At 42.2% G+C, this 121,896-nt stretch overlaps 2 protein-coding genes and 1 long non-coding RNA gene across 13 annotated transcripts in view; 2 read left to right on the top strand and 1 right to left on the bottom strand.

The window, feature by feature from the left end:
* The first annotated feature begins 9,862 nt into the window (after window positions 1-9,862).
* LOC112982871 (uncharacterized) lies at window positions 9,863-40,175 on the top strand. Of its 2 annotated transcripts, none has more exons than XR_010391920.1 (3): window positions 9,863-10,081; window positions 13,442-13,566; window positions 38,963-40,175. It is a non-coding gene; the product is annotated as an uncharacterized LOC112982871 (long non-coding RNA). The 2 variants fall into 2 exon arrangements; XR_003259082.2 differs by lacking the exon at window positions 9,863-10,081 and adding an exon at window positions 12,360-12,524.
* An 8,187-nt stretch (window positions 40,176-48,362) lies between these two features.
* On the top strand, window positions 48,363-76,689 carry ZNF217 (zinc finger protein 217). Of its 9 annotated transcripts, XM_026099596.2 has the most exons (7): window positions 48,363-48,535; window positions 54,196-54,290; window positions 62,755-64,534; window positions 66,696-66,821; window positions 67,655-69,250; window positions 73,129-73,257; window positions 74,560-76,689. In XM_026099596.2, the coding sequence occupies exons 3-6, from the start codon at window positions 63,136-63,138 to the stop codon at window positions 73,236-73,238; spliced, it is 3,231 nt and encodes a 1,076-aa protein (XP_025955381.1). In that variant the 5' UTR covers window positions 48,363-48,535; window positions 54,196-54,290; window positions 62,755-63,135; the 3' UTR covers window positions 73,239-73,257; window positions 74,560-76,689. The 9 variants fall into 9 exon arrangements, with proteins under 9 accessions (XP_025955381.1, XP_025955377.1, XP_025955385.1 ...); XM_026099592.2 differs by lacking the exon at window positions 54,196-54,290; XM_026099595.2 differs by lacking the exons at window positions 48,363-48,535; window positions 54,196-54,290 and adding an exon at window positions 48,898-49,012.
* A 14,935-nt stretch (window positions 76,690-91,624) lies between these two features.
* The window catches only part of TSHZ2 (teashirt zinc finger homeobox 2), a 228,488-nt gene continuing 198,216 nt past the window's right edge, over window positions 91,625-121,896 (bottom strand). For both annotated transcript variants that reach the window (XM_026099605.2, XM_026099601.2), the window contains exon 3: window positions 91,625-94,974. In XM_026099605.2, coding sequence (XP_025955390.2) covers window positions 94,973-94,974 — 2 coding nt within the window. In that variant the 3' untranslated portion in view covers window positions 91,625-94,972. The remainder of the gene's footprint in view (window positions 94,975-121,896) is intronic.

Genomic DNA, 121,896 nt, shown 5'->3' with positions numbered 1-121,896 from the left:
TTGGTACAGATTAGGAATAATCAGCTGCCCTGTAGCAGAGTCGCTGAAGGTTGGTTGGTAAGGAAGGTTCGGGACTGATATTATGACACTTTGATGTTTTTAAACGGGGTCAGAGTGTGATTCTCTGCCTTTGTTTAGCTCTTGCAAGTTGGAGGAATCGATAGGCATGTGAAACATTTAGAATAATTTCAGGACGACTGTTCTTTCTGCCGTACAAGAGGCGTACAGTCGGGGCCTTCTTTGGGGCGCCAGTGGATTATGTTCTTTTGTGAAATAGGATGTAGAGGGGTAAGTTGGACTTTTTCCTTACTTTTGGCATATCACTGTCTTACCATTTCTGAACTGCTCATCCTTCCATTTCAGTTGCTTATCCAGGATGAAATGGCAGAAACCACCTTTTACTCTTTAATTAGGCTGGTTTTTGCTAGTGATACAGTGCATGACTCAACACTGAGTGATCCTGAAAGAATGCAGCAGTACAACACTTTAAGAGCAGAGAAGTATCAACTACAGGCAGAGAATACGGGAGCCCCTAGAGCAGCATAACCTGTCTGGGAGTATGTGTTTAATGTAACAGACTGCAGCAAACAGAATAATGCAATGGGGATACGGGCTTTTTGTTACTTGAGAACCTTTTGCAAAGGACTTTTCCCTAGGAAATCTTCTTACAAATAAGCAGGAAATAACTGGACTTTTTAGGGCAGAAATTCGAGTTTAGATGTTCCAATAGTTGTGAAGATTATGCTATTGTTTTGCCCAAATAAATGAAGATGCTTGCAGTCTCTGGTGCAAATGCTTTAGTCATTTAAATGTCATTCTTAGTAATTGCCACACTAAGTTGGAATCAAATAAACACAGACAAAAAGTACTTTAAATGGCTACAAATAATACTACACAAATAGAGACTCTTTCATTTCAAAATTGTATTTACATTTGCCATATTCCACAGAGGCTGAGCTTAAGACAAGGTGTTTAGAAGATGTTACAGCATTAGGACCAGAACTCTAGGAGCTTCTTAATAAAAAGCAAGCTCGTAATCTCATTCTTTGAGTACAGACGTTAATATTACGTCCTTCATGGAGAGGCCTCAGACTGCTTTATTGCCCTTCTCTGATTCTTTCTTGCATGTGAGTTTTCCATCATCTGCTTACGAAGCCATAACACTTTATTCCATCTGCTGCATTTCCTTCTCTGATTACCTGGCTGCTCTCTTATGATCCTGCCCATAGCTCTTCTCCACAGGCTTTTTAGTCACAACGTAGTAATTAGACAGAGTCTCATCTTCTAGGTTGAGATGTGCTTCCCGCTTTTCTGCTCCCAGCTATCTCCCCGCTGCGCAATCTCAGCTGCTGATAAACGCCCCAGTTTAAGAATGCTCCTAATGCAATTTGCACCAAGCAGTGGCAAATAGATGCAATGCGCATCTCGTCTAGACAAACTGAAAGACACATCGTTGGTCTGAACTGCGGTGGTTTGATCTTGCTCACACCAGTTCCAAAGTATCTATTGGGAAACTGGATTAGCGTAAAATGTTTAAAAGCTACCTTGGTAGTACTGTACACTTGGCTGAAGAGCCAGTGTAGCAGGGGCTGAAATGTGAATTTTGAGTTCAGCTCAGTTGAAATTTGAATTTTGAATTTTGCTGCTTCTCTTTCTTATTTCTTGCCTTCCCAATGGGAAAAGAAGAAAGCAAGCTCTAACAGGCAGCTGTGTCATCAGACAGTCAGAAAAGCTAGGTCTGAACCAGCACCCTAGATATGAGCTCCTAATTTAAGGAAGAATTGGATTTGACTCGGTCTTTTCCAGCCAGCCGCTCCGCCCTTGCAGGAAGCGGCCATGGTGGAGGCCGAGCTGGGGCTGGTTTCAGTGAGCTGCTTCCCTCGCCCCAGGAGGACGAGGCACATCGGCGTGGAGGAGCTCTCGCTGCCTTTGCGCTTTGCCTTTGGAGATCTCGGGACACAGGAGAACCCAGCAAAAAGACCAGTCCAAGTTATTGCACCCTTTACTCGTGGAAACAGAGGTCGTGCCCAGTTTCTTAACGTGACTTTAGAGGGTCTGAATCTCTGCCAGACATGTTACTGTAGCCCTAATTTAGAATTCCCATTCAATGGATTGCCATTGACTTCAAAAAGCATTTTATTCTGATTTTTTGGAAAGTCAGAACAATTTGGTATGGTCCTTCACTAGCTCTTGTGACCATCGTAATAATTTATATAAAGATTTTTTTTTCTACATAGCGGCAGATTTTTCTTGGAAAGACACATCTGAGAGGAGTTTAAATTGTGCCTCTTTGAACTCAAATAGAATTTGGCTTTGGTTTGAGATCTATTTATATTTTAATGTCTAAACTGTGCCATCTATAAAATTTATATAAATCTGTTTTGTGGGCAACAGGTATTAGAATGTACGTTCATTTCTGTCCCATCTATATTATATTAGGTCTATTTTAACTGTACATACACAAAATATATAACTATATAAACCTATGTTTATGTTTTTCTTTGCAGAAGATGCAGATAGACATACACAATTCTTTAGAAGTTCTCTGGATGTATCAATTTGTCAGGTTTTGTATTTTCCTCAGTGACAGACATGCCGCAGTCAGCAGTGAAGAAAAGACTAGTAAAAACTGGCAGATAGATGACCTTAACTGGGATCAATACAAAAAGCTTCAGGAGCTTATGAAATAAAATGCTTTGAAGTAAAATGCAAAATTGGATTTCACAAGCCATCATTATTGTTTGTCACTTTGGGGAGAGGAGAGAAAGACATATATGATGTATTTAATGTGTTCACATAGGAACCAAACATGAATGAGTTGAGTTCAGAGCTGACTTTAAAGATCATACTGCCCATGAGCAAATTACTTCAAAGTCTCCTTGCTTAAAGGAAAAAAAAAAAAAAAAACCCAGCAATGAACTGGTTGATTTTGTGTGTCACTGATGATTGCCAGTGTCAGAAGTATAGACAGAACTGAGAAATGATACATTTTATAGCTCCAGCCTCTCCAAGATGTAGGCCTGTAACCTGTAAGTGCAGACAGGTTTTGATGGATTGTGCATGGAAAATTAGGCACACATATAAGTTTCTCTAGATGGGAACTTGTGTTAAGATGCAGCATCGTAAAAGATGTCTGTATCACGTTGCAATCCTACAAACATTAATTATTTCCAAATTCTGTCTCAATTTTAGCTGCCTCATTCTTACTATTCTGAGATGATCAGATTTATTGACTTTACTATTAAAGGAAAGCATGCACTGTCCTTCAGGGTTTCAAGCACCTGGTAAGTGTTTACATCTAAGATGAGAGACGATTTGGGGTTTTCCACCTGTACATATCATCCAGCGGGGCTGGGTTTGCCCTGATGGGTTAGACTGGTGGGACTCAACAGTTTAAAATGGTTGAGACTTTATTGGTTGCTGGGTGAGGAAGTGTTTGATTATGGGTCTTTCAAACCATTGAGCTGCTCAAGAAAAAAATTTTGGCATTTATCTGGCAAAGTAAGGAAATAGGCTTCTGTTTTGGTTCCTTAATGTGCCCCCTACCCCACCACCACCACATTTTGCTCTCCTGCTCCTGAGAAGGATAAGGTTAGGGGAACAAGAATCTGTCTTTGATTTAGAGTCTTTTGGGCATAGTTCTTCCCATTCTCTTTAAAATACTGAGCAACAATTTTCAGCTTTTCTTAATTCTGGGAACACCTAACCTTAAGGGAAAAAGATCCAGAAGCTGGTGGTGCCAGCCCTGTAAAAGTTAAAATAAACTTTAGATAAGTCTCCCCCCCCCCCTTTGGTTGGCTGTCATGGATAAGGTTTATTTTCTTTCATTTTGGAACAACTTTGTCAATTAGCTTCTTTTTGATGTTTAAAAGAGCAGAAGTAGGGTGTTGCCCACATCTTGAGAAAAACAAATTTGTAATCCTGGATGCCAGGATTACTGGAACTGGCGCTACTGAAATGGCCTGGTTGGGTAATTCAGGTGGTTTATACCAGGTGGCAAGAGTTACTAACAGAGATTTGGCTCCTGCCTTTAATCCTAGTGGTGATGGTAATAAGGTGACCACTGCAATTAACCACAATGCAGGGTAAATGTTTCTATTTGGTGTTGACACGGAAAAAAGCACAAGCTTGCACAAGCTGTGGATCTGTCTCAGTTTGGCCAGAAGGACTGAGAGATGCTGGTGACAGAGTACTGGCACGGCATTTGTAAACTTTGCAGACTAATCAAGGAGGGGCTAGAATTTCAGCCCCAAACAGTCTTTGGTGGACATGTACTATTTTAATGACACAGTGTCACTCATAGAATAACCAGCAGCCTTGCGGTTAAGGCACTTTCTCAGGATGGGTGAGTTGCAAGCTTTAAGCTTCTAATTTGGCTTTCTCTGGAATGGGACATTGCTCAGAATCAGAGAGGGGTCTGGATTCACATGTCAAATCAGTGTTAGGACATAAGTATAGGGTGGTATCATCTAGTTACCTTATTGGAAGGGACCTTGTCTTTCTAATTCAGCATCAAAATCAGAAGGGAGCCCAGGAATTCTTAATAATAGCCTCTTAGAGCTGAAATCCCTGTGTTTATGCAGATTAAGAAAGGTATTGATTTGTCATAGACCATACGGTTTCCGGTGTGTCTGACTTTTTCTTTAATTCCCCTGGGTTTGACAACATTGACTTAATCTATTTAAGGACCTGTGATGAAGGATAAAACATCACCATCTGCTAATGCAAATATTTATGACTTACTAGAAACCATCAACTTAAGGCCATGGGATAGAGAATAAAATCTTCATGTATCTTTTTACTATGGTGAAAGAAAAAATAATCCAGGGTTCTTTTAAAGCATACACAGGATTAGTCTGAGAAAGAAGATGGATGGATAGGTAGCATCTCCTTGATTAAAATGTTTTAGTTTAGGTAATGATGCAACTTGGGGGGCAACAAGATGTAGTGTATTTTAAAATACTATGTTTTGGTTTAAATGTCTGTTAGTAAGTATTGTTGAAATCTGTGCTGGGCACGCACGCAGTGGCTCACAGATGGCCACGCAATAGCTGTGCTCACCTTTCTCTTCAGGCACCGTCAATCATGGAGCAGTTTGTGCCTTCCTCCACGCACACTAGGTACCGATGGCAGCGTTTTGCAGAATGACAAAAAAGTAAATCACTGGGCAGCTTGTTTTCCTCAAAGAATAAGATTCTAGACTCTTAAATTTATTATTTGGTCTGGTGCGTTGTGAAGATGGTATTTTCTCAGTCTCTGCTGGTGCTACAGCTCTGGCTAGACAACATCTAACCCATACAGCTGCAATCATTTCAGAATACGTTCCCTCAGCTGGAATTAGCATACTGGATAAATGCATCCTTCGCTGCTTTTCAGTGGCATAGGTTAAGCCCCCCTTCATCAGCAGTTTGAGATAAGGCTCTGGCCAGTGACCTGGGCACCCCAAAGCGGGGACATGTGGCTGTTGTGCTGGGGGCAGTGATCTCCGGCCCCAGCCAGCGCACGTGGAGCGGATGCTGCTCGGGTACCCGTGTGCCTCCCTGTCCCGACGCGCTCTGGGGATGGGAACCGTATGCACCGGGCAGTAACACACCGCTGGAGGCAGTGACTTCTTAAACTGCTATGGCTGTATCTGCCTTGAACATCAGCCCACAGCCTATGTCTATATTGCAGGCAAAGACACAATTGCAGGCGGTGCTGACATATCTAACCCCCATTTAAATTACCTAATTTAGGTACTGATAACTGTAAAGCTCTGAAACACGGGCTCCAGGCACTTGCCCAGGCTGAGCTCGCAGCCGGAGCTGCTATAGCTACGCGCTATCTGCTATCTTGATTCCTCATTGTGTTGTATAGATAGACCAAAATATGCAGCAAGTAAAGTGCAGTTTAACATTACACTTGAGCCGAGTCAACCTAATGGCTTACCCGGCCCGGAGAGGAGCAGTCTGTTAGACTGGTCCGACTGCTACCTCGGGCTGCGGGCTGTCCCCGGTGCCGTGACGCCAGCGTCGCTCGCCCTTTCGGGCTCCTTTCACAAAGCAGCGCGCAGACCGAGCTACCTCGCTCGGCCGTCACCCTCCTGCGCGGCTTGCAGGGTCCCAGCAGCCGGGGTCCTGTCCGGAAAGCAGGTGCTGAGGGAGGCACTGGGAGCAGCACACGGGAGCTGTTCAGATTGATAACCCTGATTAACTCAGTACTCTTTGCTGTGAGTAGTGTGTGTGAAGGTTGAAACATGTGGAGTTTATTAGGTATGTTAGTGAGAGAGCACAGGCCCTGCTAAACCCCTGATTTTGAGGCTATTATTTTTAATAAAAGAAAAATCTTTTTGTCAGAAGAAGACATATTAAAGCATATTCCCTTTAGGTCTCTAGTGTAATGATTATTCCCTTTTTCAGCATCTCTCAGTCTATACAGGGCACAGCCTAGAAATCATTGGGGCCAATGGTAATTTTTCTTTTGATTTCGGTGAATGTGGAGCAGGCATATGGAAAGCTTCATGCAAGACCCTGGGAAAGGGCAATGTATCCAAATGAGAGGTTTGTTAATGCAGTGTAGACGTAAAGCCCAGATTTAGGCAGTTTGCTCGCAGAGCCTGGGGTGTGACTGCGGGAACGCTTGCTACCTTTGCTTCCTGCACCTCTCAAACACACACAGCGGAGCAGGAGGGAAATTGCTCATGATTATTAACTGGTTAAAATAAGAGTGAAGAAATCTAATATCATCAGGGTTCAGCAGTTATCAAATAGTGCATAGACCTCATGCTGATTCTATGTAAAGAAATTAATTTCAGCTGCAGAAAATAGCCATCTCCTTCTAGTGCAGTATGGCCTGGGTCCTCCATATGCAGTCGGAAGGGTAGCAGCCCGAGTGGGAAAAATGCTGGGGTCTTAGACCGTAGTTTAATGATATGTTTGTTTCAGGGAAGAATTTACTTTATTTGGGATAGTTTTGGTGATCTGGGTTACAGTACAATCTTGCAGACATTTTTATCTATAGAAATTACCGGGTGGCGAAGTGTTGCAGAGGCAGGAAGGTGGGAATGGGAGGGGGTACAAAAGCGGTAGGAGCCTCCTGCCACCTCCACTGCTGCAGAAAACATACACCATAGCTCACCATATCAAATTGACTGAGCTGAAAGTATCATTTAACCTGCGTGCAGGGATTTTTTTTGTGTTTGGACAGAAAGAGACCTGAAGATTATCATAACCTAGCGTAAGAACAGGGGCAGCCCTTCCCCTAGACTCTGGAGGAAAAATAATTTTACTGGTGATTCAACATCTGCAAAGCTGAAGGTTTACTGATAGGGGGGTACATGAAAAGAAGGGGGCTGAGTGGACCTGGTCACGCTTCTTTTGAATACCTATTAAGGAAAGTGCAAGCAAAAGAGGGAAAAAAATATGAAATGGGATATATAAATTCAAACAATAAAGATATATGTAAGCTTTGGAAGGGCTCGTCAGCTGGAATGATTCAGCCTTCTGCTGGCTGCAGGAGAGCAGCGTTAGTGGATGAGCATATTCCTCACGCAGTACATAAAGGGTGCTTTACCCAAATGTTTTTTTAATCAGTCCGTTTTTAAACAATGTAAGCTGACAGCAGCCCTTTAATATGCATCACCAAGGCTTTCTGAATTGTAAGTAGGAAGGACGAGTAGATTTCCCTGAATTTAGGAGCATGGTCTGGAATTTCATAGGTGGAGAGAAAAGGCTGCTTTGCTTTGAAGTTTTCTGCTTTATATGCTAAACAGTGCTGTTGACTGATTTACTGCAATTTCACATTCAGGGGGCGGGGAAAAAGGGAAGCAGTGACTTTTTGTTGAGTGTGATGAGGAATTACTGACAGATAGGGATACAAGTTCCACTTGCTTGCAAATTTGCTTTCAAACACAACAACTTAACACAAGCAAGGGCTTGTAACAGTGCAATGAAACATTTAGTAAAGACCTGCCACATCTGGCAAACTTAAAGCATTACCTGGTTTTCCACAGGGCTTAAGAAAGGCTGTGCTATTAAGGAAAATGCATACTTTGCATTTAGCATAAACATATTTTTTATTTTACCGGAAATGCTTAGTGCACCACACTTTTTTGCTGGTATTAGAAAAGCTCTTTTACCCTATCTTTACACTGAATATTTAAGATTCCTGGAATATTTTGTTTCCACTGGAACATTTACCCAGCCTGACTATGTGTCAGTGGCCAGGATGCATCCTCAATAATAAATTCAGATGCATGTGGTGAAATGAACTGTAGCGTATGGGAAGTTCCAAGGCCCCTGAACCTTTGAAACAAAGAAATTCTTAATACAAAGTGACCTACTAAACTGTTTTCTAAACATTCAGGTCAGAAATTATATTTTCTCAGTTTTCAAGAATAAATGTCATAGTTAATAAGAAAATACTAAAGCACACTGTTTGCATATGTCAGCATATGCAATTTTATGCGTAGTAAAAAAAGCAATGATGCAAAGCTGTGGGCAAGAATTCAACAGAGGCTGTGTTTTAGTGTCTCTGAAAGGAAACTGTCTCCTCTAGGAGAACATTTCTTCCTCGGTAGCATATCATTATTTACTTCTTTATGTGCTATGGAAAGCTGTTTCTTTGAATCTGTATGTGTGGAAAGAGACAGGCAGAGAAGGCTGTATGATAACAGACTCTGCTAAACACAGCCTGAACATGTGAATGCACAAATGCAGTGCATATCTATGTGCAAATGTGTAACAAAGGAAAACATGCCTAATCAAAATACTGTGTGTTTTGTTAGTGTGTATTTATGTTCTATAGCAACGCTTATATTTGGAAGGAAATACTTCCTACTCCTTTGGTACTAACCAATAGGACAAATTTCATTAACTTAATTCCCAAAAGCAGCATTTACTGTTTAGTATTGGTTAACTGAACACTTTTATGCCCTGTTTCACATCTATCAATTATATTTGCCATATTCTCATGCATATTATGAAGCCACTGATACATTTTTAAAGCAGTTGGTTAAAAAAGCTTTCATAAAAGTGATCTGCATTTCTATTAGTACACTTAAATAAAAACAGATCACGCCAGACACAATTAAACTTTTTTAATGTCCCACCATGCAAATCTTCCTGTATAGCTTGAAGTTTAACTTTGAAAGCTCAGCTGAGTTTATTCAGCTGATTACTATCTAATCCACCCACCCATCATCCCACACTCCCTCAAAAAATGTTAAAATCCTGCCCAGAGTGATATTTTTATTTTTAATCACGAATGTCTAAGCATTCCTCACAGATGTGGGAAAAGTTGAGCCTTAATCATTGCAGTAAACCCATGATATCTTTAGGTAAAGCACTTTTTTTTTTTTTAAGCAAAAAATTCTAAATTTTCACAACTAACTTGGCTTTTGTCTACCAGTCAGTGCAGCAGAAAGCCACAGTGTAATACCTGGCAAATGCACCCGGGTACGTCATCTGAACGCACTGCTTGTTTATCACGCCGATAAACATGAGTCACCAGCCCCGCAGCCGGCTGTGCGCCGGCCGCTCTTTGTGCTCCGCTCCCATCTGTTGCAATGCACTGGGTCGTTTCCTCACTTTCCAAACTGAAAGCAGGTATTGCATCCAAAGGAAAGCTCGTTTGCACACACACCTCTGCCCGGGCAATTGTTTGTGCATTAAAACAATAGACTCGACAGGCCTTTGTCATCTGGCGTGTGCTGAAGCGGGGGGCAGAGGGCAGCCGGGGGGATGCAAGATGCGTGCCCTGATTCCCGCTGGCGGGTCGCTTGGCACGCTCCAGTGGCCTCCTCGCTCCTGCTCTTCCCTTCACTGGCTTAGTTGACTTCGTACTCGCAGGGTAAAATCATTCTCAAGGGCGCTCACTCGGCGCACGGTTGGCCAAGAGCATGTCCAGTGCCCTCTGGGATCCGCTCTTTCCCTGAATATTGGAAGGACTCCCAAAAGAAAGGAAATTTCTTTCTGCTTTAAAAAGCCTGATCTAGCTTGTTGAAACACCAGTCTTACCAAAAAGCAGACTTTCTTGGCCGTGGAGGAAAGGGCTGACTTTGTTCCTGGTGGAGGTCGCATTACAATCTCTTGGAAGTTTAGCTGTGAGTACTTACTCCTGGTTTCTGCTGTGCTGTGCAGTACTCGCACCAAACTGTTTTGTAGGAAATACTTTCTTACGTTGAACTGTTTAATTCACTGGGCTGGTATAAACAAGTAGAACTTGTTGGTACTCAGTGAAGCTATGTATATTTATGCCTGCTGAGAATCTTCCCCTTTATTTTTAATCTAACTATATTAATAGCACTAACATAGTATTAATGCTTGACACTACGTAGCAAGTCTGACCAACTGCTTTTGCAAGGATACAGACTGAATGTTTGTCAGCGTAACATACTATATTAATTTAAAGACCACTTCTACATGTCCTACGCAATTTCAGTTATAATGGTACCTTTCTGAGATACGAGCAGAAAGGTGTTTGTTGTGCATAACACAGACTTGGGTTATGCAGGCAGACAGTGTGATATATCACGTTAACTGACTAGGTCATTAGTTGTTTGGTCTTTCTTGAAACTTTTATCACTTTGCAAGCTGACTCTTTTTTTCAGATTCTCTTGTCTTAGGTAATATGGAACAAGGAGGAGAAAGTTCAGCTGCTCTAGCTTCTGGCATACAGTCAGGCCTAGGGCTAGCAGCCTGGTGCTATTTGAAGAGCAGACACTATAGACCAGGAAACACTTTTTTCTCTCTGTGAAGTCTAGGGGACATCTGAGTCTATCTTACGGGTGGATTCAGAGGGTTTCTCTTCAGCCCTGTGCCTAGGCTCCAGGAAAAGGCACCAAAAAATCCCGTGGAACCACCATCACTGGTGATCATGAAGGGCTCGGGAGGAAGTTCAGGGCTCCTGAGCACCCTTACATCTGTTGAGGTTTGTCGTTTGTGAGATCCAAAGATTCTTATCATTTTAGCATAAAGAAAGATGCCAATCCTGATACTTAAGAAAATCAAACCAGAAGGTATTCTTCATGGCAGTGTTGAGTGGAAAATCCTACTCAGGAAGCCACCGCAGGTACTCCTTAGACAAAACATCCATTTTTATGTGCAGGTGCAGTTGTTGGTTGATACTGTTCATCCTTTGGTCCATAAAAGTCTAATCTATTTTATACAAATCAAGTTAATTTGGACAGTTTGGAGAGAAGGAAGCCTCTTTCAAGTGATCAATACTTTTCTATTTGTAATAACATTGACTAGGTTATCATTAGAGTCTTTAGCTACTGCACGCATGGATACATCAAAAGAAGATTAATCACATCTGATTATATACAATTTTAGGATCGGTTCCAATAAACCCCATTACAGTGGTTCATAGCTAATAAAATCTGTTTGAACTCAAAGAGCCTGTCTTAGGACGCAGACTTCCATGGTGCTGAGCACCACTGGTGAGATATGGAGCGGCCTCTGTTAAACCCTGAAGTCTGAGAAAATCAGGCCTCCCATAAGTTAATTATGGGGGATTAACAACCACTATGAAAAATAACAGATGTAGCTAAACAGTAAGTTCGTGAGCAGCAATATGACCAATCAATATAAAGCTGCGTTCAGCAGGCGATTATGCACCAAATAGGGCAGGGAGATTAAGAAAAAACAAAACTCTTTATGCTTAAAAACATACTTGAAATGCTGGGAGTGCACAAAACATCAAATTGTGACAGGAGCACGCTAGAACTGCCAAGATAACTTCTTGTTCTAGTTATCGTTAAGAGGTGATTTCTAAAAGCATGGCTTCTTCTCATAGTTTCTTTTCACTCAAACTAGAACAAAATGGAGCACAGGCAACGTCATTGCCTTAAATAGTTACTTGATTGGGAAAGCTTAATTAAAAGTACCATTTTAAATCTATATATTATGTTGAAAAATCTAAGCTGGAAAGGATGGGAAAAAATAAACACTACGATAAGTAAATATGATAGCAGGAGCTGGCTGTGCTTGAAATTTCTCTCGATTATTGCTGTTAGTACTTGAGACAGACAGGAACTGCAAATAAATAAATACGTTCTGTTAATATTTGCTGAAATTTTTGACTTCATTCCCTTTGGCTCCGCTTGTATGCCTTCCCCCTTTTGCTCTCTGAGAGCATATGTGTGAGTGAGTTAGGGAACAAATGTTTGTCAAGAAAAAGATCAAAGTTTCTAAAACTGGTACATGTTAGTATTTCTGTCACTATCTGTGCACTTAAATTGTAACGCAGAAAAAACATTCCCATTCAGGACAGCGCTAGCACATTGGTTGAAATCCTGTCTGTACCAAAGCCAAAGGGTGTTGGCATGTGGACAGGACTCCTGTGGCTCTTAGGGCTTTTGCAGATTCGGAGTTCTGATCTGTCCCCAAAGTCTGGAAAGAAAAGTTAATGAAATCGTCCCCTTCTGATTTTCATGGACTTTGGACGAAGCTCTCAGGTGACAAACAGGAAAGGTTTTGCATGACTCAGTTCTACCACTGCAAAGCTCAAGGATTCAAAATTATTGAGTCGGGCCCTGCAGAATGGTGAGATTTCCTTAAAATAAGTGATATTTAAAATGATAAATGTGGGGTCTTTTTATTTGCTTTTTGTTTCCTCAACCCGCATGGTTCATGTTTTCTAGCTGCCTCTTCCCTGCTACGAGGGTTAGAGACTTGCATTATATGGGGAAACAGTTTCCAATAATCCCAAGGTTCCTGAAGCATGGGTGTTACCAAAGTCACTAACTGCCACATCACTTTTGATAAAATGTTAGTGATTTAGTAAAATAACTGCTTGCTGCATTTCAGATATCAAACTCTGTAGATTGTGATCATTTGGCAAAAATCCTATTTTTTCCATGCAAGTTTTCCAAAACACTTTAGTAAATCACTTTGAACTAGCAAATCAAAACATCCTAGGAAATTGTGACTCCAAATGGATATTTTTGCCAAGAAACAGGGAGTTTAACAGGAATTTATGTTTATAGTTAAGCATATTCTCTATCCTGCAGTTGGGAGATGTGATGGCAATACATATAGGTGCCAGTTTTAATCTAGTTGATGAAGTAGTAACAGTAGTCTTGGCCCAGAGTTAACTGCAAGCAGTGTGAGCTGCTAAATAAGTGTCCACAGTGGTCCTACATGCAGACTATTAAATTCTCTGAATTTTCTGCCACTTTAGCTTTGCTTTCCTTGTTTTTGGGCTAGCTAGTTGAAAACATATGTACACTATAGTCTCACGTCTGAGCTCAGTTCTTATCTGTGCCAGCTCCTAACATAGTCTCATTGTTGCAGGATTACTTCTAGAGTAGGACACTGGTAGCTATAATAAAGGGCAAAATTGAGCTTTGTATAGGTGAGCTTCTATATGGCCATGAGAACAATAGCATCTCCATTTATATAGCTTTATCTATATGAAGTACATCCACAATTTGCAATTTGCTTTCTATTTTTACTTTCAGAACTCCTGGTCTGAAGGATGCGACAACGCTTCTCCTAGGAACCAGAGCCTCGGGGGAGAGGAGGCGGAGAGCAGCCGCTTCTCCTAACGTCGATACTGCTTTCCGTAACGCGCCGTGAGCTTCAGGTGGGTCCACATCGTGCAAAGCAGTCCAAGGGCAGGCTGCCTGCACATTTCGTTTGAGGGAATGGCCACAGCAAGGGCAGATGGCCCACCTGATAAAAGCCAGATTAGGTCCAGCCCATCCATGCAATAAACAGGAGCATACTTGGGCCTGTGTTAAGCGTAGATCCAGGGGGCAATGGGATAGCTGGGAAGTCTGAATAGACTTAAGCATATCCCTGCTGAGAACAAGTTAAAAAATCCTTCCAGTCAAGTAGATGCATCTTGCATTACTTTCTGAAGGTCATAAAGCTCCGGATCAAGATACCTACTTAAGAGCTATTCACAGGTTCTTATGTGTGTTCCAAGGGGCCAAACCTGTAATTCTGGCTCATGAGAACAAACTGTAGTGCTGCACACAGCCCCAGTTCTGAGACTGAAAAACAAAGGATCAGACATTAAGTTATTCACCTATTTGTTAAAAACAGTAACGACACGTTTTCCTCAGCAGCAGCCAACAACAACAACAAAAAAAACCAGTTTCAGTTGAGTTTCAGGAGCTATTATGGCCTTTGATTTATGAGTTTTAGCAGGTTATGGAACAATGTCAGAAGAAGCAGTGAGAGAAACCTGCTGTTACAGCACAAGGATACTATAGCTGTGCCTAGGTCTGAAGTTTTATTTCAGAGGATTTAGTCTTTTATTCTGTGGCTTTGTGAAACCAGCGGGTAACATTACTTGCAATTTGCAGACTCACAAAACTATAAAATGCAGTATGCTTACATTTTGGAATTAAGAATGATTTTTACAAATAAGTTCTAAGAAGATTAGAAATAATACAAAAATCTGATCATTTTTCTTAGAAGAATTTGCACAGAAACTGGGCATGATTTCAAAGTCAAAACCCAATGCAAAACTTAGTTGGGTTTGCAGCACTGCAATACAGTCAGTTGTTATTTGTTCATTGATCATTTAATCAGAGTAGATTTCTATTACTTAAGTAATTTTCTGTTTATTGTTCTTATCTTCTGTACAAGTGGATGGGGAAAAAAACAGAGCCAAAACATAAGTAATTATGAGGCCTAAATACTCCTGCCGGCTAGCGCTAGGCTAGATCAGTTATTCCTACTAAAGGTATATGAAAAGGGACACTGAATGAGGGAAAACCACATTTTTCTTCACATGAATCATTCTGTCTAGTTGCAATAAAATTACTATGGAAACTTCAGGGCCATCCAGCAGATCCTGCACTATTTCTTGCAGGGAAATATTGTGGTTGCAGATTTGCCTTGGGTTCTTATCATGCCATTCATGATCTTTAGCAGTATAACACCAATAAATATATTAAGTCCTGTGGAGCACTCTTTCAGGCATGGAAAACAATCCAAAATATTGCATTTCCCAGTGAAATGGAAATCGTAGCTGGTTCCCTCCTGAAAGGCTAGCAGTGCCACTAGGCGCAGGTGCTGAAGAGCTGATCATACAAGCATTGATTGTGCAGAGCTTTTTGTTTTTCTTCTTTTTTTTTTTTTTAACTGGATAAAGTCATCTCCCTCTAGGTGTTCTAGGGATAATTTAAAAAGCCAGACAAGGTTTAGGGAGTCAAACTACAAACGTAATTTTGAATTAGTCATAAGAGAGCTGTGCCTTGGGCCACAAGTTGTATCAAGACCCAACTTCAGGGCAATGGACATGAACTTCACAGGCAATATTTTCCCTGCTGGGTTCAAACATTACTTTTCTGGTTCCCAGAATCTACCTATATCCTGAAGATCCTAATAAGTATATTTTAAATTAAAATACTGACTTTGATGACGTCAGATGTACTCCACAAATAACTTTCATACCAGCGTAAGTGTATCGGTTTGCTTTGCTGATACAGCTGTAAGCCCCGGTGGTAACTGCACGGGTGTAAAGGTGCTCTACGTCGGTAATACTAGCACTGAGATTCTCCTTGCGATACACCTCTTACACCTTTAGCCAAGCCTAAGTCATTACCGGAAGTTTTTGTTGCTACAACTGCTGACTTTTGCTAATATAGCTACTGTAGTTACTGACTCACTAGTGACGTAACCGTGCTGACAAAGGAGAGTACGAGAGATACGGTTTGTTCTAGGAAACCAGCTCTGTCTGAATATGACCTGCATTTTTTTCCGGTCAGTTTTAGTTAGCAAAACAGAGCCTTGCACAGGTAGCCCTGCTCTCGGTAGGGCTGTGTCTCCTGCCATAAGAAAGTCTGATGTCCAGATCAAGCCTCTGCATTAATTCTGGTGCACCAGAAAACAAAGCTGTGTGCCCAGGGACTCTGGCTAGCTGTGTTTCTGTAACAGGGTGGCAGCAAAAATGCTACTGAATTCTGTGAGCTGCGTGGAGAGTAATACCAGCCATTGAGCAACTGACTTGAGAAAAAGGCTGAGTGTTACTGACGGGAGACAAGTATATTAGTAAAACCAAACAAAGCAAAAGCAGAAAAAAACAGGAGGCCAGTCAGTTCTGGTCATTCCAGGAAAAAAAAATCCACTTCAAAACAAATTCCAAAAGCAACAATTTTCACTTAAAAACACCAACACATCAGCATTCTAGTAATTCCTGGTATTGAATGTTTGACTTTTAAATAGCACATATTTCAGGAGGAAATATTTTAGCTGTATAAATAAAAGGCATCCAAGAGTCTTTGTTTTCCTCTGAAATACAAGGCCAATAACTTATCCGTTATTAACAAGTTCATCTTTTGTTTCCCAAGGTGCTTTTTTTTTGTGCTCTTGGCAAAATTGTTTGGAACAAAGAGCAAGCAGCTTCCCCTCCTGTTGTTTTGCTGTCTTTGTAAGCATTTATTTTCATGGAGACAAAGCTCGGTTTCCTCTGTGGTGGTGTTGTGTTGCGTGAAATGTCCCAATATTCCTATGAATGGAGGCTTCTAAAGACAGACTGTTCTGTTTTGAACTTGTTATGACAAAAATAGCCAAAAAAGCCAGCTTGTCAAATTAGGAATTACATGAGGTCAGCAAATTCGGGAACAACCACAACTGGAGGAGAGAGAGAGAGAGAGAGACCTAATTATGACTTGGGGGGAGGGAGACAGGGTGGACCTTTTGGAAGCAAACCCAGAGCCTCTTTTGATCTCCGAGTGCAGTGGGGCACACAGGACCGAGTCTCCCACTAATTTTGGTGGCACACGATTGGCTCTTAATATGCCTAAAAATAGCATTAATGTGAGCCAGCATTCTGGCTTGCCCTCTGCACACCATACGATTATTTCTGCCAGATGTATAAACTGGTGGGATTGTGAGGTTTAGCAATGTCCTAAAATCCTGTGCCCTCTTCTGTCTTTCTCGGGTTTTGGTATAGTACCTGTCACTGCGACACCAAGGGCTAACTTCTGAGAAATCTCTGGAAAGGGAGCTCAGCACGCTTCGGAGAAGTTTGGCATAGAGCACAACAGTTTTACCACTTGGACCTTTGTCTAGCCTCAAATGTCGTAAGGCACAGCATTTTCTTTCAGCCTGGTGCAGAACTAACTGTAAAATTCATGTGCAGATCCAAGTTTTAAGTCCAGAGGGGGGGTTGATTTGTGCCAAAGTCTAATACTAGTTCTATCTGCAATTATAGGGAGTAATAGATAGTCTAGTGTAGTCTAGGAGACTGCAGATAACAACAGTAAGCCAGAACTCCTGTCTTCTAATCTTAACTCGGTGACTCAGTTTGCTCATCCTGTAAAATGCCGATAATAATCATGCCGACCCGCAGCGGCACACATAGGCCCAAGCAGGACTGCAGCTCCCTCCCGGCAGAGGCGAGGGAGGCTGCCAGGAGATGCTCTCCACCTGTCCCTTCTGCAATGCTGGATGAATTCCTGCTGATTTTTTTCAAGCCCCATCTACTGGAGTCCTGTGATTCAGTGTAAATCTTACTTTTCTGGGGGAAAAAAAAAAAAGAAAGTTGTCTGTCTTTGTTGTTTCAGAGGGAAGTTAAAAGTGAGATTTATGTGCAGCCACGCAGCTCAAATACAAATTAAAAATTGTCTTATTTTCTAAGAATCTTACGACTTTCAAGCCAGCCGGATGGGTGAAGGTAAAGGATGTCCTGACTCCTGAACACGTGGCAATGGCCTTCCCGGCTGTTTTGACTGACGCCGATAGAGCAGAGCCAAGCGGAGCCCGGTGGGCTGTGTGCTGCTGGGCTTCTCTCCCGGGGCACGTCACAGAGGGGCCCTGTTCTTGCTTCTTCCTTCTGCCCTGTGCAGATGCAGAATCCACATCACAATCTGGACATTAACTGATTATTTATTCAAACCAAATTCAACCAACTAATTGTTCCCAAGCTTTTCCCTTCATTATTTGGTAGGTACAATTGGTCCCCTAGGACCTAGGTCATATGACATGGGGGGTTTTTTGTTTTTTTTTTCCTGAGTGGATGATTGAAATGTGAAAGTACGATAAACTGTAAATGACAAATGTACTTTACAGCAGTCAGTTATGGGTATTTAGAGACAACAACCCTTTCCCCCACCCCCTAATATCTCTGCTAATGAAACCTCATTCATGCCAGCGTTCACAAATACGGGGACACAAACACTGAATGTAAAAAAGCAAATGTTCTTTGCAAATGTTTGCAGATCTTACTTTGTACGACTCCATTAGTTCTGTTAGCCATGTACAACGTCCATGGATGTGAAGGTGATAGCTAGCTCACAAGTGCCTGCGGGAGGCAATAAATCAACTATAATAAATGCAGCGTCTTTGGAGTATTAAGTCTGAACATGGCTATCATACTTTCACATATATTTTAAATCTTGTAGTTAAAATATATTCCAACCTTATGTTGTCTCTCACTAGTGAGTTAAAAGTCCAACATTCTGATTTGTTAATTTTTAACCTGGGTATGTGAAAATGTTCTGTTTCTTTTTTTTTTTTTTTTTAGTGAAGGTATAAAATTAGCAAACCTTTCCCCCACACATGCATTTCTGCACTTGAATGTAAAACATACAGTTAAGCACCATTTGAACAATACAGTAATAACTAAACTAGATAACCTATCTGGATTTAATCCAGCCTGAACAAAGAAAGCAATTCAAGTTGAAACTGAAAGCCAATATTTAATATACGAACTGGTAAAGATAATATTCTATGCAACTTTAACAGAACCATCAAAGTTTAACAGTTATGTGTGGGGTGTGCTTGTGAGTTTTAACCTTCTCTACTACAAACTGAAAATAAATATTTTCAAATAGCAGCTGATGAATCTGACAAATAAAATTGTATGAGTGTGTCTAATCTGGGAAGAAGGAAGTTCTGCTTCAGATGCATGTTTTATGCAACTGAGCTGTTTACTTTATTTGTAAACCCTTCAAAATAGTGTCCAAAGTTCATTCTTTGTTCAAGGTAAGAATGTAATTGCACTGCCTGAAATGCAATGTAAGTAATAAAGTTAGGATTCAGTAGAGAAAGACAATTTGGAATTAAGAAAAAGCAATTTAAACAGTCTTAATGCCTCTCCTCCCTCCCTTCCTTCTTAATGACTCTCTCTCGTCCCCTTAAAAAATCTTTGAAGTGAGCCAAAAAGAACTAGCTAGTCTGTTTAAAGGTCATGTGTATCTCCGCTCCGGTTCCCGTTGGTGCAATATGCCTTTGATAATCCCACGAGTATACACTGTTGTTTTACGTTTTCATCCAAGTTTTGTTTGGGGGGGAAGACACTGCAGTGTCCGAGCTTTGTATACAACCTTTGATATTTGTTTAATATTGTTAATTGTCCTCTTGCTCAGTCTTTGAAAAGCAAAGCATATCAGTGGAAATGCAGTGGCGATTTATTTGTAAGCACAGAGTGTATTTACTGGGAAACGAAATTAGGGAAATAGGAAGACATATTGAATATAGGCACTCCTTCTGCAAAGATAAATGATTTGGTAAAGAATGGATTCTTCAGGCCATAAAAAATCCATTTATTTTCTTTTGAATTTCAAGAGGAGGACCCACACTTTCCCACTCAGTTATAATCAGTTAAAATTAAAACACAGAACATGCGACCAGTTGTACAGACAGAGCAAACAACCATAATGTATAATAATAGAAGTTAATTTAACAGACATTTAAAAAGAGGAAACATTTCCACAAAAAGGTACTCGTTTATTACTATTCAGTGTGGAGTAAAAGTGTGATCTAAAATACAAACTGCTTTTATAAATTATCTGCCTTATAACAACATGCTGCCAGATTTTAGTCAACTCATTAAAATGAAGGATCCACTTGACCTCTTCTATAATTGTGTAAATGAACCAGGAATCTGATTAGTCCAATAAATTCACAAGTTGTTCCGTATTAAGGAGTCTGATGTTGTATCAGCGTAACTGCACCAAACGCTGGCATTTGCCTCATTTGTTTCCCTGCATTTTGTCTGCACGGAAAGCAGAAAGCTGCCACGGAGCCGGCCGCGTGCGCCACGCTTCAGCCCCCATTTTCGGAGGCGACACCTCCACGGGTTGGTCAAGGAAGAGGCACTGTCCAGGCCAGAGCCGCTCTCCAGGCATTTCTGACTCTGCACCAGTGATTTTTTGATGGCCACCATGGCATGGCTGAGGCTGCTCTAAGGGTCAGTCCTTGATGCAGCTTTGGGACAGTTCTGTGGCCCAAAAACTAAACCCAGTCTGGGCAAGAAAAATGGTCTTGTTAGGACTGAGAGTATTGAATCAGTGGCTTGATCGAAAATCTGCCAAGCAGTGGTCAGCTAGTGGCGGAGCCACCCCTCCTCCTTCCCCTGTCATTTCTCAGCCTTTGGTTCCCAGGGTCTGGCTGGGTGGGAGACACCAGACCCAGTGGGTCTGTGGGCCTGAGGGGACTTTTGGAAAGGTCCCACTGAGGTCAATAGCCAGAGCTATTTGCATGATCAAGGGCTTACGAAAACAAGGGAGAGAAGTTGGAGAAATGTAAGGAGAGCTGGTGGTTTAATTTTTGTGTTACCTGTAGCCTTGATATTTTGTCATTTATGTGGGTAAATGTGTCAGGAGTTGGATAAATGTGTTGAAATTAGCTACATGGTTACAGAAGAGTGAGATGTGAGCCAGTTCTGCAATAACTCCATTCCCCCCACTGCTGGTGTTTCTCCTTGACATGAAGAGATAAAACATAGTTGCCTCCAGGTCCAGTCAGACCTTACCACCTTCTGACAACTCTGATTGCTGGATTTACCATGCTGTTTTTGTTAGAAAATACGATTTCCCTTAAAACACCCTTCTGCAGATGGATGGCTCAGGAATGAACACGCACTCCGATTTCCATGTGGCTGTCCTGAGCCACACGGCTAGGAGCGATAACTTGATCGCCAGTTCAGGCTAAGCCCTCCTTGCTCATCTTCAGGCTCCGAGTGCCTAGTAAAGTCAAGTGTAGTGACACTGTGATCTAAATGCCACATTGAAAATTCAAGGGTCTTTTAAGGGATATAATTCAGGCAAAAAGAATTGGGCTCTGATCTTTACATATTTTTCTAACTTAATGCCTATTAAAAGTTATGAATAGTTGTATGATGCCATGAAACTATACAGGTTGTGGCATTTTTATCTGTGAAAACTAGTAACTGGAAAAGTCTCTATCCAGATCAACTACCTTGAAACACTCAAATATCTGGATCCTGCTTCCTTTAGGATAATTCCTACAGCTTTGTAACAGATTGGAAGCAGTGGGAATTAGTTTGAGTAAAGCCTGAGTAAAAACTTTAGCTGTGATTTTATCCAGTTATTGTTTTCTGCTTCCTCGTGCTGATCATCAGAGCCATAAGTGAGCTTCGTCCCTGACCAGACACTGTGCTGGGCACACATCTGGAGCCGGAGTGCTCCGGGAGGCATCCTGCTTGTTTGTTACAGCTGGGCTTGAAAAACACATTCAAGCCTAAAGGATCTCAGGGTTTGACCCAAACTTATTATCTATAATTCGACCCATGGAATTTCTGTATATCCTGAAGCCTTGGAATTTTAATCTAACAGTTTACATGTTTAAAGATGAGAGCTTTTGGTTACATACTGTAGCTGCTCAGTAGATGACTATAAATCTAAGCAAATTGCTAAAGACTGAAACTCCAGAAGGCAGGAGGAATGATGCAAACAGAAGGTCCTGTTCTGACTCAGTCACTTACCAACTTGTGTTACATTTTTATTGCAGGTCAAAAGTCGTCCGAGTATGCAAATTTTTTAAAAAAAGGTTCTTGTTTTGGAAAAATACACCATTTTAGTATTTATAATTACACACTAAGGGGCTTTTATGCTCAGCCTCATTTATCTTGGATTTTTGCATAATTTGAACTAAAAGTGGCAATATATGTAGAGCTCATTTATTCAAATTATACAGGGTTAGTGTTTTCCCTCTCTTGAACATGGTGTGCATTTTGGGATAAGTGCCAGATTCAAGGAGGGAGGAGGAGTATAAAAAGAAGAGACTGAAACAAGACTGCAGAGATACTTATTCCACTTTTGAAATGGCTTCCAACCCCTTGTGAAAAATTAGATGTGTAAGTTTAATCCTCTACCATTTGTAAGACAAATGTATTGTCTGCAGATTTTAATAAATCCAACTAACATTTGCAGGATTACTCGTGCCATCTAGGATATATAGAAAATCACTATTCTGGCCTGCACAATTTGCTAGAAGCAGGCTTTTCTACATCCTTAGACATTGTCTTCTCCTTTCACCTGTCATTCTTTAAAATGACGGATGTCAAATTTATTAGCTTAAGAATTGACCTATGTTGGCTGTGTGCATGATGTTATAGATTTTACTTTAAGGATTACTCACTGGGAATCCTGTTGTAAATAATCTTGTAAATAGATCTTATCATCCATCACAATTCAGGCAAAACATGTTTACAATGTGGTTATCCAGTAAATGAAGTGCTTTGTATTCAGTTTTGCACCACGCTAATGAACATTTAAAATGGTTCAATTAAAGGTATGAAACTCCTGCTAAACTAAAATCTCTAATGATGCAGAACTACTATGCAAGATAGTACGGTTTCGGTCCTTAAAGGCAGGCACCTATAAGGCAGTCTTTAAGAGACTTAATTATTCCCTGAAATAAAGGATAGAATCTTCTCTTGAAGTTGTTCTGTCCCCTCAAGTGCAAAATGCAATCTTGCCTAACTTACTGTAGGTTATTTTGGGGGGCCTTTTGGACAAGCATGTCTAGTGAGCAAACGGAAGTGGTCCCTCTCGGTCTACCAGCACGGCGGTTCACGACAGGGCACGGGGGAAGCAGGTTCTGGAGATTTCTTCCTAGTGCAAACCTGGGGGCAGAACATTTTAATATATTTTGGGACCTTAACAATGTATACTTAAAATGTGAATTTGCCCTCTTCTCCTGGAGCAAGTCAGCATTCATCCATCAAGTACAGCATCAGTTTGTACCACCAGGGCGATCTACTCGGAAACCCAGAAAAAGCGCATGCCATCAGCCCATGAAAGAGCGCTTGGGCTTCTGTGGGCACAACACAGGTCTCGTAAAGGGAGTCATTTTTGCAAGCCTAAGTTTGGAAAATGTGCTTCTAAAAGCAGTGACAGCTGCAGCCCAGATGTGCCCTGGCGGCTCGAGCGCCCTGCCGCCCGCCCGTGCCCCGCACACCGTGCTGGTGGCACTGCCCGGCCCGCCGCAGCCCAGCGACTCTTCGGGCGTCCTGCTGACTCCCACGTGCTGCTCCTTTCCGGGGTCCTGGCGTTATCCGCAGCCTTGCTCGTGATCACCGAATTGTCCTCGAAATACAAAGTGTAGCCATCGGTACTGTGTCTTTTATGTAAAACAGCAGCGTAAGCTTTCAGCTGGCGAGTCCTGGTCTGGGCTCGCGTGCCTGCGCTTCCAGGTCGCGAACCCAGCGGGGTCCCAAGCCCATATTCGGGAACAGCTGGCCTAGCACAGCTACGGGACTTCGCTGCCAGACTCCAGTGAAGTGCTGTGATTAGCAGCATCTATTTGTCTTTTCTAATAATACATTTGTTACGGAAAGAACTGAAGCTGATCTTCCGTTCCTTCCGAAACAAAGACGTAATGTTCCTGCTGTAATGAGATGGCCTCAAGGAACTAGTAATAGGAGAGAAGAAGAAAGAAAGCAGGCAGTCACTTTTTAAGACATCAAATACTAGACCGTGCTGTACAGAAAATCTTTTAGCAGCCCCTGCTGAACTTGTTTCATGTCCGTGATGGGCCACACTGTCATCCCAGGGAAGTCTGCAGAAAACTCGCATTAGCAAGTCGCTTCGGGGCTGCTGCACGACGAGGAACGTACCTATGCGTGTTCTGCTTGGAGCTACTCTTTCGCTGGGGCTTGAAGGAGAGTGTCGCTGATTCCACGTGTAAAATATGAGCTCGCGCTGCTACTCTTCCCAAATGCTAATGCACAGCTGTGGAGTTCGGGGAGCCCGGAGCTGACTCACCCTGCAGCACGGCAGACTCACAAAGCCGCCGGGGAGGAGGGGCAGCGCAGAATAGCTCTTTCAGGAATTAAAAGAACTTCTAAACCCCCGAGTATTACTATTCCATTACAGTATTTCTTTCATTGAAAAGTTTGGTTTTTAATGACCCCTAATTGATTTTTATTTTGTTTTTTCTTTTCGCTTTGCTTTGTTTCGGCATAAAATCTATGTCACTCTGCCTCAGCCTGCCAGAGTCTTTTGTCTGATGTTGCAAACAAATCCAGCCAAACATTAAGATTCATAAGGGGGATGGGGGAAGCACAGCTTCTTAAAGCCACATCAAGTCTGTTAGAGACAAAACATTTAATTTAAATGGTAGAAACTAACACAAAGCCGCTTCAAACCTAGTAAGCAGAGTTAGCTAAGTAAAAACACATGTTCATCTGACATTTGTTTTCATGACAATTAGAAGCAACTAGTTTTCAGCTAACGTTCTTGTTCATCCCTCGGAGGCTTCGGCTAACAGGTTAAGTCAGAATCGCTGCCGAACAGGTGCCGATTGGAACGGGATAGGTAACTACAGGCAACTTTGTAGTGTGCAAGACAAATAACCTAAATCTGGTTCAGGCACTTACAGAGTCCTATATTCAGTGAGTCAAGCAAGAGAGGAACACAAAATGCTTTCATTTTTACATTGTTTTGACCTCGATGTATGTTTTGTTCTAATTTACGTTGCACGCCCTGGTCGCTCTGAGCACATGAACGTGTCTCATTCATTTGTGGAGCATATAGTTTTTCCCCTGTTGGAAGACAAAGCCCTGTGACAGCTTGTAAAGACGAGAACAGGTTTTAACTCTGTGTCATTGGATGGATTGGGTTTGGTTGCAGTAGTTTTAAAGTCAGCCCAGAGCCACTGGGAGGATTAACTTGTCAATATTTTTTCCTACCTTTTATTCTTTCTCTTAGCCAAGAAGCAAATTCTAGCTTTATTAAACTCAGTTTCAAGACTGATTTAAACAGGGACAAGCTTTCACCTACAGTTAGAGACAATGCAGTGCTTTTAAAAGGGCAGATGGGTGTCCGACACACTGTGCTCACTGCGGAGGGGTAACGCAAGGAGCGTGTCCGTTCAGTGTGCTTAACATATATGCTACTCGCAGGCTTCTAGCTTGGCGTGACCGTGAAAGGATGACACAACCCAGACTGCCTCGAAGCGTTTCAGCAGGCTTTTCCAGCAAACTTGAAATTTGCTGCTCCGGGAAGAAGGGGCCACAGTTTGGCCAAGGCCAGGCTGCTTTTCTGGCGCTCCGGGCTGGAACTGGGTCAAGGAGACAAGGGGAGAGCTCTGAACGCTTGGGCTTGCTACTCCTGCTGTTGTGGGTACCTGAAAAGACTAGGATGCGGGCTGTTGGCAGGAATGCCAACACGTTCACACCCCGGTCCGTCCTGGGGTGGAGCGGCACCGACCCGCCTTCCTGCTGGCGTGACACAGGCGCAATCCTGCGGACTGTTTTGCCTGGTGTGCAGCCCACTCCTTCCTCTTGCCTTCGGCAGCTGCGTGCCTTGCCAATGCCTGCCATCAGTCCGAGGTGGGGTGACGTGGTAAGGGTCTATCGGCTAGATAAGGGTTACCAGGTTGTGTCGCAGCACATACGAAATGGGGAGAAGTCACTGGGAAAATTAACAGAAATTGTATTAGCACCTCTGAATCCAATTTTCAGAACTACAAAAGGCAAACACTGCCGTTGCTATCAGTGGATTTGTGCTAGTAGGTGAGATGTTCAAGATGTCCACGTGGCCTATTATAATTAGCCGATTAATGATTGTTATTACCTTTTTTTGTTTAAACAGGTTACTAAAAGAAAGACAGGAGTAATCTTAAAACTCTTGCTAATGAATTAGGCAATCCACAGAGATGCATCCTGGGCTTGATTTACTTCAATTGTACAATGGGTTTGTACATGATGAAGAGCACAAATGGTGCCATTTTACAAACCCTCAATGGATATAGCCTGCATTAAGTGGATATATATGTGACTTTCACCTTCATTAAAGCCCAGCAAAAGTCTTGGCTTACTGCAGTCTTCAAAAATACCACTTCAGCACCCATATATGCTCATGGCATACATGCATCTGTTTGTAGAGTTGGGCTTTCTCCCATAGAGCATTAAAATACTATACAAGAAAGTCACGGTTTTCCCGTTCTTGCAGTGGGTATGGCAGGGCTTCTGCTAGCGCAGCTGTTGGGTGAGGACCGTACCCCTTCTCAGTTCTGGCTGACTTTGCTTTCCAGGCAAACCTGTCCTAATTTGCACTAGGTTAGCCACCGCCGTGCCTCCACGGTGGAGGTCTGCATTTGCAACAGTGTGGATAAAGCTGATCGCGAGGGTTCCCAGCCAGCAAGGCATATGTTGCCAGTGAGGCAGGAGGTGGGAAAATGGGCGAGGTGTCCAAGGAAATAAGCTCCTCTGGACTGGAATCAGCTCTGCGCCAGGCTGGCTAGGGAGACAGGAGCAGCCTGAGGGGAGCTCGAGGAGGGACCAGCGCAGGGAGGGGAGGAGCTGGGCACACAACGCTGACAATATTCTCAAATGATGCTCAGGTATGAGAAGACAAGGAACCATAGCTCTAGAGACCTTCATCCCAAAGTAAGGTGGTTTACACAGAGATGTCATGCTAGTAAAACTATGCTAATGAGTTTTACTTTATGTAATAAAATAGGTAAAACCTGTGCTAGGAGTAGATGATTGAGCGATGGTGTCATAAATGGATTTAGTGCCAGTATAATTACACACACAGCGAAGGCTCTCCAGCATGATTCGTATTTTATATTGCTCCAGCAATTGCTCTCCCACTGCCCTGACCAGCTCTCACACACTGCTTCAAAGTGCTTTGGTTTTGATTTTGTTATTCTTGCTTCTCCTTAGTGATATGTGCATATATACCCATTATATATTATATATTTAAATATAGCAGTAAGCGGTAATTTTGCTTCTAGCAAAAGAAAACCGTCTGGTGCTACCAGCACGGGCCATGTCTCTGCCGGGAGGGGTTTGCCATGGCAGCTGGAGCAGCCCAGCTCCCCGGCGAGCCGGTGCTCCGCGCCCCAGCCTTACACCAGCGGAGAATCGGCCCCTCCATGCCGCCTTACAGAACAGGCAAAACGCTTCAGATCCACCCGGGTGAGAGCTGGTATGCACCAATGCTGTGCATCGTTACTAACTACTATTATTGTGCTATTAAATTATGCCTTTTATCTGATGGGTCCAAGTAGTTTATGAACAATGAATTATGCCCTCACAACATCACTGTGAATCTCTTAAATAGCTGAGATAAGATAATGCAAAAGAGGGAAGCCTTATGTCAACTCTATGCTTTTTAAACAAGTTGCAGTGACTTGTGCATCATGGGTGCAAAAACACTGCCTGAATGCTTCTTCTCCACCAATGCTATATTTCGTGCATATGATTTTGATTTAATCTCACTTACTTCTGAAGTCTATTAAACCAATTGTCTTAATCTCACTTACCCTGCAATGTATTTGCTCTATGTAATAACAGTATTAATAAAAATCCCTCTATAAACACACGCCAGCTGGAGCAAGCACCACAAGAACAGAGAGAAGCGCCCCACATGTACAGCATTATCCACGTCCTTCTTATTGCAGATAAACATTTTGTCTGGTCCTCCTCAGGAATGCCTTCTCCTGGACACCCTGCTCTCTCCCCATGCCCTGTACGAGCCAGCAGCTGCGGCAGCTCAGGCAGTTTTCATCCTGCTCCCCAGCCCACGGGGAAGGGGAAATTTCGCTTGCCCTCCCCGTTTCTCTGTGTTCAGCCAGAGGTGATAATCCCAGCGGAATGCTGCGTTTAGCACTTGTCAGGTATATGGTAATTGCTGCATTCCCGGGGGATTAAATCTGTGGAATCTAATTACAGCAGAGTGAAGCCTCCCTATAAGAGAGGAGCTCTGCTATGGAAGAGGAGTGAAAGTCTACGTTGGAGTAATAGGGAGCTGAGGCATGATGAGGGCTTTGCGTCTTTCCTACTGAACATCAGCAGCCCTTGTGTCTGTTCTTCGGTTGGGGATGAGCACAGACTCGGCGTTACCAGCTACGCGAGCAGCCAGTTCAAGGAGAGATGCTATAAGTAGCGCTAAGCTTTGGCTAGCGTCCTCGTAAGGGTCCGTTAGTCTCCAGACAGAGCAGACTTGTACTGGGGCCTGAAAGATCAGGCAGGACAGGCTGGAGCTGGCTAAACGGGCGCCGAGCCTCAGCCGGGCATCAGCGCTTTGAGCAGCGGGTCCCCATCCCGCATCCGCAGGCACCGTCTCCCGTGGAGCTGCCTCCCAGCTTCTGCTGGAAGGTCATTCCAGATTGCCCTGATGGTTAGGAGCTTCTTTCCTCTTTCTCCTCAGATATGTCTATCGTGATCGGTTTTATCTCTGTTCTCGGAACAACTCTGGATTGGGTTTAATTGTATGCCTTCTTGTGTGTACGTTTACCCTTGCATTTAAGTTGGGCAGTAGCTCTTGGATTTGGCCTTGCTAGTGAGGTTTTTCATTCCTTGAATAATATGGATGCAATCCAAAACCCACTGAAGTCAACTGGAATTTTACAATTGACTTGTAAGGCTCAAATCAAATGCTGTTTTACTAAACTAGATTGCAGTATGCATCTACATGCACACATATATACGTATATATGTACACACAGATTATATCACGGATGATCTAAAACTCAGCCTCAAGTGTTACATATACAGCAACTAGAAGCATTTTAATGAATTTCAATTTGAAGCCAGTAGAGCACGTTGCAGAGGAGGAGAATAAAATTCAGAAGTACTTAATACAAATACGCTGATCTATAAATGAAATGAGGGAGACAGGAAGAGGTTTGTTTATAAGAGGAAAGCTCTCACTGCATATACAAAGATGAAGTGTGTTATGTCAAGATACCAAGCAAGAGTCTTGCTCTATTTTATAAAGATCAAAAACGAACAGATGCGCTGCAAACTCATATACTCAAAAACATATAAGCTGTTTTGTTGCATTGAGTTTTCCAGTAGATAATTATATTCTGAGAGGGGAGAAAAAATATAACACCTCAGTGCCTCAAAATAGAGCATTTTGCAATTGCATGTCTGCATATCCTAAGGAAGGGCTCTGTCTTCTGATTAACGAACCCTAATATTTATTCTGAAAACATGAGTTTCGAGGAGACGAGTTTCTTCTCTGCTCGCAAGCTACACCTGCTCACTCTGTAACCGACACAGTGCAAGCGGAAAGATTTAAAAAACTTGCTGCACGTCTGTATTATGTGTGTAATGCTATGAAGATGGTATTGCCAAACTAAAGTATTAGAGAGAAATTAATCAGACTGACTTGCAAAACCTTGGGTTTTATTTAAAACCGTGGGTCCATTTTATTTGTGTGTCATTTCTGAGACTTTACATAGTCCCAGTTTGTACTTTCAAGCTTTTGTTTTCATTCAGAAGGGCTAAAAGAAATAAAGAAATAACTTAGAGGAAGTACTTACGGTTCTCATGGAAACACATGAGAACATTTCTGCCTCCCAGAACTGGATCTTAAAAAAAACATAATACTGTAAGGCTAGCATTGACACACTACACAAAACATCAATTCTGTTGTCTTTTGATTATTATTTATAAAATAAAGAAATGCATAAGCAGTTCTACAATGAAAGTATTCAAAAAACTCTCTATAAAATGTATTAAAATATTTTAAGAATAAAGAAAACATGCAGCTGAGTATTAGGAGACCTGATCTCTTTTATGAGTTCAGCCAGTGGTTTTCCGTATGACTCAGTTTCAGCAGTTCTTCACATCTTCAGTTTCTGCATATTTAAACGTGAATATTTATTGAACAAGAAATTGCAGTGTTTAATAAGTGAATTCTTAAAAATGGTCTGAAATTCTTCAGTGGAGGTCATATTCCTGTGTAGAATATTAAACAGTATTAGTAATGTTTTGGCTAAGAAGGCAGTAAGTCTTGTAATCTGTTTTTAAAAATTGTCTTCCCATTTATAGGTTTTTTTTTTTTTTTTTTTTTTTTTTTTTTTTTGCAAAATGCATAGATTAGGATTTGGAAATGTAACTGCCCAGGACTTGTATAGCCTAGTAGAGACATCTCCCTGCCAGGGAAATGATTTCTAGCTATGCCACTGATTCCTTTTCTCATTTGGGGTAAAATGTATCTGATGCTTGATAGTTTCCCCAAAGATAAATAGGGAATATTAATTCTTCCTATCCTTTCTGAAAATTACTTTGTTCAGATTTGGGAAATGTTGAGAATGAAATATTCTCTACTTGCATCTTTGAAAAAAAAAAAAAAAAAAGTGGCCGACCCTGACATACATGTCAGCTAATCAGCACAAATAATTTTATGTCTATTTGCTCTATCCTCTTTTTGTTGTTTTGTTCTATCTTTCTTCATTTTGCCTGTATATATTTGGAACATCATTTTGATATGCAGTAGTGTCCTTTTGTGGTTTCCTTGTTCATATTTTCTCTTTTGTATTTTCCTGTGGTCATCCTCCACGTTCATTACAGCATAGAATAATTTTAGACAAGAGGATATGCAGAAAGCAAAAACGTTAGTTCAAACAAAGGCAGAAAAGCAGGAACATGTAGCAACCCAGTCTCCATTTGTACGTAGCTGCAATTACAATTGTATTCACCTAAGATTTCCTATGCTTCTCCGCTGAGTTTTTGCATGCTGTTTCTGAGCTATTGCAGTCTACCCTAAAAGTGGCTGCACTTATCTCAGTCAAAAATTCACATTGCATTTTTGAAAAACTGGTTGGGTTTTGCTCATATTTATTTAGTCTTTAGGCAGAGTTTGAGTGCAAAAAAACCTGAAGAGCTGCAGAGATAGCCTGGTATCTGTAAAGTGTAAAGGGTTGGTTTGCCACAAAAAATGTCTGTGTAAACATCTAGAAAGCTCTTTGTGGTTCTGCCTGTCAGCTAATGTAAAATCATTTGCCCTCGAGAGCCAGCTGGGAGAGAAAGTGTTAAATCTGGCTAGTGCGAAGGGAGTATCCTGAAGGTGAGAAGCAAGTTGTGAGGGGTTGGATGGGGTGGTTGGGGGTAACGTGGAGCTTTGCCCTCGCGGAGGTGTCGCAGCGGCTGTTTTAACCCCACGTTGTGAGGGGTTGGATGGGGTGGTTGGGGGTAACGTGGAGCTTTGCCCTCGCGGAGGTGTCGCAGCGGCTGTTCTAACCCCGCGCAACGTCGGGATCGGCACCGGGGCAGCTGGCCCTGCCGTGAAATCGCAGGTTTTAGGGAAGGCAGCAATGCCAAAAGACGTGCTCTCCATCAGCTTCGGTACTACAAACCAGCCCTATCTCCCTCATCACCCTGCTATAAGGTTTTTGTGTATTATCAGCGTGCCCCCGCCTGCTCCTGGGCTCCCGGCGGTGGCAAGGGGCTCTCCCAGGACAGCCAGCCGCCCGGCTCCACGCAGCGCCTGCGGCTGGCTCTGCCCCTCCGGCCCCCTCTGCTCCCCCCGCGAGGCTCGTGCTATTCAGTTCCAGCGTTGGCTTTTATAGAGGTGTTTTCCTGATAGTCCTTTATCTGACGCATCCTCTGCAGGCAACAGACTCGGTGTTGCCAGCTACAGAAAGCCGGCGGGGCGCTAGCCGGGCCGGACGCCGTGGGCCGCGGGGCTCCTCTGGGACGCGAGGGGCGGCAAGCCCAGCGAGCCCTCCCGGGGAGCAGCCCGAACCGCGCGCCTAACGCCGACACTCCTCCCGCTCGCGTCCTGCGCCCTGTGCTTCTCCACAGGGGCCAAACTAGAGCGCTTACCAGTCTTCAAAGGTTTCTGCGAATTTGCTTTTTCACTACCTGGCATTTATAGTAAGGAAAAGATTAAATCTTAGTAATTTGGGGAAATTCCTCACTCCCTTTATTCGGTAGCTACGCAGCCGGTATTTTAAAAATTAATTATTCTTTCCGCCAAATAAAAGACGGAAAACCACATTTTGACAACTGCCAATATGACTTTTTCACAGACCTTTTTGCCAAGGAATCCTATTTTTAGCCAGCCTTGGTAACTGCTGAGCTACTGGATTTCCTGTTTGTTTGATTTTTTTAAAAAACCTGAGTCATAACATTTATACAATATTAGTAGTAGGACCTACTAGTGAAATAAATAGCAAGCGAGTCCAACACAGATGAGTTTTGATTGACAGTTGTCACCTATTGATGGAATTGGCCTGTTTGGTGGTTCCGGCGGTGGTATCTACAGCTGCAAAGCAGCAGCGCAGGGGCTGCCGCGGGCGCTGGGGTGAGGCACAGTCCTTCCTCGTCAAACCTTGGCACTACGCTGTTTCGGTCAGGACATCTCGGCAGATAGTTCCTTCTTGCTCTGTATCCGGAGGAAAGAGGATTTCATTTCTTAGGGTTGAGATGTTTTAATAAGTACCTGTTTTGTTTTTTTTTTCCTTTAACCATAGGATGCGAGTTGAGCTCTGAAACTGTAAACAGTAATTTAGTATCTGATTACACATAACTGGAAAGCGTGAACCAAACCCTGAGCTTGAATGCCCGGGAACTTTGGAGAAGGTCTAGCTTTGGTGGACGTTTCATCCTCCTTGGGGGAACATTTTGAGCAGGAAGCCTGCTTCTGATTAATTTTGGAAACGTGTATAGGTGAAATTGCCAACTGTCTACAAACATAAAATCAATTCAGTGAGTAGGAAATTAGCAGTTTGCTACTGAGCTCAGGGTTTTTGCAAATACACCAGGCAAAATACACTGCAAGCCTTGTTTTAGTCTTCAAATTCTCATTTACATTAAAACTATGCATATGCATGTTTATCGGGGGAAACATCTTCAGAAGGCAGCAGTCAGAAGTCTGTGCATTGACTCATTCCTGCACTTTGTATGCAAGCCATTTTTCCATGCTTTTTAATGTCGATAGTTGAATGGCACGTGAGAAAACGGAAGGAAAGGCTTTGAAGTTTCGTCTCTCACAGCTGCTCGTGTACAAAAGACCACTTTGCAGTTCGGGGAAAATACTGCGTATATGGCAGGACTGCAGGGTTCATATACATATAATGAAGATATAAAGGACTGTTTTATAGGGCAGGTTAAAAAAAGAAGTCTGTCCTCAGAGACATCCCAATATAATTGATTGGAGCTTTGTTTATACAAAGAATTAAAATAAAATACGATGAGCAAGAAATGCACCTACTGGTGCAGGTGCTTAATGAACTTTCTGCATTTTGAGATCTGTGAGTATAATGGAGATTTCTGTATAGTTATTTTAGGAACATCAAATTGATATCACTGTGACACTGCCTTCATCGCTTTTATGTTGTTTTCCTGAAGAGCTAACCAATTTCTTCGTCTCATCAGGATAAATTATCGAAATCACTTAGAAAACAAGAACAAAGGAAAAATCATTTTCTGCTATTGCCAAATCATTCTACGCTGTTGCCAAATTTTAGGACTTTTTTTCTTATTGCACATCTCTTATTACTCCCTTGAGACAGTATTTGAAAATATTTTTTTTAATTTAAATTGAGTAGGGAAGTCAGCAGAGAAGGAGAAAGGGAAGGAAGATTTTTTTTGTCAAAACAACTGACATTTAGCAATACTGTTTCTATTTAGAATAGCTGTGACAACTGGCATTGTCCATATGGTAAAAAGGGGGAAAAAAAAGCTGGACACTGTGAATAAAAATCTATATTCTAGTACATTAATTTGCAGACATATAACTATTGTCAGGCAAAAAAAAACATTTAATAGAATTTGTCATATGAAGACACAGCAGGTCTTTTTTTTCTCTAAAAATACCCCACAGACAGCTATTCTTCCATTATTTCTAATCACTATGTATAAATGCTTTGCTAAGAATACATTATCTCCATTTGCAGACTGGAAACTTGTATTTCTGATGATAAATCTCTCGAGACATTGGCTTAGTTATGAGCACAATGCAAGGGGAGCTGGATGGTATTTCATGTACTGTTTTATATCTGAATTCAGACAAGATGACCCTTATGTTCCTAATATTACCAATTCTGAAAATGTTTCACAAATGTTAGTATAATACCTGAAACAAAGTTCATGGAAAAAGAAGAAAAAGCCTGAAGTTGAAATCAGTCCTATCATAAGAAAAAAATATATATATGTACATACTTAACTTTATGTATACAGTTAGGTCTTGTTACATGCACTCGCTTTTGAAACAAAGTTTTAATGGAGTAAGAAATGTAATTTAACGTCTTCTTATCATTAAAAAATACATTTCCTATTTTAACTACCCCATGCACTTCTTAATGCAGTGTGCTTTGCTATCAGTAATAATGAGGCAGAGCAGTAGGTATTCACAGCTGGAATTATACTAGATGAGGTGTCCTGTGCATTATAAAAATCTTTGTGCAGGTAAAGCAGTTAATTAGTCCCCCAGCGTGAAGTTTGCAATCAGGTGTTGGAGCAGTTTCGGTTACAGTGTTGTGGTGAATCATTTCCTTCTGATGCTTGCGGTGATCAATCATGTGGGGCCCTCGTCTAGATTTTCACACCGGCTTTAAGACAAAAGATGTTCACAAAGAAAAGCAAAATATTATCCATCTGCGTACCCAGCGTGTATCTTGCATCCTATTTTTTTTAACTTTGCTTATTTTCAAGCTACAAGGTTATTCAAACATTCTTTTTTAAATGCACGCTCGAGCCAGGCACAGGCTTCACAGGGAAATGTTCTGATCACATGAGGCTCTAAAGCAGTAAAACTGCAGACGCCTCGGAAGTGGTGTTTATTTTTTACCAAATTGCTAGCCTTGTTTCGGAGCATCACAGTGGCTGTCTGATCAGTTGAACACTCAAGAGAACATCCTGATCTTCCCGAGGCACCTTTTAAACTGTGTAGCATAAAAAGCTAAAGATTTTCTTTTTCTCTAAAATAAAAGGGAATGCAGGTCGTGCGTGTGTGACCGCGCGCAGCTCCCTGCACACACGCGGAAAGCACGTATGAAGAATTTTCACCCGCAGCTATTTTGACTGATTGATTTGGATTCAGGAATGCATCCCCGCTCCAGACCACACTTAACAACAAGCACAAGGTGATACTTGAAGCTGGTCGTGCACGTCAACGTGCTCCTGACGCGGGAAGGACTTGGGCGTGTGCGAAGGTGGCCTGCGTCGCTGCAGCACAAAAACGCGCATGTGGAGCTCCAGCCCCGCGATGCAGTTACGAAAACCTAACCTCCCGTCCTTAGTCATGTTTTAATATATAAAATAATTGTGCAATGATGAAGACCTTCAGCTCCCGGAGGTTTCAGTGGGAATTAAGGCTCATTAGAGGTGGCAAAACTAACACTATTTGCATAAAAATGCACATGGGAAAAAGGGAACATCAACTGTGTAATAGTCCAGGCCTATTTTCAAGGTCTGCTGTATCTTTTTAGCTGACTGCTACATTCGGGATGGATTTTATTAGAAATGTAACTAAGCATTCATTTCAAAAGATACAGTTTTATTTTCTTTACATGGTTTTGAGGGCTGGTAATAAATGGTGGAAAACAGTTTTTAGCTTTTCCCCATTGTTTCCTCCACTTTCCAGATCTGTACTCTGGGGTCTGGGCAGATTATTAACTGTGAGGATTGCTTGCTCTCCATTACTGCTTATAATTATAAAACAGTTAAATGAATAAAGAATAAGGAACGTGACCTTGTCACCCTAACTCGTGAGTGGCTGTCAAGTGAGGTATCCCAGTAGGTTAAACACTGAAGTCTTCATTTATGTTTTCATTTTACCATGAACTAAAAATGGAAATTCTGCTTGCACAAAGACTTTGCACATTTGTACATTTAAGCATATAATATATATGCTGAATATATATGTAACAGACATGAGACCTCAGGAAATCAGAAGTCAGCCCCAGCTCCAGTAGAGGTTTTCAGGTGAAGGACTGCAGGGTCGGATTCCTCCGTGCCACAAAGGAGGTTCGCAGAAGGTGCTGGGGGTGGAGCCCTGTCACTGAAGATATAATTAAAGTTGCAACAGTAGGTACCAAGGATCACTTCTGATGAAAGGAGCAAACCACGTGCCAAGCAAAACTGCAGGTCTCTTCTCTCTCCTCAGTTTAATTTCTAACAATAAAGATCCTTCCCGGCAGCCCGGGATGGCTGTATCTGCACCCTCCTGAGAGATGGGAGACATCACGCAGGGAAAGGGGGAGTCCAGAGCAGTGATTTTGTGGAGACACTGGCACGTGAACGTTGCTGCCTCTGCTACAGTATTTTTGATAGCTGGATCAATACAACATTGGCTGTCCTTGCAAAACACAACAGCTCAATAAATAAATTTGTCTGTATTTTTCTAGCTTGCCACAGTGGGAAATAATACGGGTTACTAAACAATTGTCACCTTTGATTTATAAATCTAATTAAATGTGGGTGGTTTTGTTGCTCTCAGATCATTTAGCAAATTAAAAGATACAGGAAAAGAAAACTCTACAAGTGAACCAGTGAAATACAGTACATCTGAATACTTCACAGTTTATGGAGGCATTTGACCTTGATCATTACGACTGCTTTGAATGCAGCACTTTAGTGTTGCTTACCCTTTGTCTATTGACAAAATACGATATTCAAAACAAATCTGCAATGAAGCAGTTTTAAATTATCATTTAAGACTCGAGGAATTCATTCCAACTCCAGTCTTGGGGCAACACATCTTTATTCCTAGTGATTTCCTGGTTTAGCAGCACAATTTTGCTCACTCTTTTTTTTTTCTTTTTTGCATTATATTAAATTAATAATAGTTGAAGTCATCCATTTCATTGGGATTCATTTAATGTGCAAAGGGGCTTTACTCTTGGATTAACAAACATTTCAGTTCAAGACACCATCCTTCTGGCAAACTTTTGAAATGTTACACCCTATTTTGTCCTGTTGCTGTGTTATAAATCAGTGGCTCCTGCAACTAAAGGAGCAGTTTCAGGGATTTCTTTTTAATCGTGGAGAGTTTTTTCCTAATAGTCTTTGGCTTGCAAACAATGAGAGAGAATCCCAGATGAGCATCCCTAATATTCCATCTAATCAGGATCCCTTTGTTTCCTTTATTTTATTTTATTTTATTTTAAACTTGAAATAAGATCCTCTGCAATGGCCCAAACCATGCTCTCAGCTACACTGTGCAGCTTTCCCCAAGTAAAACAGAGCCTGGTTGGTACTTCCTGAATATTGCAGGAGGAAAAGGAGCTTGGATAGATTCAGGCCTAAGAGACCGATAGCAATGAATCAGGGGTAGTGAAGCTCAGGCTTGTTAATATTCCAGAGATGGAAATTTCCAGTATTTCCCCATGGGATTTTGCATTGGGGATAATAGGTATTGTCTCCGTAGCCATAGCCAATATATTCCTCAAAGCCAGAGGGTCTCTAATGCATTCAGTCCTTCCCTGGCTATGAAGAGCTAATCTGGGGCTGCTACATTTCTCTCTGGGATTTCCTGGCCAGAAATACATGCACATGTGCTGTGTAACGGCACGTAGAGTAAACCTGATGTATCCGGGATGCATCAAACTTATTGCACATGTGTGGATCAACCATACATTGCGTGCTCAATAAATCCAACATTTCCAAGAAAAGCAGAACAAGTGATCTACACACCCACTACACAAATCTCTGGAATTTGGGATGTATGGAAATTCGTCTGAGCTGCCCTTATATCCAGAAATCCCAGGTGATGGGCAAATCCAATCCTTGAATTCTGCCTGAACAAAGATGAAAAGGAAAAATATTCTTTTCACTGTCTGAGTGATGGGAAAAAAAATATGTACTTGGAAATATCAAAGCATACAGTAGCCCTAGCTAATCTCCCTATGTTGCAAGTTCCCATTCTGTTCCTCCTTTGATATCTACTGAGAGTCCGTGGTTGTGGCTCCTTAGAGGATGGCAAATAGGTGTTGTATGGTGCTCGTTAAAGGATTTCTGCGCATCATTCAGTCGCTCTGCCCCAGACTTGTAGTATCGTGGGCAAAATACTGTGCGTCTCCAAGACTCCTTTTGCTCATCTATAAAATGGGTATAGTGGTACCTACCACTGTCTGTAAAGTACTCGCACCACTACGCATCAGTGGTTCTACTGTTCTTCCTGCCATCTACCACTTTTAAAGAAACTGTGGACTATTTTAAGTAAGACTTGTGCTACCTACGCAGATTGGATCGTGCCTCTCTAGTCGCTCATTCCCACACAATGCAGTTTTTAAGAGCCCCACAAAACTCCCATTGCCTCTGGCCTATCCCTCTCCTTCAGGCACAAGCCATGAAAGTCGAGGACATTAACATGGTGCACGACCCCCTCTTAGCTAGCGCCAAAGATTCCTACACTCATAGCTGGCTCCAAAAAAATCTTTTCTCTGCCTTGAAAAGCGATCAAGTAAAAAGAAAGGCTGTTCAGGTGACAAATATTTCTTACTAAGAATAATTTAATTCAATGAAAATATTTATAAAATTAAGTAATAGCTACCTGGAGTAGCACAGTGAGACTGCTGATGGTATGTAACTATTCATTACTGTATGAGAGGCAAGGCATACTACTACCACAAATCCGTTATCATTTAGTACGTGGCTCCTCGTTCAGTACAGTTGCTGCAGTTATGAACATTTAGAGTATCTGCAGGAGAGAAAGGATTAGTGACTTTTCTCAGGCAGCCTTAGAAAAGAATTCTTTTCTCTATTTTACAAATTGTGATTTTATTTTCAAAGCTGAGACAAAGGAAACGCTGTACTCTGGCAAGGAGACGTGCTGCTTAAGGCTGACAGCTGGAGCACTGTATATAGGATGGCAGTTCTTGATTTGTCAGCATGTTGCTAGGGGTAGGGAAACTGAGAATATAGTAAAACGCCTATTGAAATGTTCCTGTATCTCATGGTACATGTGCACACACGCGCTTTCCCTCACATATGTGTATTCACTGCAACTTCTAAAAATACATATATCCTCTTGACAAAACCAGAAAGACACATCATGTGTTTCCTTTCTTCTCTTTGCCTTTGTGCACAGGTCTCAAAAGTGACAGAATTAGGGACAGCACAGAAATCAAGTCTACAAAAGCTCAGAGCGGAGCCCTAGGACGGAGGAAGACTGCCGTGAAGCTGTGCTCCCCGAGGGCAGCGCGACCGGAGCGGGGCGGTGGGCAGGCTGGCTCGGGCGGGGGCCGGGAGCTGAACATCTCCGTCCTTCAAAGCCGGCTCTGTGTGGGGAGCCAGGGCGGGGTGCAGAACCTCAGCTCTTCTGGTGCTGGTGCAGGTACCAAATGAAGGGGGCACCTATTCATAGTGAATTTGTCCAGCTTCTCGTGATTGTCTGGGTAGATAAAAGGAAATGGAAATTTGCCCAATTAGCTGTTTCCACGTACAATTATCTGGTTTCCATGCCTGAAGTATGATAACTGCATGCCTAAAGCAGACATCCAGCTTCACGCACGCTTGCAGTGCTCCATCGAGTTCCTAACTTCTCTTGCAAATGCAGCTTGCAGTGGGGAATGTCAAAAACTCTTGTTATCCAACACTGCAGAGTGGATTATTGAGCGTCTCTTGCACTCTGTAAAATGATGACATTCACTAATACCTTTCAACATCTGCTGAAGGTATTTGTCTAAATATACATATACAACACGAGGGGACATTTTGCAGCAATACCAATTGATGCATTTTTCTAAACTTGTGTGTGCTGCTTTAAAGGGTTTAATTTACCGTACAGTATGATAACGTCTCCGGCAAACTGGTCGGGGCTGTTCCTGCAGAAGAAGCAGGAAGTTTGAAGCAGGAAGCATTTTTTCACTCTCATGGTTTATATTGTCACCAGAAGTCCTTGATAAAGCTATAACTGCATCTGTCAGGCAAGGATTTTGTCAGCCCCAAAAGCTGTTATTAGGAGACCCGTGAGAGGGGTCTGCTTTTCTACAATATTAATAGCTAGCTACTGCACTATGCTCCAGACAAATATTCTTCTTTTGTCCTGTAGGAATGCATGCACATGTACTTTCCAGTTTAATGTTATATGTAGTCTAATCTGAATGTTCTGCCTTCCTAATCAGATACAAACTGTGTTCGCTAAAACTGCATTAATAAAAACTTCATTATAAAATGATAATATCCCCTAACTTTGGAAGAACACTCTCATGTTAAAAAAGTCCCATGTAAGAAGTTTTCTCTTACCTAGTCTGGCATAACACCATCTCCGATAAATAAACTGAAAGAGGTTTACATTTCAATTTGACTTGTCATTTCAGTCGATTGGGGGTTTTTTGTGTTTGTTTCCACTGAACACAACTCACCTTCCTCTGTCTCACGTCAGCAGTTTAAGGCTGAAGGGTGCTCGGGTGCATGGGCTACTGGGAGGCTTCGGTGCTGGGTTTGAAAACAATTGTTTTAAGTGCAGATTCTTTTTATAATTATGCCAGTTTCTTTAAAATACACTCTCAAAAACTTCAATATGAAGTAATATTTAATTTCTTTTGAAGAAAAAATAGTCATATAGCAAATAATGTAACAATGCAAAAACAAAGCAAAATCTGATGATTTATTTGAATAATATCCTGACACGAACAGGCTGCAGGGAAGCTATTACTCTGTCCCACACACAATACCTCCATTGCAGCAAAACACCAGTGTCAAACTTTGAATTTCCACATTCGAGTGGAGATTACTCCTGTTCAGATGATGGGTACGCTTCAAAGGGGTGCCAGGTCCGCACCAGAGCCTGCAGGATGAGGCCTGGCAGAACAATCACAGGTTTTAAAAACCCAGCTCCCCTTGAGCATGCTGAAATGCTGTGGTGCAGTCACAGCTGCTGTGAATTACTGTAGCTCCATTAAAGGCAATAGCATGATATTGATATGCACCAGCTGAAACTGTGGCCTGCACGTACATCTGACAGGTTTCTGCTGGCAGGACTGGAGACAGCGCAGCGCTGGGAGCCCCCGGGTCTCCTCCAGGCACATCCCGGCAGTGAGGGACGCAGGGAGAGCGCAGCGGCTGAGCGGGAGCCCTGCGTCTGTGCCCGCGCGGCACCTTCGGGGTGCTGCCTGGCTCGGGGGAGCCGCCGGCGCGCGAGCGGGACACACGGGGATCGGCTGGAGCATCCGCAACACGCTGGCAGAACTTCCTTCGCCAGGTTGTTGGGAGATTTTGGCCCCAGTCCCTATGGCAGAAGCTGTGGGATTTGTGTTAAGAAACTGCATTTAGGGATTGATTTTTTTTTTTTTTTTTTTTGGAAAGTTATTGCAAAGCTGCTTAGAGCTGGGAAGTGTGACGTGTGTGTGTGTGCGTGTCCCCCTCCCCCTTTAAACCCGACCGTAGCTGGCAAATGTCTGTCACCTGTTTGCTGAGTGCACCGACTGCCGCGCTCGCACAGTCGCAAGAACCTTCTTCTTGCAAGAACAGAGAAGCAGAAAAATGTAAATCAAATAAACATAACAAATGTAAGGAAAGGGATCAGGTTACTAGTCAGTTGTGGGGGGGGGGGGGGGGGGGAAGCTAATGTGTTTTGAAGGAAAACGATATCTGCTTGCAGTGCCTGAACAATAACTCTCAAAATGGGGCAGCACATTCGCTGCTCAGGAACATCTGAGGCAGCAGTACCGGCTCCGCTAACCGGCACTGGAAACCAGTGAGCTCTGGCGACACACCATGCCTTTGTCAACTGTCATGCTAATACCTCATTTTAAACAACTGCTTGTCTTTTCTCATAACCTTTCAAATGCACATTTTTGTCATACCAGCGCTGTGGCACCCAAAATGTTAAGAAGCCTCAGATTTTTTTCCTTGCATTTCTGATACGCGAAGGAAGCGCTGGGGAAGGGACAATAGCGATTGTAGGAAGAAACAAATACTGTTAACAAAGAGCCGGCGCTCAGGGAATTCTCTCTGCTCTCAGATTAGGCAGAAAAAATGTTGCAGGCCTCCAGGAATGGTGCTACCACTTCAGGACTGATCAATATTAGCTTTCTATTTATAGAACACCTTTCACGCCGAGGCTCTGTGCTATTTATAAATTAATAAACACATGTGCAAGAATCCCATCATCCATTATTAACGTATCAGCGCCTTCATTGTATCAGAGACGATTTTTGTTTTTAACGCTGTGAAGTTTTGAAAGTCAAAAAATTGCTTTTTGTACCCCATTCCCTCTGCTGTAGTACTCTGTCAGTGAATTGCTGTACCAGCGCTATCAGGGAGCAAGAGGACATACTCGAAGGTAAACAGTATACCAAAAGTATGTCTCCAAAAATTCATTTAACTCACCGCATTGTGCCTGAGGTTTGCACCTCACGAAGGCTTGGCTAATCTTACACAAAACCCCTTACAAAATGAGCCCTTCCTGAACTCGGAATTAATATGCACGCATGTCTTAAGTCTGATATTGCTGTTTTAAGGCAGATAATTTTGTTTGCTTGCCCGTGGCTCGGATCAGCCTCTCGCGCGGTTCCAGGCTTTGCGCGCCCTTGGCACATGCCCTGGAGCGCGTAAAACACCCCTTCCCCTAGGGATGCCTCCCTCGCGTTGGGGAAAACCTTGGGAAACTTTGAGAGATTGTTTCCATTATTTTGACAACATATCTGTGGTGAATAACATTACTGCTGTGTGTGAAATTTTGGTTAAGTTTCTCTAAGGTGAAAACAGAGCAGGCAAACTTCTACACTTTTAATGGAAGGCGAAATGGAAAATGACCTCAGGAGGGGAAGTGATGAAAAAGGTGACATTTAAATTACACTGACAGAATAGCACAAGTGTGAGAATTGCAGTGTAGCTCCCAAACCGTTCAGATCTGCAGTGTCTGTAAAATTGCGGATTTTGGTGTAGATCAACTTCTTCTGTAACAAACGTGAACACAGCTCACCTAAGGCAGGGAGGAAACTTGCATTAGCAAATGCAGAAAGTGAGTGTGCCACCCCAGCAAACAGCACAGTTCGGCTCTGATGTTAGCACCAGTTCAGCATACAGCTACCTTTATAAACGTGCACAGTCTGCTCAGGGCTGGGCATTTAATATTAATTTTTTTTTTTTTTGAAGAGTGGTGCCAGATGCTGAGTAGCACGGGTGACTCTGTTCTCACTTTGCCATAGCCCAAGCAGCGGAAAGGAGTTTATAAACTGGGAGTGAAAAGACTGGAAGCCCAAACTGCTCACGGAAGAGAGAGGATTAACAGCGAGTCCCTAGATGCGGCTCCTGATAGCCGGCGTAAAGGGCCATGTGACACCAGCCAGGACAATTTGGAAAGTTACAGCAAAAGTTTGGGGCCTCTGCTGCTGATAACTGAGCGCACTGGGCGGAGGGTATAATTTCATTACCCCGAGTTTGCTTATCTCCTCAAGTAGCCTTTTTTTTTTTTTTTTTTTTTTTTTTTTTACCATTTATGTTCCACCGGTGTATTTGTCTGCATTCACTGCACGGGGAAACGTATGCATGCCTCAAGTTTGTTTCTGTTTCAGTCCTGAGGACCGGCCTGTGTGCCTGAAAGCTCTTCTTTTTTTTTTTTTCCCCCAGCTATATCACTCTAATAAAAGCTATCACCTCTGCGTGCAAATCGTTCCTCTCTTCATATCACCACAGCTACAACAGGGCTGCTGCTGCCATTACTTGTTATATGCACTACCAAATAATGTGCGCTTGAATAAAAAAAGATAAGATCCCCAAGATCTTTCACCCACGAGTCACAAGACAAGAGAAGGCGCAGATAATGGTGTGCCGTCATTTCAAGAAGGACCCGTTTGCAGGGCAAAGTACCCTGACAAAACTGTGGGTTGTTCAAGCAAAATGAGTTGGGAGAAAGTGATATATTTTCTTTGAGAAATCTGCATGCTATTGAACGAGCCTCTGTTTACATGGCTGTCCCTGCACTGCATGTACTGTGATAAGTAAAGACATGTAATGCCTCAAGTCTGCTAAAGTTCACACTCAGTGAAAACAAAACAAAATCAAGGTCAAACAGAAAATCTTTAATAGCTGTATTGTCGGTGCGCCTCGCAGCATTTGAAATAGGCGGGGTATATAAAATAGTGAAAGAAAAAACCTGCAGTTTCTTTCACAGTATAAAAATTAGCTGTTCTGTGTTAAATTTGCTGTACACAAAGTAACTAAACCTACACATTTTATGAGTGTAAAAGTACCTACAAGTGCATTTTTAAAGAATGCAGGACTTTTAGCCTAGAATGCAAAGCGGGGAAGGAAGAAGAAGAAAAAAAAGGGCTGCTGTTGATGACAGAGGAGCCTGGTAACTGAATATGCGTTAAGAGATAGTTACTAATGCAAGAGCCGGTCACATTCTTGGGGGGGAGGGAGCCCGGCGCCTTGTGCATGGTTACTGCACAAAGTCGCTTCATGGATTATCTGATGTTGCAAGAACCTGATTGCTTGCAGCTTTCTCATCACTGCCTCATCTGTGTCTTCATTTAGTAAATCTAATCATGTGAGCATGTTAGTCAAATCTGAGACCGTGTCTAACTACCAAACTGCCTCTGCAGCAGGCGTTTCCTGTAAACATACTACTGTGTGTACTTCTGCAGAGGCAAAAACACGAGAATCATCTGACACCATTAGATTTTCTCTTAGTCGTTACTGAAATAATGCTGAAAGGAGTAATTTGTGTGAAGGGGAAATTCAAAAACAAGCCACAAAGCACCAATAAAGCCATCTCACAGGCGAGTCTGTCTGTGTTCTCGGCTCGGTCTCATCTGAACATCTCACAAACAATTTATGAATAATTCTGTAAGCAAAAAGTAAAATGATCCCAGTTTCGCAAACAGAAGTTGTTGCACAGAAATGAACACGGTGGAATTTTCTATTCCAACTCATGGCCCAGATGCCCAAAATCATTTTAAAAAGGACTTCTAAAATTTGCTAACTTTGAGCCTTTAGGTTACACTTCGATCACGGTTTCAAGCTTATCTCCTCAAAAGCAAAAACACTGAGTATTTACTTTATTTATCTATTCATACCAGGGAACTGAGAATTTCATGTAATGACTTGACTGCTAGAGCAGGGGCTTGGAGGGGCACAAAAAATAACTGCCAAATTTTGTGCGACTTGCGAGTGACAAGACTTGCCTGAGATCACACAGGAAGTCTGTGGCAGAGTTGGGACTGAGCCCAGATCCCCTAAATCCCATTTGTGCCTTAACCACAAGACGGTCCAGATTTAATAGCTGCCTAAATATGAATTTAAAATGAGAGCGTCCCTGTGCAAAAGAATGAAACTTGGCTCATGTCCTGCTCCTAGGTATAGGCTGGACATTTTGCTGCTCGGGTCAGTTATTTTAGACAAACATCCACACTACACGCTAACCCTCGAAAGACTTAAATTTAGGTAAAGGCTTCCTGTTGCCTGATTAGCTGTTTTCAGTATCTCTTGGGCTGCTGGTGTTTTCATGTGCGCAGTATGCAGAAGTGCTAGACTTAAAACCAGTTTGCAGGACTTTTAGTATGAATTTTTACATAAGATGAATTGCATAGTTTTGAAAGAATTTGAACACAAATTTAGGTACATTAGGTTTGAGCACTGAAATGTAACTTTTCAGCTTTCAGCAATGTTATTTTTCTGTTGTTATAGAGGAGATTATCACTATTTTGGGCTTACTGCCTGGTTCCAAAGTCTAGTTTGGGGCTAGGTTTAATATTGTGAGATTGTGTAGTAACATATACTAGTAAACACAGGTCTTTAGACTGACAAGTCTTTCCTGTGCATTAGTGTAGAAGTTTTTACTTCATACATCATACATCAATTGCTGAAGCAACTCTAGAAAGACAGCAAATGTCCTCAACACAAGGCAAAACAGAGGGAGAAGAAAATATAAGATATATTTCTACAAGTTGGCCCTTGTCTCATATCAAACATTTCCAGAGCCATGAGCATAAATCACAGAGGTCATTGTGGCTAATCTGCAAAAATAAATTGGATGTTTTCATTTCAGTCATGTAACGTGATATTATATAATACATTTTGAGAGAAAAAAAAAAAGGAAGAATCAAAGTTTTAACATATTCTGGGCCTCTCATTCTTCCTGAAAAAGTCTTTATTTTCTTATGTTTTCCACAGTGGTATCATACCTCAGTGCATAAAAAACACACAGCTTCTGTGTTCTCTGTTAAATCATGTTTACAGACATCCAGAGGGAAGTTGTGGCTCCAGTGAAACTCCTCTTGATTTTAAGAAGGTCAGTACATTTCACCTGAAAAAGCTTTACAAAGAGGTGAAAAATGAAAAGGTGAAAAAAGTAATGGGTGTTGACATGTTATGAGAATAAGTATTGCAAAACCTGACAATTTTCTTTGAGTCTTTTAGGACACCCTCTTAAAAGCAGAATCCCAAGTTTAATTTTTCTTGACATTTGTAGGCAGTGAAATTGTCTGTAAGTCTTCAATAGACAGGCTTTAAAAATACAACAATCACAAGACAATAAAAAGATTAAATTTTAACAGCCATCGAGTTTTAAGACAGTCATGTGACTCAGAGCGTTAAGAACAGCAAAAGTGGTTAACATACACACGTTGCTAGTTAAATCCTACTTCACTCTTTTTGCCATGCTGCCATTTTTAGATAACCAATACTTATATTGCTGTAATAGGTCCCACTGAAGTATACTGGCCTATTTCTATGCTTAAACTTGGGAGTGTTTGTGGGATCAGGTTTGGTCACATAGTACAAATTAATGTGCAGCAACTTAAAAAGAAATGTGAAGCTCTTGCAATACAGTTGAATACTTTGCATGTATGCATAAACACCTTCCTCAGATATATCACACTGTAAACTTCATCAGACTTGAAAACAAACAAACAAAAATGCTCAGTGTGCAACAAGTTCTACCTTGGTTTCCTCCTGTATCAATTCAAAACTCTCAGCGAGGCACCACTCTGAGCAGCAGGAGGACCAAGACCTGTTTGAAAATCTGCCTGGGAGCAGACAACCCCAAGGAGAAACCTCATGGTCTTGCTTCATACAGCTGATTCACACAGATGTATTTTAGCTTTCAGCCACCTGGTAGAGGTGCACCATTTACCTGTATGACCAGTTGAAGGGCCAGGTCTTGGAGATGTAACTTTTAAAAGTTTGGTCTTGTTATAAGCTTTGGCCTTCTTTTCATTACAGAATTCTGTTTCAAGTTAGTGTGATGGAAGATTCAGATTTGCCAGTAAAGATACTTCATCTTCCAGAATTATTATGTGGTGAGAAAATATATTACCACATTTTGTCATGTTTTTGATTAATCTTTATTTGCCACATAAGTGACCAAAATTTCCATCTGAGTAGTGTTTCTTATTTTAGACTGGGAAAAGAATCTGAAAAAAATTAAAAAAATAAAAACCCAGAATTTTAGAAGAAATTATTTTAGAAATTTCCTCCATTCAGGCAGGGTGATTTTTATATTCAAGCAAATAAGCCTGTGGGCGTGATCCAAACCTAATGATGTTAAACTGAACTGACTTTAACAAGACCCCTTGTATCTTTGGGTGGAAAACAAGGGAAGAGACCACATGGAAACTCCCCTTCCTTATCCCATTTACTTGAAGGCGCCAACCTCAGAGTCTAGGAGAGGCTGCTAAGTGCTTTGCTAACTGCATTACAGATCCCATTTGCCTTTAACTTCTGAAAAGCTCCTCGGCTGCAAGTGAAATGCTTAAAAATACTATTTTAACTCTTTATCTGCTGCATTTCATGCCACTGCAGCACCCCGCTCATCTACCTTTAGGGAAGCGACGCTATGCCGGCCGCACAGCTGAGCGCTGCCGACAACGACTGCCAGATGGAAAAAACGCAAAATTAAGAAATTCTTGTCCTTTTTGGTGAGGGCTACATTTTTTTCCCCACTAACCGTGCACTAGCAGCGCTCTCCCATTTATGAAAGCAGCTGGCAGCGAACTGCCTTTTTTGTTTTTTCCCCTCCTCACGTGTGCAACATCTTGAGGTGCTGGGAGCACCTATTTAAGGGAGCTGCTCCGCAGCAGCTGGGGGTCCCCTGGGCTCCTAGAAGCAGGGCAGAAGAGACGGTCCAGGCTGCCTCGCCCCCGCGAGCCACACGGGGAAGCCGCCGGGAAACGCTTCCCGGGCGCTGCTGGCATCGGCACGTGCGAGGGCGGGACGGGCGCCGCCGACCAGGCCCATGCGGCCGGTAGCGGCCCGCGCCGGGGGCTGCCTCCGCGCAAAGCCGCGGGGGGGGGGGGGGGGGTCTCGCCCCCCGTTTCTGAGGGGAAACGGAGAAGTGAGGCCGCGCTTCTCCTTTCCCCCCGCCCCGGGGACCGCGGCCCAGCAGAGGGGCGGCCGCCGCGGGGCAACCAGGACTCACGACGTAACCCCCCCCTTCGCCCCGGCCTCCCCTCACGTTATTTAACGGCGGCGGCGGCGGGGCGCGGGGCGGCGCGGGGGCGGGGCCTGGGCGCGGGGGCGGGGCCCGGGGCGGGGCGGTGGAGCCCGAGCAACAGCTGCGGCGGGAGCGATTTACAAACAGTGCTCGAGCGCAGCGCCGCCACTCCGGGCTCGGGCGGCTCCGCGGGCGGCCGCCGCGCTTCCCTCCTCCGCCCCGCTCTCCTCCCTGCTGCCCCACCTCAGGATGCCGGCCGGGGAGGCGGCTCAGGCGCAGGTGAGGGAGGGCGGGCTGCGGCTCCCTCTGTGCGCAGCAGGCTGGGGCGGGGGGGCGCTGTGGGGAGGAGGGGGGGCGTAGGGAGGCGCCCCCCCCCCCCGTCCTCCCCCGCTTTCCCCTCAGAGCGGGGCCGCCCGCCGCCGCGGCGCCCCGGCTCCCCAGCGCAGGGGGGAGGCAGGTGTGCGCGGGGAGGGGGCCAGGTGTGCGGCGCCCCGTCCTTCCGCTCCCTCCCCGCTGGGGGCGCCTCAGCCTCGCCCCCCCCAGCGGCGGGAAGGAGCCGCGGCAGGTAACGCGCCCTCCCGCCCCGCGAGGGGGCCGGGCCGGGCCGGGGGGGGGCGGCGACCTCCCCCCGCCATTAGGTGTCTCCATCACCCGCTGCGCACCTGGGTTCGGGCGCTCAAGCACGGCACACGCCGCTCCCGGGGGCCTCTTGATTTGATTTGATTTTATTTTATTTTTAACCCACCCACCCCCCGGGTAAGGGGGGAGAAGCGGGAAGCGAGGGCTTCTTTGTGAGTCAAAGATGTTCCTGGCAGCGGGATCGGTAGTAGGTGGCTCATGCTTGGATGGGGGGGGGGGGGGGAATGAAAACTTTATCGATCCGCTCTGCCAGTTTTTGTGTCGCTTCTCTCCCCGAGCCCGACGCCTTCCCGGCCGCTCCTGTGGCATCGCGCTTCCTTTTTCATTATTATTATTATTTTTAAGGGCCATAGGAAGTTTTTTTTTATAAAAAGAAAATAATGGAGCCTCCGCTGACTTCTGCGGCCACAAAAGACGCTGCCGAGCGGGAGGACAATAAGGCTCCGGACCCCGGGGGGGGGGGCGCGCCCGGGCCGGCGCCGCGCGGGGTGGGCGCGGAGCGAAAATCTTCGCGCCGGGGTTATCGATCCGGCTCGGTGGCAGGCGTGCGGGTTGGGAAGGGGCTTGCTTCAGGGGGCTGTGCGCTTGAAGGTTTTCTAAGGCAACAACAGTTTTGTGGGGGTTTCGGGGTTTTTTTTGTTTGTTTTTTGTTTTTTTAATTCTAAAATGACCTTGAGAGCTTTAAAACTCCATCAGTTTCTGCCAGTGGGTTTGAGGGGGAGGCAGCAGCAGAAGGATCTAGTGAAAATCGAAAATAGAAGTAGGAACTGAAGTTGATACAGTGAAACGTTTTCTTACAGAACTGTGTGAAAAGGGAAGTTTTTGTAAGAATGTGTGAAAAAGGAGAGAGGGAAATAACGCAGTTTCAGCTGCGGTGGGAGAGAGCGTATCATTCCTCGCATTTTATTAGGCCGTGAAACGCAGGAGCGATGTGATCTGGAAGACACAGAAATAAAACGCCTAACTGCAAGTTGAATAGCAGGCATTGACTTGCTGACCAGCGCTCGCAGGCGCGGTGGGGGCTGGTTTTGTCTGCGAAGGTATCGGAGCGCAGTGCTGTGACAATGGCTTGCAAATGCTTTAACGCCATGTTTTATTGCTCTTATGAGCTCTTATTAACTGTAGGTTTGGGAATACGGCTAATACTTTTAATTTGTGATGTCTTCACCAAGGTTTAAGCCTTCCCTTGGATAATAGAAAGGGACAGTTTCAAATAAGTAGGATAAACTGCATTCTTTGGTGGGGGGGAGGGAAGAGGGGAAGGGTGGAGGAGAAGGCTTTTTTTTTTTCTTTACTAGTTTTGTAACTGAGTCAACATTTTAAGATCTATGGCAAGAATGTGGCTTTGTGATCACTAATCTTTCTGTAACAGTTTTAGAAAAAATGAGCAATATTGGACTGCTGTGCGAAATGCTTGGATTTCATATTTTCCAGCTCCTCTTTGAAATCTGTGCGAGTTTTCAAGTTTTGTCTTTAAGTTTTCAGAATGATGAATACGAACAACAAATAACTTCAGAAACACGGTTATTACAGTGGTTATTGATTGGCTTGGCCCGGAGCCAGAGCAACTCTTCTGCATGCATCTGAGTTGCTGATTTAAATTCTGCAGATTCTTTTTAATACGCGAGCCTGTTTGGCTCGTTAAGGGGTGTATAGGTAGCTATTTAAGAACAGTAGATCAGTTTTTAGTTAAGGTTGTTCAATTATGTCTTCATCGCTTTGGAGTTGGTTGAATGACTTGACAAGAGATTAAGCACAACAAAAGAAAAGGCAGGGTAACAACAGCTGCCTTCCAGTGCCGGAGCACTAGTATTCTTAGCAGTTAACACTAAAAGGTAAAATGCTTATGTGGTGTCAGGTTTAAATGTTAATATTTATATTCGTGTTTACAAGAACCTTAGGCATTCTGATAATGCATCAGGCACTCCAGTCCTGGATACTCGTGTTTTGGAGGTTGTTTGTCTCTCGCATTTTTTTTTTTTTAAGAAAATTACCTTAAGATCTGATACTAAGGAGTGCATTGATCTCATTAACTTTTCAGACAAAAGTAGCAAACAGTCACCACTAGTTTGTACTTGTTTAGTTACTGTGTGGTAAGAACTTTAAGGTGTGTCCTTAATGGCAGCTGACGATTCTTGCTGCGAAGCCTTGTTTATTTTAGGTGGATGTTTTATACAGAATTTCCAGTGGGACAAATTACTACACTGACTGCACTTATTCTTTCTGGAGACTGGCTGTAAGCATAAGAGAATAATTTTACCATGCTGAAATCAGTATATATTTTTAAAAAGTCGTTAAGTTTTGCTGTGTATTTTGAGAGGTTTCCTACTTCCTTTGTTTAAACGTTCTTAAACAGGGCATATCATATATAAATTTTAAGCATTCATATGGCACTATTAGGCTGAATTTAAATTTAAAATGAGTACCTACATTCTTGTTGATCGAAATAGAAAAGGCATTTCTTTAAATAAGTGGATGTTTTCTGGTTTTGAATGTGGTGAAAGGACTATATTTGTATCTTGTAAACAAAGTTTCATATTAAGTAGTGTTTAGAGAATGGCTTCCAGGCTTTGGATTAGAGGGTTTTTTTTCTTTTTCTTTTCTTTTTTTTTCATTTTAAGTGGATAATGGCTTTTTTTTGCTTTGTTTTGGTAGGGGTGGGAAGAGCAAGATTTAGGGTAGGGGCTAGAAAGAGGAAGCTAATAAACTTTAGCACCTTTATCAGACTGTCTTACAAAAGGTTACTTCATTCTGGTTTCCCCTTTCGTTAGACCATGTAATTACTTTTTGAGCACTTATTTTTTAACCTTCAGAATATATCTTCTTGCTCCTTACTACTATATTTTCATTTAGAATAGTGTTGATATATCAATATTATCTTTTATATGGGGGGAAAAAAGTGCCAAGTTACTACTGTGATCAGGGGAAATAATTTTAAAGGGGAACTGTGGGTTTCACTTGACTTTTCAAAATGGTGATTACAGTAAACTTTTAAGTTACAAGAATCTGAGACTTTGTAATTAAGGAGCTCTGGGGAAATGTAAAGTAGACCTTAACTTTTCTTTGTTCTTTGGGGGTTTGTTGTTCCAGCTCCCTCCAACCTGGATCCTGGTGTGGAATTCTTTGTCCTAGTAAAAGATTCCATATACCCTGTATATGTAAATACGCTCCCTTTCCTGTGTTATGAAATGCTGTAACTACTGCTGGCATATGGAAAGACCAGTTCCCCCCTCTTTCTCTTCCCTAAGGTAAAATGGGCTAAGCTTTCTTTTCTTTGCAAGAAGCTGAAAGAAGAGTTTGACCTTTGAACTCGCCCTCACACTTCCACACTGCTTTCAGGATGATTAAATAACCAAGGATATTTGCCTGTGTCTTATGCTTGTTTATCTCACTTAAAATGTTCTAATACTTAACTGTTGAGGTGTTGTCTTTAAATATAGCGAGATAGTGCGTTTCAGTTAGAGCGGGGCTGCCGTTTGCCAGTGCAGCCCTCTTATTTTTGAGGCTCTTGATTTAGAGCATTAGTGCTCCAATGAGATACTCTGCACATCACATAACTACATTAATTTCAAACTCTTGTTCCCTTTACAATGTACTGTGGGTCATTTCTGATGACCCTTGATCCCTTATTTTTAAGGTAACTCCACTAAAAAGTTAAAGTTTTTTTTCCCTGGTGCACTAATGTGATAAGGGGATAATGCTGACTGCTGTGTGCATGCTTTTAGAGAAGTGAATCATATCTCAGGAGACTTGCAGCTGAAGACAAAAGTAAGGAAAAGGATATGACCAAGCTGTGTAAAATTCTGAATACAAGTTGTGTTTTAAAATTAAAAATACAACACTTTCAGGCTATACTTACTTAGTTTCTTGTGCGCATCCAAACAAAGACTGCTTCAAAAAAGATCTGAAATCAAGCTTATCCTTAAAAATAAAATTTTAAATGAAATTCCCAAATAATCCTTTTTTTTGCTGATGAAAACTTTCTATGCCAAACCTGGGTGTAAGTCATCCCCCCCCCCCCCCCCCAAAAAAAAAAAAAAAACCCACAACTGTTAAAACTCTTACTGTTACCATATGACTTTGGTCAAAACCTAGTCTATAGCTTATAAATCTAATTCTTTTAGTTCTTCCTTAGTCTGTTTTTTTTTGGGGGGGGGGGGATTGCTTCTCCCCCCCCCCCTTCCCTTGCACTAAGTTAGTTGGCGTAATAGAAACAGACTTTCAAATTCAAAGTAAACAAATGTAGGTGCTGGGGAAAGTGAGTTATAAGGCAAAACTAAAGGTGGCATACATGTTTGGAAATACAGTGTCTTAGAGTTAACTGCAGGAGGTGGAATGTTTATCAGACTGCCTCGAGTATTACAAAAGAAAGTATGAGAGGAAATGTGGTTAGAATATGCAGGAAAATCTATGTAGATCAGTGTGACTTAATTTGAACAGAAACCTGCCCTAGTGTAAGTGAATAAGTGACTGGATAGTGATTTTCTACGTGCTAAAGATTTTATGTAACTAAAAGTATCAAAGTCTGAGTTTGTTTATGCGCAATGGGTACACTTGCATTTTTCTGTGTAATAAAATGTAGTGCAGTTTACCTCTGACATAAACTACATAAGGGAACTAAAAGGCTGTTGCATCGTGCTTATACTTTATCATGGTAATTGTTGTGAACAGATTGGGTGAAATCCATGGTTCATGTCAGCCTCTTTTTTTGGTACTTAAGCAAATTAGATGTACTCCAAAGATTATGATGTTTAGTACATTGTCAGGAAAATAGATATAAAGGTGATCTAGAGAAGCCACAGCTTCTGTTCAGCTTTAATGTTTGTCTCTGATCTTTTTTTCCCCCTCTTCCTGCCCTAGTAAAATGAAATTTTGTATATGAAACTGCTGCCTATTGCCTCTGTTTGGAGAGGTCAGTTTCTTAGAGGTCAGTTTCTTGTGGATCCTGCCTCTTCTTCCCAGGACAGCTTGGTACTCTGAAGGCCAATATTTTGGGACTAAATTACCACATATATCCCTTCAGCCCACTACTGAGGGAGAAGGTTTTGCTAGGCAATTAAGAAATGTTGAGTCTCCATCAATCTATGCCAGACTCTGGAAGATCTCTTACCCGCGTGGAACAAAGGCGGCAGCTATTGGAAATGGCCTTCTGTTTCCAGCCCTTGTCTATTTTAGTGTCTTTAGATGCTAGTCCATGGGACGATTTATGTAGAAGTAAATGCATATCCCTCAGGTTGTGTAGCTTTCTCTGTCTTTCAACACTGATTTCTGCAAGTGCGTAATTGTGGCTATGTTTGAAGGTGACAACTTCAGAGTCCCTGCTGTGTGGAGTGGAGCGGGGAGAAGGTGCTGCCTTCTTACAAGGTCCTGGGGTATGCGCTGTGCTGAGGAAGAGGTAAGATTCAAAGTTGAAAGCAGGCGAGAGTACTAGAGAAGATTAATAGCTTTAACACAGTGAACTGGAAGTGGCTACTTGCTTCTCTCGTATGCAGGAATAAGGAATAGCAAAGAATATCTTTTCCTGTTACTTCAGCTATACTGCCTAAAGGGGTTCAACTTCCATATAATTGCTATGGAGGAACTCCTGGCTCTTGAATAAGAAGGAATTAAGTCTAATTTGGTACACTCCAAATTTACCATTTCTTTGTAGTGGTGGAGAGGTCTGGCATCCTTCTGCCCAGAAATAGAAAAGTCAAATTTGCTGTTAAGATCTCTGAAAATACCTCATTTCAAATGAAAACCCAGACTAAACATAAGGCAGGCTCTGAAAGGTGAGACTGGCACAAACTAAAAATGTATCACTGACTTTACTAAGATGGTCTTTACCTGTTGTGGAGAGAACAATAAACTGTTTTGTAAGGTAAGGGGTCATTGCCAGTTTAAGCGTATGCAACCTCTTGATTTAATGAAGTTGCATCATCTTATACAGCAGGGAAATGTGTCCCAGACTTGTTTGAAAAGGATCAGTCTTGTATCCTGCAGCCTTTTTACAGGTATTGGCCACTTCATAATGCCTAAAGTAAACTTTGGTTTTGTGCCCCCTAAGAAATTTCCTCTTAATCTGGGGCGGGGGGTGGGTAGGAGCTTTGGCTATTAGAACAGTCCTTCTGATCTTTAAAAGTCAATACTTATTTGTAGTACTTCCTCCTTTAATGCCAAGAATTAGTCTCTTTTATATTTGCTCTTGCTTGGTGGAGGAAAAACATGTGCAAAATGAGGCAAGCTTATATGGCCTTTGCTTTAAAAGGAATAATTACATCTTTTGATAGAAGAGGCATTCAGTTCACTGAGGAGACACATTCAGCTCATCCATCCTTTGCCAAAACACTGTTAGACATATAACTTAAAAGAAAAAGGGACTCCACAGGAAAATCTCTTTTAGAGAAAGGATATCCTTTGTTTCTATTAGTATAGATGACTGAAATGGGGAGAGGGAGTTTTCCTAATATTGTTCATTATTAACTACAAGTTATTTTCCACTGGCGATTAAAATCGCGTTCGCTAGACCTAAGGGGCAAAATGACTTACAAATATGTCTGACTTACCTGACTATAAAAGACCTTTTGCATAAAATCTTTCTAAAAAGTTTGTGGAGGAATGCCTGGGTGGTAGCGTTCTTGCATTCTGGTGTATGTCTGTCTCTTCAAATGAGCTTTTTTGGATTATCTTAATATCACTGCATTATGAAACTCTGCAGTTGTGTTAGAAGGGACCGAGGTAACCGAGGAAAATATAGTGCCTCTTCTAGAGAGCATAAAAGATAAACCATGAAAACCTCTCCTAAGAGTTAAGGATAACTTTCAAAGCTTTGAACCTGAAAGATGAAGACTAACAAGAGGACTTCAGCGTACAGCATTTAGGGAGTGGAAATTCCACTTTGGGGTCATCTTTTATGTTCTCTTTTCAACCCAAACGTTGTCTGCATTTTGATCTTTCCTGCAACCGAAACAAACAACTCTCTTCCTCCCCTTCCTCCCCCCAAATCTCCGCTTCCTCTAAAAGTATTCATGTTGTTTCTTTATCAGACTGAACTGTTAACAAGCTTTTTATTTAAAAGCTTTTTTGTACTTGAATGCTTGGCATATAAATATATATATACACATATATATGATGAGAAGCAATGTTAGGTGTACTGTCACACTCCTCCATGAACAAAGTGGACTGGGAAGTTGTGTTAATATAATTTACTGTTAAAAGGTAGGGGGGAATATCTCTTCCCTTCCCACGACAGTAATAGAATGCACAGTAATGAAGAGTAAGCTATTGGCTTCATATAGTGTTATGAAGAAAAGCTGACTCTTCTGCTATCCTGCAAAATAATGCTTTATCTGTGCTGACTTTTATAGCTCTCCAGTGTTTAAGTCACAGGCAGATGGACAGTTCTACTCTTTCACAAATAAGGTCACAGTCTATGCAGCAAATAATGTCTTCCTCCCTAAATTTAGGGGCTATCCTTTCATCAAATTGGGATAGGAAGGACATTTCTATGTAATGCAGGAAAACACCTTATTGTGTGAGGTGACACAGGCATGCCTTTCTCCTTAACTGGAGAAAGGAAGTTGTGTACTTGCAATAAAAATTCAAGTATTTGTAGAGATAGGCTTGAATTTTCATGCTGTGGATGTTCTGGAATCTGGCTAATGTTCTGGAGCTGTTGGTAAATTGGGACCTCACAATGACACTGCTTTGCTTGCTGGCTACGTGTAAGAGCCTATAAGGTCAACGGCACACCAGCGCTGTTGGCACAATGGAGCTTTTGTGACTGTTGGGTCCTACAAGCCCTACATGGTACGTGGTGTCCTGATGTCTCTAGGTTGTGCATCTCGGGAGTCTGGAGCTCTTGAATTCTGTTAGCTGCTATTTGGGGATGGTATACATGCCTTGGTAGCCTGAGTGTGTCCTAGGGGCAGTGCAACTGGCTTGACTTTGTGCTGATCATACTCTCAAATCGAAGAGGTACTTTAAATATAAGCTAAGTTCAGCCTTGGCTTAGGCTTTTCTTTGAGAATTTGAAGTTGTATTTATTTATGTGTGAGTTAGTCTGGGGTCAGTATTGTCCCTGAACATAGATGTAGTCAGCTGAAATAGATATTCTGGATAGGGTTGTTACTATTTGCAGGCAAAGGGTGGAGGTCTCTCTAAGGAGAAAGTGGTGATACTAAATGGTTCATTCTATGCCCTTAAAATAGAACCGGCACAACTATTTTGAAAAAGTGAAATTTTTGATTTTAATAAAAGGGGATTAAGTAGCTTGTCAATGGATTCAGATAAGCAATCATCAGTATAAAACCTATTTCAATTAGCAATGCCAAAGGCAGGCAACCTGTCCTCAGGCATAAATATAGCGAGAGAAAAGAATGTCACTATTGGAGACTCTAGGCAATGCCCAGAAAGGTCTTGAAACAGGAGGAAAATTGAAGAAATAGTTTCTGAAGACAAGTGGAAGTGCAAATTACATAAAAGTTTTTCAGGTCAAATAGACACAGTAAAAATTAAGGTAGTATTTAATCTGCAGCAACTGGCTCTTTGAGTTTTGGGGGTATGGATTTCTTATTAATTGATGACATTGGATTATGTAGGACTTAAACCTTATGGCACCTTGGTAAGCTAAAGAAACTCTGCCTATCAAAGAACTGAACAGTAATTGCTTTACTACTTGCACTTGTATTTAAGGTTCTGTAACATTAACAGTTAGATGAGGTAGTTATATCTATATTAGAAAAGACTGATTCAGAAAAGTAACTCAAATGTCTGTTGTCCCTCAGTTGTAACTGTTCTAGTTTTCTAACTTCTGTTTTTGAGCAGCTGTTGCAGCAACTAGGTTAACTTCTGTAATAGTTCAAGTTTGATTTTTATAGTTTAACAATAGTTGTTTTTAGTAAGGTATAGCTGTTTTTCATGATACTAGGCATGCAACTTTTACTCAGAGTGCTCTGTGGTGTTTAAAACAGGAAATTCAATGGTTGGACTCTGCTGTTCTCTGAAAGGTGTGTCTAGAATTTTTATTATGTATTCATGCAAATTTTGAAATGCAGGAAGGAGAATTGCAATAAAATTACTACTGATAGGTCATTTCCCAAAGAAATCTTTCAGACTGTAACAGTAGTCTTTGGTTGTGTAATTTAATTAAATTAAACTTCTCTAAAGGCACTTAATTAAAATTTTGTCTGTTTTAATAATTCATTTATATGCAGCAGCTTTTTGGTGTGGTTCACAGGTTCTGTAGCAAGTGCAATGAAGACAAGATGTTCTCATCCATCCAGTCAATTATTATTTATATACACTTTGTGGTGTTTATAAATATAATGGGAATTGTTTCACACCTGTTGAAATAGTCGACTAAAGGCCACATAAGCAAATATGAATGCATTGTGAACTACAGTTTGCTAAATGCTCAGGCTCTGGGCTGTTGGAAGGATGAACTTTCATAGATAGCATCCCTCGAGTGAGAAGAACTTGCTGTCTTTGGACAGAAACATTCCAGGAACTGTCAAGAAGTGCCGACTGGTATTGCTGTACCTGTCTTGAGATGAAGGGATGGGGAGGAGAAGTCCATTTCTGGAACGTGTGGGCCTTGGACTACAGTCTGAGATGCATGTTGCCATTCACAAATGGCGATAGGGAAGTCAGAAGTCTAGATTTTTTTTGTCTTGCTTTAATGTGAGGAGGGATAGGTCATCTTTTATGTTCAACCTTGAGCAGCAAATTCATAGCTCTTTCTCCTCAGCTATTGGAAAGAAGGGTGTTCTGTTATTTTTCTCTTTCACTCAAAAGATCTGTCTGTTGCGAGACTGGTGTGTCGTATCCTGACCTGCACGTGTCTCCTCTGGCTTTTTGATACCTACAAGTGAAAGAATACTGCAGAAGCCCTAGGTACTGGATTTCTGTTGAGCTACAAATGGTCCCAGTGCTCTCCAAAGCTGCAGGTTGTTTGCTTTCCCAAGTAAGCAGCAGTACAGAATTAAGGCAACTCTTGACAGTTTTGCTGCTGCCTACAGGGTTTTGAATAACAGGAATGTAATTAATCAGCATTTTTGGTTTTCGACTCCAAGGCATTGTATTATCTTCACTAGGAAGAAAAATTTTGTTGTTAATGGATAAAATCCTAGTGCGGGTATTCAGTTCATAGTTTTAGCATGTGTTAGCTCGCCTAAACAGTGAGAATGTAACATCATGTCCTACTTCTGTAAGCCACCTATCTAATCAGAGTGAACTATGAAATCACCAGATGCAAAAATAAGACTAGTCTAGCTCACCTTCTAACTCTAGTATTATTTTTGGTGTCACCTTGAATAGAATTCTGTCAAATTATACCTGCAATTTTCTTCAGAAATGCCACCTGCAGGTTGTTTTCAAGTCTGTAGGTATTATCTCCTGTATCCAGTATTATATCTAAGAACAATAGTTGCTGATGTTGCAAATAAACGTTTTAGATTCTCAAACAGGAATATCTTGCTCTGCTTTGCAATGCTGCCTAGAGGGTGAGCTGCGGCCAGTTCTTCAAAAGTGCTCAGTGTTTGGAGCCTCCTGCTAAGAACAGGGGAAGTTTCAGCAGCATTTGGTGGCTAGCAGGGGTTGGCCCATGTGTGCAAAGTGCTCTGAAGAGCCATGGAAGAAGTCTCTGAAGGACTAGTTGTTCAAACCTATTGATACCCAATAAAATCCAGATCCAAACTTCTGTTAAACTCTTCTAACAAATCATGAACCAGTCTTTCACAGTGTTTGTATTATCTTAGGTTAAGTTAGTCGACTGTATGTGGTGATTCGTGTCATAAGGATGTCTCTTCTACCCCAATCTTGTTTCTGAATGCTGAAGTCTGCTCTGTGAAGGACAGGGGATTGAATGTGGATTTCTACTGTTTCTTCATTTGTGTCTTCTCCACTCTTACTTAATTCTGGTTGCTCTATGTGTGTATACTGTAACGTCATGTAGTGAGGAGAGTAATAGTTGGCTGTTTTTCTGTGTTCATAGAGACAGTAGCAAGGACTTGATGATGAATCTCCACAATTCAGTATGTGGGACTTGAGGCACTGTTTGGTGTTTGGCTCTGACTTCATGCCCCTGATGTGCCTTTGGCCTTTGTGTAGGATGATTTTTATACCCATCACTACAGAAATGCTTATTTATGTGTGTGAATACACTAAACTCTGAAGCAAGTTAAGTTCTTATCTCACTTGGATATTCTCCCTAGATGTTTAGGAGACTTAAAAAGCTGATATTCATTTTTAGTTTGCAAATAAATTATTTTCAGGTAAATAGTCACCATTTATGCACGAGCTCTGCCACAGCATGTTATCCTGTTGTGTAAAAATACATTTTAAAGCAGTAGCAGGAATAGAACAAAACAGCAAGTTAAAACATGTAGTAAAACATGCTAGACAGCACCCTTTGATATGTTTTTTCCTTATGCTTTCCAAAAAGGGGAAAGCTTTTTGAATACTTCAGCTTCAAACTTAATGTGACAGCTGCTCTACCTGCCTGTTTGGAGTGAGTGAAAGCTGGAAAGTTAGAACTGAATAGGGGAGAGAGAAAAGCAGAAGCATAGGAGGAAACAGAAGAAACTCAGAAGTGGTAGGCTGGGACCTGTGTACTACAAAAGATTTTTGAGTCATAGAGGAGTTGGAGAGGAAATGTTAATCATGGCAGTGATTAAACTGAAAGCTGGGGTAAAGGACATAGTCATAAAAGAGACTTTGACTGCAGGAGATCCAGATGAACCATCAACCTGCCAGCTAGTGGCTTGTTTACTGTTTCTCTTTCCACTCTGTGGGCTCCTTCCATTCTTTATGTTTAACTTCACAGGTGATCAACCAGGAAGAAAAAAAAAAAAGGCCAGAAATGATCTTGGTATCAGGTTATTGTGTAGATCTGGATTGGAGGACTGGACAATGAGGAGACTGTAAGCTCCAAAGGCTTGTTAGGCTCCAGAGTTTTGTCTGCGTGACAGCAAAAAAGGAGCTGCTAACTTTGCAAATTAAAACCAAAAAGTTTTCCTCAGTGCCATGAATTAGTGCGATGTGTGGATAAACTGTTTAAGATGTTGGATCTATTTTTTCCTAGCAATCAGTTGTCATGTCTCCATTCCAGGTGGTTATCTTGCCTGGGCTTGACTGTCCTGTGGTAGGTAAAGGCTTCCAATATAATTGAAGGCATCATATCAAACCTTGGGTCTATAAATATGCCTTTTAGTTTCAGCTGATTAAAGGTCCTGCTACCCTCTGGCACCGCTGTTAGAGGTGCCTGTTCTGCCAGCAGGTGAGCCCATGGGAGCTTTATCTGCTCCTTGGCAAACCTGTTTTGGGCCCTTGACCTATGTAAACAGTTCAAGCTCTGTCTGATTTCCACTAAAATGTTTTAAGATTTAATGGCTTAAGACTACCCTTGCTGTCTGAGTAGATCAGAAAGTAGATCAGCTTCTGCTGATGAGAAAAGGTCAGAGAAAGTAACCTTCTGGATGGGCAGCTGCATCTTTTACCTGCCACAATGGCTTGGAGAATGGAAATCTGGCTGTAGCCTGAATTTTTATGGAGCCAATAGTTACTCTTTCTCTGCCTGAAATGAAGCAAAATAATGTGTGTGTGGGGTGTGTGTGTGTTCCCTCCCCCCCCCCCCCCCAAGGTTATAACAAGTTGGAGGTTGAGGTGAATTTTAAAGCTGCCTTGCTCATACTGTCTTTTGCTAGAGAGTATATTTTGAGGCATATTAATTGAAGTAATGCCAGATGTCTTTTATGAAATAATTTGCAAAATTTTGAGGTTTGAGTCAGATTTTGAACATTCTTTTCATTGGATATTTGTGTGTGTGGGAATGTGCCTCATCTTGAAATGTTTCCTCTTGAATTTAATTTATTTTTTTATTAGTTTGGTAGACCTTTCATTTATCCAAAGAAGTTGATCAAGTACGGTCTTAGCCTCCACAATACTGTGATTTGACAGGTGAAAGAGTAGCAGCCATTAATTGCTGCTAACAGATGTTAGAGTTCTTGTAGATGTAAAGACTTAAATTGGAATTGTCATTAAGGATATCATAAACTTTTAACTCTGATATCTTAAACTTTCCATTTGGAATATAATTGGTTAAACACACATTGCTCACTTTAATTTGGAATTGGAAGCATTTGCTTTTTAAATGTATTTGTTGGCTTCTTGGATGATTTTAAATACTAAAACATTGTTCAAGAAACACTATCATTGGGCTGTTTCAAACTATGACATAGTCTAATTGGGCCAGCCCAGAATAGTGGCACAGGTATTAAAGCTATCTATGATATTAAAAGCTTTGAGTAGTGGCATTAGTGATTGGTTCTCAATACAGGGATTTGTATTGACACTTACTGTGCTCCAGAATTCTGAAAGCCACTTCCAGACTGTCTGATCTTGAAAAAATTGGCTTTTGCTTTAACGTCATTAGAGAGCAAACAAGCAGAGTTTTACTGTATCTCTACTGTGTTGGTTTCACAGGTCTGTAACAAGGTCGCTTTGGCTTGTTGCATTCACTCGTTGTGAATTCAGTTAATGTATGGATTGAAATAGGGATCCAACAACTTTGTGTAACTGGGTAAGATTAGGTTTAGAACAGACAATAGATAAAATGTTGCTTTTATATAGCAGTCTGAATACAGGAATCCAGGTAGTGGAATACAGGCATGTTCAAGACTGCACTGTTTGTTTCAACTATGGTAGGTAGAAAAGGGACCAGAATGTCTCCCATCTGTTTCTTGTTGCCTACTAAAAGCATGCCTTAATTGTTTGAGGGAGTATTCGGTAGTTCTCTGGCTCTAATGTTTTCATTATTTGGGAGACAATGCTTTCCTTTTCTTTTGAAGTGTCTTACTGACACTATTTTCTCTCTTCTCCAGGTGGTGGAGTTCTCTGTGGCACTGAACTTCTCCTTGAGCGTATTTTGCCCAATACAACCATTTGAAATATTTGTACAAAAAAGTAAGTGCAACTGACTGTTTCTACAGGCTTGAAAAATCAGAAGAGATAGTTCAAGAAACCTCGGTCCATCGCTGAGAGAACCGGTGGATACGCTTTCAGTGATGTGTGAGCACAGAAAGATGAAAAAATAAGTAACTTTTGTGGAAAAAAACTTTTCCTGGCAGAGGTCTTTCAGCTTAGCAGACTTGCAAGCACATGTTGGAGAACTTTACAAAGTGTCCTTATAGTGATCAGTGAGTATCCCCAAAGACCTGAAACCTTACATTATAACACGTAATAGGGAACAGAACGTAGGAAACATGCCAACTCAGCCTCTTTTGGCATACATGGATGGACCGGATGGAATAGCCAGTACTGTTGGTGCACAGATGGAGAATAATGATGCCTCAATGACAATAAAAGGAACAAATACAATTTCTTACAAAAGCTTGCAGGAAAAGTTTCTAATGCAAGCTGAGGGATGCATGCCTCTGGACTGCATGTTTTGTGATGAGTCTTTTAAACATCCGGAAGAACTTGGTAAGCATGTTTTAACACAACATAGGCCCACCCTTTGTGAACCAGCTGTCCTGCGTGTTGAAGCAGAGTATCTCAGTCGTCTAGATAAATGTCAAGTAAGAACAAATTTGCCTTTACCAAACAATGAAAAGGACAGTGAAGAACTTAGTTGTGAGGTTTGTGGACAAGCGTTTGATGAGGCTTTTGATGTTGAGGCACACATGAAAAAGCATAAAGACTCTTTCACATATTGGTGTAATGTATGTGGAAGAAGATTTAAAGAGCCATGGTTCCTTAAAAATCACATGAGAACACATACTGGGAAGCCTGGTTCTAGAAACAAGCTCCAACAAGGTTCTGAAAGCCCCATAACAATAAATGAGGTGGTGCAGGAGCATGTAACTGAAAATGTAACGTCACCTTACAAAATTTGTATGGTTTGTGGTTTCCTATTTCTCAATAAAGAGACTTTAATTGAGCACAGTAAAGTGCACACCAAAGAGTCAGTACCCAATGGTGAAAGCCCCCAAGTGACTGCTGAGTCTACTCAAGAAGAAACTTCTCAAAGAGAAGAATTTCTGCGATTCTTGAATTTAAGACCAAACTTGGTTCCAGAAAATGACAAATCACAAAAACCTGTGAAATGGATAGCTGAACTAGATCCATTCAACACATATCAAGCATGGCAGCTGGCTACCAAAGGTAAAGTTGCAGTTGGCCATGGCCAAATTAAAGAACCAGGACAAGAAGGAAGTACAGACAATGATGATTCATCTTCTGATAAAGAAGAACTTGGTGAAATTTGGAATGCAAATAAAGGTAGCCAGACTGAAACTACAGGGAAGTCAAAAGTAAATAAGAACAGCAGCTACACAGGGAATGGTAACTTAACTCAAGACAAATTGAAACATCCCGGTGGTGAAGTGCCTTCTATGGAGATGGATTCTAAATTGTCCCAAAACAAAGAGAAACCGACACACTGTTCAGAGTGTGGTAAAGCCTTCAGAACATACCACCAGCTAGTCCTTCATTCCAGAGTGCACAAGAGAGACAGGCGGACTGATGGAGAGACTTCAGCTGCTTCTAGGACATGCTGTGCTGATATAATTGTAAGCTTGGATGAAAATGGAGCAGTAGAACGAATGGAAGGAGGCTCTGAAGATGGATCTGAAGATGGGCTTCCAGAAACGCTTAATTTAGGTGAGGAGCTTTTTGAGTGCGTTAAATTTGAGTAGCAGTTACTATAGTATTCAGGAACTCTTCAAAGGTGAAGAAAGTGTCTTGACTTTGTCAATTATCTTTTTTTTTTTCAGAACTTGGCCAGAGACTATGGTGGGGAAGGGAAGGGGAAAAAATAAAAAAAAAAAAAAAAAAAAAGGAAGGTTCTTATACCTCCACACTGAGATGGCTTGACCTCCTTGTATTTACGATTTGGGTTTCTAGAATTACTGAAATAGTTTTAACAGCAATCTGGCTCCCCCCTACTGTTTACCCTTTTTCTCTCTCTGTGTCCATAGCAAAGTTGTTAGTTTTACAGGATACTCCGGAGTATTGCATAGCCCTTCTTGTCCAGCACATGTTCTTACAAATAATGCTTCTGAACAAGTCACTGCATTTTTCATAGTTTTTCTGCATCTTGTAAGAAAGGGCAGAAGACATCCTGTGCTTGATACCAGCAGTTGTTAGGATCCTGAGAAGTAAAGAGTAATTCTGAACTCTGTGCAACTGCATGTTGCCTATTTCTTTTGAATGGTATGTAACTTCAAGGCCTAAATGTCAGAACCAGTAACTTGGTAAATTAGTTGCGTAAAGACATGCATGCAGGCTATTAATACGTGGACATAGTATGTGTAGAAGAAGTATATAACTCCTCTTCCTTGAAGGGCATAGTAACACTTCTCTTGGCCAGAGTAGGTCTGTTTGTGTTATGTGGGGTTAATTCTGAATCTCCCTGGGTCTTAGAAAAACATGTGATACTGATCCCAAATGCTTCCTCACGTGGAAAAAAAGTTGTGAGTTTGGCGACTAGACAAAATGGCAAAAAGCTCTAGCTAGTCCCGCACTGGTGCGTGAGACATGCTTTGGGTCTGCGTTTAAAGAACAGACACTTGCATAATCTCAAGAAAAGACATAACGTACTGAGTGTCCTGGCACACACGACTGACTTCCATTTCTAGTAGCGTGCAGCCCTTTATTTTGCCTGCAGTAACAAAGGAATCGAGTCCTTAGCTAACGCTGCTTGCGTGGTTCGTCTCGCAGTGGCTCGTGCTAAGCTACAGCAGCTTTTTATTGTGGGATGCTGAGTCACGCTTATTATTGAGACTTTATTATCCGTTTGTTTAAAACAGCTATGGCTCGTCTTAGCCCTGGCTTAGCCATACTTAGCACTTACAGAATAGGAGCTTTCCAACACATGAGCTTCTAAGAACTGTTTTACACCATCTATTTGACTAATTTCTTAGTATTTAACTAATATCTTAGTCGAGCAAAACTTCTCCCTTCCTTCTCCCACTGTAGCTTCCTAGTCAGCTTGGATGTGGATGTTTTACTCAAGTTGTGGCGATGTTTTTTCAGTTCAATCTGCCAAAGAAATCACGTTGATTTGAATAGTGCTTTGTGTGTAAACTCTGTCCCCTTTCTTGTTAGAGATTATGCTGTGCTTGCCCCCCTCTAGTGGTAACTACTGCTGCTTGCAGTTGCATGAAACCAATTTTTAAACTGTGAATTTGTTCCTGGAAAATGTTTTGCAGAACTAGCAACACCAGTCACTTCCTTACTGCTGTGTTTGCCAAAACTTCAATAACCTTATTTCACTAGAAGTGTTAAATGCTAATTAAAGCTAAGGAGTTTGTTCTGCAGGGACAACAGTCCTTTGACTAGTACAAAAATAAAATAAAGGCTTGTCTTCCTCCCCAGCTGCCTTCCCCTCAGTTTTGCTGTGGTGCACAGAGCGCTTTTGCAGTCTGATTCACCACACTTTCTAATTCAAACATTCCTTTTAAGATTATAACCTGTACGCATTTTTGAAATAGACCCTTCTCCTTTGGGTTCCTGTGGGTCGTTAAAGATGCTGTAATGGTTTTTGTTCTTTGAAGCCTTGTTTTGCATCTTGTTTGCTCTCTGGAGCTTCTTCGTTACAGTCGCTAACCAGTGTTACTTGACCCGGATGGAAATCTTTTAACTCTTGCTCTCTGCTGCGTGCGGCAGTGCAGAACAAAGACACAGGCCTCTAAAGGAGCTGACAGCAGTCCATCACTCTGCTTTTTCCTAATAATGACAGCTAAGATAGTTGCTTATAACTTTAAAGGGGACTCCAAATTTGCATTTGCTCTTCATAATATAGCTATATTTTCTCCCAAAGATAAAAATGAAGATGGTTTGGAAAGAGCAAAAGTTAAAAACCTTGGAGCCTCCAGAGAATGCAGCTATTGTGGAAAGTATTTTCGCTCAAATTATTACCTCAATATTCATCTCAGAACTCATACAGGTAAATGGGCTTCAACTTTGTGGGAGGGGAAAGGTCTGCTGAATCCAATTGGATGGCACGTTTGGTTTTGCTCAAGAAAAACAGAAGTTACCTTCACAATTATTTTAAATTAAGAATAAAGCTTTCTCTATTGCTGAAACAGTTGTAATTGGAGTTTCTCAAGAGGAATTCATTATTTACATAAATGTAAATCTTTTCAAACAAGGCTAATTATGTTGTACTCCTAACAGCATTTACTGTATTTTGAAACTTTGGTTCTTTTTGCTTTAAGTAGTCAAACAAAAAGGTTTTATAACTAATTGCCAAGTATTAAGTTGATTGACTGCCAGTTGCTGCTACCTGGGAAAAAGCTGTGTCTGTTTTTCAGTTCAACTTTTGTTTTCTGTACCCAGGCAAATGCTTTCTACTTTTTTAATGTATGTCCCTGTTTCTTTTGAAACAGCTGTATTTATAGATGAACTGTAACATTTGTGTTGTTGAATAGCATACTTGCGGTATGATCAAGGGCTACAAATTGTTGGAGTTGACCCACAGCTATACTTCTTGCTTATCTCTGCCAAACATATTGTCAGCTACCATCTCCATACATAGGGGACGTGTGGAAAATATCTTCATCGTAACCAGAAGATGTCACTGTAGTTAGCAAAAGTAGTAAGATGTAGTTCTTTAAATGATTTAGATGAGTTTGGGAATTATTAGTACGTGGAAGGGGAAAGAGGAAAAATCCATGTTATTGTTTTAAAATCTAGATTATTCCCTTGTTGTCTTTAACTGTATTCAAGACTTCAAATCAAATTGTATCAAACTTATTCACTGATAAAACTGTGTTTCAGGTGAAAAACCGTACAAATGTGAATTCTGTGAGTACGCAGCAGCACAGAAAACTTCATTGAGGTATCATTTAGAGAGGCATCACAAGGACAAGCAAGCTGATAGTGCAGCAGACGTGAAAAATGACAGCAAAGTTTCATTACAGAGTCAGGAGACGGAGCTGTTGCTGGCTGCTGATGGTGCTCAAGAAACCAAAAATTTGAAGAGGCTTTTTGATGGTGCCAAAGATGCTGAGGGCTGCCCACCTGCAAAGCAGCAGAAGGAAATTCTGTCCTTGAATAATGCAATAGGCAGCACAGTCCTGTTAAGAATGAAAAATGATTCTAGGGAATCGAACAAAGGTTCAGTTTGTAACAGTTCAAATCAAATACACGAGAATGTGTCCACTCCTTACCCGGAAAAAGTAAAGGCTGAGAAGGAAACAAAGGAAGCTCAGCCCACTGATCCTCATAAGAGAGAGAGAGACACTTCTGTGGCATCAGAGGGAGATGATGTCCAGTATGTTTGTGCTTTAAAGGATGGAAAAAATGTGAATGATGTGCGAGAGTGCACAGAAAACTACAAACACAAACATATGGTGGACTCTCAAGAAAAGCCCTTGAACTTATCTATTGGGACTTCACAAGAATGTTCAGTGGTTTCAACTGCTAGAGGCCTGCTAGCACCCAGCACCTGTCCGTTTTGTACCTACCGAACATTTTACCCCGAAGTCCTAATGATACACCAGAGGCTGATGCACAAATACAATCCTGACACCGTTAACAAAAACGGCTATAGAAACAAGGCTCTAGCTAAAGCCAGACGCACTGGATGCCCTCCAGCTCTGCTTGGTAAAGATGTGCTTCCTCTGTCTTTTAATCCTCATAAAAATAAGGCTTCCCCATCTACACAACAAAAACTGTTGCAAACAGGGAAAGCTAAACAGTGTCACCCTCCACAGAACAAAGTCCCTCTCTTTTCAGTGACTGACTCAAACAGCACAGCCCCAAGTAACCTCAAGTTTCATAAGCAGCAAAGTAATGTTGGAGCTCAGGCAAATAACTATAGACAACCTCAGCAAGAAATGCACTCCAGTTCCAGTATCTCTCCAGTATTGGACAGAGTAAAAAGACCTGAATCTAAAGTGAAAGCTCTAAGTGTCCCAGTGTCTCAGTCTGGTGTAGTCAGCAGCAGTATGAATGGGGCTCTCGACTCTCACCTCAGTGAATCTGCCTGGTCTTGTCATCGAGGAAGAGACTATCTTTGTAGTAAATCTGTGGGCAATGTAAACCTAGAGTATGGTGAACCATCTTCTAAAAGAATGAAACCTAATCTGTTAGCTATTGAACATATTGACTCTGCAATGGCTAATTACAGAAGATACGAAATGAGCAGATTTCGTGTTGCAAACAGATATGCAAATCTGCTACCTCAGGAATGTTCTCGCACCAAACCTTCATCCTCTGTTTTGCCAACCAAACAAGGGCTTCTGAATTCAGATGATGTTGATCCTCCTAACGTATTGACTGTTCTCAAACCTTATGAGCCATATAGCTCTGGATCACTTTACAGTTCTTGTGGATCTAGCAATGGCCAAGTAACCAGCTCTACAGTAGAAGGTACTGTATCTCCTTCCTAGATACATGTTTTATTACATTACAAAGGAAGGTGAATGGAATAGAGTTAAGTGCCTGCCCTTCCCTTCCCCCCGCCCAAAACCATAGAGAGCATAAGGCTGTTCTCCACATCTCATCAGGTTCAGTCAATTTAAATATAAAATCCAGTCTTGGCAAACTCCTGGTTTGGGGAATTCGGCATATAAGCTCTAAATTTTGAAGAGGCATATCAAGTTCCTCCAAAGCGTTTGTTCTTCTGGGTCTCTGATATCAAACATGTATTGTTAGCTCATTAGAGCAATCCAGGCAGGCTGTTATGCTGTTATCTAGGTGCGGAATGAGCCTTTCTGCTAATTTACAAGGGAATCTTGGACCATCTGGAATATTAATAGAAATTCTTCTAAATAGCCCTCACCATCAAATGTTCTATTCAGCTGCAAATAAGCATATACACTACAGGATGTATTAAAAATCATAGAACTATGATGTACCTCTTGCTCCTCTGTTCTTCAGTGGGTTTTTCTAATGTTTAGTTTTTAGTAGGAACAGAATACTTTGGTAAATCAAGACAACACATTTCTGCTGTTCTAATTATGATGTTTCGTTGCACTAAATAGCAATACTTTACTGTGGAAAATCCTTGAACTAGCAGAGGTAAATGTTTTGTGATGTCTTTTGAAAAGTTTGGTACTTTCATGAGATGCATGCTTTTTTGTATTTCATTCTTGATCAGCATTTTCAAAAACTAGTAGGAGGTCAAGATTAAAAGGCGCCAGGTGATAAATAAGCAGTTGTTTCACTATTTGCAGAAGATGCTTACCATTTTCAGCGGAGGTTAGTATGGACTCAAGTCTTAAATGTAGGACATTGAATCTTGAAATGGAGATCCTCTTAAAAAATTGAATAGTGCACGTGTGCTCTGTAGTTTTAACGTGTCAGCTAAGTTCTTAAACCCCATGTATGCCCCCCATTCACTAGAACTAGCAAGGTCATTCTTTTGGAAGTAGTCTGGGTTCATGCTTGCTAGCAAGCACTGGTATGTTACAATAGGTCACAGCAAATTGCAAAATACTAAATCTGCATTTAGTTAAGTGGCAAAAGATCTGGCTGCTGCCTGCTCTGGTTTTTGTTTGTTCACTGTTGTGGGGCTTGGTAAATACCCTGGCCTGGGAAGGGTGGAGGGAAGTGGTGCAGCTGTTTCCAGCATAGGGAGTGGAAAGAGAAAAGCTAGCATTGCTGCTGACTCACTGAAGTGGTTGTGAAATGGAGGTAATTCCTGGTGTCATGAAGTTTTGTCGGTGTGCCATGAGCTGCGAGGGTACCGGGCTGCCTTTGAGGAGTGTGAAATGGGCACTGGGCTAGTATAGAACGTGGAGGGACAGGAAAAAGGACAAATACGTTGCTGTCTTTTGGTTCCTAGTGATCTGAGAGATTTAAATACTTCTGGGTTTTTCGTTTTTTCAAATACAGAAGTAATTCATGCAGCTGTGGAATCTATAGCACTTTGCAAGACTGCTTGTTTTTATTAATGGCTGATCACAGCTAAGAGTTTAATGTGCTCGCAACACTTGGTCGAGGAACCTACCTGTCCTTGAGGACCAGACAGTGCTTTAATTTGGATATAAGCCAACTGACTGAGGACTTGTGCTTCATGACATTGTTATTTGATGAGCAGCTAGAACATCCAGACTTCTAAGGGAATGCTTTTGACATTGCATAAAACCCTATTAATTTTGGTGGAAACTGGAAAAGGAAAATAAATCTTGCAGCTTCAAAGAGCTTCGCAAAAGTAGTCTGTACCTCAAAGGATAGATGATGGGCAGCCTCTTGCTCCTTTCCAGCATTACCAAATCTTGGGAATACAGAAATTCCCTGTTTTTTCTAGTAGTCTCGATGAGATTAGTCTATGGAAGTAGGAAGTGATGCAATACTATTTTTATGTAATGACTTCACTGGAATTCGCCTCATTCTTCTTTTGAAAGCTCCACCTTTCTTCAAGAAAAATCTTACTGTGGTAGGCTTCTCTTCTTATTCTACAGTACAAGCCTGGAGACAGTAGCTTAGAGCCAAGAATTTTTAAGTAAATACCATTTCAAGTTATTTAGAGCTCTTGAAACTATGGCTACAACTAGTTTGACAGTATTATCGTCATGGGAAATAAGGATTTCATTGTTGCTGGTAACGCTGTGCTGTCTCAGGGCAAGAAACACAACTTTTTATGGCTGTTACCCTACCTGCCTTGGAAACACTTATGAAACAAAACCACCTTGGTGGGTTGTGTCCATTATCTTATGTACTTCAGTGATACAGGACATAAAAGCCTCTTGTGATAAAATGGAGGCTTTTCTGGTTTTCTAACCATTCTACTCAGAAGTGCATGCATGAAACAAACCTTGATTTTTTTTTGGGGGGGGGGTGGGGCAGGGCAGGGGGGGGACGGCAGGGCAACCAACAGGCAAAATGCTCAGTATTAGAGTTTTAACATGGGTGGAAAGAGAGATGAGGAGCTTCTGCAGTCTTTTTCTTAAAAGCTGAAATACAACTGTTTGTCTAGAAGTTGCAACTCCTCAGAGACGTATTTTGTAAGGTATCATATGCAAAGTACCGCAGGTGTAGACTTGCAGGTTTCTGTAGTCTTTTTATACCTCCCTGGTGGTGGTATAAAACATGATGTCAAAACCTTTTTTTAATGGCCTGTGTGCCTTGTGGCAACATTATTTAGGTCCTATGAACATGTTATGTCGCATGTTAAATGCTGGATCAAGTTGTCATGAGAATATGTTCCACTTGGCAAACTTGATTAAAGCATGATGCCTTCCATTATTGCTTGTAAGCTATGCCACTCTCGTGTTGCCCTGAAGAGACAGAAACGCTCTGAAACCGCTCAGTTTGTGTTATTCTCAAATTAGTTGCCTTTGCAATGGCAACACGCTATCAAGGATAACCTGTTGGCTGATTGATCTGGCAGAGACTGCAAATTAAAGACAATTGCTCATGACACACTCCAATGGCTTCGTAGATTCTGTTGAAATATTAATTTAGCTTTGCCATTTTAATTTAATTAAAGCTTGCTGGGTTTATTCTATGCTGCATTTAAAGCTTTCATGGAATATGGATGGCAGTTGGGCTTTTTGTATCCTGCGGGAGTAATGATTCTTGACTTTTTTCCCTTAATTTTATGAAGTGTTTTTGACTGCTTGCTTAAGCTAATAAGACTTAACATGGAACAGGCATTGATTTCACATGAATTAATGGTCTTAGATAAATATAAAATTACCTGTATACTGGACTGAAAATTGCTTAACAAAGATCTTCCTGTAAATGTATATTAACACTCTTTAAAGTGCCACAATTTCCATATAATCTCTATGATGACAATAACATAGTAATAACATAGTGTACCTGTTTTTTCTTCCAAATACTTATATTCAAAAGTTCTGTTCTCAAGCAAATAGAGGAACTGGATATGTCGGCATCGTGTTATCAAAAGTACTGCAGCTCTGTTACTTTTTTTTAAAGTAAAGCCTGCTATGTGTGATGAATTAAGCAAAGATTTCTTTCTTGCAAGTAAGATAAGCAAAATCTGGAGTGATGGACATAAAAAGCATGCAGCTTAGAACAAATTGTTTTTAAAGTATTACTTTTCATGCTCCTTGTCTTTGTTCTGGGTACTGAATTTCATATAATCTCTCAATAGGACCAGGAATGTCAGATTAATATCTCCCTAATGTTGTCCCGGCCCCTGTTTGTGAGATGACCTGTGGTAGCTTGTGTGGCATGCTGGGATTTTGGATGCTGACATAAATCTGCTCGCAGTTGAATGCTCAACCGATTAGATTAGCAGGAAATAATTGTAACTTCTCTAAATTTATTTTTGTCAGGAAAGAGATCAGTGTCATACCAACACTTATCTAACAGCATGCTACAAAAGCGGAGTTATGAAAGTCTTATTGGCAATGCACACTTTCGACCAAGTGACAAGAAGACTTGATCATTCACTTCAAGAAATGGTAAACAAACCTTTTGAACTAATTGTTACTTAATGATGCTTTATCTACTCATAACATCAAACATTGCTGCGTAGTGTGATGAGACGTTATGCAAGTCTGAACCAGGACAGCTGAAAATACAAACTCCCTCTCTCTCATAAAATGAACCAAATACCCAACTCGGGCATTAGTTATTTTGAACAGAGCTAATAGCTTGCTTTGGGTAAAAAGTGCCCGCATGCTTGTTTCCTAGAACAAATGGAAGGGTTAACACCAGATATGATGCGTTAAAGGCTTTACAACACCAATGTGAAGTGTTCAATGGAAGGGCTTGCCCTAAATCAGTAAGTGAGGGTGGGGTGGAGAATGAAATGGGAGGAAGTGCCTGTTATCAAAAGTTCATGAATCCTATTAGTACCTAAGAAGTGATGTTCCTGCAAATGTAGGGATTACTCATTTTGCAACTTTTGAAAGTTGCAAGAATTACCTCAGACAGCAAGACTCTTCTTTTTGGTGGATTACTTCATCGAGAAGTAAAGGTTTCCTGATAGCTCCTTGGCAACTTATCTTTGTGTACTGGATGATGTTGTTCCTAATATTTTTTCCTTTGTGTGAGGGATGGGTGTAGCCTCGTAGGGAAACAGGTCAAGTGAAAAGAATTAGCTGGTGCTCTGAATTCCCCTGCTTCAGCTCTTTGTTTTGGGAGCTGTAGCTCAGAACTTCAGTCTCATTGTGTTTGCAGGGTTCTTAGCTGCTGAGGAGATAAGCACTCTGTAAGACTATAAATAAATATATCCTTGCTTTGGAGTTTTTTAACCCTGAACCGCAGATCATTCTCCTCTAGTTCCTCTTTCGGAGATTCATTCAAATTTAAGCAGATACCTCTTCAGTGCTATAGCACCTGGACCAGTATGCAGTATTTTACAGAAAAGATTTTACCTATCTGGGGAGCAGAACTGTCTTATTATTGACAGCTTTTGAAACATTTTGCATTATTTTTTGATATTCGTCTAATCTTACTGCTTTTACTGTCCCCTACTAAGCATGTTTTTACCTAATTCTGCTTTTTTTAAGCTAACTCGACTTCCTGCTTGTATTTCTATTTGGAGCTTGAGTATCTTTAAAAGCAGACTTTATTGGCAGCTTTTATTATGAAATAGGGGGTGCAGACCTTGCATAGCAGTATTAATTTCTGAATGTGCTTATGGAAGAGTGCAGATGAGATTCTCTTTATACTTTAAAGATGTTTCCTCTCCCCACCAAAAAAGTCCATTATACTATTTTATAGTTTCATGCTACAAAACTCTTTTTGGTTTGTTCTAGGTCTGAGGACACAAGTGCATGTACTATGGAGTTATACCTGCAGCTCATCCCTTTAGAAAAATGAATGGTGAAAGCTACTGAACTAAGCTGTGATTGTACTGTATATAAAAACACTACAGTTTTATAGTACTGGTTCTGTTAACATTTTGTACCAAATAGCCATAAAAAGTAGTCTAAACAATTGGGTTATGAAGGTGTGTGGAGAATGTATATCTTGACATTGACTTTGAGTATTTTTCATTAGAATTAATTGACCAAATATTAGGTAGGAATTATTTTTACATACTTGAGCGCTGCTGAAAAAAGAGTTTCTCTTTGAAAGAATATATAATCCTTGCACCTCAGGTAAACTGTAAATACTGAAGTTGAAATCCTGTTGGCTTAATGCTCCTTTTCATAAAGGTGAAAGTTTCTCATCTGTGTTTTTTCTGTTGAACTATGTTAGTTTTTTTAAAACAACTTCCAAATAAACTGTCTGAAACTGTTCAGTTTATAAATGTTGTGAACATCAAAGCAACGGTGCTGACATTATGCTGATCTGCCTTGTATATGTTAAGACCACAATGTGTTGGAGGGATCTGTTTCCCGGGAGTTGTTTCCAGCATGTTTTTAAAAGCAAGGATGAAGCAATGCTTGACATTTGGATTTGTCAGTGTGGTGTTCCTGAAATACGGTTGGATTCTTGTCCTGGCAGTGGTTGCTGTTCTTGAGAGAAGTCTCTTAAACAAACGTCTCTAGCAACATAAGAAAACTTTTATGGCAGAAAATATGTAGGACTTGCATGAGGAACAATACTAATTAAATGTTTCAAATGTTTTAAGTTTCTACTAAACTCAATACAGTTACATTTAGAGGAAAACTACTTTGCACCTTTGTCCAAACTATAAAGTCATGAGCAAACAGGCTTGCAATACAAATATGGGATCTACAGACTTCAAAAAGGGATGTGGCTATGGTGTAACCTGCTTGACTGTGCTTGGAAGCTTCTTGATGTCTGTTTCTAGCATCTACTGGGTGTTTGAAATAAGGAATAACCTGTTGATGGCAGAATCTCTCCTTTTATTTTTTTGTGAAGACAACAGGAGTTTTTTCTAATGCACATGCAGTTTAATTTTTGTAAAGGGAAGATGGCCAGTTACCAGCCAGTAAAGCAGAACTGTTGCATATTTTGACTTGCGTTCCTAGTTGCTTCTCATAAAGCCTGTAGTTAAGAGTTGATTTCTTCTGTACCTGGCTTTGACTTCCATATATTTTAGTAAAACAAAAAATGAAAAATTTTGCACTGTTCATTTTGCTCTCTTCCCTCATACAGCAAATGTAAAATTGCAAAACCTAGAAACTCTTGTTTTTTTCATTATGCAACTTGATATGTTCTAGTTGTATGTCTTAGTTCCTGTATATGGGACCTAATTTTAATGTCTCTGTAAACTGGCGATGTAATGAAGTGCTGTGTATCAGGAAATTGTACACTATTTACCTTTTTTCCTGTTCATAAGCTGAGCCATATGTACATAATCTAGATTTTTGTTTTCCTAGTTTTGCACTTTTATAGCCTATTTTTTGAAGATGAATTCACTTGGAAAATGGTTAATCTATTTTTTTGTGTGATCTTTCAATGAGTCTTATAGAATGCATGCTGTAACTATCATCTATACGCCTTACGGGCTTCTGTGATTAAAACGTGTGCAGGGCTGTGTTAAGAAGTTCAAAAAAAGACAACAAACAAGTCATAAGCCTGTTTGCTTAATCTCCCTTCATGCTGGTACACTTTCCCCCAAGGCTTTTTTGTTAGAAAACTTGGGGATGGAATGGAAAATGGACATGAAGACTCTATTTCATGGCAGCACAGCCCTGTGCTTCAGAATACACTTTGCCCATCAGTATTAACTATTGGGATACTACTGGTTTTGTATGTTTCTTTGGAGATAACAGTGCATATATAGAGGTACAAGTTGTTGATTTTTTTTTGTCTATGTATTTATTTCATTCCATTTTGTTTTATTTTAATTGTTGAAACCGGAAGTCGTCAAGCAGTAGGCACACATTACTCATTTAATTTATGATGTATTTCACTTTAGTTGAGTATGTTATTACATGTGAATGTAAATATAGACTTGGTGTTTTGCAAAACTGGTTTCTGTGTCTTGCTTTTAAAGCTTCAAGCTAGTTGCCTGGAATTGTGTGTTCACTTGACCTTTCATCATGCTCACACCTTTGGGGGAGGGGGATAAGGAGAACCTGCCAATAACCAGAACCAAATTCAGGCGCTGTGCAGTCACTCATACGAAAATACTGAGTCACTTCCCAGAAAATCCAGCTATGAGGCCTAGAGGAGAAGTCTTTAAATAATGAAGAAACATCTTCTTTCTTCCTCTTATTTTTCTTCAGCAGAGGAGATCAGCTCTATTGTATGCGTTCTTTGTGGTCATAGGAAGAAAAGATGTAAAGAGCAAGAGACTTTTTTTTTGAGATTTCAGAGTTAGAATGGGCTTCAGTCATCTTTGAAACAAAATCCTTCTAAAACATTTCTAGAATTTTTTTCAGAAACTTCTGAAATTTTCTGATGTGTTCTTAGAACTCAGCTGAGATTTCAGACCTCAGCAACACCTCTAACAATATCTCAAAACCAAATTATGAGCTGGGAGAAGACAGCTAGAAACGATGTCAGAGGCAACCCTTCCTTAAGAGGCGTTCATCAGATCCCCAAACAGATCCACTGCCTTTAAGGGTGTGTGTATGGATGACCTGAGCCTCCGTGGCATCACAGGTTAACTTTCGATTTCTTTGCTAGGCTGGCATTTGTTGCTGTGATTAGTCTAGACTGCTTCTACAAACCTTAATTGTTGACTAAGCAAAAGCAATGCTGGTGGGGGGGGCGAGAAGACCCTTTAAGAGCTTAGGAACAAAATGATGTGTGAATCTGGCGCTTGCTTTGGAAATAGCAAGTCCTTATAGTGTCTGTGGTACCCAAATGATGGGTCTTGGAGTCTTGATACTAAACATTCAGCTGGGCTTATATGAACATGGCTATGAGGAAATTTCATCTACGTAATGCTAAATGACAGTGTTGTAAAGGGGATGTGAGAAATAGGTGCGAGTTCTGCAAGTCGTCTTGACTGTTAACCATAGTTTTCCTTTGGTGCCTCCAGGGAGTGCTAAGTACCCTTCCTTTCTCTGTTAGCAGCTTCAGGTAAGCTGCGCTGACTTACAGAAAATAGACGTGTATTCCATGCACTTTGGGGCCTTGGATGCCTACACTGCCATAGTAATTTGTTAGCTATGCAAGCTAATTTAAAAGAATATGTTGAATATAAATGTCAGATTTAAGGGAAAGTCTCACTAGTTGATCAAGAGGGGGAATACTAAAGATACTGAACCACTACAAGGATATTCAGCTCAAGGTTTGGAAGTCATTTTGGCTTTCTCTCTTGCATCCTCAAAAGGTGAGGGGTTTCAGAGTCTTTGTTTTGATGTTACTCTTCCTGTATTATAACTGTGTTTTAAGCTGTGAGTTGATGTTAATACTACTAAAGCTTTTATCCAGTTCCTTGGAGATGAACATTATTCCTTACTTAAGCTGGGTTAATTGAAAGGTTGACACTAGTCTTTGGTGAAGGCCAAAATCAAAAAGAAAGGGAGCCAGTGAATAAATCTAGCGTGTCTTTTCACTGTCCATGATGATAAAGGTCTTCTAGTCCTACAGGGGTAGGTGAGATGTGCTCCGGATCTGATGCTCTGCTTGGATTTCCTCCCAGCCCCGTGGTAACTAGTTGGCATGATAACTGCAAAGTGCTGTGTCCTGTTCACTTCCAAGCAGGGTGGTGTTAGAGGAATTTGAATTTGACTTTCTAAAATGCTGGGGTACATAACTAAAGCTGTTTCTTTACAGTAATTATAACTGTTCACGTCAGTTGGATGGTAGCATTAATTGTAAACACTTGTTTGAGGGACCTTCTTGGGCTTTTAATAAATTGACAGTAAGATACTCAAAGGCCTATTGTGTTTGTTTAAATTATGAGGAAGCAACATCATATTTTTGTATTAGGAGGATCTAAATTGCAACACAGTTTCCTTTTCCCCTTCTTTGTAAAAGAGGGAAATAAGCAAGTATGTTGTTACTGAGCAGATTTCTCTGCTCATTTGCAACTACTTAAGAAAAGTGCATTTAATTAGGATTAGCAAGTCTCTAAATTGCAGATGGTTCTCAGGGGAAAAAATAGTTATGAGTGCGTTCATGACATTAAAATCAGTACATTTAATTCAATTTCATGTTAATATTAATTCATAATATCTAAAGCAGTTCCTATAGAAGATGTTCATGTGACTTAAGATTACCAGAGAAAATGAGATCTATCATTTTGTAAGCGTGCTCCAGCATGCCTAGCTTGTGTAATTATGCAGATTGAGTAATTGTACATGCTAATTACAAGAGTGCCCAGTCTGCCATGTGCTGTTACTTATAACAGGGGTCTGTTGTATGATGTGCAGGTTTATTCAGTTTGGAGTTCACTACTGATAAATAATGTGAGTACCGGATTGGGCCTTATGTGAAATATTGCAAAAATCAGGTGCTAATAGTAGCTATTGGTGTGCAACTCCAGGCTGAGCAGTCTGCTGAGTATTGGGAAACATTGTCTTCTGCTTAGCATGTTTTGGAGTGCCACATTCATCTCTGCTCTGGACCTGGACCTGGAAGTATAGCATCGCTCTTTCTGTAAAAGAGCTAAACATAAGGATGTGGTATCTTCCCAGATCATCTGTTCTTAATTCCATTTTTGTCTCTAGCTAAAATGAGCCTGATGCGCTTAGGGCAGATAAAGCAGCTTTATATTCCTTCTGGATTTATATTCCTTCTATATTTGTATGAACACAGGGTAGCATACTTCTATTACTTAAATCAGGGCCAATTTGGATCTTTGTGCAGGAGAATGAAGCTTTGAGCTAGAAAACTAGAAAGTTAGGAAATGCTGCCTGGTTAGAAGTTTCCTCCCTCTCTTTCTCCTGAGGTTATCCTTAGCTCCCTGTATGAGGAACAGCAGTGCCGTTGGCTCCCGAAGCTTGCGGCTGGCAAGCTGCAGGTCCATATGGATGCCTTCTGCAGAGCCAGGAGCCCAGGCCTTGCTCAGCACGAAGGGACTCTGAATTTTGAGGATGGAAACCTTTTGCTTGGTGGAGGAGCTCTGGCTAACACGTAGCATGGTCTACAGCATCTCTGTATTGTCAGAAAGGGTCTGCATCCCAGACACCTTCGCTCTTCAGACCTCCAGCCTTGTCATACGTCATCGGGATCGGGACATGTGGGACAACTCCTTGCCCTTCTCTAAGTGAGGGTGGTGAGGATTTCCATCTCCATCGCTCAGAGCTTTGCCCCTGCTGTTATTCAGTGCTTCCCAAGGGCCTCGCAGCTGCTGCAAGAAAGGGCAAGACTCCAGAAGTCTCCAGTCCGGGTGGGACGTGCCGACGAATATCCCTCCTTCTTCTATGAACGGCAGTTGAGGTTGTAGCATGGACAAAGGTGGTTTTCAACAGCATTTCAGCCAAAAGAGGATGCCTAAAAGGGGCTCTCAGTTTAACAGCTCTGTGTAATCAATGTTATACCGTAACTCCTGTAATCAGAGTCGTGTTTCCTCGCGGCGAGGGCTGGGACGGCGTCTGAGCGTTAGATGGCAGTGTGAGCCCGGAGGAGCCCCCGCGCCGAGGACACCAGCCATCCCGAGGCAGGCCAGCCAGCCAGCCTATAGTGCTGCGTGTCTGAGAGCCAAGTTTACTTTAGATTCCTAAACTAATTAGCAATTGCATAGATGTGGATAAAAATAAAACAAATGGAGCTGCCCCAGAACACACTGTACATGCGAAAAGATGTTGACCTATTTAAAAGATCTGGGTAGCAGAAATCACAGTGTAACCAGAAAACTTCCCTGACAAGTGAGATGAAGCAGAGGAAATCTGTAGATGCAGAAATGTTCTCTCCGATTTACTCTTCTCGGCCTATCGATATTTACTAATGTGTTGCTACCGAGCAGATTTAGCGTGCATTTTAGCTGCTGGCTACCATTATTTTTTACTGCTCAAGATTTTATGATTAAGTGATGTGTTATATAATGTGGTATACGTCACTTTGAGACAGACATTTGTCTGACTGAATTTTAAGTGCAAAACTACTTCTCATGAGCATGGTCTAATAATTATAAATAATATAATTATAAATAATCGTGGAATGCCCTGGTATTTAAAACTCATTTTGCACTCTGAAATGTTTTCATTCATCACTGTGAAAGTCATGATCAAATGCAATTACTTATTTTTCTTCCTATTGAATAATTATTTCCCAAGAACCTTTCCATAATTTTATTCCTCCATCTCTGGAGTAGTTTGTAGGAACAAGTGGGAAATCGTGAACAGGAGGAGCCTGGGTGAGCTAGCAAAACAGCAGACTTTGGGAGTTTCTGATAATTCTTGAAAATCAGGAAATATTTTTGATTTGAAGCAGAAAATGTTTTTTCCCCCCCTTCAAATCAAAAAAATAGTTTGCTTTTTGTTGGGAAATATGACATTTCAGTTTAGGGTACTTCTGTTTTTTTTATATATATTTACATTCTCAATAATGTCATTAAGAAAAAATGCTCACTGAAGTAATTTGGGGCAAAAACAATGCAATTTTAATGTCAAAGTTAAGCGCATATAGTTCAGAAAGAGAGGAGGTCAGAACAGCTCGATGAAATTAGAATTAATTCAAAAATACATTTTCACCCAATCTGCATTTTTTTTCTCCTGTGTTCTTCCAACTTCTGCTCACTGAAACCCCAGCCAGACTCCCCAGCACTGTGGCCAGCAGACTGAGGTGTTTGGTACAGCTGCTTACAGTTTTCAGGTGTTTCGAGGAGGAGAAATGGCTGTGTGCTCCCGCTGTCTTCACTGTCTAGGTAACACGTTTTCCGGCCTCAATTTTTTGTAGACTTTACTGCAAACACCACTTTAAGCGAAGCACCTCCACCCCTCTAGCGCAGCACCTGCACACTCCCCTCTCCGATATCCGTGCTGTGAGTTTGCCCCAGCCTTGCGTAAAGTTGCAATGTGAGATTTGCCACTCCGCAATTTCGGTTTCTCTCTGATTTACCTTCAGTGGGGTGTTTGGGTTTGTGTTCCTGGTCCCCCCTCCGCAGCTGCCACTGGGAGTTCAGAGCTGATCGGAGGCAGCAGTGCTGTTCAGTTAGGTCCTGTGAAGCTCTCTCTAACCAGAGCCGGCCCCGGGGCTCTGATGTTTTGGCAGGATCTGCTCTCAGGTGGAAAAATCTCTTTCCCTGTAAGGATTTTTGTTGTTTTCCTGATCAACTCCAAAAGCCTCAGTTGATCATCTTTAAAGCATTAGTGCAATTGTTTACAGATGGACTTTTGTTATATAAAAGACCTGATTTTCCCCTTCTCTAACCCAGCAGGATGGCTGTTTTTCGAAGCTCAAGGGCATCTCGTTTTGTTAATTTAACCTGAATGTGTTCTGGGATGAGTTTATCCAGAGCTATTGATATTTCATTAGTTACTTCAGAAAAACAAGCAAACAAAATCCTCGAGCACTTGTAATGTTGTTCGGATCATGTTAGCTAAATGGGAATATTTGAATGTCCTATTACAAATAAATGCCCGTTTTGTTGTTATTGTTTGGGTTTTGGGGCGGTTTTTGTTTTTTGTCAGTGCTTTTGGGCACCGGCATTAGAGTCCAGTCTCGGGACACCTTAACGACCCCTGAATTGCAGGACACCTCTGAACTGCACACTCGGAAAGCCGCCGCCAGGGAATTTAATTGTGACTGCTGTAAAAATACAGATCAATGAGATTCTACCAGCCAAAAGGACTTTTTGGTGGTGAGCCAGCTGTGTTAATTGAGGAACTATAGCAATATTTGCATCGCCATAAATCTGAGTATTACCGTAAAACTAGCATCCCTCTCTAAAAAAATAAAATTCGTATTTAGGGTATAGTGCTCTGGGCAATATTTCTTTTACCTCATTTAATGTTTCCTCTGCAGTAGCACCTGAATTTCCAGCGTCAGAGCTGCAGCCCTGCTCTGGTTAGTCACTGTAGAAACAAGTGGCAAGAGACGGTATTGCCAACAGCCTGGAAGCAAAATACCAATATTTAGGGGTTTAAAAAAACTAACAGGTTTAAAAAAAAAAAGGAGGGGGTTGAAGTGGTATTCTGGCAAGTGTGGCCAGACGACGCTGGGATATTTCCGTGCCAGTGCAATCGCTTCAGCATAGTTGACCTGGGAGATGTTTTGAAGGTGGCAGTTTCTCGCTGGGCTCCCTGAGCACGCTGCGCTGGTGAAGGCCGCGTTTCACCTGTGCGTCTAGGCCATTTCTTTAGGTGGTATTAAAAATGTTCTAAGTAGCTTTTAAGTGACAGTATTGTAGCAGTCACTTTCTTTTCCCCCCACGCTTTTGGGAGCGTCGCGGCCCGGGTGCTAGTGCGCGTTCCCGCGGGAGGCGAGGAGCCCCGGCCCCGGCGGCCGCGGCAGGTGCCCTCCCAGGCACTCGGGCGCCTTTTGCAGGGAGCTCGGCCAAGGCGCCCAAAGGGTTGGCCTGGATCGCTGCAGGGTAACCGATGCCTGCCCAAATCCTCAAGCTTGCAGAGCGGAGAGCGGCCTGGCTCTTGCTCTGCGGCACTGCAGCGGGCTCACGCGGCGAGCGGTGCTGAAGCCGGGCTTCGGAGCGCGCCTCCCCCAGCCTCGGCCCGGCGCCCCTTGCTCGGCTCCCGGGGGCTTGTTCCCGGGCCCCGGCGCGGTGCCGTGGCCGCGGGGCCCTCTCCAGCCCGTCCCCAGCCCATCCTTCTCCTGCCGCTGCCTGGCGCCACCGTGGGACCCGCTGTTTCCATCGTAAAGCATTTGGCAAAGGGGGGAAGAAATGAATTTATGCCCAAACCGTTGAATAACGTAACCTTCGTGTTGTTCATAAAAGAATCGCACGCCACCTGGCCTGCTTTTCCTGCAAAAGCATTTAACTTTTCTTAAAACAAGACAGTTAAAAGAAGCAGCAAAAATGAAAGCAAAACCAACCATTGAGCCAGCTCGCAAAGTTGCCCTGTGGCCAAAGCTTCCGTCTGCGTGGCCCAAAGGTGGGGTTTGGTTGGTTGGTTAGTCTTTGGTTGAAGGGTATCACTGATAATTAAAAAAAAAAAAAAAAAAGATGCAACTTCGGACCCTCGGAATAGACAGAAACAGGCTCTCGGGCCTCTGCGTCCCACCGCGAGGACGTGGTGTGAGAGCTTGCTCTTGTGGATTCGGGAATGTGTTTGGGGCTGGTGCCTGCGCGCCGTGCTGAGCCGTGCCGAGCCGAGCCGAGCAGAGCCGAGCCGAGCCGGAGCTCCCACCGGAGCCGCAGGCTGGAGCGCGGCCAGAGAGGCCAGCCGGAGCCCCGGGGGCCGATCTGCAGGGAGCCAACCTGTATTGGCAGACAGCAAGACAAATGGGATGATCTAATAGTCCTTTTCCATCTCTAAGTTTTATGATTCATTTGTTATTTTAGCCATCTATATATATTTTTTTATTTTACCCTAGAGGGGTTCCTTGAAATGTGTGCAATATATTCCTTTAAAAAAAAAAGTCACTTGAAAAAAAAAGCGGGTATCATAGGATGGCAAGGCACCGTCTCTTGAGCGTATTCGCTGAATAACTGTGTGGCGTGGGGAGGTTGGAGGGCGGCCGGTGGCCATGGGGCAGCCGTGGGGTGAGGAGGCTGCCCCACTCCCGGCTCCCCCCTTGGCCTCGGTGTCGCTGGGGCTGAGCACTGCGTAGCTCGTTGCACCACGGCAGGCGGTGCAGCCCCGGGGGGCTGCAGGAAGGGACGCCCTGCCGAGGGATCCGGGGCCAGGGACTTGGCTGCCCTCGGCCGGCAGAGCCGGGGCAGGGAGCTGGGGCGGGGGGTGGTGGGTGCCTCCCGTGTGGCCCAGCCGGGCCTCGCCGTCAGCCCCGGGAGCACGAGTGGCGCGGAGAGGCTGCAGCCGGCCGGGACGACGGGGCTGTGCTGGGTCTGTGCGACACCCTGAGCCCCGAGCGACGTCAGGCCTGGTGTGACACGCTGGGCCCTGCGCGATGTGTCAGGCCCGATCTGACATGCCGAGCCCCGAGCGACGCGCCGAGGCCCACGTGACACCCTGAGCCCGTGCGACACGCCGCACCCCGAGCGACATGTCAGGCCTGGTGCGACACACCGAGCCCCAAGCGACACGCCGGGCCCCGAGCGCTGCGCCATGTTCCATGCGACACGCCGAGCTCCGAGCGACATGCTGCGCCCTGCGCGATGCGGCACGCTCCGTGTGACAGGCCGTGCCCCGTGCCGTGCCCTGTGTGCACCCCTGCTGTGTCCTGTGCCCCAGGCCGTGCCCCATGGACGCCCCGTGCGCCCGGCCGTGCCCCATGGACGCCCCGTGCACCAGGCCGTGCCCGGCAGCGGCGGCCCGTGGGCAGCTCTGGGGCTCCGCGTGTCCTGTGGGGGCTGCTCCCAGCTGCCGTGCGCCGCGGGGCTCCCGGCCGGCGGCTGCTCCTGTCCCCGTCCCCGTGCCCGGGATGTGGGGCCCTTGTGGCCGGCCAGCACGTGCCAGGCCCCAGTGCGCCCGACCCGGCGCCAGGCCCCGCGGCCCCGGCAGCCCCGGCAGCCCCGGCACGCCTGCGCTCAGCCACCGGTCTGGGGAGCCGCGGGGACCCCGGCGACAGGCAGCCCCAGCGGCAGCTCCATCACGGCCCGCTTAGGGCTCGCGCGAGCCGCCCGCGCCCGGCGCCATAAATAACCCCGGGAGAAGGGGCCGGCGGGGCCCGGCGCGAGCAGGGAAAAGCCGTGCGGAGCCAAACGCAGGGCGCCGGAGTCAGATTCTTCTTTTTTTTTTAAAAAAATGATTATTATTTAAGGGAAGGGAGGCTGCTCGAAATCGTGCATGAGTTTTACTGAAACAGGCACATTCCTGCGGTTTGCACTCCCACAGGCTCGCCAGGTCAGTCTTTTCCTTTCTCTGCAGAGAAAGAAAGGGGAAAGGAAAAAAAAGAAAGGAAAGAAAAACCCACACAAAAATCAATCCATCAAATGTCATTACAGATTTATTAAGCCTGATGTAGAAAGACTTTTAACAGTAACATCTTCAGAAAGCATAAAAAGAGCACTTCTGTTCAGTCTTGTGCTTTGAAAATCTAAATATATTTTTATCATATAAATAATTCTTTTCATGTTTTAAGTGCATCTGTTTTTTTTTTTTCCCCTTTTCAAATTTCCATTTTACAATTGGCCAAAACTGAAGTCTGCATTGACTGAAATGAAGCCATTTGCAAAGCTAATGATGTTGTGCAGCATGTCTATGGCGAGCCGTATCAGCTAGATTTCAGAAAGGTAGTTCAATGAGTGCAGCATTAAAATGAGGGACAGCCTCCAGCAAAATCATAATTGAACACACCCAAGTCCTTAATGTCTGCAGTTGGGTTTCCTGATGCAAATTACGATAACATTTCAGATGTGAACAGGCGCTTTCCAATAACTGCAGTGGAAAAGAGACATTTTATGCCACAAAGGAAAGAATTACCATGTTTAAAAATGTAAATAATATATGTATAGAAACCTTTTTTATGGAAATGAGGCATTCAGGATTATGTGAACAGTTTGGGCTATTTTTTTTTTTCCTTTTAAACACAACAGATAAAGATGTGTGATCTATTATTCAGGGCTTTAATTACAGTTCTAAAACTGCAGTGATTTTATTTTTAAAAAAAATCCCTGGGCATAAAAAGTAATGTTTTCTGTGGTAAAGTTGAGGGATTTTTTTTTTTTTTTTTTTACAATGTATATGCCGTGGTAAAAATGCAGAACAAAAAAAAAAAAATCACCGTCGACAGAATTCAATGCTGCAAAATCATACACAGAAATACATCTTAAATGCATGGGAATACAGTTGTGTTCTTGTAAATCAGAAAAGGCCTTAGATAAATAGGTTTGACCTGATTTAAATTTAATGAGATACATAGTCCTGATTGTTAATAATTGGTTTGGGGGAACCCAAAACAATAAAAGCAGTAATCTCCTCTAGTATAAATTATATGAATTTATTCAGCAATCAACCAAAGAAAAAAAATGCCATTAACATTTTCAATTTGTTTAGTTTAAGTTAGTTATTATAAGCAAATAATTTGAAGGAAAATTGCCAGCTAGGCTTTGAGAAAGACAGTGAACAGTGGGACGATGCAGCTCTGTGCTGAGCGCTCTGGACCACTAGGTGGTAGGAGCCTCCCAGCAGCAAGGCTTTCCTCCCGCTGTAAGGACCATTCAGAATCACCAAAACCAAGTGAAACATGGTTTTGATTAAAACAGCCTGTTGGCTCAATAATCTTAGTAATTTTAAAAACATCCTTAATGTGGAAGAAGAACACTGCAATGTCAGAAGTGGCCTTGGGGCCCATTATAAACAGCAACAAAATAAATAAGGAGGAGAAATGAGAGGTCATGAAAACAAAATTAAGCTAATGTTTCAAATTTTGACAATTATGAATTGTTCCTCTAAGAAGACATTAAAAAAAATTCAGGCACTATTAGATAAAATACAAAGAGAATAATTGTACATGTATGAGTTTTCCCATGGGACTACGCATGCTTTAAAAGCAAAACTTGCCTTAGCTTTCCCCTCTCCCCCCCGCCCCCCTGTATAGCCAGCAACTGGGCAGGTCTCATGCAAACACAGACTTGCTTCTCATAGTTCCTCCAAAAACTCATCTCTAATTCCTTTATGAACCATTAAAAGATGATGACCAAGAAAACAAACAAACAAATAAACAAACAGAAAAATTACAAGCATAGTTTCTATACAAAAAAAATATCCCCCGTCATGGACCAATTTTTGTAGGAAACAGAAACAAGCAAATATAACAAAATCTGTGTTCATAACATGGCAATATAGTTAATATATACAAATATGTACAGTATAAAAATGCATCAAAGGTGTAACTTTTCATCCAAACAAGCTGCAGTCCCCAAGGAGAAGCAGCTTGCCCCCCCCCCCCCGACTCTAAGGATACAGGCAATATCGTCTATACAGCATGCACTTGTTACAAAATTAGTGCAGAAGCACCGAAACATTCGCCGGATAAAGTCACCGGGAGTTCTCACCGAAAGGAGTCCCGTTTGTGTTGTTAATATAAAAAATGTGTTTAATCTTTCCTTTTTGCGATTTGTTGTATATATACATTTTTTTTTAAAGAGAAATGAGCTTTTGATTCATTTTATTTTGTAAAAACAAAACTCTAGAACCAAGACCACGGGTCACGTACGTAACCTGAAGATGCTGCCAATAACAAACTACAAACCACAGGCGCTGGGGCAGAGCAGGACTGTTAGATTGACTGTTACGGCCAACTACGCTCTATTATTTTAAATGGGGGTGGATCTGTGACGACTCGTGCTGACATATTCAAGATATTAAAAAGCAAAACAAATGTACAGGAAAAAAAATCCCAACAACAAAGGGAAGGATTAATAAGTGGTGCCTGAGCACTAGACAGAAGGGCATCTTGTACCAGAGACATATGACAGTTAAGTACCCTGAGCCAAATACGAACTGTTCAGCTTGTCAGCTTTTGCAACCTGTATTGCACGTTCCAGCATGTGCTGCGTTATAAAGCGAGAATACTGCATCGTACGTCCTGAAGGTATCTGCTGCTTCGCTCGGTGCCAGCGGTGCCCAGCTGCTGCTTCAGCCCCAGCCTCGCTGCCTGTTCCTGCACGGCTATTCCCGCGCCCAGCCAGCGCGGCGGTGCGCGCGCACGGAGCTGGGAGTTACGCAGGGGTAGGTAGCTGTGTACAGGTGTGCCGCTGCCTAGGTGTGTACAGATACGCAGGTGTTGACTGCTATGTGGACTGGTTAGTAAGTGAAAACAGAGAAATCTCTCATGTGTGTGACACACTTGCACGTGGATGTTTAAGTGCTGTAAATGCATCCCTTCACCCGGGGCTGGCACCCACGCGGGGGTTCGGGCTTCAACCGAGCGCCGTCGGTGCGTTGCAGCAGAGCTGCGGTTTTGCAAGATTTTTGTCTCATTTTGTTTTTAAAATCTTGCTCTTTATTTCCTGCTGTCTCATCTAAGTCTAATGAAAGAATTTGTTGTCTTTGCTTAGATCAAAAAAAGGGAGGAAAAAAAAAAAGTTTGCACAGCTAGATGGTATAAACTCAAGTAGAGATGTATGACTTGCTAGGATTAGTATTTAATCTGTTTTCTCAAACAGGGCTTTTTACAAAGGCCTGAAGACATTTCATGAGCTGAGAGCGAAGATGAACTGGAAGTTTATTACTCTGCAGTAAGTCCACTGGTACAGCTATTTCACTTTTTAAAATACTCTCAAAGAAAATATTGTACAGACACTTTGGTACCAGAAACAACAGTGTCATCCTAAATTTTATCTACTCTTAACTTCTTGCTGGCATAGTTAAAACAACAAATGGCCACTAGTGTAGACCGAAGCATAGAGGGATAAAAGTGCTTGCACTGGTATAAAAGTGGTCCAGCAAAGCAAAATAAGCTGTACCAGTATAAAGTGCTTTATAGTGATACAACTGTTTTTACATTAGGACTTTTACCAGCATAGTCACATCAAAAACTATGTTTTGCAATCACTTCCCTGACATAACTGTAAAACTGTTGCTGTGCAGACTGTGCTTTAGACGCAAGCTGCATCGAGCTAGCGACCGCTTTTCAAAACCATCTAGACATGTGAGGGGTCCAAGGCTGGAACCAGGAGGACAACGCTTGGGTCCGTGTAGGCGGAGGGTAAATATACCGAATTCAGAGGAGTCACTGTGGATTTACACCAGCAGAAGGGAATTCAGAATCTGGCTTCCCGTTGGAGAAGTCGGGATAAAAAGGAAGCACAAGCCCGCTGAGGGACGCACTGCAGCGGCCGGAGAGCGAGGCGGTGCCACGCGGGGCTCGGAGGGGGCTGGCGGAGGCGGCTCACAGCGTGCCGGACGCCGGCCCTCGCCCCAGCCTTTTACAGCTGTCGTGCTTTAATTTGCAAGGTGTGGAGGCTGCTGTTAGCGCTGCAAAGCCATTTGGGGGGTTTCTTTTTTGTTTTTGGTATTCTTTCATTCTCCTTCAGAAGACCATTAGAGAGCAAAATCCTAAATTCTGTGTGCTTGTATAAAATATCAACTATTGCAGTAACTAATTAAAAAAAAAAATCCAGGAAGCATTTATTTCTGGAACGACTATTTAGTGCCTGATCCAGTGCCGTCAATGTAAAGACTTATATTGACTTCAGGTGCTGGTAGATCAGGTCCTCGGCTTGACAAAATGTGAACTGAAACCTGCCTTTCGATGTCATTTCATTCTTCAGTTACAAGCTCCAAAATTTTATTTTCTTTTTCTCTGTGGTCCAACCTCTCCTATAAAAGACCCAGTTTACACCTATTGACACCCATCTCAAACTCTTCAGCAGCACTGCTGAAAAGATATTAGTCTTACTGAAATTAGTGTCATTGCTGATCTTTTTCAGCAGAAGGTAGCGATGGTTTGGCAAAACAAAAGTCCCCGGCAGTGGGATAAATTGCGAGGGGGAGCCGGAAAACGAGGCCAAGGAAAACACGGTGTCAGTGACCTTATTATGACTTCAAAACCCAAAGTGAAGCCGGTCTGCGGTCGCTTTGTGGGGGGGCCAATAAACAAGAATTACATCTCCATGTAGCTCCTAAACACAGCTTCCTAGGAGCAAAAATAATATGTCAGGTCGTACAGCAAGCGGATGGGCACAGTCCAGCAGCACTTTTGCAAAATATATCGAGGTGGTTATATCAATTCTCTTGCTTGGGGACAGATGGCCCTTAAAGCCTGTTGTAATTGCAACATATTGATCTGGAATCTGTGATCAATACTGTCTTTATAGGGAGAATTTTAAATATAAATTGCATCGTATATTTGTTTGCAAAGACAAAAGCCCTCCGGGACAGAGAGGCACCTCCGCTTAGCAGTGCCGCTGTGTCCAGCGCGGGAGCGACGGCGGCGAGCGGCGCGGGGCCGGGAGCATCTCCGCAGCCGCGTCCGGCCCCAGGGTGCTGGGCAGAGCCGGCGCCAGAGCTGGGGAGGAACCGGAGTGCAAAAGTAGTTTGCTGCCTTTCATTCCCCCACGTCTCCTCCACAGGTTTGAGCCTAATATTCAAGGCAGCACTAAACTGAGGGCTGAGGTGCCCGACCCGGCGCAGCGCCTGCTCGCACAGACGCCGCAGCGGGCAGGATCGGGCCAGGCGCGCGTAGCGGTGAGCGACCCCGAGTAAAGTAAATCCATTCCCCGTAGCTCGCACCCCGGGGCCGCCCCCGGCCCAAATTCGTTACTTTTGCGCTTTCCCTGCGCACGATGCTCTGGAAGTCCCCGGCTGGGTGCTGCCCTTGCGAGGCCCAGCCGCGCCGCCGGGCTCCCTGCTGAACGGCGATGCCCCCCTCCTGGACCAGGGGTATAAATTAGCCAATAAATACAGCACTATATCAAAATACGATTAAGGAAAGAAAAAAAAAAGACTGAAAATTAGGGAAACAATCTTTGCTACATCGACGTGTGAGAGTTGACACAATAGCTTGTAAAAATTGCTTGGAAGGCCTCAACCCCTATCATGTTAATATATAATTATTGATTTTTAAAATGACTTCTTATATCCTCCATGATCTCTAAAAAAGCTAGGGAGGTCAGTCTTGTAAATACTTTTACAAGTAGGTAATAAAAATCACGATGAAGTCGCATTGACAAGTAATTACTGGGTAGGTTTGTTAGCTGATTCTCAAAGGTTTTTTTTTAAACCAACAATTATTATTGTACTAATGACAGCCATTTTTAAAGTTAAGTGTCCTTCTCCCTCTCAGCTTAAATAATAAGGGCCCGGAAAAAACACCTGAGACTGATCTACCGAAATTCTTATATATTAGGCTCCAAAGAGGTGCTAATTATGTCTCCCCCTTTAAAAATATATCATTTTTTTTTAAGGTGATATGGCTTATTTTGACATGTACGGTGGCAGGAAGGGAGCTACGGTTTCTGAATAAATCTCTCAAAGCAGTGTGTGAGGGTAACAATTCTTCCTGCTTTATTGCAGCGCAAGAGCATAAACAGCTTGGATATGTGGTGTATCAATATGCCACTTGTTAATAAGCAAGGACGTGAATCATAAATATTCGGCTGTTTGATCACCAGGCTTTTAATTAATGTTTTGATGATCTCCAATAAGAATAAAAGTCAGTACGATAGATATTGAGTAGATACGACAGAGAAAAGATGCAATGATTTTCTGTGTTACCTGATTTATATGACAGATAAACTATCAACTCATCCAGTTTCATACAGAGAAAGAGAGAGGAGAGACGTACATTTCCTTTTTTTATATCTTATTGTAAAAAAAAAAAAAATCACTCAATTCAAATGTGTATCTAAAATGTTCCCAGAGGACAGTGATGCAGGCAAAATAATCAAGGTTTAGCACTGTGTAATAAAGGTTTGTGGCCAGATTCGAAATTAAGGAGCTGTTCCAGCACTTGCCTCTGCAGGAGCTGCGCTTCGGGAATAAATCTCGCCCCATCTCCGGCTGGCGGGAGCCGGCGTGGAGGCTGCAGGGCTGCGCACACCGCATGTCCGGCCCCGCCACTTCGTGCAGATTTTGGGGGAAGGAGGCAAAAACATGCCGCGGCCGCCCAGCCTCGCGATACGCAACCGCGCCGCTCTGCCGAGGGGGAAAAGCAGCGAAACCCCCCGGCGGTATCGCAGGGCCGGGCCGGGCCGGGGCCCCGCAGCGGTCGGTGGGAATTTTGCCGGTTGGATGCCGGAATAGGCAGGATATTTTTCTAAAGAATAAAGCAGCGTGGGGAAAGGCGCGGGGGTGGAAATGCACGCGGTGCTCCTCCCGGGTGGAGCTGGGCAGGAGCGCTGCCTTCGGAGGCGCTCGCTGGGCCCTCGCCTTACGTAACGCCACTTAATGACTCCGCGGCGGGCGGTGCGGTTTAACAGCTTCCGAGGAACTCGGTGCTAATGCATCGATTCAGCTTTAATAGAATTTCGTTGTCAATGGCCAGCGCTCAGCACGGTGCAGGCTTCAATCTTAACCCATCTGAAGGCTCTGCTCATTTCCAGTTGAGCTCCGTTCGTTTCCAGTTGAATAGGTTAAGCAAAGACAGACCTCACTGTTCTCAATTCACTTTATGATCCTCCCATCATAAAAAATAATATCAGCACCTTGCTTTTCATGTCAGAACTACATTTGAGCTGCTATTCCCTATGCCCATGAGTAAATCCCATAAAAGCCGCCCCGTTGTACTGTCGCTATTTTTCCTTGTGGATGATTGATTGATGGATGAGTGCTGACACTTCAATGAAGCTATTTCGACTGCCATCTCAATCCGATGATGTGAGGGGTATATTTTCTGTCCATGCCTCATTACTTCAGAATGACATTCCTGGAACTTCATTTACTTTTTCCCTCCTTCCCTCAAGCGCCATATTTTTTCCCATCTAGGTTATGCATGCCATAAAAAAAGCAATTTGCTATTATATGTGGCATAAGGGCAACACTTTCCCTAGGAGGTAAATAAGAAGGGCCTTTTTTTTTCCTCCATGTTGAGTTTAGGGATCATGTCAAAATTTCCCAAACAATCCCAAAACAGGCCCGTCTGCACGGGCGGCAGGGAATACAAGAAGCATATTCAGTCTGATTTTGCAAATGCTGCACTTCAATTTTATCCTCAAACATCTAGAATAAAAACACACCCCAAAGCCCTCTCGTATTTGAGAAAGATCCTCTTCTCAAATTTCCGCCTAGCATACTTTGAATAGTTCAGCTGTAACGGAGTAGCAGTTTACAACTTGATCCAGACTTATTTCTCCTTTGAGAATAAGGGAGGTTCATTTGTTAAATGCAGAGATGGATTTGTCTACTGCAGGTTGCTTTAGTTGCAAGGAAATGCTCAGCTAGAGTAAACAGGGCTGCGCCGGATTTTCCAAACAGTGCACTAGGTAACACGAGGTTCGTAACACCAAAATATCCTGGAAGATTTTCCGAGGGACCTGATTTTAATCTGCGTAATACAGTATTCCCGTTAATAATAATGTATAATTAAGACATCCGTTAAAAATCCATAACGTTAATTTAATGGAGAAAATCTAATACAGTTCTATTGGAATTTTTACGTTAAATTAACTTTAACGGGCTTTTAATGGATGTCTTAATTAGATCTCATTATTAACGTGAATATTCCACAAATTAAAATTGGGACCTCAAAGTTTTAATGAAAAAAGTTACAAGAACAAATTTTCAATTGCCATCTTTTTAGCCCCTTTCTCACCAGGTCTCTGTTGATTTTAAAAGGCAGCTGTGCTTTAAAACCTGCAAATGCAGATAGCAATAGACAGGCCAGAGAGATAGCGTGAAGGCCAGATCCTGATCTCATTTACAGTGGCATAAATCCAAAGTAACTCCCCTGACGACTACAGAGATATTTAGATTTACACTCACGTAACTGAGAAAGGAATTCTACTTTTATTCTTTTATATCTATATATAGATATTTATATAGTGATATTTATATATAGATATACCTATATTTATATAATGTTCAATAATCTAACACTAGTACTTTTGTTTAAAAATCACTCCATCGCATATCTCTTGTCATAAACTGTAATGGAGATTTAAATATATATATATATATATATATCTGAGGAATAAAACAAACTGAAAATAATCCATTTCAAACAAATCTTTGGCAGCAACATGGTTAAGCATAACTATTTGAACAACTTGCACAGAAGATTAACATTGTTCAGAGGTTTTTTGGCTCAGAATCTGTTTTAACTTAATAATTCTTGTACTTACTGTGATGTATTGATCCCTAGTGCAATGACTGGATTGGGCAACCCAGGTGCAACAGTAATAGCTGCACTGAATAGAAACATTTCCTTTAGACAAACTATCCCAGAGGGGTTATAAATAGGAAATGGACATTACCATGAAAAGGAAAGCTTCCAGTGTGACTGCATCTTGTGGAGCACACTTGGACATTAAACTATGAAGAATTTTTTTTTTCCTGTCAAGTGTTACAAATTGACGAAATAAGTACATCAATGTTCTCAGTCATTATCTTACTTCAGTGGCACTTTGTTTTAGTGACAGCAAAAAGGGACAGTGGAGACCAGACAGCCCCAGTGCAGTTTATCAATGAAAATCTAATATCGTCCATAAGCAGGGGAGTGGAAATCAATACTTCATTACCAAATTGTTAGTGAGGATGAAGAAGAATAGCTGGAGTTTTTTTGGCAGTCTTCTCGGTACGGGTTGTTGTGAGTTCAATGTCAGGATCGGAGTGACGCGTAGAGACGGGCTGAGTGCGGGAAGCCTGGGCTGGAGAGCTGGAACTAAGGCATTTGTCCTGCAAGCAGAATAATAATAACTATAATTATTAATTTTTTAATCATGATTCCAGATTTTTTTTGAATATGTGTTTTTTCTCACTAGTAATTTCTCCTAAAGGGTCAGCTTTGCTTTACGTTGCCCAGCCGTAGGCTCACAAAAAGACAAGGACACACAAGGATAAAGGAAAAATCCGCAAGTCCATAAATGCTCTGGGGTGAGTGGGTAAAGCCCAGGTAAACTGAGCCTGAACCTGCTCCACTGAGTATATCACTTTGCACCTCCGCTTTTCCCTCCTGTTGGTTAAACCTGTTCAATAGGATGTGCCTAATCCTGCAACCAGTTAAGAGAAACTCAGGCTGAACTGGAGATCTTGGTAGCCATGTTGTGCTTAAACCACCGGACGAGTGCTGTTATTCCTGGCTGTGGTGGCACCTCCCCTCCCTCGCATTAAAAGCCACCGCTCTTCCGCGAGGCTCTCATCCCTTCTGCAGCTGCGGGAAGCGCTAAGTGGCCGAAGCTGTTAAGTTACTTTTGCATAGAGGTGGAGGATGCTTGTTTTACTTAATTACAAGATGTGGCTTTAAAAGTTCGGCTCAGAGTTGAGCACTGTTTTGCTCATAACCTGGGAGAAGGAGACTGAGAAAAGCAGTAGGAAAAAAAAATAGTGGAAAAATAGGGTGAGAAATGAAGCAGGGAATAAGTAAAGTGAAAGTCAATCTGGAGAGAGCACAGGAAAAAAAAAAGTATGGCAGCCGGCAAAAGAAATATGTAACTGAGAAATATCCTATGTGTTCAAAGCCATGTACACTTCAGCAAACACAGCTCAGACCCTGTGGTGTTCCCTGTATTCTGGCTAAATCAACTGGAAATTCAGTAGTAACTTTATTTAAAGTAAAATAAACCTTTCATAAAATTCCATATGAAAACAAAAAAGTCCATTGACTCCATCTTATTTAGTTTGCTATTTGGTTTGTTTTACAATATCTTCACCTTTTCAGTTTTCACCGTGATGCTGAGTTTTGCATTGGCAACCCAGACCTGCTATGGAGAAATTGTTGGAAGGGAAGAAGAGGTTTTGGCAGCTAAATGTAGAGATTTTTGGCACCTGAGAATGCATGGAAGCCAATTTGAAATTGTGGTGAATACTTTAGGTCATTATTTCCACTTAAAAGATATTAAAAGCAATCCATGTTGACACTTTACAATGTTGTCTTTAGGTTTCAGAGGTAACGCTCCAGAGCACTTCACACTTTGCAAAGCCATTATTTTTCTCTGCAAAAGGACAAAGCTGTGTCAGTTTATACCTTGTTCAAGTTTTAAAGAAGTCAAGAAGTCTTATTACTGTAAAGCTTAGAGCTGAAAATATAATTCTGCAGTAAGCCGGGCCTGATCCTGCAGCAAAGGTCACAGTTACAGAGCCACCTTCCACAAATGGTCCCAGTACTGACTGCAGAGCTGTCACAGGAAATCTGAGCCTCACATTTTTAGGTGGGGTTTGCAGCCCTAACCAAGATGGAAACCTACCTGTGGCATGCTCCTTAAGTCTGACCTTGGCATGGTATCAAGATCTCTAGTGAGTCTGCGGTGCAGAGCATCTGTGCAACTCACAGATGCTGCAAACCGAACCGGCGGGCTGGTCCCACACAGGCCAGCCAGAGGCCGTGGGGGAACAGCTTCGTGCGCGAGCCATAATTCTTGATTGATGCAGTTCTACCTCCAGAATGTTGTTTGGACAATTAAGCAGCATACAGTATTAGTAAGAGTGCTAATTCTGGGAAGGAATCTTGATTTGAAGCAAAGCAACTGGTTCCCTGCCAGCGGGAAATACTTATCTAGGGCTTGGAGTGGAAAACTGCAAAGCCAAACTCCTGATTCCTTTTCTTTTCTCTTCGTTGTGAGGAGGAGCCTGAGACTCTTGTATTACACTGTGACCAGCTGTGAAATCAGCTTAGTAATATTTCTGGCTGCCCCTACGTCACAAGGGGAATGCACACGGAGAAACATTAAGGACTTTCTTAAAACCCCTTGGCAAAGCTCTTCAAAGGAAGATTAGTCAGGGTGTAGCTCCACATGAAACTCTTCTGGCAACAATGCCGGCTGCAGAAGTTCGCACCCCTTCCTATCACATCAAGCCCTCGCCACAGCTGGACGTGATCCTCCGTGGCGGCAGCGCAGCTGGCTGCGGGGCTGGGGCTGTCCCCGCTCCGGCTTGCAACGTGGCCGCACTACCAGTTGCATGAGGAGGCGACAACTCCAGTGCCACGCCGGCACTGCACAGCCAAAGGGGAAGGGTGGAAACTTCTGAAACTGGTTCTGCTGCTGCTGGAGAAATGACAATGTGGAAGCTGGAGGGAGGTCTCGCTGCGCTGCTGTGTGCTTGCAGGGAGTTTGGTTTTAGCACTTGTATAAAAGCCATTCATGACAATTGCACATGCTTTTGAGAGCAAGCTTCCAAATACTTGAGTAATGGTAACATCCATGCGTGACTAAAATCAATGGGGACTTGGCACTGATTTCAATGGGATGAGCACTCCCCCCTAGGACTCTTGCCCAACCAAAGTCTCCAGCCTTGGTTCTGCATCGATGTCACTGCAGGCTGGGACAGGACTTTGGGAAATTAATTACTGTGAGGCCTGATCAATAAGGGTCATGGCTTAGGTATTTCATTATCAAGGCTCTAAGAGATTTGGGGAGTATGTGGAGAGTTTGTCACCCACAGTCTGGGGCAGAGCAGCTCGGTGCTCAAATAGCACTTGACGGGCAAAGTTTGTTGCTGCCTGGGCATTTATTGGAATGTAGCTCAACCTGTACCATAAAGAAAACTCTATCCTTTTAATTACATTATAAAAGTGCCATTGAGGATGTTCATTATGCTGGTCTTGTACAGCACATGTGAGTTTTCGGATGCCGATATTGAAGCTTTGCTTTTATTTAACGTTAATTATCAAGCCATCAACAGATGTAAAAAGTTATATCTATTTTAATGTGGATGTGTCAGGACTCAGGCCTCCTCCTAACAAGCACCTTTCCACTCCTCATACACGGCACAGTTTCCCTCTCTTTGTTCAAATCTTCCTGTAGAAACACAGCTGCGAAACCCTTGAAATGTGAACTCTCAAACACGGTTGCAATTTGAGACAACTGTCAGCTGGATGTCAGCAGCCAACGGTGGCTGTGCCCGGCCTCGGCGGGCTGCACACATGTGCACGCACGCATGTCAAAGCCTCTGCTTTCGCCCCCCCCCCTTCTCTTTTTCCCTTTTCTCCACAGCCAAAAGTGGCACTAACAGCGGTTACCACCGCGCTTAACTTGCCAGTGGGTGGGCTGCGGAGGCTGCCAGCTCGGGCACTGCTCAAGCCCGTCGCGGGGGGACCGCTATCATGGTTTGCTTTTGGGTTTTACAGTTCACCACTTCAATGATACTGTGTGAGGTGTGATGGTACTGGAGATCCACAAGATGATACAGGTTCATGTGCTTATAATTTTTCCTGTATTTTCAGACCTTTGCTAGTATCACTTTATCATGTCCTATTAGTTTGGTGGGATCCTAATAATGGCAACAGGTATCTCTGATCCACCCACCAAAGTCCGTGGGAGTCTACGGATCAGAGCCCTACCATGCTGTAGCTGTACCCACAGCACCACATCGCAGGGCTCCTAAAAGGCCAGATAGAAAGACACAGCCAGTCCCTTTGTGGTTACCAAACATGCTATCTCTAGATGTCATTTTTGACCTACTTTTGCTAGATTTTTACAGCAGCAGAAAATCTGTTCCTTAAAGAATCATGCTCACATGCACAATACCTAGGTAGGGAAAAAAAGGAAATCTAGATATATTTTGTTTCATTTAGGACTCCTCTCACCATGAATTACAATATTACAGACTCTAAATGTGTTCTCGTTACCCATAATTATAACTAAAATTATATCAATCTAAACAGTAACTACTCAAATGATTCATGCTGATTTTAAGGAGCATGCTCTCTAAGTTATGCCTGCCCATCCATTTTAAAGCCTTGCAGCTGGAATAGCTTTCCAGAAGATCATTTAACAGCACATTAAATAAATAAACAGAACATATTTATTTCAGAAAACACATTCTTATTAGAAGGGGAAGGCATTTTGGGAGAGGTAAGAATAACCACTGTGAAGCCTGATTTTCTCCCTTCCGCCCTGTTGTTGCAAAGGGTGCCCTGCAGCACCCGCGCGAACGCAGGGGGAGGGTCCGCGTGGCGCCCGTAGGATAGGGTCCCTGATGTGTGCCATACGGAGGTGTCTCAGAGCGGCGATGAGCTACGTTATGCACAGCACAGAAATTGCACCTGCTGCTCCCCCAACGCCAGCAGCAGAGCACAGGGAGAGACGACGGTTTGGGTAAATACATCAGCACGGTCCACGGCTGTCACCGGCAGAGCCACGAGCCCCCTTCGTCCCCGCAGAACAGCCTGGGCTGTGACCGCAGCCATAGAGAAAGGGAGGTGCAATGAAAGGTCGCCTTTACTGTAAAACATGTTTCTGTCCCATGATCTCAGTCTATGAGAATGTGGGACAAGATAATGGAAAAGAAATGTGGGCTCCAGCTCAGACGTTGCTGGGGTGTGCCTGCCCCAGCACAAACTGTCTGATCACAGTAACACACAGGTGGAGGAATTCGGAGACCTCAGTACCTAAGTTTATGGAAACTACATTTATTAAAAACCTGAAGTCATTAAGGTTGTATTTGTCTCAGAAAACCCTTTGTTGAAGATACTTTGTAATGAGGCGGAGGCCAAGGCCAGAAAAAAGACCTCAGGATTTCAGTAGCAAGATCATGAGAGCTCACATCTGCAGCTGGTGCAAAACACCTTATCTGCAGGGGGTCAATGAAGTTATGCTGATTTACATCAGCTGCTTGGCCTAACAGCTGCAGGCTGTAAAAGAAAAATTTCCTTGAAATCTGCTGGAAAAAAACCAAAAACACCCTTCCACTTTCTGAGTTGCTTCTTATCCGAAACTTCTGATGTCTGTGCAGATAATTCTATATGACTTGGGTTGGTCAGCTGTGACCTGGCCGAGCACAGCCCTGAAGCACATGCGCGTTCGTACTGCGCACAGTACAGCAAATCCAGCAAACCCAGCTCTGCCAGGACCTGGGGACTAATGGCACATACGCTGCGGTCGGGCTGCACATGTGCAGGAACCCTGACATTTTAGGGGTGTGCCTGTGCAGATGTGTACCGACCAGTTGTGCCACCTGAGACCTATGAGAAAGATGCAGAAATTCCTCTGCATATACATACATGTATGTATACATACTATATATACATGCATATATGTATATACATGCATATATATATGCATATATGTATGTATGCATGCATTTCTGGACAAAAAGCAGCCCAGCCAGAGCTTCTGAACATGTGCAGCAGTGTCCAGCTCACCAGGGTTACTAGACATCCCTGAACAAATACAGTTAGATCCTCCAAATCCACCTGAACAACACGGCTTGCGAAAATGCTGACATCTGTTAGCCTGGGCAGGTCCCCAGAGGACAGACAGTTTCTTCTGCAAACGACTAGAAAAGACTCCAGGAGCATTTTAAAAGAAATAGCGATGAGACACGTTCCCCCCCAGACAGGGGCAAACAGGAGGAGCAGCACGGGAGGGAGGTGAGGCCGTGCAGCCCCCCAGGGCTCAGCTCACGAAGATGCCAATCAGCTGGGTGAGCAGTGTGGTGCAAAAACGGGCAGAGGCCACTTATGTAGCGTTGCTGGTCAAAGCAGCCTCTCTCCTGCTTCCTTATGTGGCTGCTCACTAGGGCAGTCACCCTGGCTGGTTTACTGGTAAGCCGACTGTATGGTGCCTTGGACTGGTGGACTGTTTAGGCTGAAAATAACCACCAAAAAGAAAAAAAATTGTTTTTAATGCTGATAGTTGGAGTGGATCTGGGTCTTTTGCATGGCTCCAAGCAACTATGGCAGCGATTGGGGTGTAGGGATGGTGTCGGAGGGGATGGCTGCCGGGAGAAAGGCATGCTCCACCGTTCCCTGCTTCCTGCGGAGACGGCCACGGCGGGATGAGAAGGCAGTGGCTGGGCGTTAAAACCCGCTTCCCACCCGCAAAGAGCGGCTGTGTGTGGCTTTGGGCAAACCGTTCACCTCCTTGCACTCCTCAGCTGTTTTTTGATAGATTGAGTCAGGCTAAAAATTGGGGGCTGCAGGTCCCTCTGTTTTCACAGACAGGGAGTGAAATCCTGGCTTTGCAGAAATGGTGGGATTTCTAGGCCAAGGTTTCACCCCTGATCTCATCTCGGGCCCCAAGGTGACATAGGATCCACACATGTTCAGCAACAGCGATGAGGATGCATGATATCCAACAGGTACCAAGCAAGAGGGAGCCTGACACTTAACTCGTCCCTCCGAATCGCTTGTATGTACAGGCAAAGCCCGGCACAGGGGTATCTGGAAGGATCACACGCTTGCAAGGGGGAAAAAATGAGGGAACATTTAATTTTTTTTTTCCTATAAATAAAGCACAGTCATCAAATCACAATGTATTTGAGAGCACTTGTTATTGACAGCCTATTCTTGGAGGAAAAAAAAATGTGGATTTTTGGCAAAGTTTCTCTATTTGCTAAAGATTAAATTGTTCATTGTACAGGGCACCATCTGCCCTTGGAGAGAGATTTAGTTGATGGCAGCTGCAACCAAAGTGTGGAAGATATAGCTGAATTTCTGGTTTCTTTTCAACTAGCAACTGTCATTACAGGTCACATGCAAACTGTGTCATTTTCTGTGACAAGCAGGTTCTGCAGACTAGGGTGCCTGCTACATTTTAAAATGCCACCTGTATGGATCCCAGAAGAGAAATAGCTTTTGTAATGCACCTTCAAAAGTGAATTTAGAGCAGATAAGACAAAGCGATTATGGTTCAATCGTCTAGGTGCCGGGTGTGTGTAGGAACTGGGTTCGAGTGCTAGGTTTACAGGGATGGATGCTGGGTGTACTGGTAGGTCACTTGAAGCTAGATTTCCCCAAGTAATTTAGGTGCTTAAAATCCAAAATTGTCATCTGGAAGTGTTTACTCAAGTGCTGCCTAATTCCACAATTGCTTCCTTGTTTCCCTTGTAATGTAGTTCCAGGTTAGAGTAAACCCCACATTTTTCAAATCTGAAGAGACTTTATCATCAAGCGAGAAGATAGAGTGGGTGGGTGTTCTCCCAGCTCCACCTATAGAGCTCTGCCATAAGGATTTCAAGATTCATTGTGAGAGAGTAAAGGACAGTCCGCGGGGAGACCCCGAGTCCCAGTCTCTGCTTTCATAACTATTTTGTTATTTCACAAAAATTCGTCACTGGCTAAAATGAACGCTTTGAGTAGAAAATTCATAGCTCTTCCCTTTTCCCTGAGCACCCTAACCATTCTGGTGGAGAATTATGTTCCCTTTCTCTGCTGAGCAGAATGGGAGGGGAGAAGTTACTGGTGGATTTTATTAGGATTAAGAAACAAAGCAAAACAAAAAAGCAAACCCAAACTTCTTTGCTTTCATCCCCGCCTTGCTATGAAAGTGCCTTCATATTTCCAAGCTTGCTGACAATATTTCAGAGTGGTACATCACACAGAGTCTCCTCCGGAACGGCAGACGCTGTCAGGGCTGTGAAAAAATTAGTATCTGGATTTTACTTCACAGAGGTTCAGTCTAAAGCATTTCTATAGAAAAAAGATTTTTGAAATTTGTGAGCCTTGCAGCATTGCAGACAATGATGAGTTCTGGTTAATTTTCTTCTGATGATTTCCACATTTTCTGCAAGAAAAACAACAGCTACTATTGCCTTAAGACAGACTGAACTAGTTGTAACATGCCCGGATATAAGAAGAATTGTTCATGTGAAAGAATTTACAGGACATAAATTTGTTACCAAGTTTATTTTGTTCAGTTCAACTTTTTGGTCTTCTGTAATGTTTCATCGTGGTAGAATGGGGTCATGTTTTGAAACAAACTGCTAGTACATCTTGAACATAACTAGTGTGATTAAATCTGCATTTTTGGATAAAAGTTTTTTGGTTTTTTAAGTCGGTAGATGTTTGCCCTTCCAGCGAACTATTGCTCATCAGTTCCAGGCATCCGCTGCTCTTTCTGATCGCTCCGCGGTGTGCCCAGCCCATTCGAGCTGCATCCCTTTGGAAAGGTTTGTGCTTCCATCTTTCCATTCTGCTGCAGAGCAGAAACACACGTTTCAACCTTTGATTTTTTGCTTACGCAGACTGACCTGGTTATTTACATCAGTGATTTGACTGAGCTCAAGTGTTCTCAGGATCAGGGCCTTTAAAGAGACATCCAGAAAAATGTTTCAAACCACAGACTATGCTTATTTGGGTTACTTTGTGCAGAGAGCATTAATTGGTAGGAGAGGAAGGCTGCTTACGTGAATTAGTGTTGAATACATTGGTTTCCCCTTTCTTTGGGAGGAAGCTCTTAAAACACAAATTCCCACCTTCAAACCCAAATCGACGTGCTCACTGCGAACTGCAAGTAAATCACCGACTCTGTAGTGCCAGAACTGCACATGCTCTTCCACTGCTGATTTATCCACAAAATATATCACATGCCAGTTACTTGAATTAGGATCATGGGGAGACAGGAATCATTAGAGAGCAGGAGAAACTCCTAGGCATAAAGAAAACTTCCCCGTTTGTCTCCTCCGCGGTGCCTGCTTTATTCCCTCTCCGTGTGCTGACAGCCCTGACGAGGCAACGGATGCTGTAATCCCGGGCCGTCGCTTTTGGGGGTAGCATCATCACGGCACAAACGCTGGGTGCAACAGCAGCCCTGAATTTCCAGGCAGACCCCATTTCCCTGTCACTGCGATGTGTTTGGCAATGCTGGCGGGTGAACGGGATAGCCAGAATCAGGGATTTCATTCCCAGTTACGTTTCCTTTGCTATGGGAGTGCCTTAAAAAGCCAGGTAAATTAGACTTGGAGAAAGGGACGCTGCATCTCTGAGTAATGAGGCTGGGAAACAGGGAACACATTTTCCACTAGCTCATGTCTCACTGTATGGCATTCCGATTTCGTGACACTTCATAATAAATCATTGCTTATCACTCACATGGGAACATAACACGGTTCAAGTTAAGATTCGTTAGTGATTGTAAAGAAGAAACATGAATTGCTTCATATCAGGGCTTTTTGATCATCTTTCTGTCCACTGCAGGCATTTTTTTTTTATCGGTATATTTACTGTAACTGTTGTTTAAAGCATAAATAAAAAGGGAAAGAAAGAGCAGAAAATATGAATAATGAAAATAAATTTATTTGTCTTATTTATGTGTTTATGTAAGCATTTGGCAATTACTTTGCACAGCCGCTTGTATTCAGTGTCACAGACTGCTGTACCAACATAAGTTTCAAAGGCTGGGGTTTTTTTTATATGTATATATATGTGTGTGTGTGTGTGTGTATGTATAAAAATTGAAATGCCAATGCATTCATATTCTGGAGGAGAAGTTTCCAGCAGGTGCCTGAGTTTCTAGAGCCAGGCTTGCGTTACCGTGTCTACCATGGGGAAGGACGGTCTGATCCTGCCCTGCTGTGCTGCTCGCCCATGCTGGCGGTGCAGCAGGCAGGAGCCTGGTGGCATCTCCTCGCTGGCCCGGCCCCGGATCTGCTCCCTGCTTGGCCCTGGATGTCCCCAAACCAAAGCAGCTGGAAACCATGGCTCCTTCAGCCCCGCCGGCCCTGCTGGGAGCTTGGGAATGGGAAACGTGGGGTCGAGGGGGGTGGATTTTGGGAATATATTCCACTGCCGAAGCTCATGGGTTTACGGACAACATTAGTAGCATTTTAGGGGAAGGGTAAGTTTCTTATAAGAATGTCTACTAACCAAAAAAATGTGTCCCTGGAAGCTTGAAAAAATAAAGAATTACAAGAAGTCTGCAGAAATTTCTCACTCCCCCCCAGATGTGTTCTTTCCATTTTGTTACAAATAGTTTTATTTTAATTTCTTTTCTTTACCTTAATGGTTTGATGTGGGAGGTACCTAAAACTGTAGGATAACCCCGGAGAAATCAGATAAGGTAAATATTTACTGCAGCTATGGCTTTGATTATTCCCCCTTCAGTAATTTGCTATTTACTATATTAATCAACTATATAACATGTCATTTCTACTACTCCCTGGCTGAATAATTTCCAAAACTACAAACAGCTTTCAAGATACTTGCTAGACAGGCGCAAATTAATACTTTCAGAAATTCTTCCTAGAAACATTCCCAGGAACAGAATTTTTTGCACCCTATATTTGTATAAAGGAAATAGATTTGGGTAAAAAAAGAAAAACAATTACCAAAGGGATTTCTTTATTGTTTTAGAAAAAGATCATGCTTTTTTTTTCCTGTTTGTTTTTTTCTGGATGAATATTCTTTTTTTAACAAAAACAACAAATGCATTAGTGCTTAACTTTGCTGGAGTTAGTTGTCTTGTAAAATCTATGAGACAAGATGGCAATGGAAGTAAGCATATAGTTAAGCGTTTGTAGGATTAGGGACTTAATTTGGCAGTTGCCAGAAGAAGAGACCTGATCTTCTTTTACTCGGGCAAATAATCCCCTTGATTTGTGGGACAACTTGTCTGACTGAAGTGGCATGTGACCGAGGGACCATAAATTCTGTTGCCTGATCCATCCGAACTTCTTCCCAGACGCTCAAACACGCGAGTATTTGTGGTTGCACTGGATGCTGTCTCTGGTCTCTTAAACTCGAGCTAGCTTCTTGCCTTTATGCTCTAGGTCTCTGTAAGACTTTCCCTTGTGCTCAGACAATCTCCAGGCCAAACACAATAAATGCATTATGCACAAATGTGTGAAATCCCCCAAATATCAAGTTTTTAAAAGAAAAAATCTGTTCTGGTAGAGCACAACAGTAGACACATTTATTACATATTACTTTTGACCTTGTTATATGTTACTTTTCACCTACTACTGATAGATGATTATATATAGGAATTAAATCCCCCAGATTTTGACCAAGGAAAAAGATACAGTTTATGTATATGTTTATAATATATATGATACGGTGTCTTAATCTGATCTTGCTTGAAACAGTATAGTGAATGGGATTATTCTCCATTTACCTTGGCTCACACTAAACTGGAGTTTTTGCCCCATAAGCTCCCTGTGATTTCTGTACATGGAACTGCCTTTGTCAGCATTCTTCATATTTCTCCGCAGAAACGGTATTAAAAGGTATCACCTATGCCCTACAATCTCATGGTTTATCTTCAAGAAATGAGGAATTGTAATTTTTTTATTGTTCTCTTCTTTTTCTGTAGGAAAATGGCTTAATAGCAATCCCAACTGGAGCCTAGGACAAGACTGTGCATCTTCACAATGTTAATTCTGTTGCAAACCATGCCTGAGTTAAAAACAGATATTGAAACAGGGGAATAAATATTTGACAATGCTGTTAAGGCAACTTTGCTAACGATTTTTGAACAACCTCCAACTGAGGTCTAAATGTCTGCAATATCCATAAACAACTCTATACTGTCCAATTAGGGAGACAAAGACATAGAGTCCTGTCAGGAAGATTTGCATGGCTAAGTGTCTGAGATCACAGAGACGATGAGGGATCGTTCGAGTGATGGGGGATGCACAGAACGGATGACTATCATTACGATATTACAGAGGCTTACACCTTCCCAATTACTGGCAGGATTCATTAATTACTGCTGCATTTCCCTAATAGAATCCTCTCTCTTTGGCTTATCACTACCTTCCCTCTGTCTACGTAAACCCACAACTCAGCAGTCGATCACCTGTGAAAAATTAGATGGTGTAGCTTCTGGTGGCCAATTTAAAATGAAAAGGCAACTGGATAAGAAATAAAGAACAAAAAAAATAGGGGCTGTAATGCGGATATGTGGGAGCTGCAGGAGCGGCACCGGGCAGCTTTGGAATCCTGTTATTGAACTGTTGGAGAGAAAAATCAGTGGCAGCTGCAGCGAGAAGCATCATGGTGGGTTTAAAAGCACAATGAAAGCAGTTTACATAGACGTACGTACCCACACAAACTATAGGCAGATTGCAAAGTGACAATTACTTCAGGCCTGCTAGGCTGAAGTTTCACAACTAAGATTGGTGAGTATTACAGGGGCTCGATGCTGGGGCAATTGACTCAGCCCCATTAGAGATAATGGTGTGAGCATTTCCATGCTGTCATCATGTTACTATCAACAGCATTATCAGTATCAACTGCTTTTACAATTATGCACAATGGCTCTTCCTGCACAAAGACGTAGCAACCACCAAACTCGTTTTCTTTTTAAATACACTGAAAAGAGCGTAGATTTCAATCCTTCATCTGTTCACAGATGAAACAACATTTCCAAATCATCACTGATAGCATTTTTTTCCTCCCATTCTAAGGACAGCCAACTGTTCTCAGCGATTTCTATTACATTTCCTACCTATTATTTCATGTAATGGCATTCCTTAAATTTTAAATTAGCTTTGAAGAATAAAAATAATTGAATTCCTGCTGTTTTGTGTACATAGAGGGTGACAGGAGCTAATGTGATAATTTAAACTGTAAATGAGTCTTCACTTTGTGTTCATTAATTACAGCTAATTACTGAATTACAAACCTTCTTGGTTAGGCACTGTTATGTATTCATGTAGCATGTTGGATTTCCAGCTGGTAGAGAACTGTTTTATAGACTTACAAGCTGACACACCAAGCTACCACTGAAACAATTCCGTTTGAAAAATAAAGGAAGGGCGGCGGGCGCGTGGCTGCTCCGGCTCTCTGACTCGAACGAACGCTGAGAAACGGTGCTTCAGACCTGAACCTCAGGTAAGTGAGGAGCTCGTGTATATAATTATAACATATACGCTGTGGTCGGTAGGGAGAAAAACAAGGATCTGAGCTGCTGCTCTGGGTGAAGAGCATGAGTCTGCTCTGCTGACACCTGTTTTACACCAGTGTCAGCCCCCTGATCCAAGCTGAGTTGCTCTCTATAGAGGAATATTGGTGGGAAGGAAATGAAGCCCTTTCAAACGGGGCCAGTGCTCCTAGCACAAATTCTTGAGCTACGCTCATGAGCAGCAGGGCTGTAATATGAAACTGAAAATCCAAGCAAATATGCATTGTATTCCCTATATAAGTGCTTATTGTTCCTTACTGAGGGATCGTATGTAATGCTATAGGGCTGTCTTGAGCATTTACTCAACGTTTTCTGCATTTAATGGTTCTGTCCAAACCCCTCATTTGGATATGTCTTTTGTCTGCTGATGTTTCATACTAAAGCCAAATGCACTAGTTGAATCTCTCTCTCTGCAAAACGAGTGAGCAGCAGGAGTACCACAATGACAACATCAGCCATGTTACGATTTTGCAGGCTACGAAGCTCAGTGCTCAGAGAGAGCTATGACAGGTGGCAAAACAAGCAAGTAACCCAAAAACTAACCTGCATTGCTGGTCAATACATAGCCAGAAGGCAGAGGCATTTCCCTTTTATTAGCACCTGCATTTTTCTCTGGTTTCACATGCTTTTTTTTCTCTTTTAACAAAACAGGCCAACACTCTCTCCAATCTGTTTTTTCAATGCCAGTGATCACATAAGCACACTCTGGGCAAGGCAAATCACCCTGTTGTAACCTGGCCCTTGCTTGTGCCTGGGTGAGTACATGTGCTGACAAAGCCCTCCTCAGCAATGGGACACCAAAGCATTGCTTCATGCTCAAAGTAATAGAGATTGCAGAAAACAATTGAATTAAAAAAAATAATTTTAAACTGCTCAGTTAATTTTTCTATGACCAACTTCGCCTTCGAGGTCTGGGACTGAGAAGACCCTGATCAAAGGTGCTTCCCTGGGGCCCTGCTCCGAGGGGACAAAGCTGGGTTTGAAGCGCAGAGTCTTCTCAGAAGAGCACAGTCTTTCATACAGCCTGTATTGGAATAATTTAACTGAAAAATATATAAATAGCTAAAAAGGAAGGGTCAGATTCTCAGCTGATGCAAACTGTGTAGCATCATTAATTTCCGGAGAGTTATGTTGATTCACAGCAGCTGAGGATGTGGCTCAATAGGTTTGTAATAATAAAGACTTTGATGAGAGGCCCCTGAAAGCAGTAACACTAATGTGTGACTGCTCACATAAACACCAGCTCAATGACAAGGCTTTTCTGCCTAAGAACTAGTCTGTGCCTTCAGGTTTAATGATAAATCCTAGTCTTTTGTCCTTAAATAATGGTTTTCATTTGGAGAATGGCAAAGTGACTTGTCCTAACACCAACAGAAATTTAGTAGTAGACTTAGCAATGGGATTCATGTCATGTCCTATTCCCTAATCACCTTCTCATGCTGCCTCTTCTCTTTTGGGGTACAAAAAGATATTTGGGAAACCAGGGGAGATGGCAGATGTGCAGGCAGAAATTCCTTTCTTCCTAGGGATAGTAGCTCTCCGCTATCATATAATGATAATGACTTTCATTAATCTTCTGTAGGTCTTTCATCCAAGCATTCTTTTCATTCCACATTTACAAAAACCATTTAAATGCTACTATATATTAGGCAAAAATGAAAATTCTTAATATCGCTTTTTAAAAATGTCATGAGTAGTAACACCGTGCAGCATGGTACCTACAGAGGCTCGACATGACTAAAGACGTAGGACTGCTGTGCACTAAGTTATCAACCATCCTTTCTAGGCAGTCTCTCACCCAACTTGTTTTCATGTCTCGCTCCTTTTTGATCTGACAGTCTCCAGCAGGCAAATTTGCACTAAAACTAGGCATTTCAAATGTGCCAGAGGGAAGCAGGGGCCTCACACCTATTGGTAGATTAGTGCGCCTAATGCCCTTTGGCTTTTTTTTAGCATAAAGGCTGATTACGCCATTAGTTGAACAACTTGGAAGAAATGACAAGGAACTAACAAGAGAGTAACACTGTATTTTCTATTTATTTTCTTCCGTTGCAGTAGTGCTAATTAGAATGAGTAGTTCTTGATACAGTGCTTTGGGGAATGCTGATGAGGAGCACACAAAAGAGTGAAGTGCCTCTTCGGCACAGCCTCGGAGGTGGCGAAACACAGCACCCTCTCACTTGCCAGTATCCTCATCTCCCACGGTATCGCAGCGTTTGGGACATTATAGTACTTACATATTAGAGGCTGTCTATACTGGCCTTTCTGAGGTCTAAACCCTTACTTCGGGGGATTAAAACCATATTAACTCACAGATTATCATAACAAAATATGCTTTCAAGTAGAAGTACAGAGCCTACTTGGTGCTCGTGGGAGGGAGGCAGGAATTACATGGGGAATATGACTTTTTCGCTGATGTGAACTTTGTGCTACCTGTGTGCCCTTGGCCATCGGGGCACAGGCAGACCTTGGTGGGGGCTGTTACTCATCGTACGGAATGCAAAAATCCTGTAACCTGCCCAATTTTAGCTCTTTGGACATGCTGGCTTCACACTTTGGGAAAAAGGGAGAGTGAGAGACTGCTCTAACCTCCAAAATGCCATCAGCAACAGCTTTTCCTTCAAAGATTTTCTCCCCCTTTCAGGCTTCTGAAAGGGTCATGGGGATGGAGGCTCTTCGGGTAGATCTGCACCTCTTTTCTATTCACCAAGGTTTGATTCTCTTTATGAGCATGATCCGCCAATCCGTAATCAAGGGTTAATTTCACAGCTCACTGCTTCATCTAGCATAATATCCATTCAGACTAATTAAATCTGTCTAATAATGTGAGTGTCTTTGTCTTTGTTCTTTCCATTCTTTGTTTTACACCCTTCACATCTCATCTCCAGAACTACACGCCATCACACTCTGCTTGACAAGCAGAATCCATCCCTAAAATTAAAACATTCCTGACCTATCTGCGATGACAAGGCAAGCAAGCTTCACAGCGCTGCGGCCCATGAAGGGAGCTGACACATTTGTTTTTAATTTCAAAAGAGTAGAAAGTGAAGATCTGACCCTGTCAATCAGGCCCTGTGACAAGTTTAATCATTGCTGCCCCACAAAAATCACGGCTAAATAGGAATGCAAATAATGTATCACAGGGCTCTTATAAATGCTAATCAAGGAGAAGTAATCAACTGACAATTTCACTGATCTCTTTTCTGAAGAAGTCAGTCAACGCACTGTCTCTGGACCACAAAGAGAAGAAAAGACAAAAGGCATAGATGCCGTTTCCCAAAAAAACCTATCCTTTTTCAGGGCTTTTTTTTTCTTTTTTCTAGAGAAAAACAGAGAATTCACTCTTTTTGATCCTCTACTGAACTTTAAAGCAAAGCTGTTTCTCAGGAACTTGAACAGTTATATGTCAAGTGTACTTTATTAACAGTACCCTCCCAGCCCAGAGACAGCACTTGGAAACTTCGGCTAAAATAAAAATCTTCATTTGTCTTTGTCATTCATCCATCTTCAAAATTCTTTTCCATCTTAACAGCTTCTGTCCTCTTTTGGCAATATATTTAGTGATATATGAAGTTTTACAAGTGGAAAGCTAATAGTTGAGATCACATTTTTTTTTCCCTAGCTGCTCTCCTCCCCCCAAAAATGAAAAAAAAAAAATCCTGCTTGGAATTTATTTCAGTGTAAAGGCTCTCTTCAATACAAGGGTTTTTAACTGACTATCCTTTGATGACCTTTCTAATGTGGTGAAGAACAGACAGTGCAGGCTTAGTGCCAGTTTTTCACACAGGAATTCTGCATGGCAAAAAGTCGTGGCTTAACCTATGTACGGAAGAGAGAAGGACCCAGGACAGCCAGATGCACAAGATTTGTAATGCCATTTACTATTATCATTTTATTGTGGTTTACTGTGGTAAGCTGCAGTTCACTGTGGTAGGTCCTGATGGGGCCCATCAAGCATTAGAGTTACTGTATTGGCACAGAACAAAAGGTTATGGTTTGGCCAATGAAACTCAATGCAGGGAGATGTAAGTAGTATAAAGATTGCTGGAAGAGGTACAGTTCAAAGAATCTAGTTGTTTGAAGTTTTTTTTTACTAAACTACTTCCCTGCACTGAGCCAATATATAAAATGCAACAAATAACTCAAGGGGAGCTTCAGCAATAGAGAATTAGACTACCAGCAGGGTATTGTACACAGTAGAAAATTCCCACTGCAACAAAACCTAGTGCATTACAGTCCATGACAGTTACCTACAGGATAAATGGAGCAGCAAGAGCAGCTATGTCAAAACTTCATCTCTCCGGCTTCATCTCTCAGGCTGAGTTACAAAGATCAGAGGCTACTTGTGCCATAGCCCATCTGGGCTGATAGCTTCGCTTTGCTGTATATGAAGGCTGCAGTAACATCAGGAAGATGCCACCAAATCCTTTTCATTCTGGCCACTGAAGCACCCACTGAATCACCCTGATTTACAAATGAACAATGAAAGATGGGAACAATCTTTGGTAACTCCCAAGTTTCCAACTGAAGGAAGCTTTGAGGTAGCAACCGTAGCTTCTGTGCCAGTTCTGTAAGATATCTGACCCCGAGCTTTCGCTCTCAGAGTTTGCTGCTAGATGGGGATGTTCCCAGCAGCAAACTCCCCATAAAGGATGTATGTGGAAGGTAGGAGTGAAAAACAGAAAAAGAAATTGAAAAGCACTTTGCAGTTGTCATGTCACTTAGCAACAACCTTTTCTACTTCGCATCAACACTGGCATAGTAGAGACACTGCACAAAGCACACTTACTGAAATCTGGGATAAGCAGAGAAAGTAGGAGGGCAAGAAAGAACTCAATAACCAGCTAATTACAGAGGGCTTTCATTTATGATATGTTATGTCTCATCTGAGATATGTTTTACATTGCAATCCCTGGGGCTAGGCCCTCTCTTGAATAGTCTACAGGAGCTAGCAGTCACTGATTTCCTGAGTACTACTGCAGGGTGAATTGTACAAACACTTTGAGGTGGAAACCAAAGTTCAGCTATCTGTTTCCTAGATGGCCTCCATTTAAGTGATCACTCTTCTTCTGTCCGTAGCTCTGTGCCCAGATGAGTTCCTGCTTCAACTTCCCAACCTCTTCCCTTTAAGATTCCCACTCTTTCATTCTTTTCTCTCTCTTTGGTTCCTGGATTTTCATAAGAAGATCCAGGCTTGCAAGCCCTCAGCCCCTGCCTGTTCTTCCAGATGTTAAATCTGTGGTTTCTTCTGGCTTTTTACCAGATAGTTCTATCAAGTGGAGAATGTATCTGGATCCTGGTAAAAGGGAGTAGGTGCCCTTCCTGCAAAACTAAATGGCTAAAATTAAAAAGTCTAGCAAATAAGAGAGGCCTATGTAGGCCACCTTGTAAGTTCTAAGGAGGATGATGTCAGGCACCTCTCTACTTTAATTATATCATTGCCCTCATTTGTTTAGCTTCAAAGGGTTAGGATTTAATTGTTATCTGTTCCCATACTATTAAAGGCCAATTGACTGGCTGAAGGGCTGATTGTCAAGAAAACATGAGGAAACCTATTCTGTGTGATTCAGGTATTCATTGAGCTACTACTCCTTTGCTCAGGAGAAAAAGAAATTGCAGGAGCAGGTCTGAATGTGTGCCATTCCTATGATTGCTCTCTGAATATAAAGCTCTGCAAAGTGTATGAAATATTACACAAATAGAACATTAGTATGTGCCAAATTAATAACATGCATTATCTAGCAGCCATGCAGTGATGCTTATTGTACAATTCTAAATCATGCTAATGGGAAGAAAAAATCAGAATCCATCACTTTGTGCCTGATTTCCTCTCCTTGCAATTACAAAAAGTGACTTTTGCAGATGGAATTGTTTTAGATGCATTATGGAAAGCTGGGCATTGCCAAATGACCAGAGCACATCACTAGCAACCAGGAGCTCCTGAGCTCTGCTCCCGCTGTAGGCTCAGAGGGTGTTGTTTAGCTGAAAGCAACTGCACTTCTATTCTAGTATGCCTTACTTTGGGATTGTGGAGTGACAGCCTGATTTTTACCAGTCTATTAAACACAATCACATACACATAGACATTATACCTTAATTTTAACCAGGCATTCAGCACTTGTGAATATATAAGAATATAAATGGTAGTAAGAGCACGTTCAAATGAAACTGCTAATGAAGTCTGCTTTCGTCCTGCCTAAATACACATGCACACACACATACACTCAAACTCTAAAGAAATCTTGCCAAATAGAGAAGAGACTCTTATTTTTTACAGCTGGGTTTCGTTTTTGCAGCTGCCAAGTAGCAAAGAAAAGTAACCCTGGAGATCAGGCCAGAGGACATGTCCTATGCTTTCAAGCAGGCTTCCTGGGAGGAGAGACAATAGCGGACTGCTGGAGCAGCCTAGCCTCAGCGCAGGGCCATCACACCGGGCTGCTGCTGGCTAGCAGGATTCAGCACAGAGCAGATGCTAATAAAGGTTTGGCTGTTCATTGTGCTTAGCCAAAAACCTAAAGAAATGTTGCAAAGGTGAATGAGACTTTGGAGCAGTGAACATCACAGGAACTCATCTTTGGCAGCGCTCAGATGCTGTGCTGCTGGGCCAAAGATGAGCTCCAACAGGTTTTACGCTGCACACTCTCTTGGCCGTGAAGCTCAGCTGGTAGCCCTGCACACTACACATGGTCACCTTGTTTTGCTTCGTATCACTATCAAAGTCAAGAAGGCAGAAATATTATTTAGCTTTGAGATGATCTCTCTTCTTAGTCAATGCTAATGTGGGAAAGGTTCAGATCTCCTCTCTGTGCTCCTGCGAATGCCGAAGGTAAACTGCTGGCCCTTCAACCAGTTATAGTTAAAAAGGTGGTCCCAAAGCTAAGGGGACTGCTGTTATGTTGTCTGGTTCCGGTAGCCTGTCCTGGGGACCCCTCAGAGCTTATTCGCAATGTTGACACACAGAAACATCCTTTGCTGTTTTCAGCCCAAAACTCAAACTCACCTGAGAGGTGGAATTAGGACTGTCACGACTCAGTGTAACCCAGGGAGTGCAGCATTATGTATGAACTCGAACGCTTTGTTATCTGGCTCAGAAAAGGAAATTCTGCACTAAAAATCCAAATGTAGATAGCAGCTTCATCTATAAACTCAAGTAAATGAACGCTATTATCTTACATGAAGAAAACATTAATATAGATGACTGTTACATAATGTAAGTTAACAAAGCTTAGTAATATATTTACTCAATGTAGGCATGTTTTGACATAATGCAAGCTGTGTAAAGTTTCTTACAGAACTGGGAATTGTTATATTTTTATGAATATATGTTAACTTAACTTTGAAAAAAAGGTGGTCTTCGGGGTAAGGCATTCAGCTGGTAACGTAGAAGACATTGGTACAATTCTGACAACTTTGAGTAAAATTCAGAGGAGCTCTGCTCCCATGTCTGGAATAATTGACCTATCATAGCTGTGTCTGTCAGATGTCAGTCATGCCTCAGCTGTATGTGATGAATTGCACAATGAGCCAAAAACTATCATCTCGCAATCTGTGTGTGTTTTATCTACGTAATCTGTATCAGAACAGGGAGTGTATCCTGCAATGTGTTTGCACAGCTACTAGTGCTGCAAGGTCTAGATCTTGACTGTGGTCACTAAGCACAACTGTTCTTTTGTGTAATTTAGGGACTTGAACTCCTTCTTCTTTAGCTTTTTATTCCAAATCAAACAAGAGAACAAAACAATCACAGAGAATTTAAGACTCCCCTATATTGTCCTATGGGAAACTCATTTACTCTAAAAATCTGCCACTAGAACAAAGTTTGATAGTGCCCATAGGAGATTTAAAGTGAGAGTAAAATGGAAGAATGTTACATTATAGAAGAAAAATAAAAAAGAGAGAAAAAAAGAGACAGGAAAAAAGCAAACACAGTGAAAAATAATCTCTGCACTTCATAAAACCAGCAATGTTCATTATTGCTTTGCTATCATACTGAACTTTATGTTGCAAATTTATCTTCAAAGTCTGGAGTCGCTTTTCACAAAAAGCCTGCCTAGTGTCATTCAATATCTGTTACATTCCACCGAACACGGCGGTGAGTGATTTTAGTGAGGACTTCAAGGATCATGCTTTTCAATAAGTAACAGGTTTCCTTCTCCTGCAATCCAAAGTTAACTGACCAATCTAATCTCCATAGTTTTAAATCATAAATAGCCCATAATACTAGTCTGCCATAAATGAATGCTTCTTTATCAAAAAAATAAACCAAAAGCAATCTTGTTCTTTTTTTCTTTTACTTAAGCTGATTAGAAAGTTAGTTCTGTAGTTGATTAAGTTCTGCAGAAATTGGGCTTGTGATGAATCATTAAACAAAGACATTTTTTTGTACAGCAATAAAGCCTCAAATGATTAATTAAGGGCACAATGCCAAAACAAGTGTCTTTGTTTAAAACGCAGTGGACAAGACAGGCTTGGGAAAGTTGATGTCTTAAGTAGACGCCACAACATGTTTTTAATTATGTTCAGGAAGAAGAACAAGAATGGGAATTGCCAACTGTTTGGAAAGATAATTTTTTTTTTTTTAGAAGAAAGATTAGAATAAAAAAAAACAAACAGAGCATTATTGATTTAACACAAATGCCATTTGTTGGGCCTTTTGTAATTTCCTTATTAGTGTCATCATTCTGGAGTTCATATGCTCCCTTCTGTTATAGCATTTGGCACACATTCAGCTCCCAGCAATATGATACAGTAAACATTCAGTGACTGCTCATATTAAAATGTTTTATTTGTTGTAACTGTACCAATGATCAGGCAGTGCAAGCCCTAAATTATCCCAACTGTTTCACAAGCCAGTTTGAGGGGAGCGAGCTGGTGACCACCTCTGCAGCGCACACGCGGCCCCCGTGCACACGCAGACACACGCCGAGGCGCGCGGAGCGGTGCTGCCAGGCGGAACCAAACCCAAAAGTTCCTGCAACATCAGCTCTCCGCAGCTTCTTGTCAAGCACGTTCAGACTGTTCAAATAAAGCAGACATAAGCTTGAAACAGTGCCGTGACAGATTTTGTTACATCACCAGCTTTGGCGTATTTGTGTTTACAATGCAGGGGAGACCCCAGATATTTCTGCAGACTCAATTTGCTAAAGCCTTTTGGTGAGAGTTTTATGCAAGAGGCTATTTCAAACCTATCCTAAAATCACCGAACACTAGTCCTGCTCTCAAATGTGGAAAATCATTTTGGATGCTTCGGTAGGGAGGAGAAAGTGCAAAACACTTGGAAGGATTTTTAGAGGGTGGACAAGCAGCATTGTCCAAATATCAGGTTTCTCCCGGTAAGAAAACAAAGAAAACAGGAATCACAATGGAAGAATATCAGCCACAGGGATTTACATGTATCAGGCCTGACACAAGGAGCACTGAAGTCATTCTGGCAGACCTTGTGCTTGCAGTTGCCTTCTCGCTTTGTGTGTGTCCAACCGCTGCCAGAGTGTATGCAAACAAGGCAAGGCTAGCTGCAGTCCAAAGAGTGCCATATATAAAGCCTTTTTCCTCACTGAGCAAGGTCAAATACACTGGGAGCCTTTACTGATGGGGAGCTCCTTTATTTCTTAAGAGGCTCGTTCTAGCCTTGATCTTTATGCAAAGCTCCCGGTGCCCTCAGCAGGAGGCTGCTGTGGATCAAGGGTAGTGCATGACCTTAATGTTGTAGCACACGTCCCTGGATCATAATTAAGAAAGTAATTTGGCCCTCTCCACAGAACGGGCTTTGACACCTCTGGAGTAGATGTGTGACCTTACAGGCCTCTTCATCTCTCATTTCACCCCCTTGAAATGGCACATATGTAAGCATGTAATCAGTCTGTAATTACATGGCCAACATGTTGAAAGGCAGGCTGTTCCCCATCCTTTCTATGAGCAGATTTACATATTAGCACTTGCTATTAACACCTACTAGCCTTAATGAGACATACCCATGAAAGTCTTCTACATGTGTAAATACGAGAACTGACCTCAGTTCTCTTTCAGTCCTCCTGCTGTGATAGTGATCCAAGAGGAAAAATTAACAGTTAATTATTTCCACTGAACATGCCATGTATTTACCTGTGGGTATATGATACAGGGAAGGTTTTTACATGGATTTCTCTAAAAACCAGTTAGGGGCATAGATGGTGAGGAATGGTAGAGGCTGGGCTGTGCATCTGTCATTTCTCCACCATGAATCACTGGGGAAAGCGGTGGGCTATGAAGTGATTTAGCTCAGGACAGAGGCCAAATACCAAACCTGTCACCGAATGTCTCTCTAAGGCCTGGGCCTGCCCTGGGTATCCAGTCGATGCTCAGGGCATCAGAGTAAACACAATAACTAATCAGATGCAGCAAGTTGTCAAAGCTATATGGATGCTATAAAACTTATAAGGATCCCCTTAGGCAATAATAATAGCTGTGTGTGTAAATTCTGTACATAGCAAAGCAGAACAGATCCTAATGGGCTTCAATAAAAGTGAAGAAAACATACGTGACACTTACAGCAAAAAAGAGAGTGTATATACCAATTAAAATTTTGTCTCAGTCCTCTGATATTCTGTCAGGAGCTACCTGGTGCAAAGGTGGCAGGTCCTAAAAGAGCTACCCAAAAGGGCAGCTGATCCAAAGCATAACCTTCTAAAGTGCTACTGATGTTAGAAAATGGTGGATGAAGGAATAAGATAAAACAATCAGAACTTAACTGAATAGATTTCATAATTTCTGTTGCTTTAATTTATTTTGCAAAGATGATATAATTAAACATTTTAAATGTGTATCATGAAAAAAATAATAATTCTGCATGATTATTTGATGTAGTTTTGCAGAAAATGATAATGCTAAATTCCTGACTCCTACATTTAAAGTAAAAAAAAGAAAAAGTTAAATTACATTAGAAAAAGTGTTTTTTGATGAATTTGGAATATGACACTAAACTAATCTCAGGGACAGTATCCTTCCCACTCCACAACCACGTGAAGCAAAAGTGTGACACCAAATTATGGCTCACATTGCTTGTAGGAGGGACAGAAGAGTTTCAGCAACCCCCAGCAGGCTTTAGAGCAGCAACTCATCTTGCTGCTGAGAATGCACCAACCTGGGTGAAAGAGATGGGATAGATCATAAGTGAAACCCAGGGGATGAAAGACCTAATCTTAAGCCAAGCAAACACAAAGGAAGGATCCTGCTGGGTGCTGAGTCCCAGCAGCTCCTGCTGACCTTGGTGCAAACCAAAGAGGACCTCGAGTCTAGCAATCTCCATGGACTTCAGGGGGAGCGAATGCTAGTCTGCACCTCCAAGCTACGCCTCATAACATACATGCCCTTCTTTGAAGTCCAAATATTCTTTCCGGCTGTTTCTTTCAATGACATCTATGTTTATCCATCAAACACACTTTTTAAGTTGATGGATATTAGGTACAATTGCTCCACATCAGTCCCTACCTGTGATCAGAAAAGAGAACTGGGAACTGTTTGGTTCCCACGTTGAAAAGGTTGGATGCCTTGCAGGGTCAGCCTTGCTAAAGAATATACCCACCGGCAGGAAACTTTTGCAGGTTTTCACGTATATCTGAGCAAGCCCTACTTACTTTTTCATTCAGTTCTTAAAAACAGAAAAGTTTCCACTGTGCTTTTTATAGAGTCAGTTAACCCAGCAGTATTAGTTTGCTGTGGCCTTATATGAACTCCAATAAATGAACCACAATAAACTCTCTTCCTTCTCCCTGTTTCATTAGGGAAAACTATTTGCCTTTCTTAAACTGAAGTCTGAAAAACAAGTGTGCCAGCAGGTTAGAAGCCTATGGTCATCCAAAGGTATTTACTGTGGTTGCTGTCTTTGAGGACAGAAATGTCTAATCAGAAGACTAAAATAGATGAGGGAACCTGCAACGTGCAGAAAGGTGTTTTCCCCTCCTGGGAACATGATCATTAAGTTTAAATAAGTCCCCCTTAATCTTCTGAGCTGTGCAAACAAACAAACAGATAGAAAAACCAACTGAATGTTTTCCCTCTGTCTTTCAAACACACAAGCAAAGCCTCCTTCGCCAGATGGACTCTTTCAGAGATACAGCTAAGGTTTAGCAGAGGCTGATCACTCAGCAGCATTTTCTGACGGTGTACGGGGGAGTTTGCTCAGAAGCTTTGTGGTAGTTTAAGAGTTGTCAGGATGCATTGGTATCATACGTGCTTTTCAGTCCAGAGTTTTATATCTTTGACGACAAACTTTAGAATTATTTTCAGTATGTTACAGCGCTAAGGCATGAATGGGAATGAAAAAGTCCATTAAAAAAAAAAAAAAAAAAAAGCAAAATTCCTGGTATTTACTCTGCAATAGAGCACATATGCGAAATGTTAATACCTTTCCTGTACTTTTTCATTGCAGAGCAAATTATTACAATCTCTTTGGACTAATTTACATTAAGCTTTAGTCATTGTAAAGACTCTGCCAAGTTGGCAAAGCATGTTAATCTGAGTAACATACAGTGTAGGAGTGGGCTATGTACACGTAAAACTTCTAATAACAATTTTGCAAGCACATGTGGAGTCATTGGCAGCACTTAGTTCTCACCTAATCCCATGTAGATGCAAATTGGCATTCATAATTTAAACAAGTCCTTTTTCTGCACCCCAGCAACATGAGCCGGATGAGAAAGGAAAACGGAACACTTTCTCCGGATACAGTGAGGATCAAGCAGAATCTCATTAAGGACCACTTCAAAGATCAGTTCTTCATTTCCATACAAACAAGTTTAAATTATCTTGTGTGAATCTGCTGTTAGCTGTTGCACTGTTCCATTATGCATGATTCTTGACTGCTTGTATCATGAAAATCTGCACAGTGCTCCATTAATGATTTTCAGTGTTATGCTAAAGCTTGCAAGTGGTCATGTTATTAGGTTAAAGTACTATATTTTGCATATTTATTCTGCCTTACCACATTTATTGCTTCTGATACTGGCCGAGCAGAATTTCACATGAATTTGACCACCTACTTTGCATGACTTGTGCATGATTGCAAGTACAAACATACTGAAGAGCTAAACACAAACAAACAGCTGGAGAGATGACTGGCTTTTTGCTCACACTTGCACCATGATTTTGATCCAATTCTGGAAAATGCATGTGCAGTTCCTGCAGAGATGCACTCTCCATCAATCAGATGTATCTATAAAACTAATCCTTTTAAATAACTCAAAACAAACTATGTGACAAATTTCATTATGGCATAAATTATTGACTTTATTACAAAGGATTTATTTTTACACTTAGGTAATTTAAATAAGCTTTTCTCAGTATTTTCATTGATGGAAATAAAAACTATATCATCTGGTTTGTATGTCTTTATATTTGCCTTACTTCTGGGATGCACCATATTATTAACTTTCATGAAATATATTTTGTTCTGATTATTGAAATCATCTTGCTTGCTTCAGGGATATTTATATTAGGAAAGAGTTTTGTTACAAAAATCAGGGACATAGCTGATGTGTTACAAAGACAAATATATCATTCATTATATTTATAAGAGAAAATAATAATTCTCCTTTTATACGTTGATTAATTTGAAAATCTTTAGGTCATGGTTGAATGATCATGGGAGGCAGAGTTAGAATATATATAGTATAAATCAAAGCTGCCTAGAACCAGCCTTCTTTAATGAGAAGTGAAAAGGTATTTTTTTAAATCAAAAGCGAATGTATGAAAAACTACAATAGTATTTCCTCCTCCTTGCCAAAGAAGGGACATTTCTTCAAAAGGTAATGGGGAAGTGGCCATCCAATTGTATCTGAGTGACAGCATCTGGTCTTGTGTGAGACTAAAACTGAAAGAAGAAAGTGGTTCTGAAAGTCCTTTCCAAGAAACTCTTGGGGTCTTTCAACCATGAGGAAACACACTGGGAGCACTGGCAGGAACTCCTGACTGTCGGTACCAGCGGGATACTTGCAGAATCAGGCAGAAGCCTGGAAACAGTCAGAAGGAAATATTTTCAGATGATTAAACTGTGGGATTCATT

This window comes from Dromaius novaehollandiae, chromosome 16, assembly GCF_036370855.1.
Source record: "Dromaius novaehollandiae isolate bDroNov1 chromosome 16, bDroNov1.hap1, whole genome shotgun sequence".
Classification (NCBI taxonomy): domain Eukaryota; kingdom Metazoa; phylum Chordata; class Aves; order Casuariiformes; family Dromaiidae; genus Dromaius; species Dromaius novaehollandiae.
Note: the sequence above shows the minus strand (reverse complement) of the source record. Positions and strands in the feature narration are given on the sequence as shown.

Excerpts from the sequence above, each read along its gene's own strand:
- ZNF217 (XM_026099592.2), top strand. The coding sequence starts at position 63,136 with ATGCCAACTCAGCCTCTTTTGGCATACATGGATGGACCGGATGGAATA. Across the intron at positions 64,535-66,695 it reads TCCAGAAACGCTTAATTTAG|ATAAAAATGAAGATGGTTTG; the intron begins GTGAGGAGCTTT and ends TTTCTCCCAAAG. Across the intron at positions 66,822-67,654 it reads TCATCTCAGAACTCATACAG|GTGAAAAACCGTACAAATGT; the intron begins GTAAATGGGCTT and ends ACTGTGTTTCAG.